Source organism: Eptesicus fuscus, chromosome 4, assembly GCF_027574615.1.
Source record: "Eptesicus fuscus isolate TK198812 chromosome 4, DD_ASM_mEF_20220401, whole genome shotgun sequence".
Lineage (NCBI taxonomy): Eukaryota > Metazoa > Chordata > Mammalia > Chiroptera > Vespertilionidae > Eptesicus > Eptesicus fuscus.
The window spans coordinates 85,981,683-86,125,861 of NC_072476.1; the positions used below are offsets into that span (position 1 = coordinate 85,981,683).

The following is a 144,179-nucleotide window of genomic DNA, read 5'->3' on the forward strand; positions in this document are numbered from 1 at the left end:
AAGTATATCTGCCCATGGTGGGAGACGTTGGTTGTCAGAGCAAATACCACTGGGATAGAGGCTACCCGAAAACCCAGAAGGAGGAGAGTTATACAATAGCAGAGGCCAGAGACACATGGGTGCCAATGAGCTGAGAACCCTTCCCCAGGCTGAGGTGTATATACCCAAGAAGTGTGCCCTCCCACAGCAAGGGGTAAGAGGCAGAGAAAGAAGGCTGTGGTTATGTGGGCAGTGATATGTGCTGAGGCTTAGCATAGTCCTGATCTGTAAGGTTGCATACCCAAAGGAGTTCACACCCACTAGTCAAGGCTAATTTAGGCAAGGTTAATTTCATACCTAATGAATATATGTGATCCATTTCTGAAAGCTGGTCCTTGTCTTGATTTTTATAATAGAATCCTATTGCTCAGATCACAGCCACTGTAATTTAAATTATTTTTCTTTCTCTCTTCTTCTTTTGATTTTTTTTTTTTTTTAGAAAGGTAAGTGCTGAGTTTATTAGAAGGACGTCTGTGATATCTCTTCTTCTCTTCACTGTCTGGATAATTTCTTGCTCATTCTATTATTCTCACATTATATCTGCCAAACTTTCCTTTAATCCAATCATGGCCTATTTTACCAAATTCAGAAGAAAAAAATTCCACACATACACATACATATATGAAACACACATCTATGCAAAGTGCATGTTACATGTATTATTTAATAAACTTAGATTTTAGGAAATAAATGAGTTGAGCTTAAGTCTTTCTTTGGAAAACTCTCTTTTCTCTGAGTGTTGTGGTGCAAAATCACAAGTTATCCTTCACACTATCAAGACCTCTGCTCTTCCACACCCATCTTTGCAGAGGTTAGGGGCAGTGTGTGACTGGCACTCTTCCACTCCCATGAATGCCCCCAGCAGGCCTGTGTGAGGGTCCTGGCAGTGCGCTATCCTCATGGTCCTCAGCCCTTAGCCGCCTGCCTGGCCTGAACTCCACACTCACACTGGGATTTCCCTAGTTAGACGCCTTGGTTTACTTTGGCTCTGGCTCATCGTTCTTGAATTATGCTTCCTTGCATTGCACAGGGTGAATTTCTGCGCAGAAGATGCTAAAACACCCTCCCCCCACCAACGGAATTCTGTCTCTTTGCAGCTGCTGGGAAAAAGACTCTGGTTTCAGAAGGTGGGTTGTGGAGGTGGGAGTTCCCAGATCAGGTTTTAGATTCCTCCAGGGCATGGTTGTGGAGTGAAAAGGATCCTCCTGCTTCGGGCGAGGCCCTGTTTCCTAGGACACCCGACTGGCCCAGATGAATAGGGAATATGAGAAGGGAGAGAGAAGGGGGATTAGTCTGTGTGGAGTAAATGTTGATCTTTCCTCACCTGCTTTTAACAAGTCTTCGCCTCGCTGAAATATGTTTTTATTAAATTTTAATCAAAAGCACAAAAACAGATTGTTTATCATAGGAAAGACTGACCTTATTGTAAGAGTTCCTTGCCCAGCCAGTCTTAGGGATGTTAGCAGTCTGACACCAGATACCTGGGCTTCATTCAGGAGCACAGAACTGCGGGAGGACCCAGGGGCATGGACACAATGGATCGATGAGGACTGATTAATTTTGTTATTATTTGAACCATGTATTCCCTTCCACACAAGGTTTACTAAGGAAGCCTGGTTGCTGATTGTTGTATCTATGCAACATTCAATGAGGGAGCATTTAGATGACTGAATTTTTAAAGTTTTCATTCAAATGGTTGGTCTTCTCTGAATGGTCTTATCGAGTCAGCCTGAATTCCTTGAGATGGATAAGATTAAATAATGTGCCTGATGTGCTTCTGGCCTCTGATGACCTCATGATATGAATTCTTGGTTTATTTTTAGGGAAAGCCAAGGATAACATACAATGTGTGTTGATAAAGTTTACTTTCTAATTAAATATTTAAAGAAACATCCTAAGTCTGTGTGCTGGGACTATTATTCCAGTTTAACAGTTTCTTCTCCAAGTTCACACTTTCTACTCAAATAACTGAGTGATTCAAGTCAATGAACATCCTAGCTTAAGAGTGGTTACAAAATAAATAAGACTTATTATCATCTTCTGAGAGACAATGCTATCTTATAATATTTTATGTAGCGTTTTTATATTTTATATCTATCATATAATACATTTGTACTAAAATAATTACCAAGTATTTTTATTTAATTTACCTTACAGAGGGGAAAAGAATAATCAACTATAATCAGATGTTTTTGGCCTTGACCACTTCCCTCTACCCTGAACTATTGCCGACAGACTTCTAAAGTCAGATTTCTGCTGGGCTCAAGTGTGCTTCCTTTCTCAGAGTGTAGGACAAATACAATAAAAAGGAAAGTTTCCATGGGCAAGGAGCAGGGAAAAGTGAGAAAGAAAACAATAAACACTTTTAAATGTAGTTAATACTTGCCACCCCCAGGCTGATTTCACAGCTGGTTTTGAGCAGAATGATTCTGGAAGAGACCGCTGGCCTTCCAGCCTCTTTCATGCTACCTCTCATTTAGTTTTTGGAGAAGATTTCCTTCTGATTTTTAATTATTTTATGCCTGTTATGAGGTGAGAGATTACCAAGGTTTATTAGATTCTCCTTTACAATTCCAGATATGTGTTTTTGTATTAAGAACAAAATAATGTAATGTTTTCTTCAAATTCAGATGAGTGTCTACAAAGATGAGAGGAAAAGGAGAAGGAGAGCTTTCCCTGAATATTTTCTGTGAGAACAAGATCAAGCCTTTGCAGGTCACATGGTCCACTGAGTTGATGTATTTTAAATACTGTGGTCCTAAAACTGGGGTGTTTAGCCATAGCATCAGCTTATCCTGGAATATATCAGAAATGAATTCAGTCCCACCAAGACCTGTTGAATCTAAAACTGGTGACAGGTGAGGTCAGCAAGCTCTCTGGACAACTCAGATGAATCCACATTCAAAAATGAGAGCCAGCATTATAGAGAAGTAAGTGGTATGGGCTGAAGTGTGAACCACAAATTCATAGAATGTGATCCTAACCTCAATACCTCAGAATGTGTCTGTAATAGGGCCTTTAAAGAGGTGTTCAAGTTAAAATGAGGCTGTTGGGCTGGCCTGAATCCAATATGAATTCATATAAGAAGAGAATATTAGGACACAGATGCACAGAGGAGAGAACATGTGAGAACACAGGGAGAAGGTGGCCATCTGCAAGTCAAGGAAGGATCCCTCGGAAGAAACAACCCTGCTGACACATACACCCTCACACCCTCATATATGTACTCATACATACACACAAATACACTGTTTATACACTAGCACATACCCATACACTCCTACCACACAAACACACACATGCATAAACACACACACACACACACACACACACACACACACACACACACACACACACGCGCGCACTGCCCAGGGTGATGGAGCTCAGTCAGGACTCTCTATCCAGATCCTAGGCCTCATGCACTGTATGGCTCATTTCTCACTCCTAAATCTTTTGATAGAAGTGAAAGAATATCAAGCAACCCTTCAGTTGATACATGAGGCTTTTGAAAAAGATGATTTCAAAACTTCCTTAGACTCCAATGTGCACCTTTGGCCATGGAAACCTCCTCAGGAGCTGCTGAATTTGAGATATGCCCACTGTGCTGAGTCCTGGAACACTGACGGGTGTTCTGATAAGAATCCAAGGCCATGAACAAATACAAATAAACAAACTACAAAGCCACACCAACTGTATTTGGGATTATCTTTGTTCACTTGCAGATGAAGTCAAGTGTACCTTGGAAATGACCAAGTTGAGCGTATGGTAGTAGTTGTTAAATTTTTTGCTAAAGACTTCCTGTTGATTAAAATTTTTTACATACATTGCCTGTAAACCTGACAATATTGCAAAACAAAAATTGATATCTACATTGTACTGATAAATTCTGTCTCAGGGAAATTAAGGAACTTTCTTGAGACCATGCAAATGGAAAGGGTTAATTCTGGACTCCAACCTGTATCTGTCTGACTCTCCTGTCAACCGGTGCTTCATTACCCCAGTGCAATCCCATGCTCTCCTCTGACCTCAGACATAATACTCAACATGTCTAAAAGAGCTTCTGAAGGTCGCCCACAGAATCATACAACTTGGCAAATTCTGATTCAGAATATTTCAAGAACTCATTCACTATTTAGCAAATAGAGATATATAAAGACCTAGAGTTTTAGCTTCTAGAGAGTTTATTTTTGGAAGACGAAGGGCTAGATATAATGCTGCTAACTTAAGATGTTTCTTATTCATCAAATTATAGCTAGAGAATTAGTCAAATTCCATAATATTTGCTTAGGAACCCTCTAATCTGTAAAAAAAATTATAATGCTCTTATTTACGGTCTTAATAATTTTTTGATTTGTGCAAAGAACTTTATTGCTAAACTTATCCAAAAGTAATTTGGATAGTATGACTTGAGATCCATTGTTCACATGTTTGTAACTTTAATAGCCTCAAATAGTTGGTAAATTGTGCCAAAGGAAAATGCTTTTAAGATGAATGGCAGAAGGATAAAGTCAGACCATTTATATTCATGTTATCTTTTTCCTCCCAGACTCATTTCAAGATGTGTGAATTGGGCAAATGCCAAGGTATTTTTAAATTCAGAGGTCTTTAAATAAAAGTAACCCATATTAGGGTTGGGTTTGGAGTGGATTTTTCAGTCTAATCCTATGCCTGCTTTTATGATCTGTTAGAATGCTCACTTTATTTTCCTAATTCATGGTCATCAGCCTGTATTTCTAAGACATTATTTTGCTTCTTTTTTAAAGCCTGGCAAAATAAAACAAAACAAACAAATAAGCAAGACACCAAATGTATGTGGGGTTATCTTTGTTCACTGAAAATCACCTCCAGAAGTGGCCGCTTTCTACAATCACCTCAATTCAGGTTTGGGAAACCCAGAATATCCAGGTGTAAGCAGATCTCCCTGCCTCAGCCTGGGTCCATCAGCACCTTTTCAGGTGCTCAGTGTGGCTGGCGGGACATGCTGACAATAGCTACTTGCTGCAGGACATGCACCACAGAAGGGCTGGTAGAGAGGGGTTTCAAGTTTGGACTAAGGCAAATCACTCATTCTTCCCTGGCAGTGATGAGAATCCAATAGAGAACTGAGAAGAGGAGAGGCATGCCCTAGGGGGCCATATCAGTAGCCCACAGTTGCCAAATTAAAATCCGTAATAACCCGAAGAAGAAAATACCTAAGTATTCTGAAAATGACTAAAACTAGTTTGTTCTCTCTGTTTTTATTTTGATAGAATAAAAATGAAGTAACTACATCCTAAAGGAGAAGAAACGGACATAAAAGTCTTATATTAGTCAAATTAAAAGACATAGTCATAGACTCTTGGGGTGACTCTATGGTCTTTAGTCGGTGCTCCTTTGCACCACCTCACAATGCCAGAAAATCTCATTATTATAACCTGGCAAAGTCACCTCCCTGTGATAAAAGCAGTTGTAATTCTAGATTAGAAAGACACAGGGTCATATTTTATTCTTATGGGAATTATTGTAATCTAATTCCTTTGAGATTTGAGCTTCTCTTTATGCAGCCACCAAAAGGCATTCCTACGCAGGTAGCATGGTACTCACAGGCAGCCATAGCTTTGCCTCCATGGATTGACTCTGTCCTTGAGCTTGTTACAGCAAGTGCTGCCCCCTGGCACTTTCCAGAGGAGAAGCCGGTTGGGGATGAGTAAGGACTCACAGTCCTTGAGAGGGAAGTGGCTGCCACTAAAATGAGGTACACAGGGAAGCACAGATGTAATGGACCATCCAGAAAGTCCTATGACCACTGAGTCTCATTTCAGAACAGGGAGTGATCTGGTGACCCACTCAATTCCACCTGTCACTGTAAAATTGACTTACGTGGGAAAAGGGGGAGTGAGATATGGAATTTTACTTTAAAATCAACCAGGTCATAATGTGAGCATTGTGTCAAGGGATATGTATATATTAAAATCTTCAAAGAATATTGTCTTCCCTGGTAACCTATCCTAAAGAGTCATAACTCAATGTCAGAGAGTCATTCCCCATATCTAACCTGAATTCTTCATGCTGTCATCTAAGCCCATTTTCTTTCGTTCTGCCTTTAGTAAAAAGTGAGAACACTAGCTGGCCTTCATCTCATGGGGGAGTTTTCATATGTTTTAAATATAGGTGCTGAATCACTCCAGTTGTCTCTTCTTCATGTCAAATAATGTTAACCTCTTTCATTCTTCCTCACCCACTGCATTTTTGTCTTCTGAAATGACATGTGTTGGGCCAGAGAGATGCTCCGGGTGTTCCATATGTCAAGGTGACAAACCCCAGGGGATTTCCAATCAGCAATCACCAAATATTTCTTGCTCATCCACACAGTTCAAGCCATTGGGTCACAATAAAATTTTTAAAAAAAGGAAAAAATGAAAAGATTCATACCATAACCCAAGTTCCTAACAGTTTCTGGGAAGAGGGTATGTCCCCAACAGGAGGCTGAGTTACCTTCCTGAGAGAACACTGACACACAGTGCCATGGAGAGCGCCTCCACTCCAGCACCTCCTCTTCTGCACCTTCCCAGGCAATGGAGCAGCTTCTGCCTGGAGTTTTGCCTGGCACTATAGTGAGAAAAAGAAGGTGAGGGAGCTGGCAGGCTCTCACAGCACTGGCAAGGCAGGCATGCATCACCTCCACCTCCATGCTGTTAGCAAAGGACCCACAGGGACAGCCTCAGGATCCCAGAGCTAGGAGATGGGATAGAGCACCCCTCACAGAAGGGCTTCCCTAGTAGTAACAAGAATGAAGTTCACCATTGGCCACAGACATTGGAACATGGAGGGTGGGGACAGCACAAATCTATGAGAGTAAATGGAGGGAGGCAGTTTAATTTTTAACAAGTATCCTATCTAATAAAGAGGGAATATGCTAATTGACCCTCACACTGTCACAAAGATGGCAGCACCCACAGCCAATAGGGAGGGAATATGCTAATTGACTGCCACACCCTCAAAGATGGTGGCGCCCACAGCCACAAGATGGCAGTGCTCAGTCCCCTCAGCCCCGCCAGGGCAGCAGGTGTGTGGCAAGGGCAGGCCTAGCCGCTCTGCGCACCTGCCTCTGGAGTCCCCCAGTCCCCTCAGCCCCCCAGCCACCCAGGGCCGGTGCAAGGTGCAGGCAAGCTTCGGATGGTAGCTGCCTAACTGTCCAGGGCTGGCCCGAGGTGCAGGCAAGCCTCGGATGGTGGCTGCCCAGCTGCCCAGGGCTGCCTGAGGCTCAGGTAACCAGGGCCAGCCGAGGCTTGTGCTGCTGGCAGTGGCAGCAGCAGAGGTGTGATAGGGCGTTGCCTTCCCCTGTTCGCTGGGTCGCCTCCCACCCCTGAGGGCTCCCAGACTGTGAGAGGGCAGAAGCTGGGCTGAGGAACCCCCCCTCCATTGCATGTATTTTCATGCACCGAGCCTCTAGTACATATATAATGTTAAAATTCTTTTTTATAGCTTTTTAAATTTCACTGTTATTTTGTACCTAATTGTCATTTTTATTTCTCTTTATTCCTGATTTTGTGCATTTAGTAAGTAAGCATAATCTGTGCTTCAAGACAATGAAAACAACAGGGAAGTTCCAGAAATTTAAGTTTAGAATGGGTGGAGGGGGCTTCGAAAACCAAGATTAAAGAGAGAGAGAAGCTAAGCCAGAGGGGTGGCCCCAGGACAGCAGCAAGACTAAGGCTGCAGTGTGGTCGCCGGGAGGCACAGAAAGAGCTCCAAGCTCTGCCTGGTCAACTCAACAGGACGCTGACAGGACAGACTGAGACCACAAAGGCATTAAGGATTAAGCTCTGTACCAGCATGGGTAGAAAACACTGTTACTGTAGTGATCATCTGGGGGAAATTCCATGTTGGAGAGGACAAATTGAAATCCAAAATGAGTCAATCTATAGATCAGACAATAACTCAATGAGACATGAGTTGGGTAATCATATCATTGCTCTTGACGGTGTTTGCCATCTCTGGACACCGCACCTCTACAGTGGGAAAACAGTGGGATCTGTGTATGTTTCTAGACTTATCAACAAGTCAGAAAAGTTAATAAGCCCAAGGGCAGGATTATTTAGAGTTGTTCTAAGCATTTTTGCAGATAAATACCTTCCATGGAGTGCACACCCTTTTCAGAAACTGGGAGGCATGGACTGAACCAGACATAACCCTGCATTTGTCATCAGCAGACAGCAGTGGGATCCCCACTCATTACAGGCTCAAGACATTGGAGCAACTCCAAAACACACTAACTAGGTAGGATTCCAGAATTAGGAGCTGGCAACTCCCAACACTCGCAGATTATCCTTGTCTGATCTGAACTTATCTGTGCCCTTAAAGCTTTAAAGAGAAAATGATTTTAAAATAGTCTACTTGGCACTGCTTCTATAAAACTTCCCAAGTACTCATTAAAATATGTATAAAGATATACAAAACCTATCACTATAAAAAATGATTATTGTCAATCTACTTGTCCTAGGTTGACTCTATGCCCCCCCCCCCCGCCCCACCACACACATACACACAAAAAAAATGAGGCAAAGCTCTAAGTGCAAATGACTTTTTAAAAATTGTCTCCAGGAGAAACTGAAATCTGTGGAGTATTATCTATGCTAAAAGTCTAGCCCTGATCCTTTACCTTTCAAATAATATTGTATCTATCTTGATATATAAGTAATTTGGATATATAAAGCAAAATATGGACATGAAAACAACTATTAGTACATATCAGTGAGTCTCAGTGGGTATGATGATGGTGGCTGCATGCTCCTCAAAGCAGAGGATGTCAGACACCCAAATGGGGCTTCTCAACTTCAGAGCAACCTGTTCCCAGCCCTGTCTTGTCCGTGTAGGTAGTATTGAGAGAGGGTCACCTGTGAGAGTCTTTTCAATGAGAATAGAATCCCATGGTGTGGTGGTAAGAGCTTGGGTTCTGGGGCTTTGCATCACCCATATGAGTTGGGACATGCATCTGGCAAATTAGATAATGAAAGGAGACTCATTCTATTTGTTAAAATGGGGCAATGATGAGGGTTGTATTCGTTTTTAAGACTGCAGTAACAAAGTTGAATTATAGGTAGACATGTGCCCAATTTAGATTCTTGAAAAAAAGTCTTTCTTTAATGTATCTATGAAACATCTATGAAAATAAACCTATAGATGAGGTCTTAAAACCTCAATGAATTCCAAGGAGCAGGACTTCACAGTACTCAATGCTGGGAAACCAGGACTCTTTTTAAACAAATTTGCAGCTAATAGGAGAAATAAAAACGATGCTTCCAGACATATCCAAGGTCAATAGGAAATATTTCAAGGTCTTAAAGCACATGCCTGGTGAATAACCATGGGGATTGTCCAGAGAAATGAAGAGATTCTTTATAGAAAGAAAGGATGAGCAGGTGAGTTGTGGGTGGGTGGGGTAAAGCAACGTGTCCTGGGAGGTGTGCCCTGGAGTGTGAACCTTCCTGCCACATCTGGAGACTAAGTCATGTGTGAACAAGGGGAAATTGTCCAACATTCCTGGCCACAGTGCTATTGCAAAATAAAGAGATGCAGTTTGATTTATTTGAGATTCTTTCCCGGCTCAAATCTCTCCAGCCTTGCTTCAGAACCTGCCTGGGTCAAGGAGGTCAAACCTACAGGAGTGACACCTTCTACCTTTTTATAGCATTGTCCTTACAATGAAATAGGGAGCACCTACTAGCTATTTAACTTTCCCATTGCCTTAGGTGCTGTCCAACTTCAAGGAAAGATTTGGCTCCAGAAAGAGAACAATATGATCAGATGTAGGCGCCTGTCTGGCCATAATAGGACTAATGAATGCTGAGCAGTGTAGGGCACTGGGGGAGAGAGAGGTTCCGGAAGGAGTTTGCTTTTGCACTTGAATGAAGGGGCTTTTGCTGGCTGAGCTGAGTTAGTGCATCTCAAGCACCTATGAACTTGGAATGTAGATTGCATTACAGAATGAAAATAAAGAAAATGATACCTGTGTCCGGTAAATTAAGCATTTCTATCAAAATGTCGACTAAAGTTTAAAACACCATGAAGTAGGTTCCCTGTTGACATATTCAAAGAAAAAACAATATCCATTTCCCCTATTTTATTAAATTTTTAACTTATTAAATTGCGGATATGGATCATTTTACAGCTTATCAAAGGTCCTGTGAAAGAGCAAATGAAACTACGTGTGTTGTTCTGTCGGTGACTGAGGTTGAAATGGCCAGAGCAAGTGAAAATATAATTTCTTGTGCATAAGATTCAGTGTCCGCACCAAACTGTTACAATGTTTGTTGCTTTAGTAACGTGTCCTGTTTGCTTGCAAACTCCTCCAGAAACTTCACAGGGAAGTATCTTTTCTGACACAAAGAGGAAAAACAGCCTTGGGTTTCTTTCTGTCTCCCTAGAATTAAATTCGGAGGGATGGGGAGAAGGTGATGAAGGAAGGGGGAAAAAATGACAAAAAAAGATAAGCTGGCACTTCCTACTTGAAACATAGTGGTGACCTAGTTTGTATTTACAATGTGCTAAGTATTAACACATGAGAAATCTATTAAAGCAAAGTATTTATTAGAAGAAATATAAATAAAACAGCAACAAATTGTGCACTCAGAATTAACTACAAGCAATTTAGCTTCGCTGAGCTGTACAAAAAAACTAACATGAAAGAAACACAATCATTGTGTTAAACAAATGTCGATAGTATAAAGGGAGGCTAAAAGTTCACCGAGAGGGAAGAAATATCTCTCTGATGTTGATGAAAAAACGCGTGGATGGTCCTGCCCGGAGCTGCGATATGATCTGCACAATGTGTTCACCATATACTTTCCACATGAGGGGAGAACGCTGCATATTTTCAGAGTTAGCTTTAGAGGAAATAAAGCAGAAATGAGGAACTGGAAGTCAGTGTCAGCCTGACATTTAGGGTGACAAAGTCGACGACGACCTTAGCCAGAATAGCTCGGGAGTAGTTTTGATTGTCCAGCGAATTGCTTTTTGTTTGGTATTCCTTTTACATTTTATCATCAATTAGGCAGCAAACATGAGTGATTTGACTTGGAGGGGAGGTATATGTATTGAGATAAAAAGATTTTAAATATTTCAATCATTAAAGAGTTTATTTGTAAAATGAACATTGTAAGGGAGTTTTAAACTACACTTGTATACTGCATTTTAAAAACCATCCTATCTGTATTAATCACCTTGGGGCTGTCATAACAGTGCCACAAACTGGGAAGCCTGAACCACAGAAATTCATTTTGGTCTACCCAGATTTTTACATTACTGCCACTCAAGTTTAATTTTAAAACAGAGTGAATTGTAACAGAAATGAAGGTCATTTTACCGTTTGTAACAATTAGTACTGCAGCTGAACTATTGCTACAAAAAGTAATTATACCTCTAAAACAAATTATAGTTATGCAGTCAAATCCAGGAATGCTTTAAGAACCAGTTCTTAGCCTGCAGGCCCAGCCACAAGGTCGGGAAAGTTTACAGTCCCTTGAGAAAGGACAGCAGCCTGCGTGGGTGAGTGCATCAGGGCAATGCATGTGTTACTCACAGGCACATACATTCACACACATGCGGGGTGGGCCCACATATACTTTGACCCACACATGTTCCTACACAACCACACATGCTGACACACTGATACACTCACCCACAATGCAACATGTACACATACAGTCACACATAGCCAGTGCCAAACTCACACACAGTGATGCACTCATGCACACTGACACACACATGCACACTTGCATGCACACAGACACACAGGCACACTGAGAAACACACTATCACTCACAATATCACATGCATACGACACCCACATACTCACATATGTGCTAATATAAGATCACAGTCCCTCACACACTCACATATATAAGACAGTCACACAGAGTGAAATGTCACACACACAGAAACTCTAACACACATGTTAGCATGCAGACACACACCAATTTACTCACATGCACAATGCACCCTGACACACTGACACACAGAGTGAAGCACTCATGCTAGTCACGTGGGGAGAGGCAGGATGTGGTCTGCAGGGGGTGGTTTTAAGGTTGGGCCTAAAAGCAATCCCATGACTTGACTTGATTATATTACAAATGTGGCTAGCACAGGAGTGTCCCTGGGTGGCTGCTACTGGATGTGGCAACAGAACAGGCCTGAGACTGAGCCTCTGAGTTGCCCAAAGGCACCTGGTCCCTGAGAATGTGGACCACACAGAGATCAGAGATTTTTCACTATTGCCAACACTGTGACTTTGCCCACAAAATTAGTTAATATACCTGAGCTTCTAAAATAAATCCTGAACTCTCAAATAATGGCCAGGTTTTACCGTCCTAAAATCAGGGTGCCGTATTTTATTTTGATATTTTTTTCCTGGAGAAAAATTAGCCCTAAGGATGGAAAGGTGATAATACATATGGGGAAAAAAACACCCCAAAACTCTTAACCTTAAAAAGGCAGGCACATTGAAATGATTGCAGTTTAGGTGATAAATTCCTCAAATATAGGTCTTCATCTTTGCAGCTAGCATGGTGTCACCACCACATAGTAGACGCTGAATGAACCTGTAGTCTCAGTGGCAATTATGTCAACCAGGGTACTGACTGAAATTGGGTGTCAGTAACACACAGTACAATGCATGTTATTTGTTCCATGGAAGCCAAGAATGCAAATTTGGTGTTATCCCTAGTAATCCTCTTCTGCATCTATCCTTGTTCAAATAACTTAGAAAACATTTTATGTAACTACTGAAATGTATGTCTATCAGCAAGTAAAACATGCCTTACACCTGGCCTGGACCATTTTTGTACATCATCCAAAAATTGTACCTCAGAAATTTTCTTCAAAATTTCCTGACACAAAGAAAAAATAATGAAAGTAAGGTATTTCTAAATGCTGACATTGTGCTTTTACTAGAGTTGGCTGGAGTGCTGGGGTCTCCAGAACTGTACTTGAACTCTGGACAGTTATTGACAACAGAAATTCAGATTGCACCCAAGGCAGGGGGACCTTTATGGACAGCAGGTCCTCATGGGTTTCTGCATCCCATCCACCGAGCATCTTTCACTTCCCATCGGCCCTGCAGGATCACAGATCTGTGTATGTGAGGCTTTCTCCCAGCTACTCTGGTGTCACCCCAATCACAACTCCAGAACACCAGAAAATTGGAATGGAGGACACTACACACTAAGAGAAAAGGTGTACCATTCACCATGAAAAAGTATTTTAAAATGTGGCTAATATCACATAAATAGGAAGAACGGTCTAAGGCCAAGTGTCGAAGACATATAAATGGATAATAATCCTTCAAAAAGATGTGCAGCCTCACAAGGGACCCAAAATATGCAACTTAAAATAGCAACAAGATAAATGCTATTGCCCTTCATATTGAGAAAAATCAAAATAGTCATCATGCCTAGAGGATATGATCACCATTGTACAGGCACGGTTGAAAACCTGATAGAAATGTGCAGAATTTGGCAGTAACATCAAAATTTAATACGAGCATGCCCTTTGGCCCAGAGGTCCCCCTCCCTGGAATCTTTCATATATAAATCCCAACACATGAACAAAGATGGAATTACAAGAATGGCCATGTTTGCATCATTTATAATAACAAAAAACAGTAAAAAGTAACTTGATCAAAAGAGGAATTAAATAAGTTAGAATCCATTTTCACTCTAGATCCTGGCTGTATGACAATTAGAAGAAAGCAACATGTATACTGGCTAGGATAGGTAAGTAACAATACAATTACATCTTTAAAAAATCAAATTGAAGGAGAATAGTATGGTATATATGAATGTTTATATTTGATCTATTATTTGCACGGGTGCTGGCTTAGAGTACAACATGTACTCATTTTTGGTGACAGGAATTATGCCTTCTTGCCTTTAAAAGAAACACAACAACAACACAAGAGGCCTGTCTGTTTGAGGACTCTGCCCTTTAGCAATTCTGAAAATGCCTTCCTGACATTTTCCCTGTAACTATCAATGCTTAAAAATAAGTGTGTATAAAAACCTTTTGGGACAAGAACACACATTCCAACTTATTACAACATCGTTGTTATTTTTACCTACGGCCCCTGCTACCACATTCCAAGAGCAATTTTATTAACCCTTTGCGTCTCCAAATGATCCGCATGTTATATTTCGTGTTTTGTGATGGTAATTATCGACAGTAATGAACGCTGCAATTATGCATGAAATTCAATTTTTGGAACCTTGTGCCTCGTGTTAATTATTAATCCTCTCTTAGAATGCCTTTGAGACCCTCTCCATGTTTTATTTAAATCTCCTCATAGACACATCTTCTGTGTGATAACTCTCCAATGTGTCTTGGTGGAGAACGGTACTTTTAACCAAAGGCTTTCTATACAACTACAAACACAACAACACTTCATTCAAATAGATTCTTCCCAAAGAAGAAAAGGCACTTACACAGAATTTTGAGCATCTTGACATATTTTCATGCCATCCTCAGGAATAAACATTGAGTTTCTCTATAACAATCACAAATGTAAAACAAGTTATAACAACTCTATGTTAATTAAGGAGATTTTCAGACTTACAGACATTTAATTATTGGCTCAGTTCAAAATGAACCAAACTCTGTAATCTTTCCTCTTTTATTTCCATTATTCTAAATTAACTTGGGTTTTATGTATTTATGTCTGGATTTAGCAAATCTAAGTTCCTTCACTCTTTGTTTCTCCCTCCTGTTATCAAGACTATGGAAGGGTCTCTCAGCTTCTCTGTGCAGCTGTGCCCTTCACCTTCACTGCTGAGAGGGGAGCTCATCGTGTTGTTGAGTGAATACCAGTAAATGTAGGGTTATCATCAAGAGAAACACACAACTCTACCAAAAGGAAAATGGATTTCTGGGACCTGCCTTTTAACTGTAGGGATTATCCTTCATTCCTGACTTCTTTCCAATTATAATATATATTTTTAATGATTCTTCTTTCCAGGTGAGCTGATGAAAGATAAGATATCCCTGGGGAATGTGTCTCACCTTGGAGGGAAGCTTGCGGAAGTGGGAAGCCAGGCCAATATTGGGTTTGCAACCCAATTTGATCACTTTAGAGCTGTGTGAAATCCAACTGCAATTTAATCTCAGTTTAATTTAACCCTGTTTTTTTTTTGTTGTTGTTTTTTTGTTTGTTTGTTTTTTCATATTTAGATGTGTCGCAATGCCTGCAATGCAGACTATGAGAAATGGAATAATGTTGAAAAGATATCTGATGGAGCCGGGCACATAGTAGGTGCTTAAATATTAACATCAATATTAATATGTGGGGTTCCATTTCAGAGAGAGTGTATTTTTATCTTAAAAGCAAGCTTGGAAAGATCATTCTTCTCATTCCGCTGCTTGCTGTCCTGGAGAATTGATCTGTGTGCCATGGAGAGCAGAGTATGGGGGGCGAGTTTTGCAGACAGAAAGATAAAACTAGTTTGAAGTGTGTCCTGCTGGATGTTGGCTGGGGCAACACAGGATGTTCTCCAAGCCTCTTTTCTCATCTGAAAGGGAGGGCACAGTTCTTCCTGGGTTTTCTGTCAAGATCAACAGTCAAAGCAGCAATGGAACCAGCACATAATATCTGCCAGGCTCCTCGCAGGGTGTCTTATGTCCACTCTCTTCAGTGTAAAACTGCATCCTGCTTCACTATTTTATTTGTGAAAGACAGAAAATCGAGTCGTGGATGTATGGTAACCTTGGCCTCCAGATCTACCGAGGAGACAGTAGGAGGTCCTGGAGAAGAATTCTGCTAGAACGCCACATAGGCATGATGTCTTGTGTTCTTGGACAGGGGCGGGGGAGAGAGGTAGAAGAAGCTGGGAACGTGCCGGGATTGCAGTACTGACTTTATGTACTACATGGTAAAGCAGGGCTGTCTCTGGTTCTTGAGTTTTATACCCTTTAACTTCACCCTTTAAAAAAAAGACAAACTGGGGTCTCTCCTCCAAATTCAAATTTCTGAAAGGATGACATCACCAGCACAAGTTGGGTCAATACCCACCCCTAAAAGAAACCTCTGGGAGCAGAGAATTCTCCAGATGACTACCCCAAGTGGCATACCACAACAGGATCCAACCTCATAAAGGTGTCATTTCCATTTCTGACCTCACTGGGCAACACCATGCTGTGTAACACTGTAAGGTGAAGTCAGCTAAGCTCAGCCATCTTTCTTTGTAAACATCTACAAGAGGGTGCTTAACTCTGGCACTCACAAAGACTATAGAAACAGTCTTTAAAACAATTGAATTTACACTAAGGGTAAAAAAATACTATACACTGTTTACTGATCAGAAAAGTGTGATTAAATATAGCAAATTAGTGTTGGTGGTAACTTTCTATTGGTTTTCTCTCAGCCTGGTGTAGGTAAGGATGCCTTTGAATGAAGCTGCAAACCCTCCTCCCATCCTGCTGGGCTGCACTCCTTTGACCCTTCTTCTGCAGGTTTTTGTCTCAGTGATAGAATATTCTGGGTTTCCTGCAACAGTTCCAAAGAGAAAATAAATTAAAAAGTGTCTACATCAACTGAAGTTTTAATATCCTTGCTCAGATTACAGTCTTTCTCTGTAAATATTTGTTAAATTTATCTTTACCGGGAATAAGATTTCTGTCTATATTATCTGCACTTTTCCTCTTTCTATAAAGAGTTTCTTGCCTGGCCAGTGTAGCTCAGTTGTTGAGCGTCAACCTATGAACCAGGATGTCATGGTTGGATTCCTGGTCAAGGCACATGCCGGGATTTTGGGCTTGATCTGCCAGTAGGGGGCGTGCATGAAGCAGCCAATCAATGATTCTCATCATTGATGTTTCTATTTCTCTGTCCCTCTCCCTTACTCTCTGAAATCAAATTTTAAAAAATCAAAAGAGTGTTTTGTTCATCAGCAACTAGCAACAACATTTGTGTAATTAGGGATGGCAATTATGGTCAAGTGTGCAAAGTGTAACTTCCTGTTTCTATTAACATATATTTAGGGTCTTCATTGTTACTGACTCCCAGAGATAAAGTGTATCAGGAAAAGAGAGGCAACATGACCCATGGGGCCTTGCAAATTATAGAGAAACCACTTTTGGTAGAGCCAACTGCCAAGCAAATTTATTTGAGATTATGGTCATTGAAAGATCTCAGTTCTACTAAGTTTGAAAGTGCCTGACTTTTGAACTAGGTCTATTGAATAACAATGTTAATTTATGTGACTATTAACTATTAAGAGTGGATGACGGGCTCAAGGATGCTTAATGGATAATTAGAAGACAATTCTGAGCAATGCTCTCTAGTCTCTCAAATAACCCTGACAAATTACTATGCAGATGATTGGCACAGAGACAGGAGCTGAGCGAGGTGAAGTCACTGCAAGTCATGAGCAGTGGAGACAGAACCCAGTGGAAGACCGGGAGTAGGTATGAGATGTCTTCCCCTGGAAGAATGGGGTGGTCTCTCAGCTACCTTACAAGAGCCAAGGCCCACCTCTTTGTTTACTACCAGGATAAAGAAATCTATATCTGCCTAACTATCCTATAAAAATGGAAGTTGAAGAAATAATGTCTGCAACCTTATACCACATAAGGAAATGCAGAAACAAATATCTTCAATCACTATACTATATAGAAAAAGGGATCAAAAAATCAAATTTGTATAAATACCAGGAGCAATTAAATTTCCATATACATTGCCCTGGTTAGTATTTTTAAGAAACCATTGTTTCCACAATATATTTGACCTAGTATTAGAAACAAGCAAAATTGGAATATGACAAATAAAAGATCAAAAGCCAGCAGTGTCAGTCTGATGTGGAATAAGTCAAAGTCACTTTTTATTTACTTAGTCTAACTACACATTTGTGGCAAGACTTTTAAGATAATTTTGGATTTCTTTGGAGGAAGGGTTTAGCCATTCCTTAAAAATTGCAACCCTGATTCAATTGTGTTAGTTCCCTGGTGTCTAATTTGTACAGCTGAACATTCAATAAATAAAACATATACAAATATTTTGTAGAAAATATGCCCTTCACTGTATTGATTTCTATCAAAGCTATCTAAAGTTTTGCAGGCTTGACCTTTTCTTCTTTAAAGACAAAATATTCTCCCAAAGTGACAACATTAAAATGTTATCATGTAGAAAACGCTTTTGGTAAGGTATGTGTCATCTGGACATAATGGATGATGGTATCCACCTTAGAAAGCATTACGCACACAGCCTGCTGTCCTAGGCAGTGATCAATGAGCAATGAGCAGGTGGCCTGGAAATATGTATTTTGTGTCCCCAAAGCAATGTCTTGAGGCCCCATCACACTATGACCACGCAGCTCCAAATCTTAGAAATCAAGTGTTCCTTGCTGTAGCATATATCTCAAGGTTTTACCCATTTTTACTACAGTTTTTTCCAGGACCTTTCCTTCTCAGCAGGATCATTGATTTCCAAACTTAATAACCAATATGGCAACCTTAAAATGTTAAGCAGAAAGGCAGAGTAAGTTTGGAAACACTGGAATTGCTATGGTTAGTGATTGCCAATTAAGTCATTTATTTAGAGAAGTTACTATAATCTTCATTTTATTGTGGATTATTTGAACATTAAACATATGCAGAATATTTATAGGGTCAAGACTGAGAAGGGTCAAGATAGGAAAGAAGTTGGAGCCCAACTTTTAAGCGATGAGTAAAAGTACAGTAACCAAGATAAATATTTAATAACATTTTTTTAAAATAAAAATTATTGCAAAATATTCATGTGTTGAGCTTCACAGCTCTCAGAAAGTCTCCTTGTTATGACCCAACCATAACCCTGCAAATCAGGACAATAGTCCTCAGTGTCAGACACTGGGAAGGCAGCTTAGAGTTCAACATGCACACGTACCCACCCAGTCTGTGTGCAACAGCACAGCACAGGCAACTTGGCCCGATGTCCTCAAGTTCAGGTGATTTCCTAGGTGGAAGCAACTGTAAATGTAATTTTCTGAACTAATAATAATAATTAAAAACAAAATAAAACACTGAGGTGAATCTGTGAATCTTACTATGTCTATGGGATGCTTCTCCTGAGAGGCAAACGTGCACTTTCCGAATGAGAAGCACTATCATGTCCTCTACAGAACAAGAAAGGAAGTGACTGGACACATGTCAGAGATGGTCATCCTAAGAAATAAGCGCTTGTAGGTCATGTCACAGAAGCACTCAGAATGTGAGCCACGAGGAAAGGTGACCTCAGGTTCTAACACGTGGAGGGAGCTCTGATTTATGAACTATCAGTGGGACCCAGATGAGCTGTTTGTAGGAAAACTCTAATGCACTTGTTGAGTAAAAAGAACAGATCTCTTAGAAATGGGCACAATGAGCTCTGTATGTGAAAAAAAGTGTATAATTGCATGAAAATTCCCTAAAACTCACGGTGAAGACACACTCTAAAGGACTCTTCTAAAGATAAAAGGAGAGACAAACCACATTGTGGTTGAGAAATAGAACAGACCACACTTGCAAAACAGAACAAATGAGCTGTGCACATTTGTGGCACAGATCACAAGAATGACATAGTGCAACGACATAGCTCTGATGCGAGATTCCAATTTTGATGCATCTGCTGGAAGTCTCATTCAGCTAGAATACTGTATCTGATAAATATCAAACTTGTTCTGCTGACAATTTTATCTCCCAGAAAGTAGAGAGAGAATCAAAGACAACTGTTACTCCAGAATTAATGGTGAGCAACAGGAACTGACTGTTGACTAAAGTAAAAGAGACAATAATCTTTGGGAAAAGCCTCTATGTCATCATGGAGTTCACTATTACCAGAGAGGAGATACCCCCTGGCAGAATGAGAGGAGATCAGACTAAGTATAATTCTGAAATTCTCAGAGAAAGATGAACAGATTTTCAAAAGTGTGATTCTAATATATGATGTGGCTACTTTTAAAAGAAAGAGGAGAATAGGGGTGGGGAGAGGACAGTGAGCATACATAATAGACTCTGAAAAATGTATATTTCATAAGGACATGTGCAAAAGATTAAAAGAAGGTTTTGTGATGTAAATAACAATAAAACAATTAAGATTGCACACTAAAATTTTTGACAAAAAAGCTAATAACTTAGAATGACCTGCAACTTCCAAAATAAATAAAGACAAAAATCAGATTCTCAGATAATGTTTTCAATTGTGAAAAGAAGAGCAAGGAAGATTTAGACACACTGCTACAAAAAGATGTCCTGAAAACAGAATTTCCCCAAAACTTTTTCATCAGAGTGACCTGCAAGAAATATTACCCTTTAAATATATATCTGAAAGACTCAACTTCCTTCAATTCAATAATTTAAAAAAAAGATAATTCAATACAATTGGGCAAAAGATTACAGTGGACACTTTACATAAGAAGACATAAAATGATCATTGACCACATGGAAAAGTGTTCAACCCTATTCATCATCAGGGCAATGGAAATTCACATCACTACCCCCACCAGATGCCTAAATTAAAAAGATGATAACAGCAATGATTGCTAAAAATGTGAAGCAAATGTAACTCTTGTATATTTTTGGTGGAATTGGGAAAAATCTACAACCAATTTGTAAAATGTTTGCCTGTCTCATAAAATTAAACATCCAGTTATCCTATGGCTTGGCAATTCTAATCTTATCATTTACTCATAAGAAAGAAAAACATGTTCACATCATATATGTATAAGAATGTTCACAGCAGCTTTAATAATCATAGCAAAAAAACTTGAAATAGGCAAGGTTTTTAAAAATAGGAAAATGGATTAACATTAGGATATTTAACCAATGAAATGTTATTGAGCAATGAAAAGGGGTGAGCTTCAGATATGTACAATGGAAATATAAAAAACATTAGGTTGAGTAAAAGAAACTTCACACAAAATAATATATAGTAGAATCTAATTCTATTTATATAAAATTAAAAGATTCCAAATCAGGTAAATCTAAATCTGATTAATAGTAAACAAACAAACAAAACTATAATAACAACACAAGAGCAGAAACTGCTCTGGAGGTTATAGGAACAGGGTTTTAGCTAGTAAGGGCCTGAGGGAGTTTCTGATACTGTGTAAGGTTGTGTATCTTTATAGGGGTTTGGCAACACAGGTGCATATGTTTGCCAAAACTCTGTAAGTAAATACTTAGGATTTGTATATTTAATTGCATGTGAATTTACAGCTGAACAAAAACCTATAAACACATATTAAAATCTAACTACTAAATTCTGTAATTTACTGTGAAATGCATCAGGAGAAAGAAAGACTGATGAACAATAGGTGGATAGATGTGCAAAACAAGTATCATAAAGTGCTTTTGGCAGAATATGGGTGGTGGACGTATTGGCATTAAATTTTTTTCAACTTTGCTCTGTGTTGTAAATTATCCTATATAATAAAAGCCTAATATGCAAATTATCCCCTCCACCGGGAGTTCGACCAGAGGGTGGGGCCGGCCCACCAACTGCCTGCAGCCCCTCCCCCTGGCCATTCAGACCCCATCCATGCACAAATTCATGCACTGGGCCTCTAGTAATAAAATATTTGAAAATATTTATGCAAAGGAATGAAACTCAGTGCAGAATAGCAGTTTATAAAAGTAGCCTGAGGTGTTCTTTGCTAATACAAAGCTTCCTTGCCTAGGTATATAATAGTAAAATAAACTGAAAATTTGTAGATGGAGTCACTGATCAAGATTAAGAACAGTGGAGTTTCGAATAAAGTCAGAGTATAGAAGTTTTACCAAAGTTATGCACTGTTTAACCTGCCATTTATCTTGCAAAGATAGCTTGTGACTCACTATAACCTTAATAAATAATTATTTGTTAATTCCTGGCAGTCTACAATTTTTAATTAGAGTTTTTTTTGTGCCACAAATGCCATTTTATTTCATTTTTTCTATAATGGAATTAGTTATTATGCATCCCCTCATTTGTTGATTCAGCAATTATTTACCGAGTATCTACTATGTGTCAAGCAGCATACAAAGCACTGAGAACTGAGTGGAGAATAGGAAACATACAGCCATGCCTTCTAGTAAATTATAGTTCAAGGGGAGTGAGACCAAATACAAGAGCCAAGAGTGGCTGAAGTCCTGGTGCATCTATTCTGTTGAAGCTACTGGCGTTATGCACAGCGGTGGAGCAGAGGCCTGACACTACGTTATCCTGGATTTGAAATATGGTGACTTCTCTATGTCTCCATTATTGGTTCTTGAAAATGGAGATAGTGGAGTTGAGAACTCTGAAGTTTAGTGCAGATTAAAATAAATGACATAGGTGAATACTTAAACATGTTCATGTAGCAAATAAACCCTGTTGGTCCTTATAATGGTTGTGGGTTTGAGTTTGTTCAAGACGTAAAGGAAATCATGCTGTCAAGGATAAGGAACAGTCACTGTCAGCCAGCAGCAAAAAAACTGGATTGCAGGTGTGTCTACACCTCCACCACACCCCTTTCTGGGAGGGTTCCTGCCTTCCCCCAGTTACGTGGAAGGTGCCAAGCAAGGAGCAGAGGAAGTTGTATCTGGAAACTTCAACTCTGAAATACCTTGGAAATAAAACAATAAAGATGTTAACTTGGTACTTTGAAATTGAAATTCACAGAAATGACAATGTCTATTAAAATAGCTACCAAGAGATGGTTTAATGGAAATGGCTAGTAAAGAACTGATGATTAAGATGAAATACTGAGGTTTATCTCAATGAGTGCAATCCATCTTCTATGAGGGCCAATTTCAGCCTGAATATGAGCCCTTTAGGTGGGGAAAGTGGCTGCTTCACTCACAGCTCTCACCCCTAGCACCTCCCCAGCACCTGCTGCCCCAGGTCTGACCACTTGATGGGGACTGAGAAGGAAAGTCTGCATGCAGGTCTCTGGGTTAACTCACTCTACATGAAAGGCTTACTGTTTGGACTGTAGTGAATTGACTACATTAAGGCAAATGCTATTTGTTTATTCTTTTTTTAAAAGATATTTGAGTGCTATGTCATATCTTTAAAATGGAATACTTGGATTTGTTCTCTGCATAACAAAATTAATTTCAAAAGTGTACACATAAGAAAAATGAGTTATTTCCATTATCCAATATAATAAAAGACTAATATGCAAATTGACCGCACCTTCGCTACACCTAAGCCACGCCCACCAGCCAAGCCACGCCCACCAACCAATCAGGATGAGTATGCAAATTGCCCCAACAAAGATGGCGGCTAATTTGCATATCAAGACAGCGTCCAAAGAAGCCAACAGCTGCAGAAGGGAGTAAAGCTTCGAAGAAGCAAGCAAGGGGGAGGGGAAGGGCGGGGCGGAGGCGGGGCCGGGGGGAAGGAGAAGGGCGGGGCAGAGGCGGGGCCGGGGAGAAGGGCGGGGCGGAGGCGGGGCCGGGGGAAGGAGAAGGGCGGGGCGGAGGCGGGGCCGGGGGTGAAGGGAAACGCGGGCGGGCTGGAGGAGAAGGCGGGGCGGGTGACAAGGGCGGGGTGGAGGCGGGGCGGGGGAAAAGGGAAACATGGGCAGGCTGGAGGAGAAGGCGGGGCGGGTGACAAGGGCGGGGTGGAGGCAGGGCGGGGGGAAAAGGGAAACATGGGCAGGCTGGAGGAGAAGGCGGGGCGGGTGACAAGGGCGGGGCAGAGGTGGGGCCAGGGGTGAAGGAAAACAAGGGAGGGCTGGAAGAGAAGGCGGGGCGGGCGGGGCGAAGGCGGGGCCGGGGGTGAAGAGAAACGCAGGTGGGCTGGAGGAGAAGGCGGGGCGGGCGGAGCGGAGGTGGGGCCGGGGGCGAAGGGAAACGCGGGCGGGCTGGAGGAGAAGGTGAGGCGGGGGACAAGGGCGGGGCGGGGGACAAGGGCGGGGCAGAGGCGGGGCGGGGGAGAAGGGAAACGCGGGCGGGCTGGAGGAGAAGGTGAGGCGGGGGACAAGGGCGGGGCGGGGGACAAGGGCGGGGCAGAGGCGGGGCGGGGGAGAAGGGAAACGCGGGCGGGCTGGAGGAGAAGGTGAGGCGGGCGAACAAGGGAGGAACGGAGGCAGGGTAGAGTGCAGCAGGAAATCCTATTGCAGGATTTTTTCCTGCAACGGGAAAGCTAGTCCAATATAATAAAAGCCTAATATGCTAAGTGTCCAGTCGTCTGGTTGGCCGTTCAACCAATCATAGCATAATATGCTAATGATATGCTAAGGCTGCTCAACCGCTAGCTATGATGTTGCACTGACCACCAGAGGGCAGACGCTAAATGCAGGAGATGCCCCGGAATGCTGCTCAGCCAGAAGCCGGGCTTATGGCTGGCGAGCACAGACGTGGTGGCGGGAGCCTCTCCCACTTCTGCGGCAGTGCTAGGGATGTCCGACTGAAGGCTTAGTGGGCCTAAGCCTTCAGTCGGACATCCCCTGAGGGCTCCTGGACTGCAAGAGGGCACAGGCCAGGCTGAGGGACCCCCTGAGTGCATGAATTTTGTTCACCAGGCCTCTAGTGTCAAATGACTGAGGTGCTTCATTTAATTGTGGCCATGCCCACTGCGATGTAAATATGCTCATCAAATGAAGCAAATTTTAAAATTGTCATATCATTAAATTGGCTCTTCAATAGACTTCCCCCAGGCTTAAAAATAGGGTTTCCCATCTTGTGGCCCCACTGTTTTGTTTGAGAATGTTCTCAGGATGGCACAGCAAGACACTGGGGCCCTGAGCTAATGCTCCTGTCCCAACAAGAGGAGTTTTAAAAAGTGATTCTTAAAGGGGTTCCTCTCCTTACTCCCCAACTCAGACATTTGGGAATGTCTGGAGATATGTGATTGGCCCAGCTGGGGAGGGAGAGAGGTTCTAGTAGAAGTTAGTTAGGGAGAGAGGTTCTAGTAGAGATGCTGCTCATTATGGAACAACTATCTATAACCAAGGCTTTGTGGCCCAAATGTGAACAGTGCCAGGGCCATGAAACCCTGGTTTGAAATTCTGGCCAATCCAGTATTTGAGATGATGGCAGGGGATTCCAGACAGAAACTCCGCGTTTGTGGATTGTCTTCCCTGGTATCGACAGAGGGCCATGAGTGTGGAACAAAAGGGTAATCTCCATTGCCCATCAAATTTGTCTCTTGAGAACATGTATTCACAAATTTAGTGAAAATTCCCATTTTCTTTGCTTTATGGTAGATAAGTGTCAACTCATTATTTTTAATGACTAAAATAACTTTGTAACTGTAACAACAAAGAAAATGCAATCTGTGCTATATATATTCCATATAGACTGTCTGATTTTGAAGCTGGCTTAATGCTGTTGCTCATGGACAGCTGTGCACACACGCTTTCATTGTCTTGACCTTTGGCGCTGACCCCAGCTTCTCTTTGTTGCTCCTCTGAGTTGTCTTCCTTTTGAACCAACTCAAAACATTATTTTTCACTCTAGAGTATTGCTGAAAACCTTTGCTTGCTGAAATTCTATTTCCCCACATTTATTTGTATTGTGATTATTTTCATGTTCATTTGTGCACACTTTTCAGAACCAGCTCTATTTTTAATATTACCTTCTGGGCAAAATTGGAAAGTAGTTCCTTTTGAAGAGTAGCCACTACTAGCATGTAGAATTGCAGAGATATATTATGTGTATGTATACTTATATCAATGCATACATTATGCGTATACGGTACACAAACCTACACACACATGCAGGCACTTTCTGTAAAAACTTAACTTACACAGTTAAATACATGTTTGCCTCCTGCGTAAAAAATGCATATTAGAAGTAACTCAGCAGTCTAGCTGGAGTTCAAAGTGTTTTAGGAAATGCTTTCAGGGATCTCAAATCAGTGGCAAGAGTTTCTGAAGAAACACTCCAAAGCCTCTGGGGTCAGCTACCAGGAGAAAGATGAACAAATAATCTGTCAGGGTGAGAAACATAATTTATGTTTTATCAGGAAAGCCAACAGGAAAGTGATGGAGTCTGTCCTCCGTGTGTGCTTTGAGCCCCCTTTGTTGCCTACAGATGCTTCGTGAGAGTTTGCTCAGATGCGCTCCCCTTACCCAGGGGCAAATGTCTCGTCCCCTGTGACAGAAGCCCTGCCAGGGAGAGGGACAGGATGGTTGCTCTCCCTTCAGCTCAGCTCCACACTTTAAAAGATTCCTTAGAAGCATCACATTTGAGAGTTGGGAGAGTTCACAGATGCTGGTTTCTTGGGTTATAAATCAGAAGTTTGATGGGCAGAGTTATAAAGCTACTTGCTCAAGGACCCACTTTTAGGTAGTGACAGAACTAAGTTTTAAAACCAGAATGGCTGGGTTTTAATCCAGTGCTTTTTTCACCAGAATTGCCTTGGAAGGAGAGATATTTTTCTCCAGTATTTTAAGATTTCAGATGCAATTGCCTCTCCTTTCACTTCCTAATCTTCAAAAAATAGCATAAACTTCACCACACACAAGGAAAACATTCGGACTCTTTTCATGAAAGTGGGGGTGTCTCCTCTAAATTTCTGTAATAGCATTTAGTTAGTTGATCACACACATTGATATTATGTGTTATCTCCCCCAAATATCATTGTGAAAACAGACCATTATTTAAGCTTCTTAAAAAATCTTCACAATTTCTAGATGCATCAACTATAGAATATAAATAAATAGCTATCAACGCGAGTATATAAATGCATGAATATATAACCCTTTTATTAAAATCTCAATTAATATTGTCCTCAATTTTTTTTGCTATTCTTTAACTTAAAGCTGGAATTTACTATTGTAAGTTAGTTGAACCTTATTGAAAAATTCTGATGATGGTTAATAAATCTGTATAGCTCTCTCTAGTTGATCTACCAATATTTTAATTTCTACAGACTCTTCATCGGAATAGTCCTATCTCTCTTAATATATCTTCTTTCGTGATAAACTCTATTTTTGTTGATATTTTGTTTTATTCTGTACATACAATAAACTTTCATTTGCAAAAGAAAGCTATTATTATAGAAATTTAATACTAGCAATGCAACTAGCAAGACTTTACATTCAAAATTTTAGATACAAAATTTTTATGAGGTTGCTTTGTATATTTTGAGAAACCACCTCCTAGTTTTAAATTGATTCTTAAATTTAATTTACCACTAAACTAACTTCACGCAGTAATAGGTGCCCAATGAAACATTGTGCAGAGTTGAATCTCATCACAGTGCACTGACTCGGTTATAAAAAACTTACATAAAATTGAGGCCTAAATGGCAAAAGTTGGAATAAAGTTTAGTCAAATAAGTATTTTAGAATGAAGCACAGAGGCTATTAATATCATGGCATTATATACTAATAAATAAAATAAGCAGTATTGCTATAGAAAATCAGCCAGCAATGTAATAAAATAATAACTATGCATTCCAGCTAACAAAAAAAGTTTAAAAGAAGGGAAGGAACCTCTAGAACAATTTTTACAAAATTTAAGATGTGTTAATAATAAAACATTTGTAATAAAATTAGTATTACTATTGGTGCCTTGACTCTAAAACATCATTAGCTCATTCCAGTAGTTGAATACCAGTGTTTTAGGGGGAATAACAACCACTACTCTATTAAATATACACATTGATAAGGCACAGCTTGAATTCAGAACCATTAAAGTATATAAAACAAACCAACAAACGAAAGGTTGCAAATGCCATGTGTTAAGGACATGGGAAATCAGGCACAAGCATGCTCTGCTGAACACTCTCTCTACACACCTGGATATTGAGATGTATGCACAAGCATACAGACTATGACTAGATAACATGCATGACAGAAGACAAAGGCACATTAAAGAGAGAATTAAAGCTACCATTATTTTTGTGAGAACAAGATAAACCCTGCTTTATAAAATGCATCTCACTTAATTCTCCAGGAAACAGACACAGAAGTGCCTAAGACTACAGGATTAATGAAAGGTGAGTGGGTCTTGAACCTGGCTCCTGATTCTAGGCACTCACTCTATATGGAGCTGTTAACTGAGAAACTGTGGTATTATTTTGCCTTTTTGCAGATTAATCCAAAGACATAATCAATTTGGAAAATACATACTATTACTATATTTGTTACTGAACCTTTGTAAGTGTGACCACTGGAGTTTATTTATCCATTGTTGCTTTTATTCAATGTGCGAGCCTTCCATTTCCACATAAGTGACATGCCACAAATATCCCTGTAAATACTGGGATGGGAGTTTCTCAGCTGGAAACTGTCCATATGGACAGTGGGGATTGCTAGAAGGTCATCTCTGTGAGAGGAGATGGGACACCCTCCAGAGGGGAGTTTGCATGCCTTGGCTCATGGCTCATCTGCTCCAGGGGTGCCCTGGCAGGCACCATCTCAAGGTACAATGATAAACATGTCACTACCATAGTGTGGGATGGCCCTCCCACCATTTAGAAGTTTAGCCATAAACAAACATTCTGTAGAAACAATATATATATAGTCAGGATCTGTGATTTCATTGCTGGATAATTAAGGGCAGAAGACAACATAAAATAATCTTTAAAGTCTTAGTGATCCTATTGAAAATTTTACTTAGATTAAACAAATCAGATAGCATAAAAACTCCCTCTATATTTTATATTTTTATATGCAATCTAATTTCTTGAGATAAAGAAAAGTCTACTTATTGGGACAATGATTTTGTGTGTGTAAAAGTATATTCTGTGATAAGCAATGTTTGTAATAGCTTAGTCAATAGTCTGTTGAAAGTTAAAAGATTAATGTTTTTTTTTTTAGCAAGATTTGGCTTGAACTTAGAAATGCAACTCTGTCAAATAACCAATTAATATGATTATTTGACAAAGTTTGAAAGAAATCATATACAATTTTATTATGATATTGTCCTCCAACACAAGAGAGGGAAATGTGTATTCTAATGAGAAAAGAAGAGTTTTGGCATGAAAACTAATTTAAAAGAAAGAAAAGCTTTCAAGACCAAAAATGTTTAGTCTAGATACTAATGTTTAGGCTCTGCAGGGCCCAAGAAAATGTGACTTCTCCAAGTCAATAAATCTTGATAATGGCCCTCCCACCAATCAACAGATCACATAACTTGAGGATTTTTTTCAATTTATGGGAACAATTGTCCTTTCAAATCTGCACACAACAGCATGGCAAGGATGTAAATGCATGGTGGAGAGGATAGCCCACTGTGGTGTGGGTGTGTGTGAGTTCTGCCCCCACTCCCTTGCCCATGGATCACAGGGAGCAGGTTCTCTGTGGATGACCAATTCCAAGGACAGTGCAGCCAGATTCTTTTGCTAAGCCACTTAGTGCACAGTCACATCTCCTTCCTTCCATTTCCTTCTTCCCCTGACCCTGGTATATGATGTGCTTTATTGGGACAGAGGGAAGAAAAATCAATTGTTATAGGGCGTTGAAAGTCAGAGGTCATAAGCTCCTCCCTAGACTGTCATTTGCATGTTCTACAATAAACACTTCTAGAAAAGACTTTTTATAAATAGCCTTGGGTAATAGACTGATCCCAAACATTTCCTTTTCTGAAACAAAAATGTTTTAATCTTTACACAAGGATATGTTTATTGACTTTAGAGAGAGAGGAAGGGAGAGAGAGAGAGACATTGATGTGAGATACATAGGTCACTTGCCTACCATATGCACCCTGACCTGGGATCAAACCCACAACCTAGGTATTTGCCTTGACGGGAATCAAACCCACAAACTTTTGATGCACCAGATGACACTCCAACCAACTGAGCAACCAGGCCAGGCCTGAAACAGATTTTTCATACATAAGCTTCACACTGCAATTAGGGTTTGCTTTTCAACAAAGAATTGCCTCTAATCTTTAAGCAGTCATGTCTTTTCTACCACGCTGAGATAGTGTTTAAATGTGGCATTTACACCAAAAGGCAGATGTGTCTTAGAAGCAGAAGGGAATTCCAAGTCATGAGTGAATTAATGATTCAACATATATTTATCAAGTGTAAGCTGTGAGCCATATATCATGCTGCTGCCCATAACCGATTCTCTCCAGAGGCACCTACTGGCAATGTTGATGCTATACTATGAACCAGTGATATAGACACTCCGTAGGGAAACCCAACCAGGCACATTGGAAGCATGAACTCTGGAGACAAACATCCTGACATCAAACCCAGGCTCTGCCACCTGCTAGCTCTGTGCCTCTGGCCAAGTAACTTACTCTCATTTCCTCAGTTTCCCCATCTATATATTGGGATTCATAATAGAGCATGTTTGGGGCTTCATTGGGAGGAAAGCACATGCATGTAAGTCTTCCCAGCACCGTACTGGCATTATGAAACTCATAGACATTTATTAACATCCTCATATGGGAGAAAGGAAGGTCCTGTTTTCTGAAGAACCTGAAGTCAGACCTGTGCCCTCAAAGGTGAGCAGGAACCACCCTGTGTAGGGAGTGTGAGGGACAGGAAGAGTGTGTATAGCCACGCTCTCATCACCCATAGATGGGACTCCACCCCTGCCCACCCAACTTGAGGGCTAGGCCCAGCAAGAGAGGCTGAGAGATAGGTAGGAGCCCCGTGGAGACCTTACCTGCTCCCTTCACATGGACTCTCCCACCATGGCCAGGAGGTCCACAAGCTCACAGACAAGACAGACTCCCACCCCCTTGTGACATCAATATCTTTGCGTTGTTTAAGGTGGTGGTTTTACTTCTAGGGTTTGTTAAAATGATAATAAATGGTAACAGTAAATGATCATCATGAACCAAATAACAATTTAAAATTGGTAGCTATCTAGCTACTAAAGCATTTCTATACAATATTCATGCTGCATGTTTTATAAAGGGTGAAAACATGCCAGTGCTTATGGAAACTGTGTGTCTCTTGGAAAAATATGAGTGTCCCAAAGGAGCTTGTAGTGGAGATAGGGATGTGATTTTAAGCAGAGGTGCCTGACATGGCAGGATCCGTATTTTAGATGGATTACTCTGGCTGCTGTGTGGGCAAATTTGAAGGGACAGGACTTCAGTTAGGAGGTCAGCTGGGAGGCTTGTGCAGCGGCCCTGCTAAAGGGGCAGGATGCCTGCAGATCATCACAGCGGCCTCTGGGAGGAGTGGAAATATGTGGGAAATGTTTAGAAGTGACATGTGATATCTTCAACCTCACCCTATCACCCTCCTACCTAAAATCTTGAATATCCCCTTGTTGTCTAGAGAACAGAATTGACACTCCTGGGAATGGCAAACTTCTACTCAGATGCCATCTCCTCGAGGAAGACTCACTCCAGCCATCCTTCCCTAGCCCCCAGCCCCAGTCTCTGCTAAGTTTTCCCTCTGATCTCTTTTCTGTATCTGGGATGGTATATTTGTGACTTACTTATTTTGTTATTTTTCTGTCTTACCCACTCTAGTGCCCACTCAGAGACTTTAGCTGTTCATTGAAGACTTTGGTCCATTCATCATTCTCTTTCTCCCAATTTACTTTGTGTGATTATCATTGCAGCTCAGTAATTTCTACTCTTAGTCCAGGACATTTTCAGACCAGCTTTCTAACCCAGAGTTCTCTATTCTCAAGCCTCAGCCTCTTTGGGTCACAAGTTATAGAAACAACCTAAAATTAGCTTAAGGAAAATCAGTGGTGTCATAGGTACATTTATAGCCTCAAATAATTAAGAAATCCATTGTTACCATGGTAATAAGTGGCAACATGATGTTGGAGTCCCAAAAGTATAACCTGGTCCAGGCACTTCTCCTGTCCTACACACAGCTCAGATCTCTGTGCCACTGCCCATCTCTCAGGAAGCATCTCTACACATGGCTTTGCTGAGGCTCAGGCCTGGCCAGATGCAGGCGGACTGCACTGTGGCCTATCTCAGAAGGACACATTATCAGAGGGAGAGGAAATTATAATAATGAAGACAGTGAGCTCCAAAGTCCTTTAATAATACATAGTACATTTAGTAATAATTGGAGCACAGAAACCTTCGAAGACTTTCTACAAATGGATGAAGTAGGCAGTTAACACTTTGTGCAATGGACTATATGAAATTTATTTTCTTTTTGTTTTTAAATTTTATGTACACAATATAAAACAATTTCACCTTAAAAATCCAGTGTGTATTTTACTGATCATACCAGTGAATCCTGGGCATAATTCTTGCCCTTTGTTATTTGTTAATGCTTTTGATCCAATTGCATCGAAATATTCTAGACTAGAATATTAGAAGGGAATTTTGTTTCTTTTGTTTTGTTCTATTTGCTTTGAGTTTTGGTTTTGCCTATCTGAAGAGAGACTCTTGGGTTGCACTACAACCAAGTATTTCTTTTTTAATGCTTAGGATTTCAAGACACTCCAGAAAAAGTTACCCTTTTCATCAAATAACACACTTTCCCTTGCAGAAAGAAAAAAATAAAGTGGTGTCCTGAAACAGTTTTGGCCTCTATAGTTATTCTTTCTGCCCCTCCGGGGACAAAGCATTTCTCAACAGGGAATCACTGTCATGTGGTCCTTCAATGCCCCCTGGCCTGTCCCTGATCCTCTAAATGATGCTGTACATCTGGATGGGCCTGCATGTACTGGAGACTGGCATCGGATTGATGAGGATCCAAACTGGGGGCAGGGGGGAACAAGGTCCAGCCGGAAGGTCGGCAATGCAGCTGCTGGTCGGCTGTGATTCTGAGCACAGCACAGGGGCCACGCACTGGCAAGCTCACAACATAATGCTGAAAGGTATGACCTGTCTGGCCTCAGGTTTTGAAAAATGCCAGAAATCTGTGTACAAGCAAGCAGTCCACTTCTCCCGCCATCACGGGGTTCAGCAGATTAACAAGTTCCAGTGGTGGGGAGAGAAGCCCAGAGGTGGTACTCAGATCATTGGCTGGGCAAGGGGTCCTCTGGAGAGTGACGGTCGGTCTGTGCCACTCCGCTGCAGAGAGGGATGAGGCCAGGCTTTCAATCACCATCTGCCCCTTTGAAGGGAATTGCAGTTTTGTGGTAGGTGGTGTTATTGAACTGAAAACAACAACTAGAGATTACTTTTAAGGCGTTTGCTTAATTGGAAATACTATATTCTATGCACTTCTGATAGTTTATGCTAAAGCGCTTGTGTAGAGCACCAAAAAATGGCTCCCTTGGTGGCATAAACTTCAGGGCAAGCATTGATTCCTCAGCAGAGTATCTTTGTTTTGTAAGGTCCAACCAGGAGTAACATAATAAATATTGTCACAGCTTTGTAAGCTCTTAGTAAGCTGAAAGAATGCAATCTGAAAAAAAGTATTTTAGAAGAATGAGAATCATTTTTCTACATAAATTAATAAGCTTAGCCACAATGAAGCCAACACACCACCAGCAAAATAATTCCATTCATTCTGTTGACTGAGGGGCCACCTCCTTAGTTTGTACTGAACTGGAGACTCTCAGCATCTGAGGATGGCCTAGTGCTCTCTTGTCCACTAAGGGATGAAGCTTCCAAAGATGTGTGGATCCCTGAAAACTGCCTATAGGGCCCCACAAAGTTGCCCCTTAATTGATGAGTTTTTAAAAGTCCACTTAGTGAATGTTTTGCTCTCTTTTTTACTACAGAGATTCCCTCTCTAACTACAAAGACTCTCATGTCTTAAATCCATATTTCAGTCTTCACCATTCAACTTCCCAAGTAAAGAGAAGCAGGATAGATGATGGGGATTACTGTCATGTGCCTCTTTACAATAGGGATACATTCTGAGAAATGTCTCTTTAGTTGATTTTGTGGTTGTGAGCACATCACAGATTGCACTCACATAAACCTACTGGTATAGTGCATTACACACGTAGGCTGCGTGGTACGCCATCCCCATATATGCCATCCATCTTTGACCCAAGAGTTTGTTATGCAGCTCATGACTGTATGTACTCTTTATATCCAGCATTTGCTGTACTATTGATGTTCAATGTTCTTTGGGAAATTTTTCTTGGTCAGCACAGGCAAAAGAAAATGTTCACAGCTTTGTCACTTGTAGCAAAAACTCATATACATCTTTATCATAATACTCAATACTTTGCAATGAAATTGTATGTGTACCTATGTATGTCTCCTTGAGAACTTGTCAGCTGCCAGAGGGCCAGGACTGTGTTTTGTTTTGCTATATATGAAATTTTGTCTCATAAAATTTCTAAAATATTATGTGGTCAGTTTGTATTTGTGGGATTTTGGGCCATTAATTTTCTCATTCCACCAAATTAAGCAGATGCCTAATAATCACAATGTGTTTACACATTATGTCTGAACAACTGCATACTATTTTGTTCCTGAAGAGTACTCATTTACAAATGCATTGGACATAAATGTCTTCTCAGGATTTCTGGATGGAAAACACAAAGTTCCAGACACATCTTTTCTTGACACCATACCTGGTTTGTCATCAGTGTTCTATGGTATTTTTGGCTGGGAGAAAACAATTTTGAATTTGAGGCATTTAAACTTATTTAACTCTTTTCTTGGTGTTAGCAAGAAAGAAGTCACCACCTACAGTTAATCTTACCTAATAATAGACAAACATGTAAATTGACCGTACCTCTGCTATGCCACCAGCCAATCAGGAGTGATTTGCAAATTAACCCAACAAAGATGGCGGTTAATTTGCATACACAGGTGCAGAGTGATGGGGGGGGCGGGACGCTTGCATCTCAGGCATTCTGCTTCACCTTGCCCCCACCCCCCGGTCTCTCAGGGCCTCTGGGCAGTGGGCAGCGTGGGAAGGTGGGGCCAGACCAGAAAGAGGTGGCTCCCGGAGTGGAAAGAGGCAGCTCCCGGAGCAGAAAGCGGTGGCTCTGGGACCTGAGAGGAAAGGTGCTGGGCTGGAGTGGAAAGGCGGTGCTGGCAGCCAGGGAAAGGAAAGTCCATTCTAGCACGAATCTTCATACATCGGGCTTCTAGTATAAAAATATTGTGGGTATTAAAGTTGTTGTGTCAGCTGCTGCCCTAAGCATTGACCTTCCAATGAAAAGGATCTGTTGCTTAGGGTCAGACATCCTAGCCCACTACCTTGTGCATGCCTGCAAAAGTTCCTAAGCTCGGCACACCTGAGACAGAATGCCTGGGCCTCAGTGGGTGCACACTTTCATTTTTATTAGATGATGTAAATTAACGTCCAAAGTGGTTGTTGTTTTAAGCCTCCCTTTCTCCTCCTCCTTCTTTTTCTCCTTTCAACCCCTTAATCCTTATTCTTTATTTCTCCTTTTCCTTTTTCTTTTTTTTTTTTACCCTGTTAGAACCAGCTTTTACATACTATCTTGTAAAGCATGTTTGTTTTAGATTTTTAGCCACAACCACCAAACACAACTACATTGGTTTAAGATTTACTCTGCCAATGACAGTGCTGAATGACTGAGATTTGCTCTTTCATTTAATACTTGTTACTCACCTGTATGATGAGCAATATTATTTTTACAATAGTCCCCCCTTATTGCTGATTTTACTTTCCCCACTTTTAGTTACCTGCAGTCAATTATGGTCCAAAATATTAAATTGGAAAATTCCAGAAATAAAAAAAAAATCATAAGTTTTAAATTGTGTTCCATTCTGAGTAGAGTAGTGTGATGAAATCTTGCATTGTCAGCTTCATCTAGTCCAGGACATGAGTCATCACCTGTTTCCACATTATATAAGCTTCCAGCCCATTAGTCAGTTTAATATCTATCAGGGTCATCAGATAACTGTATTGGTATCACAGTGATTGTGTTGAAGTCACCCTTACAGTAGCTTAATGCTATCTCACAATGCCTATGTCATTAACCTCACTTCATCACAACAAGGGTGAGTATAGTATCATAAGATATGTGAGACAGAGAGCACATTTACATAACATTTACTACAGTATATTGTTAAAATTGTTTATTTTATTATTGTTAATTTTTTACTGTGCCTAATTTATAAATTAAACTATCATAGGTTTGGATGTATAAGGAAAAACATAGTACATATTGGGTTTGCTATTATCCATGGTTTCAGGCTTCCACTAGGGGTCTAAGAATGCATCCCCAGAGGATAGGGGGCCTACTGTACCTACTTTTCAGAAGAAGATTGAGAATGAAGAGGATAAATAATATGTCCAAGGGTGCACAGTAAAATAGTGCCAGAACTTTGCACAGCACGATACCCCTCCATGATTTTAGAAACAGGTTTTAAACATAGGAACTACTTTTTCCCATGTTGCCTGTCAAGGTAATGTATGGTGAGTCTTGCGTGACTTGCTATAGGCACTGATGATGGGGCAGTGTGAGAGGGCAAAATTAGTGAAAAGTTAAGGGAGTTTCCTTCCTGAATTTTTGAAAACTTATTAATACCAGAAGGCAAAGTTTATTGCTAGCTAATATTTTACTAATATATTTGCTAGGACAAAAGCAAACATTCCACACCAACCGTGCCAATTGTGGGCCTTATCAATAAAATGGACAATTCTGGATTTCCTGTTTTGATGAAGCTTAGATAATATTTAGTTTTTAATTTCTGACCATGTGAGAGGATCTTGCCCATTGCTGAGATCATGTGATTTTTGGAATAGAGAAAAGTTTTCCAGAAATTATGGGTTTAGGTCACAATTTAAATGGATATATGTAATAACCTGTCACCAATGCATAAGAAATAGATATTGCCTTAATTTGAACAGGTTAAAGGCTAGTTCTGTCATCTGGTGGTCAGGCACTACTTTTCATTTGTTAGGAGATCTGTGTCTTTTATTATCCTGTCTAGAAATCTGTCCTAGTGCATACATGATGGTTTCCACAATAAGAACTATTTAAATTTAATAACATGAGTACAGATAAATTGGAAATGTTCACCAAATGTCAACATTTTTCTAAATTTAGCTCCATTGAAAACATTTGTCAGTGTTCTGTATTTCTCACAGTTAATTCTTCTGGTTCCATAATTCATAGTATTTGTATGGGCATGTGTGCATGCGTGTTTGATGTGAAGACTGAGATATCTTATTTGAGTCCAAAGTGTATAAAATCTAATTATATGTCTGTTGTATATAACTAATTTTTCCTTGTTTTAAGCCTCTGAACCTAGTGATTTATATTTCCTGAACTTTGAATTTGACACCTGGTGAAAGAAAACTATTTTACTTTAAGTGCTGATTTTGAAAGATTTCTACTTATATCTTTTTAACAGGCTCATATTTGTACAAACTTTCCTTTTCTACCTCTTCTTATACCAAACTGTTCTCCCTTTGTAGGTTGTTTTTAGTTTTTAAATCACCTTCATATGCATTATTTCATTTTCTTTCTTATTCAGAGAATTCAAGTAGAAAAAAAGTTCAAAGACTGATATAACAAACTCCATGTTTTTCCCACTGAGAATTAATGACAATGTGTCATATATTTTTCGAAGTCTTGTGAGAAAAAAAAAAAAAAGATGCATTAAAAGATAGAAACCAGCAAGTAATAATTCCTCACTTTTCATGGCAAGAGATGTGAAGAGGGGTAGGGAGAATCAAATAAAAGAAGAAAGAAAACAGACTGTAGATGAGAATGCATTTATACAGTCCCTTTTCTCCTTCGGTCCTAATTTAGACCTTATAATTTTTTCTATTGCTTTTAAACGAGGCAACTATCCACTAGCCCCATTGAAAGGTGTGGTGGTGGCTTAGGGCAGAACTGGACCTTCCTCTCCTGGCCATTCCTGATGTCAAAGAGTAGGAAGACAATTCTAAAGAGAATTAGCTGGAACACCATATGCATTTCCTTCTTGTCTTCTCTTTATTCTCCATCAGAGTTTTGTTAGTGGCGCTGTAAAACATGAGGTTCCAGAGAGATCAGGTGGGTCTTGTTCCCTGAGATGCTTTCAGCCCAGCATCTGAAAAGGACAGTCAGTACATGATGAGAATTATGCTTGAAAATCTGGAAGGCAGTGGAAACATTTTGTTACATGAATATCAGATGGGGAAGCAACCTGTGACAGAGCTATGATGTGCTTCTCTCTACAACATGATGCTGGTTTTCCCCATAGAGCTTAAAGAGGAAAAGGAAGAAGGAGAAATGTGCATAGCCTACTTCAAAGACAGCTCCTCCTGCTGAGAATGTGTTGCAGGCACAGTCATTCAAAAGGTAGGATATTTCTGAGGGCAAAAGAAAGTGAAAGATTTGTGAATTTGAGCCCAAATTATGTGCTCTTATCGCCTCCATGGTCTGACTTTTGATCAGCTTCATCTCTGAGACCATGATGGCCCAAAGAAAGAGAAAGAAGGAAGTAATATGATGTCTTGAACCCCTCAAGGTCAGCTAAAAATAGTGGGCACAACTTGTTAGCCTCCCCTCACCAAGCCTAATCTACCAAGATCCATCTCTCACTTCTTAGAGCACCCACACCTACACACAGTAAAGTGAAAAAAAACAAAAAAAACAATGGTGTCCACAGAGAAAAAATAGAGGTCTAATTCCTCATAAAGCTATGCTATCCAATGAAAATAGCAGAGGAAGGAGAAGCAAGGCTTTTGAGAGGGTTCTATGTACCATGCTCTCATCTGCACGTGGTAAGCTGACTTTTTATCTCAGCTGATTACTGACTTTGTGGTTCATCTACACACTTAAAATGTTAGCATTTTTCTCCATTTCCTTAAAGTCCAATGAGTGATTGAAATTGGCCCTACTGTTTTAAACTTTCTGTGGGGAGCAAGGCCCAGCAGCCCATCTGCTGTGGAAATTTTTGAAAGACACAGAAGGTACATTATTCTTAGACAAAAGGATTTCTCTTGGTATTTGAAATTGTTCTCAGTCTTTCATCCTTTCTTTCCTTGGCCTCCGCAGTGCCCATGTTGTGACCATATGCCCAGAATACACCCAGTGCATGTTTTTCCTTTACTTTACGTGAGCATCAATAAAATGCTTCAACAACTCACTGAGTTCCTTTCTAATAAGATTCCATTCTATTTTAAACAATAAAATAAAATTAGTATGTGGGTATTTCAATTATTTACCTATCAATATATAGATAAGAATAGATGAAGAGATTGCACTGCAGACATAGATATCTTTATGGTTTTAAAAGGAAGTTTGGCCAACCCCAACCCAATCTATATTTGAGGGTTGATGTTTATGTCCATAGTTCTCCAGGATCACTATGAGATTAACTATAACTCTTCTAGGTTGTCTAAGAGTGTGTCTTTTGTTTTATTCATCACCTGCATTGCCTACTTTTCTTTTACATTTAAATTTGTTTCTAAATTTTAATAAGGCTATTTGAATGTTATGAGTACACATGTCTATTTGCAAATTCTTATAATAAATTCCCTTTCATTAAAGTATTTGAGAAAGTCATAGTATATGTGAAATAATGTAAATTATGATTATTTATAATTTAAATATTATGATAGACCAAATTATTTATATATATGTAAATATATAAATCTATACATATATATATATATATTAGTAAACATAGATAAAAATATCTATTATTTTCAAGAACCTTTGGTGGTGTTCTTTATATTATTCTAATCATTTAGAATAATCCATGTATAAATATAGTCCTTATTCTTTAAACAAAATGCCACTTGACTTACATAAAAAGATTTCCCTGTTAGTGATAAGAATTTTAATACTGAAATTCAATTAGCCTATATTGAATTCATACCCACTGTCAGGTACAAACGAAATGCCAGTGACTCAAAGATGGTTCCCCCTCTTGTGCATGTTCTCCATTGAGTGTTTTCTCCTTTTTCCTTCCTCCTTTTTACCCTGCCCTTTCAATCAATCTCATTTATTTCTGCATGCTTCTTGTTCCTCATGTCTAATTTTCCCAGGACACAATGGCATCACTAAGTCTCACTGGAATTGTTCAATTTAAGGAACATTTCATAGATCAATGGCTAAACCAGACAAAAATGGCAGAAAGCAGTAACCATCAATGACTAAGACCGACTTATAATGGAGTTGAAAACATGCCTTATCATGTTTCCTCAGTGTGGATTTTCCACAAATAAAATTCTTTACTTGCTTGTATGTGTGTGGGCAGTTGGTGTAGCCAAATATTTCAGAACATTTGATACCCTACTTCATAAAAATGAGGTTATTTCAATGTTTAGAGTGATCACTAGTCAGGATCCCATCTATATACATAAAAGCTCAGCGATCAGAACAGTGGAATGATCAGAACAACCGGGATGGCTGGTGGCTATGACACGCACTGTGGCAACCAAACAGCCTAAGCCAGGCCCCAATTGCCCCCGCCCCTGGCTGGCCTAGACCCTCATAGGCTCTCAACTCCCTGATCAGGTGTGGGGCTGGCAAGGGGCCAATTGGGGGTGGGGCTGACCTGCCAACTGCCCATGGCCTCTCCCCCCTGCTGGCTCTGCCCAATGGGCCCCCATCGGGGTGGGCCGGCTGGACCCAATGTGCATGAATTCATGCACCAGGCCTCTAGTTAGTTAATAAATAATAGTATCCTTTTACTAAACCAACACTTTTAGGGATTTGTTTTTATGTTTTATTTATTTATTTATTTATTTATTTATTTATTATTATTTTTATTGATTATGGTATCACATAATTGTCCTCATTGTTTTTATGTTTTTAATACCAATTCTGCATACACAATGAAACTGTAGCTGTAAGATCTCAATCTCCAGCATTTCTCACCCCTCCACTCTGTAGCTGTAGACTCTGAATACTGCTCAGTCATGGTTTTGAAGCATCCATCTTATATAAAAACTGCTGTTTGAAATTTTAACCCTGCTATTTGGCTTCTGTCAATGCTTGCTTGCTTAAATAATAAGGAAAATAAGACTACTCCCACTTCAGAAAGGCCATTTAACCTTCCCTGGACAAAATTATCAGTGCTGGCACCAGGCCAGGCCTTTGGTTGAGGTCTCAAGGGCCCAGCACATAGGGGCTCTTTAAGAACTTGCAAAAGGGGCAGGAAACACCTCATATTTGGGAGACAAAGAGAATAAAACTTATAAATAGGGAACATTCTTCCATGTTGGGGCCCAGAATTTGAGAGTCATTTTCCTCTGGACCTGCGCGTAATAAATGTAACTCCATATCTCTAAGTATTGCTTGGTTCTTCTCTGGTTTTCTGTAACAGTTTGGGGATGTCAAGTTGAAACACTTATTTTTGGAGATGTCTTCATTTCCTTCAGACTGAAGTCCTGCACTAGTTCTGCATCTATCCCATATTACAAGAATGTAAAGTAACTGGCAATTACTAGAGAATCTGAGCAGTTTTATATGTTACTAGAAGCAATAAGTAGTGCTAGTATATCCAAAACCAAACCTAACTTTGCTCTTGAATGCCCTGTTTGATTTCTGGCCCCCAGTACTGACTACTCACTTCATCATTTTAGCTTAGTAGGCTTAGGGGTCTAGCTATTTTTTTTTAATATTTTATTGATTTTTTACAGAGAAGAAGGGAGAGGGATAGAGAGCTAGAAACATCGATGAGAGAGAAACATCGACCAGCTGCCTCCAGCACACCCCCTACCGGGGATGTGCCCGCAACCAATGTACATGCCCTTGACCGGAATCGAACCTGGGACCCTTCAGTCCGCAGGCCGACTGCTCTATCCACTGAGCCAAACCGGTTTCGGCAGAGGTCTAACTATTTTTAATGATTTTAGTTTCCTTCAGGATGTGACAACACCTGCACCAACAACAGTGATGACAACAGTACACTGTGGGGAGCCAGGAGTCCGGTAACCAACCACCTGGAGCTCACATCACTCTTGGCATACAGGAATCATCGACATCCCCAGCTTGAAGGCCAATGATAATGACTCAGTGTCTCCTCGACTCATTAGACATATAAAACCTTCATCAAAGTTTAAGAATAGGGCTCAAAGACAGAAAGCATTGTTATTTGTTACAAGCTTGGCTAATACATTTTAAGTGGCTGATTCTCTGTGGTCCTTCTAGGTTTGCTGGTGACAGTGTGACCTTCAGTGAGGATGGCCCATCCATCATGAATTGAACTTTTCACTCTGTATTATGCTTATTTCATCTTTGCAAGGAAACCTTTGTCCAAAGCCTTGTTTACGACTCATGAGGGAGTCTCAATCTGTGTATTGCTGTAGCTCATGTGAGGCCCAGTACTGGAGTAGAGAGCACCAGTTCAGAATTTCCAAAATAAACTGCAAATGGTCATGTAAAAATTTATCTATCATTTTTCATCATCTTATTGTGTAATGAAAATTATTTTTATTATATTTTTAATATAAACCAATTATTATATTGGTAATAGTGATTCTCTAATATGAATATGAGACATTTCCTTATCATTAGAGAGATTTTTACATTTGTCCACATCAGTAGAATAAAATTTTATTTGATATAAGGCACGGCTTGTAACTATTGATCATCAGTTCTTCTAAATTATTAAGCAAAGAAAATATCTTTCAGAATTTTGCTACTGGAATCTTTGAGTAAATTCTCATAGCATTATTGTGTCTTCTGGAAGCAAAAATTAGAAGTGTCTAGTAACAGAAAAGTAAATAAACAAATCAAGATCTGTACCAAATTCCAGATTAAAATAAAATTTTCAATCACTCATCATCCTGAAAAAAAAAAAAAGAATTCCTGATTTGGAAATGCATTTTTTCTGGAAGCTTGACTTTGGAATTGGGTGACACCAAAAGGAAAAGTGGCATTCGGTTCACAAGTTGATCTGGTCAGTTGCACTTTATAAGTGAAATAAAACTGCTATTCTTCAACTATGTGCCTGAAATATGGATAGAATATGTGCCTAGAAGGACATATACGATCTTGTTAAATATATTTATCACATGGGGGTAAGATGATGTATGAATTTTAATTTTGTTAAATGTTTTTATATGTAAATACAATTACATGTAACAGATAATAATGGCACATTTGGTTGATATAATACTTACATTGTATGTTATTTGACCAATTTTAAGCACCAATTTTGGAGAGGGTGTTAGATTTATTTTCCCCCAAAGTTCAGTATTGCATGATCCCACAAAATATCTTGGAGACTGCTTTTCAATTTACTCATAAATATCCCAGTTGTGTGCATTAAGAAAGAAGCAAAAAAACAGGTTTTCATACAGAACCTAGAAATAACAGAAATGAACTAACAAGTGAAATAGAGACAAACTCATAGATAGAGAGCATGCTGACAGCTGTGGAGCAGGGGTGAGTGGGTGCCTGGGTAACGGTGGTAGAGAGATTGAGCAAAAAAAGAGAAAAATACAACAACTCATGGACACAGACAACAGTGTGGTGATTGCCAGATGTGGGGAGGGTATAAGAGGAATAAATGGGGATGGAAGGAGATTTGACTTGGGGTGGTGAAAACAATACAGTGTACAGATGATGTGTTGTAGAATAGTGTACCTGAAACCTATTTAATTTTGCTAACCAGTGTCACCCCAATAAATTCAATAAAAAGGGGAAAAAAGAAATGAGAAACCAAAGAAAATCAAGTATAATGCATTTGAGAAAGTTCTTCTGAGTGAAGTATCTTCTCTGAATTTTAAGCAAATGGGAGCTTTGGCTATCTATGAGTGAGACATGCTAGAGCACGTTGGGGCAGCTGACCTACATGGCTGGTGCCTTGCAGAGGATGAGAGCAGAGCACACAGAGAAAGGGAACAGAGAGTGTAGGGATCCTGATGTGGGGATGAGTTTGGCATGAATGTGGCATGGAAAGCCTAATGTAGCCCAGGGTAGTGAGGAAGGGAGAGTGGAAGGAAGTGATGTCAGGGAAGTGAACAGGGACACGTCATCTGTGGCTTTGTTTCCCACAATAGTAGTTTTTATTTTATTTTAAAGCGATAGAAGAAAGGACATATTTGCCCAATATAGGGAATTTCCACAGTTGTGTAAATGCTCCACTCTCCAGAGGTCGAGCATATATCCCCAGTCTTTAAGTGAGGTTTGAATTAGTGACCAATTTCCAAAGAATACAGTATGGAAACAGGGAGAGACAGGTAGACTTTATAGAAATCCAACACACAGGACCTCAGCCAGGTGATCAAGGTCAACACCAACAGTGATAAATCACATGGAGAACAAGGGCCCCTAATATGATGTGATGAGAAGGACACTTTACCTCTGTAGTCTTAAACCTGTAGCCCAAGCTTAATCAGGAGAAAAAACATCAGACAAATCCCAATTGAGAGGCATTCTATAAAACACCTGTCCAGAACTCGTCCAAATTGTTAAGGTCATCAAAAAAAAAAAAAAAAAAGAGGAAAGTATTGCCCGGCTGGCGTGGCTCTGTGGTTGAGTGTTGACCTATGAACCCGGAGGTTATGGTTCAATTCCCAGTCAGGGCACTTGCCCAGGTTGTAGGATCAATCCCCATTGGGAAGTATGCAGGAATCAGCTGATCAATGATTCTCTCTCATCATTGATGTTTTTATCTCTCTCTTCCTCTCTGAAGTCAATAAAAATATATTTAAAAAAAAACACAGAAAATCTGAGACACTGTCACAGACAAGTGGATACTAAGCAAACATGACGATGAATTATAATTCAAAGTCCTTGGTGGGATTCTGGGACAAAACAAGGATATTAAGGAAAATCAGGAAACCTAAATAAATTACAGAGTTTATTTAATAATAATGTGTTAATATTGTTTGTTAGTTGTGAAAAATTCATCATATTAATGTAAGGGGCAATTGGGTGCAGGAGATATGGAAACACTACTATCTTTGCAATTTGTCTGTAAATCTAAAACTATTATAAAAGTAAAATAAAAACCACTTAGAGAAAAAGTGATGGAAACCAGGGGGACCTTTAAGAAATGGGAAATCGATGATCTGACCTTTCAGCCACATGGGGAAGAGAGTAGAAACTGAGAGTGTTTAGAAGGCTTTTCTAGGTAAGAGGCAAGGGTGTAGGCCCAGTAAGAAAACACATTTGTGAAGTATTTTGGAAATAGAGGACCTAGATAGGCCTTTGCAGTTTGGATGAGGTATGTGAGGGCAACTCGTCTTTTGGCAAGCCCTTACATTTTCAGGGCCTGGGGAAGAATTGAAAAGAAAGCTCATGTGCCATCTCTATAAATATTTAGTTAATAAATCCAGCTAGCAGATTGTTTTAAAAATATATGTTACATCTTTTAATCTTGCCAGACCAGGAAAGCCAGGTTTTAATGCAAAATTCTCTGACTCAGGGAAATGGGGGGCGGGGTGAGGAGGATCAGGTCCGGTTCAATTCCTTCCTGCCATGATGGCCACTGGCATAGGGAGGACCTCATGAACACAAGTGTGGCTATTCCAGATCACATGCCCAACCTCCAACATTACCTCATAACCCCCTGGGGACTTTTCCTGCTTAGAGTTATAGGCTTTGTCTGCAGGGAAAAAAATCCCATCAACATCAGAAGTAGATGTCCATTTGGCAGGAATTTCTGATGTCTTGGTTCTGAGAGTAGCATCTGGAAGAGGGGAACATCCTAATCTCATGAGAAGGGACAGAGCTGGATGAGGCTACAGTGAGGTTATCTGAAAAGTAAAGTGCAGGGAAGGGCCCCCTTTAACAGCGGTGCTGAGTTAGATTAGAAGGGCAGAGGGCATGGCATCTCTATTTAGAGAGATGGGGGACACAGTGGAGGGGTGGAGAGGAGAGGGAACAGGGCTTCCTCTGTCCTTGTGTCCTTGTTATATTTGAGAAACCCAAACTCTTCCTGATGTCCTGGAGTTTTGGACATAGCGTTTTGTTTTATTGTTTCAGTTTCCTTGTCTGGTCAATAAACAGACATTTTTTCTCACATAGTTAAATTGTGAGATTGAAATACTCCACCCCTGCAAGTTCTTTGGGAAAAAAGGCAGACATTTTTCAGGGAATAGGAGGACATTTAGGTGGATATCCTTCTGCATTGGAAAGGTACAAAATTCAAGTTATAAGATAAATACTGGATGTATTGTACAACATGATGACTACAGTATCACTGCTGTGTGGTGTATTTGAAAGTTACTAAGATGAAATGCTAAAAGTGCTTATCACAAGGGGAAAAAACAACAACGTTTTCCTCTCCTTTTTTTTGTATCTCCATGAGATAATGGATGACAACTAAACTTGTCATGGTCATCATTTCACAATAAGTCAAGACATCATGCTGTGCACATTAAACTTATACAGTAATGTATGTCAATTATATCTCAGCAAAACTGAGAAAAATACGAAAAGATCACAACCTTCTCTCAAAACTTGTAAGAAGGAGAAAGACAGGAGTAAGAAGGCCTAGAATGTTTCATATTTTCATGCATTGATTGCCATGCATGCAACGATGGGACCAGAAAAAAACAACAACCCACAATGAATAGAATTTATGCTGAATTCTACTGTTTGTTTTTTTCTTTTTCAGACATAGTTAAATTTTTTTCCCCTTATTATGTGATTGTGGAAAAGTATTTTAGACTTTTTATTCATTAATTCAAGTGAAAAGTGATAAAAATGAATATGTGACTTGTCCTCAAGGAGAACTATTAAGTAACTCAGGATTTCAGATGAGTAGCCTCAGAGTGGACCTCACTGGCCACCAGGGCCTGCTCCTGGACCTGGAGGTTCCCACCTGCTGAGGGGAAGCTGCCTGTGGTCTCTGACTTGGGTTCTTTTTTAAATATATTTTTTATTGATTTTAGAGAGGAAGGGAGATGGAGAGAGAGATAGAAACATCAATGATGAGAGAGAATGATTGATTGGCTGCCTCATGCATGCCCCCTACTGGGAATCGAGCCTGCAACCTGGGCAAGTGCCCTTGACCAGAATCGAAATCTTTCAGTCTGTAGGATGACACTCTATCCACTGAGCCAAACTGGCTAGGGCTGACTTGAGTTCTTGGTGGTCACCATTTTACCATCCTCCTGGGGTCCAGAGGGAGCAGGTGTCATTCCTAATTCAGTCATCCGCCTAGACTTTGAAGCAAATTCTTCTTCTAGGGGCAAAGTAACTTTCTGGAATTAAACTGAAATCTAAGAGAATTGCAAGGGACTTAGATGTTCAGTTGTTAAAGTCTCTGAAAGAAAAAAAATTCTCCAGGTTCAAGAGACATTTTCTAATACCTGAAATACAAAATTCTGATACTTTCAGATAATTTATAAATAATTTAAACCTCTCAACAACCAGTCACACTGTCATCATTATGGCCATTTCAATGAGGAGACAGAGAAGGTCATAAAAGGGTTTCAAGATCACACAATTAATGAATTTCAGGATGGCATGAGAGCTTAGATTTGTCAGTCTCAAAATCCACAGTTTTAAAAGTTGTACTGCCCTGCCCCCTCTCGCTGAAAATAGATGCCTGTCTCTAAGATTTGACTGTGGTGTTGGGCTTCTGTCAATTTAAATTTGACTTTGTTCTGGCTTCTAAAGCACTCAGACAGACACTTGCCAGATGGGCAATATAGAAATAAAAGCAGAACTAGCTAAAAAAAAAAAACTGTGATAGGTCCCTTTGTGGAATAAGGATTGTAATCTTTTATTTATTAAGATGTTATGTTAAATATTTGAAGAGATCAACATTTAATTTTAAAAAATCTGTTGAGTTTGAAGTGAGCTCATGGATTATGGATATCCTCGGAAATAACATCACAACATCTACCATATCTTTTGCATGGAAAAGCTCTTTACCTACTTGTTGTAAAACTTTATTTCATAGAGATTAAGTGTAGTAAGCTGGGTATCACCCCGTTTTCAACTTCTCCCATTGAATTCAATCTGGACATCTGACTTAGAAGGGATGCCAAGCATATGGCTCTTAAAACCACACACGATGGAAAGAAAGCCCAGACCATTCTGAGACACATGGTCCATCAACAGCCAGCACCAACCACTAACAGGTGAATGAGGCCATCATGGTCCATCTAGTCTCAGGTGAGCTACTCAAAGTGAACTCAAGTGACACCAATAGACAAATCATCCACAAAATCCTAGCCCTGTTTGCTAACCCAAAAACTCCTAAGCAAATAAAATGCTTATTTTCAACTAAAGTGTGTGTGTGTGTGTGTCTGTGTGTGTGTGTGTGTGTCTGTGGTGTATTACACAGGGATGAATAGCTGATACATTAAGTAACCTTAATATTATATATGTTATACATTTGTAAGTTATGATTACTGGTTGACATGTGCAATAGTAGAACAATACCAAAACTTGGAGTGACTTTAACTTTTAATAACAGGATGATTTTATAAATCTCACCTACTTTTATGCCCTGGTTTTTCAGGGAGTAATATAGAATAGAATGACTTACTGTGGTTAAATTTTTGTTGCATCCTTTTTGGATGCCAGACTATTCTCATTCAATCTTTGAATTTGTCCATATCAGAGAGTAGTTATGGATTTCTTAAAATTATTTGAGGACTTTTTAAATCACATGAGTTGATGATCATGGTAGCTTCCACAAAACAGGTACATGAGGGCCCCCACAGTTACTGAGAATACTGAGCAGGGTCCTATGATGTGAGGAAGAGGATATCATCAGAATTATTTTTTACATTCAATAAGGAACTCTTCCCAAGACGTAAGTTGTAACTGTCAGAAGTAGTTACAGATAGGAGACCTTGATTCTGGGTCAGAAAGTTGGTAAATGTGAGAATTACTCTTGACTTTTCGCCCCTGGGGTGGTTTTTTTACTCCTGAAATTTTGAGAGCTTGTGATGTGAGGCTTAAAATTAAAGACCAATACTAAGTGCTGCCTTGACATCTGGTAAAACTGCTATTATAGTTCTACCCACAAATTCCTGGTCCGGTTGATAATGTTCCCAGCCAAACCACCATGCGTGTTGAGAGAACCAGGAGCACTTCCAGTTTATTTTTGAGTAGTGGGTTTCAGCTCTCTGACAGCTCAAGAATTTTTTAAACAAGCAAGTCATGGAAACCATGTGGCACCTCACACTTTGGGAGCTATGAAGCCTGCCTCCCACAGCTCCTGCTGCTTCTCTATGTTCCCAAGTGCAAACTTCATGTCACCTACACGGTGAGTGGTGTCCATCCTTGGGCAGTGAGTATATCTAACTAATAAACAGTTACAGTATATGGAACTAACAAACAGTCTTATCTACCCAGTGTTGAGTACTGTATGTCCATCTATTCCCATTGCCCTAGGACAAGAATCCTTCCCTTATCAACTATTAACAAGGTGAAGGAGAGATAATGAGAACAGAGCAACAACTGAGGACTGATGCAAAGATCATTTTTACCTCAAGGTAGATAGACAGCTTGAGCAGTTACCTGGGTAGCAAGACATCCTTAAGGAAAGAGCCTACCTGCCATTGAAATGGCATACGCCCAAACCTTACAGTGCAGCCTGGTCACCTGAAGACACAGGTCAGAATCTTATGCTATCCTTGCTTGAATGTAGGTAAAAAAAAAAAAAAACATTTTTCTGGACTCTATAAATCTCCTGGGGTCATGGAAAGAATTGGGTGAATCATGTGGCTTAAGTGATTGACTAGATGTGAAGTCTATTCACCTCACAACTTTGTGAGAAAATGATGTTCAGAGCATGAATGTACTGGAAGACATTTTTAAAAATGAGCAGTTAAACTGCTCTGTATCTTTGATTGCGCTTTATGCCTGCCATTCAGGAGCTTCCAATAACCTGTATGTCTGCATATTCTCCCAGCTTTCCTGTCTGCCCCCAATGTATCTTGAGCTCACAATGAAGACCTGCAGAAAAATGCTTGGAGTTGAGTGGGTCACTGCTTGTTTCTGGGGGCCACTACCTATTCAAAACTAACATAGCAGCCAGCACTGGTCTAGAACAATTTTTTAGACAATTGTATTTAATTTCATTTTTTTAAAAATATATATATTATTGAATTTTTAGAAAGAGAGAAAAATCTATGAGAAACATTGATGGGCTACCTCCTGCACACCCCCTACTGGAGGTTCCAAGAGGGCTTGCAACCGAGGCATATGCCCCGACAGGGAATTGAACCAATGACCTCTTTGTTCATGGGTTGATATTAACCAATGAGCCACACCAGCCGGGCTCTATTTAATTTCCTGATATCCACTTAAAATGTAGCCACCTCTTTCTCCAACACTTTACCAAAGAGCAGCAGCTAATTCATCTTGCCTCCCTTTCAGAGGTGTGTTTCTCTTTAGGATGTTGAGTCTTTGGTGGCCTTGATACATTATCTCTCTTATGGCTTAATAAATATATAACTTTGTAGATTAACTGGCATATTTTCCTTCTGAGGGTGGAAGCAAAGCTCTGTACTCCTTTCCACATTGTAATGAGTTCAGTAAAGAGGGCATGGAAAATCATGATGGGGACAGGAAAATGCCCACCTCTCCAGGTTCTAGGGGTCAGTATTGAATTCATTTTAGCCATTATCATCCTTGGATTTAAAACATACTTTTCAAGATTTGCATGAGATTACCATATAAATTATCTGGCCTCTAAAAAGGACTTGGAAAGGTGTGCCACTTTTGGCTGTTACCATGTCACATGAAACAGTAAGAGCAACTTGAAGCAGCCACAGAAGGCAAGGGGAACCTGCCCCTCTCTGTCCTCAGCACCCAGAGTTTCTGTTTCTGTCTTCTGTGAGCTCCAAGCAGCTCCAGATGAAGCCTTCATTCCCTCAAAGCTTTCTGCCTGTGGCAAAGCCACACAGGAAATTCAACCTACAGACTTATTTCAACATACAATAGTGTTACATAAAACTTGTCTATTATAAGATGTTTAAGTTGCAACTTATGTTAGAATAACACACAACAATTTAACACTGTGGATAAGAGGATATCTGGCCCCTCGGTGGGTTAGGAGGGGCAGTGGTTACATAAATTTAGACATTCTACTTGACACACATATCAACAATAGCTTCTACTTTGCAAAAAAAATAAAAAATAAAAAATAAATAAAAAAACACCCACAAGGGAGCAGAGAGGCCAAAATCAATTTCCTTGATAATTTTCAAAAGATTGCAAGTATTTCTTTGTAAGTTGAGTATATACTGTACTTTCCCCTAAGGATGGGATTTATGAAAAAAAGAAGGAAGGGGAAGAGGAGGAGGAAATGAAGGAGGGGGAGGAGGAGCAGAAGTAGATGTCATTCAAGGTATTTATTCAGGGTGGACGAACTTTAAGGCTTGGGCAGAACCACTAAAAAGTGTGCTGTTCACATGCGCTATACAGACAGAAAGCCAAGGTGATCATATTGACTGATGCACTGCCTATTGGAATGGCCTAGTTTCTCTGTTGTCATTCCTTTTGACACTTTAGTGGGGCCCGATTCTCTTCATGATGACAGAGAAAGTCCACCACAAGGGAAATCAACCCCTAAAGGAAATGGCATCTAACCCAAACTGACCCTGTTAACAGCAGCAACCCAGGACAATATGTGCAAGAAAATGGGTGAAGCCCTTTCATTTTCTTTAAAACTGGACTAGTATATATGGAGACAAGGAATTCAAAATTTTTTTAAAAAAAATAAGTTGTTTTGAAGAAAAGTAATCTGCAAAAGGGAACTTGATGCTCCAAAATCCTTTTTAAAATTCCATTCTCCAAAAAGACAATATTGACATCTATCATATGCTCCAACTCTCATTCACACTCTAAGTTTAAGTAACTCTCTTTGCTTTCTGAATCAGTTTTAGTCAGTCTGTTAATCATACTCACAGCTGTATTTCATGTCACATTTGGTTCTGTTCCTATGAGATCATACAAATATATTGTACATGATCCTCATGAAAGGAAGGCTTTGCATCTGAACATATGACTAAGTCAAAGATGGAGAAAACGAAGCACAGAAAATTTTGTATCAGTAGCATTTGCTGACCAGTTGCAGCACTGGAGCTTCTCACAAAGAAGTTCAGGGTGAGCACCAGTCCACTGTCAATCTCTGCTTTGGGACACTCTTCCGAACACTGATTGCCATGGGAACTAGGGTACCACTGCTTCTTCAACATCAGTTGTAAGTAAAAAATGCATTCTTCGGATGCATATATCTAGGAAAAAAAATCACAATTCATATAGCATGTTCTTGTGTGTTTAATAGTATATGCCTATTTAACAACACAAACTTGCCATATGTAATTGTCATGAATACAGTAGGTGTTACATTATTTCTAATTAATCACTGTAGCCACCTCTGTATTTTAGCAAGTAGTCTAACATTATCCCCCTTGGGTTTTCTGTCATCTCTGAATTTCAAGAGCTCTAGTGTCTCCATTCCTGAGTGACTCATTTCCAGCTCACAGTGAGCCCAAAGATAAAATCCAGATACTGTACACTCCTGAATCTGGGAAAATCATTTCCTTTTCCATCATGGAGATCTGTACCCAGGAGTTCTAAAAAAAAAATCAGTTTTTGAACCCTCAAAACACAAAATATAAAATTACACCATCTTCCCCCAGACAATGGGCTGCTGGCCAATGCCTGAATGAGAAGTTGCCCTGGGAGATTCCTGGGTGACTCAATCCTTCTGAACAAGGTTTCCCAAGTGCACCCCCCGCCTCTACCCTCAGGCCATCGTATTTTAATGACACCAAGAAGAGCTTACAGCACAATTTTTAGGAGAGGAGAAAACATGCACATAGATCTTAAAGTACAATGAGAAGATAGAGTTGCACAGATTTAATAAAAAGAGCTCAGTGTATTGGTCAATCACCTTTGTCATTGCTGAGCAAGTATTGGGTAGGATGAGTACTTGCAGGATCATGTGCAATGAAACATTATACAAAATGAAAAAAATATTCCTAGAGCTCTCCTTCTCACTGAAGAGCATTAACAGGGCATTGAGATAAGGAACTATTATTATTTCTTTTTTCTTTGTTTCAAGAAAAATATTAGAACGGGAACCAACCAATTTCAGAGTGTAATGGGCACATCACTTAGTATCTTCCCAATTCTTTGCTCAGTTTGGCACATTGATAGTTTGAATCTGACTATGAAGGGAGTATGTATTTCAGAGAAATTGGCAAATAATAAAAATCAGGCTTCCTTCCACCCAGGGAATGGGTCATAATTCCTTCCCAGCCTATCACTGGTTGTTTCCTTCTCAACAAAGATGATTCAGAATTATGCTGATTGAGCAAATGCATGTGAAAGAAGGGGTAAAAACAGAGCTTTAAGAAATAGGCCTCTGCCTGGCCAGCTTGGCACAGTGGTTGAGCCTCGACCTATGAACCAGGAGGTCACAGTTTGATTCCCATTCAGGGCATATGACTGAATTGCAGGCTCAATCCCCAGTGTGGGGCATTCAGGAGGCAGGCGATCAATGATTCTCTCCCATCATTGATGTTTCTATCTCTCTCTCTCCCGCTTCTTTCCTCTCTGAAATCAATAAAACTATATATATTTTAAAAGAAATGTTTTTTTATCATATGTAACAACTATAGCAGCATTGACATTTTTATGATTAAGTATAGAATATCCTGTTTCTCTGTAATTAATATAAAGAAATCCAGAGATATTGGAAGCCTCTATAGTTAGTTTAATATAAACATATTATTTAAACACAATATTATTTTAAAATAACATTTTAAAAGCATAGTTTTAGGTATAGTAAACACTTGTTTGTTTATTTTTAAAATAAATTTCTTGGCTATCTGTGAACATACAGCTAATGCTCTCAATATAATTTTTAACTAAGAAATTGCCTTTGACAAGTTTGTTAAATTATCTAAATATGTGGTAATGTTATTAAGAGTCAAGTTGCTCATATCTTACTTTTTACATATAAGTAATACACCCTGAGTCCCCAGATTCATAAATCTAAGGAATATAAATGGCTAAAATAAATTCTTACAATAAAAAAGGAGGTATTATACTGCAATATCATGTAACAGATATTAAATTTGCCCACCTACATTATCTCACAATCTTCACAAAACCCCCGTGGAAAAATGGTTATGTTTCTATAGGTGAAACTGAGTTCAATAGAGTTTACATTTACTAAGGGCACCAGGCAGCATAATTTGGTGTAAAATGTTATCTCTTGAGGGCTCCATCAGAAAGGAGGAAAATAATAGTGAACCTTTTGGAAGGTAATTTGAGGTCCATCTATAGATCTGTTTTATGCTTGTAGTGAATAAAATAATTTAATACTGCAACGACAATGTTCCCTTTACTTATCCAGATACAAAAAGAAATAGGCACTGTTACAATACAAATACCAGCTGGACTTGTTTCCTCATGGAATATTTATTTTAGTTCAAATTCAATGCTTTAATCAAAATTTCCTTTAGATATAAATTTGCAAACATTACATCAAAATATTATAACATACATGTTCAAATTTGTAAAATTATATATAGTCTTTCATGTACTGAATAATGATAAATGCAAGTCAGTTATATATTCATTATACTATTACTATGGAAGTATATAAATAAAATTAAGAATTTACTGGTAGAAGTGAATTAAAGTAGAGTGAGAGAGAAAATAACAGGCTTATTTTTGGAAAGATACAAATTGTATGTGACAACTTTGAAAATTTAAATTAATAAATAGCTTGTTAGAAAATTTATAAACATCATCAATTTATAAATAACAATAATTATTATAAACTTTCAAAAATCTTTAGCTGATAAAATAAGGCATTCTTAAAAAGTAAAGTACCTATTAAATAAATTTGAATAGTGGTTAAATTTTTTTATCAACAGGCAGAAAATTAGTAATGATATAGTTGAACTCAATATTACCATTAGTCAACTGGGTGTAATTGACATCTATAGACGTTTTTATATCCAGCAGTAACATAATACACACTCTTTTCAAGTTCACAAGAAATATTCACCAAGATAGACCACATGCTAGTTTATAAAACATACTTTAACAAAAGTTTAAAAATAAAAATCATACAACATATGCTCTCAGATCACAATGTAAACTAAAAATAAATAATAAAACAATAGAGATTAAACAACACATTTATAAATAATACATGATTCAAAGAAGAAATATCAAAATACATTTTAAAATATTTAAGCTAAATAAAAATGAAAATGCAACTTACTAAACTTTGTGGAATTCAGCAAAAGCAGTCAATAGAGGGAAAGTCATACCATTGAATAAATACACAAGGAAATAAGAAAATACCTAATATTGACTATCTAAGTTTCCACTTTACAGAACTAGGGGGTGGGAGAAGCAAAGAAAATCCAAAGGAAGAAGAAGAAAGAAAATAAGAATTATAATATCTATATATATAAAAGCCTAAGTGACCAGAATGCCAGAACGACCAGAACAACTGGTCACTATGATGCATACTGACTGCCAGGGGGCAGGTGCTCAATGCAGAAGCTGCTCCCTGGTGGTCAGTGCGCTCCCACAGCCAACCTCCTGCAGCCAGCCAACCTCCTGCAGTCCCTCCCCCTTCTGGCAGGCCCTGGCCGGCAGCCAGCAACAGGCAGGAAGGCCCTGATTGGCCCTGATCACCGGCCAGGCCTAAGGACCCCCTGTGCACAAATTTCATGCACTGGGTCTCTAGTCCTATATAAAAAAAGGCTAATATGCAAATAGACCGAACAGTGGAACAATCAGAACAAAGGAACAACTGGTTGCTATGATGTGCGCTGACCACCACGGGGCATGTGTGGAACATGGTGGGTGTTGGTCATGGTGGGATGGTGAAACAGGTGAGTGGGGTCACCAGACCAAGGCTGGGAGCCAGTCACTGTCATTGGGGCGAGCCTCTGGTGGTTACTGAAAATTCTTTGCTCCTGCCCGGCACTCACACCTACTGCCAGTACCAGCTCCGTTCACACCCATTGCCAATGCCAAAGCCACCACTCACACCCACTGCCTGTGCCCAGCACCAGTCCCAATTACTCAGTGCCATCAGTGGGTGCAAGCGGCAGCTGCCAACCCTGATCACCCCTGAGGCCTTCTCCACCTCCCCCTGCTCTTGAGGGGTGATTGGAGCAGCAGCCACCACTCACACCTGCTGCTGGCTCTGTTCCCAATTGCTCTGCACCATCAGTGGGTGCGAGTGGGGCTGGCATCATCAGTGTGTGGGAGCAGTGACAGGAGGAGCGGGGCTGCCAGCAGACAGGAAACCTGGGGCTGCAGTGGGAGGGGCGGGGTGGGGGCGCAGAGGATGATCAGAGACCCACCCCTGTGCCTACCACAGCCTCACGGCCCACAATTCCTTTCAAATGCACGAATTCGTGTCCTGGTCCCCTAGTAAATCAATAAAATTGGATACAGAAGTTAATAGAGAAAGTCAACAAAAGTAAAAGTTGATTCTTTGAAAAGATCAATGAAATCAATAAGCATCTAGCCAGGCTAAGAAAAAAAGAGAGAGGACACAAATTTCCAGTATCAGAAATGAAACAGATGACGGGGGCGGGGGGGTGAGGGGGCGGAAATGTGATGAACATTTAAATCAGTAGACTTTGAGTAAAGAAGATTAGCCTCAATAAAGTGGGTGGGCTTCAGCTAATCAGTTGAAAACCTTAAGAGCAAAGACTGGTTTCAGCTAAAGACTGTACCATAACCTGAGTTTCTAGCCTGCAGGCCTGCAGAATTCAAACTCAAGTCTGAATCATCACTTTTAGTTGAATTGTAAATTTGCCCACCTGCCCTACAAATTTTAGACTTGCCAACACCCACTATACCATGGGAATTCATTAAAATAAAATTTACTCTCTCATTCTCCTCTCTCTCTCTGTTTCTGTCTGTCTCTTTCTTTGTTTCTCTCTGTCTCTTTTTCTCACTTTATTGTGAATGTCTGATACTGTAATGCAAATTCATTCAGTAAAATACTTTTCATAAATTAAAATAATTTTGATAAATTAAAAATAGAAATACAATAACCTTAGAAATATATATGACTAGTAAAACTTTAAGTAAAGGGAAGTCATAGGTTAATGAGGGAGGGAGGGCCTCTGGGCTGGGAGCACTCCCCCCACCCCAGTGGACAGGGCACAGAGAGCAAGCAGCAGAGAGCTACTAGAGGTGGTGGGTGTGGTGGCCTGGCTTCCAAGAGGCTGGCTTCAGCTGCTGTGGCCTGCGCTGAGGTGGCTGGTGGTGGGGGCAACTGCGTGGGCACATCCGAGGCTGGGGCACTGGGAGACGTGGGACTGCAGCCCAGAAAGCGAGGCTCCGGAGGACCTGGTCACCGACCCCCGGCATTGAAGCCGCCTCCTACAAGATGTATCCTAGCCTAGGTGTGTGGGAAGCAGATTCAGGAACCTCTCCCTTTGAGGCGCCAGAGCCCAGGCCTGCCAGTGCCCCAGAGGAGACCCCCACCAGGATCGGGGGCTTGACCAGTCTCTAAACCAGGGTGGCCATTAGCCCAGGCCTGCCAGCACCCCAGAGGAGACCCCCACCAGGATCGGGGGCGTGACCGGCCTCCAAACCACCAGTGACCCTAACCCAGGCCTACCAGCGCCCCAGAGGAGATCCCCACCAGGATCGGGGGCGTGACCGGCCTCTAAACCGCCCGCAGCCCTAGCCCAGGCCTGCCAGCACCCCAGAGGAGACCCCTGCCAGGATTGGGGTCATGGCCAGCCTTCAAACTGTGGCGGCCCCTAGCCCAAGGAGGCCTCCTGGCCGAGGACGCCTGAGTCTGTTCTTGACCTAGGGCCGGGCTCTCCCCGCAAGGGACTCAGAAGCCACCAGAGTCTAACTGCCAGTCTCTGGGAGTGCATCCACTGTCCACCAAAAAGTAGGGCCATCAAAGCATTCAGTCTCAGTGCAGGCACAGGTCCGTGGCTGACAGGGTGGAGGCCAGACCAAAACAAAACAGCAGAAACACCCTGCCCACCTGGGCGGGTACTGCTGTAGTCCACGTGGCCTGGGGAGTGTAGAAAGTGCTACCTTCTCCCAGGTCCTGTGCTGGCACCTCCGCCTCGCTCACCCTCAAGCCCCCCTGAGTCCTGACAGCAAAGTGTGTGGGGCATTCTGCAGGAGTTGTGCCGTTCTGGGTACTTTTGCCCAAAGACACACTTTGGGATGAATTCAGAGCCACATCTCATTTCCCATGAGACTGGAAGAACCATGTAAAAGGATTTTGACAAAAGCTTTCCACATCTCTGTTTATTCTTTTGAATCCATAAAACGACCTTTAAAAAAGCATCCGGGCCACCTAAGAAAGAATACACTTTCTGGCCAGAGCACGCAGGATTCTTCTGCCCAACAGGTTAAAGGGAGCAGAGCTGGCACAGTGGGAATGGCCCTGGTGCCCTATGAGGAGACCGGGGGGATGGGGTTGCCGAAATTCTATAAGCCTCTTGCCACCTTCTCCTTTGCAAACCACACCATCCAGATCCACCAGGACTGGAGGCAACTGGGAATCACAGCCGTGATTTGGGACGTGGTGAGCAAATCTTGAGGGGCCTCTGAAAACATCTGCAATTGATTATAAGACTGGTCTTTATTTAAAAAGAAATAAAAGAACAGCTTTGTTGAGATATAACCCATATACTGTACATGTCACCTAAAGTGTACAATGAACTGGTTTTTTAAAGTAAATTCAGAGTGGTACAACCATCACCATGCTCAATTTTTAAATATCTTCATGACCCATCCCCTCCAAAAAAAACTTCTACCCATTGGAATCACTTTCCTGATCATCTTCCCCAAAATAGATTGCACTTTAAAGGTGGGTAAAGGAAAGTTGAGGGAAGTTAAAACACTGCACAAAGGATATTGTAAAATGACAAAGCCCAAAGTGAAGATCATGTGTTTTCTTTAAAAAATATATATTTTTTAAATTTCAGAAAGGGAGAGGGAGAGAGAGATAGAAACATCAATGATAAGAATCACTGATCAGCCAAAACCGGTTTGGCTCAGTGGATAGAGCGTCGGTCTGCGGACTGGAAGGTCCCAGGTTCGATTCCGGTTAAGGGCATGTACATTGGTTGCTGGCACATATCCCGGTGGGGGGTGTGCAGGAAGCAGCTGGTCGATGTTTCTCTCTCATCGATGTTTCTAGCTCTCTATCCCTCTCCCTTCCTCTCTGTGAAAAATCAATAAAATATATTAAAAAAAAAAAAAGAAGAATCACCGATCAGCTGCCGCCCACAGGCCCCCTACTGGGGATTGAGCCCAAAACCCAGGCATGTGTGCCCCTGATCAGAATCAAACCTGGACTCTTCAGTCCACAGGCCGATGCTCTCTCCATTAAGCCAAACTGACCAGGGCCATGTGTTTTCTTCAAGTTCTGCGTGGTTGTAATGGTCCCCAAATCTATACTAATAAAAGGGTAATATGCTAATTAGAGTGGTTGTCTTCCGGACATCTTTCCAGACAAAGCCGCAGTGGCTACAAAGGCCAAGGCTCAGGCATCCATAACCAGCTGCAGTGGCAGCAGCATTGGGGCTTGGGGGTGGTGCCTCCAGAGGGAGGCCAGACTGGGGGCCAAGGCACAGGCAGTTTGGGGTGATAGGCTGATAGGGGAGGGCAAGGTAGGGGCAATCAGGCTGGCAGGAGATCAAGGTAAGGGCGAGCAGGCAGGCAGGCAGTGGGGTTAGGGACAATCAGGCAGGCAGGCAGAGTGGTTAGGAGCCAGCGGTTCCGGATTGTGAGAGGGATGTCCGACTGCTGGAAGTTGGACATCCCCTGAGGGGTCCCAGATTGAAGAGGGTGCAGATTGGACTGAGGGGCACACCCCCCCACCCCACCCCCCAGTGCACGAATTTCGTGCACCGGGCCTCTAGTATAGTATAAAGGATGATTGTTGCAATGAAAGAGGAAGGCAAAAAAGTGAAGTTTATGGTTACGTGTACTGGTAAGTTATTATAAAGGTCACACTTGCTTTCTGAGAGTGAGTTTATAAGAATTAGTTATATTATTAAAAATAAATAACTAAATACCTTAATAAAAATAAGTCAGCATGGAACAATGTATGCCATAAACACAAGAATGCAAAATCTAATCTTACACATCTGAGACCTGTTAAACTATAAATAAATAGGTAAATAAGTAAACATATCAGTAAAATCAATGGATTTCTGGTGCCAAAAGATGGAGGCAAGGAGAGGACCTATAAAAGGGACCCATGTTGAGCAATGTGCACTTTTCAGCTGTGAACCTCATTTCTCCAGCCTGTCAGGTAGACTGAAGCATGATCAACTTTCAAAACCTTGGCTGCATCCCAGAATCACCTGGGAAATGGAAAATCCTGATGCCTCATTCTCACATATTTTAGTTTAATTGGTCTCGGATATAGTCCAGGCGTCAAAATATTTAAAAAACTTTCCCCTTGATTCTAAGGTGCAGCTGAAGTTGAACTTCACAAGGAAAGAGGTCTCATGTTATTTTGAAGGTGTTTGGGCAATTGCTTAAAGTTGCTTCTAAGCAGATGAGGAACTTGAACAGATTTGCTTTGTAGAAAAAGGGCCCCAGACACAAAATAAAAAAGGATGGTTAGGGGGAGAAATTGAAGTCAATAAAGTGGTTGGGGATGTCTCTTCTCTATGGGGGAGAGGGGACATACCAGAGAGATGTGGGGTGATAGGACTATTTGGTTAATCAAGAAGTATGGAGGCTGAGAGAGACGGGGGCATGCTGGTTTCCTTATGAGTCTAGGAGGAAAAATAATTCCTACTTGGTGATGATGAGGTATGTTGGCTGGGAGTGGGTTTGGGGAGAGGAATCTTGGCCTGTTGTTATGTTGCATTTGCAGGGCCTGAGAACTGTTCTAAGAAAAATCCTTTTAGCTGCAGGAAAAGTTCTGTGAGTCATTGGAGCAGCTGGATCCTTGGTCCAGGGGAGGTGATCAGGGAAAGGTGACGGGTGGTAATAGCATTTCCTAACAGGCTTGCATGAGTTGTACAGGAACTTTTGTTTCTTATTGAGTTCTTTGTTCCATGTGTGCTGCCATGCTGTCCCTCCAGGGAGCAGGGTCTTACTAGCTGCTGGGCTGGGATCCACCAACCTCTCCCAGGTTCATTATTTGTACTTTGTTGTACACTTGCCTTTCAAGTATCCAAATGTCTCTATTGCTTTATTTATTTAATTTTTAAAAATTAAATAATATTTAGTGAGCCATTAAGTTATAGGTAAAATGATTAGTAAGTAATATTTATTTTTCTAGTACTGTGAGGCAATACCAAGCCATTTAAAGGTTATTAATGATCAGATTAATATTAATATTACTGATTATGTTAATAATTAAAGATAACATTAAAATCCTATATTTCATTAATATATGACTTAGTTATTAAAAGCTTAGTTCCAGTTATTTATATAATATGACTTGTTGTAGTTTATCACTTTTTATCTTGAAATAAAGAGTAAAAGTATCTATATCTACAGCACACATTTAAATAAACAGCTCACTGTATTTTCTAGAAGCACTGGGTATATGAAAGACTTTGCTTCATTCTCTTTTGATCCCCTGTTATATTGCAAAAAGTGCATGGTGAAAGTCTTGCCTGACTTTGTTAGTCCCCACCATCCCTAGAGCTAAGTTTTGACTAGGTGCCAGGAATGAGAAGGTTTGGTGAGTACAACCTCTACTAATGGCCTGTATTCCTGACCCTAAAGCCAGCAAATGGGCAGAAGTGTTTGTCAAATTAAACTGGGAAATCCGTCTGTATTTTTTGAAAGAAATTAGGAGCAGAGAGAAAGTGTGTCTAGTTTGTGAAAATACAGAGTGGAAAGGATGCATTCAAGCCTGCAGCCTTGACTTTGCCTCTGTCAGGCCCCCTCATCTTGAAGGAACCAGAGGCCTTGAGAGCAGTAAAGGTCAGAGGAGGGGATGACCTGCCTCTTGCCTCCTGCCGTAAATCGGCTGCCTTAACTTGCACCTTTGACAGCCTGAGTTACATCAGCTCCAACTGCTTAGCTGGCTGGATGCACTGAGGTGAAGAGCAGAATGGGGATTAGGGGGAGGTGCCAGGAGCAGGAGCAGGATGGAAGCATCAATCCCAAATGCTTTGCCTGCTTTAGTGCTGCGGGAAGTGAACTAGGCAAAGAGGCCTCCTGGGATCATCAGATGCCAACAGGAGTCATCTCCAATGACTTCTCCTAAAAGCAGAGACAACACAAATTGTACTTGGGCCTGTGATATTTACAAAGAGACACACTGCAAGCTCATTGCAAAGAAACCTCTCTTGTTGCATTCTTAGTTGTGCTGTGTGAAGTCAACACAGTCGCCAGGAGGAAAAGATAGCAATTCAGGTAGAATCTGATAGTCCACAAGAGGAAAAGGGGTGGAACGTTTGTGGTCTTTGTCTATTGCACAATAAGAGGTTTGAGGGTTGCTAAATGTCTCACCCCAGGGCTGGGAAAGCACGCATGGTTTAGAACTCAGCTCTCTTAGTCTGAACATGAACATGAAATATTGAGTTGATGGAGTGACTGTAACAGTGCACGTCTGGAACGCAGAGGAGCATTTATGATAATTAGAAATAATCAAATCCAGGCCACAGAAATTGGTGCAAGAGAATATTAAGTAATTTGTAGCCAAATGACTTTAGGACCTTAAGGTAAAATTTCCAGGTGGTGCTTATAGGACCCATAAACACTTGATTTAAAGGGGCTATATTAACATGGAGGTTTATGATCAGAGCATTGAAATTAAATTGATTGTGTCTGCTCTGGCTCTAAAAATAAAAATTGAATAATAATTCAGCTACCTAAGTTAAAAAGCTTACAGCTATGACTTGCACAGCAGGGCAGCATATGACATAGCGCTGTTCAAGGACTGGGGCACATAGTACCAGAAAAATCTGACCCAGATTGAGAGGACTCCAGGTTCTCACCCAGATTTTCTATTCTGTTTCCCTGCACCCCCTGGGAACAGAGCCAACACCCATCTGTGTGAGGGGTTAGGGAAGGCAGTGTCCCAGGTGACAATGTACTGAGGATTCTTGAATGCCTCTTAGTTCAAAGAGCTAAAGTGGTGGCTGGGTGATGTGTGCAAAACAATACGTGAACAAGACAGAAGTGTGGTCAGGATGAAGAATGGAGAAAATTTGGGACATCCTTGAGGAAACAGAGTGCCTTATAGAGGGTTCCTTGGAAATTTCCAACTAAAGGGAGGAAATCAGTAAGAGTATCAAGCTGACTCAGATACCAGACAGGCAGTGGAGGTTATAACAAAAATTCTTGTCCTGCCTACCTTATGGGCTAGTTGGGAAAATCACATGAAGAAGTGTGTTGACATCATTCTGTAGACCACAAATTGTAGTACAAATGCAAGCCCACATCTAATATGTGTGAAGCGAGGTGATAATTATTTGCTAAGTGAATAAAGTCAATTTATGGGCAGCAATGTAGGAAAGGGGAATATCATTAACAAAAATTAGAAAACATGAGTCTTTCTCCTTCCTAAGGGATTTACTGGCCATTCTAAGTTGACTAGCATTGAAGTTAAGAACACTGACTATGGAACTTGGACTTAACTCCAAATTCAGCTTACTTCTTTCCTAGGCCTCAGTTTTCTTGTCTGCAAAATAAGGTGGTAATAGCATTGCTTAGCTCAAGAGTGGCCTTCAGGATTGAAGGACTTGGTCCACATGAATGTTCCATAAAAAGAAAGAATCCATAAAGAGAAAGAATCAGAGGATAGATAGGGCTGGAAATAGAAAACTGGAGTTATTGATATATAGAGGGTATTGAAAGGCATACGAATTGACAATATCACAGGAAAAAAAATCTAAAGAGAAAAGGGATTCAAGGACTGAGTCCAAAGGCACACCAACTTTAAGAGGTTAGGAAAATTTTTTAAAAGTATCAAAAAATTTACTTCTTCCCTTAGAAGTAGCAGCCCCTTGGGTAGAATGAACCTTGGAGAGGGTGGTTTCCCAGGACTATGAGAATTAAAGGCTTCTAAGTAGGAGAGGTTGATCAACCATAGTAAATGCTGCTTCTGGACCAAATAAGATGAGGACTGAAAACTTCCCATGGAATTTCACAGTGTGAAGGTCATTGCTAACCCAAATGAGAGCACATTCAATGGTTGCATGGGGCCTAGTCAGCTTGGCTCAGTGGCTGCGCATGGACCTATGAACCAGGTAGTCACGAGTTTGATTCCTGGTCAGGGCACATGCCTGGGTTATGTGCTTGTTTACCAGTGTGCGGTGTGCAGGAGGCAGAGAATCAATGATTCTCTCTTATCATTTATGTTTCTATCTCTCTCTCCCTCTCCCGTCCTCTCTGAAATCAATAAAAAAATATTTAAAATATTGTTGCATGGGGACCAAAACTTCACAGAAGATGGTTCAAGATAGAATTGAAGGAGAAAATTCAGAGACTGGGAGAATGACTCTCCTTTCCAGAGCTGTGCTGCCTGAGCATTAGCTAGAGGAATGGGACAGGTCAGATGTGATGTTCAGGATGGGAGAAATATGATGTGTCTGAGGCCCTCCAAGCCCTGAATACTCACCCACGGTTCACTCAAGGTCCTTATCTGCTTCTGGGAATGCTTGTTTGTCCTCATTCTCACTCTGATGCTTTCTCCAGGTCATCTACTGCAGACAACTGGACCAACAAGTTTCCAGCAGTTCAAACACAAATAAAGAGATGAGAAGAGTACCACATGTACCTTGAGAGTGAGCTGAGAACATTGTAGAGTCAGAGATAATACAATGTGACAGGAAAAGGGGGTGTAAAAAGAAAGAAAGAGGAACCTCGGCCTTGCAGGGCAAAATTGGAAAGTTGAGTGTTGTACAGAAGCTTCCAGTGGACACACAGCAGTGTGTCTGCTGCTCTGATTCTAGTGTCTGAATTTTTCTCTCTGTCCTTTAAGGAAAATATTTTATTCTAAAGATGGTCATCAATACACTTGATACCCAAGGCCTTTATAGTCAAGTAGGAGTTGAACGACAGCTCTGTAACTCATAATGCCTTAAAGCACAGAATCTTTTCATATGCATCACATTATGTAGTATCCAAAACAACCTCCAGAGGTGAGTGTTATTAATTTTTATTTACAGCAAAGAATCTGCAACTCAGATGATGTATCTGACAAGTGGCTCTTGCTCCAGGAAAGTTTATTTTTCCAGGACCCAGAAAACTGAGTCCATGGTTCACATACAAGAAATTCTGTTGAATTGAAGAATGGGTGAAAGATAAATATCACATGATCTCACTCAATTGTGAAATATAATGAACAACATAAACTGATGAACTAAAATAGATCCAGAGACATAGAAGCACTGAACAGACCATTCAACCTCAGAGGGAAGGCTGTGGGGGGAAGGGGGGTTAAGAGATAACCAAAGGACTTGTATGCATGCATATAAGCATAATCATGGACACAGACAGTAGGGGAATGAGGGCATGTGCCCGGGGTGGGGCGGCGGGGGGGGGGGGGGGGGGCGCTGTGAATGACTGGGGAGAGGTCAATGGGGGAAAAAGGAGACATATGTAATACTTTAAACAATAAATAATTAAAAATAAAAAATAAAATAAAGGGTGAATGGACCACTGCAAATAGAACATACATAACAATGAAGGTAAGAGATGTTTCAAACAACAAGTTTATAGATTTATTTTGATGTTTGAAAAATAATTGTTCCAAAAGTTTGATCTGTGAGATATAGTACCAATTCTGTAGTTAAACATTAGTAATGCACTAACTAATTTAGCCATTGACATTACTAAAACAGAGGTTTGCCATATAACTATATTTTCCAATATACTGAATTGTTCCTTTAGGCAACTTTTTACTCAGTTAAACCATGCTGGCATCCATCTAATGTACCTTTCACATATCTTTAACTTCTTACTGCACAAAGTTTGCCTTTCTTTGATAATTCTGGGTCACTCAAACTTGTGATTTGCCAAAATAAACATAGATTTTGAGTTAATGGGTTGAGATAGAACATATTTTATTTAATATATATTTAATTCTGAAAACGGACTTTAGTGGTAGGTTTTGTTATCCCAACATCATGCATGAGGATGTCAAGATGATGAAGATGGAGGGCATTCTCTGTATTAGTTACCTATTGCTATATATATAAAAAAAAAACTACCACCAAATCAGTGGGCTAAAACCACATACTTTTATATCAAGTTTCAGAGGGTGGGGAGTCTGGACCCTCTACTCAGGGTCACACAGGTTGAAGTCAAGGAGTTGGCTGGGATGAGGCAGAGCTCACTTCCTTGTTCTAACACTGAGCCACTCAGCTCTCAGAGGCTGCCTGTCATCCCTGCAACTCAGCCCTCTCCTCTTTCTTAAAGGCAAAGAACAGCACACCTGCTGGCTTGGAGCCTCTTGCCTCTGACCTTCTCTTAAAGGGCTTACCCAGAGAGGTCAGGTACACCATGATGATCTACCTTTCGAATACCTAAAGTTCAACTGATCAGAAGTTTTAATTATACCTGCAGAATCCATTCACTTTGCCATGTAACAGAGCATAACCATGGCTGTTATGGGTTGAACCATGTTTCTTAAAAAATAATAATAATAACATGTTCAAGTGCCTGTGAGTGTGGCCTTATTTGGAAATAGGGTCTTTGCAGATGAGGATGAAGATGAGGTCACTAGGGTGGGCCCTAATGCAATATGAGTGGCATCCCTATAGAACGGTGGAAATTTGGACATGGACTCATGCAGTCAGGGAGAATGCCATGTGAACTGGAAGGTAGAGATGGAATGATGTTCCTAGTAGCCAAGGAATACCAACGATGGCCAACAAACCCAAATGCAATGAGAGAGGCCTGAAACAGGTTCTCCTCAGCCTCAGAAGGAGCCAATCCTGATGACACCTTGCCTTTGACTTCTGGCTTCCAGATGCATGGAACAATAAATTACTGTTGTTTAAACTGCTCAGTCTATGGTGCTTTGTTTGGCAGCTCCAGGAGACTCATACAATATGACATTCCAGTATAGTCACAGTTCTGCCCATCCTCAAAGGGAGGGATTATATAAAGCATGTTCATCATGGGGAGAAAATCCTGAAGCCACCTTGGAATTCTGCCCAGCACATTCTTCCAAGTCCACAGCCAGATTCTCTTCTGCCCTCAGCACCACGCAGACGTTCAGAGTTGCCCTTGAAGCACTGGAAATGCCACATGGAGCTGTTCCACGTGACCCAGACCATCACAGCGCGTGCTGTACAATAATACCTGCAACATTCCTGGGCTCATTTTATTATCTGTAAAATTAGAGGATGGAGGTAAATGATCCCTAAAGTTCTTTACTTTCTGAAATTCCATAGCTGGTTCTTTTCTACAGTTACGTGCAGAGACTTGGTTAGTGTTGGTCTCCTTGCAGCTCTGAGGCCAGTGTTACCTCTTTGAGGTTTGTAGCTGTGCTCTGGGTAACTGGCTTGCCAAGATCTGAATTATGGTATAAACAAGACATTACCTCATTTGGTTTTACTAGATGGGGTGTATAATTAACCCTTTTAATAGGAATGTAGACAGCAAGCTTATCTTATGAGCATCGTTGAACAAACTCTCCCAGTGGATTGAATTACTGGTTCTGACCTATCTTGGTAGAGAAAATAATTTAAAAAATAATAATTGAATCTTTTTAATGTAAATGTCACTTCAAACCCATAATTCTATCACCTTCTTATTATCCCAGTTAACAAAGTATGCCTTATATATTTTATTTTTATTTTTAAGGTCTCTTTTCTGTACTAAAAAAAGTTCTTATTTTGTCTAAAATATAGTTTTATAGAGAAAATATTTCAGTTGTTGGTTATAAGTGAATTCAAAATGAAGTGTTTTATAACCATTAAGTCACCTTTTTAACTATTAAAAAGTAAAATAAGAACAATTTCCCTCCCTGAACCTTCTATGTACCATGATGCTTCTACACAAACTCTAACTTATTATATATCTCAGAACACACAGGGAAAACAATAGGAAATCCAATTCAGGAACAACAACAACAAAAAATCCATCAGTCATTAACCTTTCATCTGCTCAAATGCCTCGTGAATAAAATCACTTTCTAAGAAATGCATCACTTTCTAAAAATATAACACACATGGGAACACATTTAAAAAAAAAGTCTTTGAAAGCATAAAATGCTGCTTTGCATAGAGGAGTTACAAAACAGCAATCAATCTTTTCATAAGAACTTTTCGTCATCTTTTTTTTTTCAATTTGAACACACAAATTCCAGAATCTTTTATGAAACCTTGTTGTAAAGTGAGGCTCTGCTGCTAAAACTTGCACTTTGTGGCACTTTCCTGCCACCTCTGGCCAAGGAAGACTTTCCCCAGCCTTTAAATGCACAGGAAGACCTGGTGGAGTTGTGTTAAGTAGAGGGCATGGTGTTGCTTTGCCTTTGTTGGGGTATTTCTTTCTGGGTCCCCTGAACTTGAAATTTCTCTTTAAAATGTCCATTAATTCCTATTAGGGGGCTACTAGTAAAGAAAATTGCATGTTAGCTTTTATCAGTCTGTATGAATAAATGTTAACCATTCTCTGTTAAAAGCCATCTTTTTAGCTTCACTCATGTGAGAACAGCCAGAGCAGCAGGCACATCAGCAAATCATTCAGAAGATGAATGCACTCAAGCCCGCACAAAGACTCGGAGATGTGTATTAGCATTATAGATTTTAATTTGAAATAATGTCAGTCTTTTCGGGCCTGCATTGTAGTGCATGAGCTGCCATCTGCTTATAATAATGAGTCTGACAATCCACGTAAATGTGATTTGCTGCCTCTTTGCCAACATAATGGTTGGGATATTGACCCTAATGGTGAAGCAGTCGCAGGCATTTCATTCAATAGAATGAGGACAGGCCCTGAGCTGAGCTTTCTGAGGATCCAGGTGGCATAGCAGTTAAAAACAAACATCCGTACCTTAGCTGGTTTGGCTCAGTGGGTAGAGTGTCAGCCTGTGTACTGAAGAGTCTGGATTGGTTTCCGGTCAAGGGCATGTACCTCAGTTGCAGGCTCATGCAGGAAGCAACCAATCGATGTGTTTCTCTCACATCAATATTTCTCTCTGTCTTTCCCTCTCTCTCTTAAAAAAAAATCAATGGAAAAATATCCTGAGGTGAGAATTCAAAAACAAACAAACATGTATTTCCCACACAAGTGGCAAAAGTATGCATGTCCACAATGGTCATAATTTCTATTCTTTCTCAAAACTTCAGTACAATCAACCAAATTAATGAGAGACCAGATCTGAAATAAAGATGCTAGCCTCTCCCCACATTTCTGTTTCTCTCTGTAACATCTGAGATAAGAGTTGACCAACTAGGAACTCAGAGGAGCCCTGTGGTCCAGCTAAGCCATATGTGGCTATTCATATATAGTCACTAGCCATATGTGGCTATTCATATATACTTTTAGGTAAATAACATTTTATTTCCTCAAAAATAAAAAATAAAACATATGTATGCACTCATGTTCCTAACATAATTATTCACAGTAGTCAAAAGGTAGAAGCAACTTAAGTGTCCACAATGAATGAGTGAATGAATAAGCAAGAGGTGACATACATGCAGTGAAATATTATTTGGCCTTAAAAAGCAAGAAAATTCTGACACATGCAACAACATGAAAGAAGCTTTGAGACATTGTACTAGAGTGAAATAAGCCAGTCACAAATGAACCTGTATTGTACAATTCCACTTAAATGAAATACCTAGATTCATTGCTTGGTAGGTACAGAGTTTCAGTTTTATAAGATGAAACATTTCTGGAGATGGATGGTGGTGATGTTTGTAAGAATGACATATGTACTTAATGCCACTGAGCTGTACACACTAAAAAAGTGATAAAATGGTACCTTTTAGATTATGTATATTTTATCCCAACTAAAAAATTAGTTCTTCATTTGCCCAATAGTAGCTAGTGGGTGGTGTATTGGATGGCACAAAAATAGAGCATTTCTATCATTGCGGAAAGTTCCACTGGACATCATTGCCTTAGAGGAATGTGGCTAGGTCCAGCCTGGTGAAGCGGGAATTTGATGTCTGGAATAAAGTAGTCATAGAGAGTTCTGTGCTCTGCATCCCTGTGCACACAGGAAACATGGCATAAACAACCTCCATCCATATTCATACAATATAGATGTGACTTGCAAAATTGAGCTTTACAAGTTTTGATTTATATTGTTTCTGTTTTCTGTGATGCATTTTGTAAAATTTTCAGAGTAATTAACCATTAGACTGCAAGAGATCGTTGTAGTCAGTCATGTGGTTCTTCTCCTCTTCCAAAATGCATGTATTTAAAACACTGAAAGTAAACCTTTAATATTATTATAAAAGCAAACCAGGTTGATCTATGTCATTTCAGAAGCTAGTTTTGGATGTAATTCACCAATAGAGGAACACGATGAAGTAATCAGAGGCTACGGATACATCGGTAGGAGGTATAAATTAGAGGCGGGCAGGGGAATCAGTTCTGCTGACCCCCGGCCATCTGTTTCTATCCTATTTTGGTCCCATAATATCTAGCAATAGGGCAGCATGCTTATGCTAGTCAAAGCATCTTCAGGTAAGAGATTCTTGAATGATTTGCTCTAAAGTAAAATGTCTTCAAATATAGAGTGTTATAGAACTGTACCTAATGAGCTAGTTGCTAAAATGTTGAATAAATCTGATGGTGTGGTGTCTCATGTCACATATCCCATAGTTATTATGATACAAAAATAACTCCCATTTTATATTCTCTCAAATTTGTCATTTTCTTTTTTTGAAGGAACAATGACATCTACCTCATGATAATTATAAGAATAAGTGCACATAAATGAACTAGAAAGTGGTTGATGTGTTTTTATGATAATGATTTTTAGTTTGTCAACTGTTAATCCATACTTTGAACGTTTGTAATTTATTTGACTTCATCACATTTAAGGTCTGCTCAAGATTATGGGAAACAGGAAGGAATTAACATAAATGAATTCAGATGAAACATGCTGGGCTGGGACTTTCACCTCTGCTTTACACATAAATCCCGTTTGCTAGAGGTGAGATGTTCTTTCCATTTCACAGATCTGAGAACCAAGGTTCAGAGATAAAAAGTATCTTCCCTAAGGCAATGGATGTGGGCCAGTGGTGTACCCTGGAATTTGCACTCATGCTGTCTGAATTTGTTCAAGAAAAACCACTTCTATTCCTGTGACCTTGAACTAATGGAGTTATATCCTCTCTTGATTTCACACCTACATTATAGCCCAGGGCCCTTCTGAACAAGTGAGTGGAAGAAATGAGTGGACAGAGCTTAGTGCCTACCAGGCAGTAAATGCTGAGTAAGTGCTGGGCATAGTTGTTGAATTTCAGTTGGGTGAAATTTCAAATCTATTCCTAAGTTTGAGTTTTCCACATGCTAATTCTGAAGGTGTTATCATTTATCAACAATTCATTCATTTTAACCTAGAATTTTAAGGGCACAGATGCATTCTATTGTCTTTCCACCCACAGAACCTGAATTAATGTCTGGCACTTAATAGTCAATGGATGCTTCCTGCAGGAGTGCTCCAAAGGCACCACGGGGAGTTTCCCTGGGAATGGACTCTGCTCCTGCTGAGGTGTTGGGCCTTCAAACATCTGGCAGGTAAGTCTCTAATGTCTTTCTTGTAGCCTCTCAAAAATCCCTCATAGTACAAAGTAAACCCTTCATCCTGCATAACTTCAATGTTCACCTCTGTTCTTTTGTTTACAAAGATAACTTTCTCATCCTTGATGCCAGATGTATTTTTAAATTTAACACTCATGTATCAATGATAATAAAATATGTAAAACTGCATAACTTGTACATGTACATGTACCTGAACATGGTCTGTTCTATCATAAACAGAGCTTCTGAAATGTACATGTTTTGTTAAACCAATTGATTCATTGTTTTACCCCATACACCCCAACTGTCTAATGTCACTAAAGAGTTCAAGCTATGATCAACCTGATCTATAAGATTGTGACAGAGTGGCCTGCCTCAACCCTTTTGGATTTATTAACTCTGTTTCAAAGGTAATTCAGCCTCTGTTTTGATAATCATAAACAGTAATGCCACTTGTCAATTTATTTACTTTGAAATAAAATAAAGCACCATTTTATTTCACTGTACTGACCCTTTGGAAATTTGAAAATCATCCTCATTCTCAATATAATTAGCTTGGGATATAGATAAATGTTGAGTACCTTATCCACAATATAAAAAAAATATGTTCAACTATCACTCTTGCAAATGGACTTCAAATATAAGTTCTTTATTTTAAGTTTTATTCAATTATAATTTAAGAACATAAATCATTGCAAATGTTCACTCTTCAATATGCTTTTTTGAGGAACAGAAGTACCATAACTGTGTTCCAATAATTGAAGTTAAGCATACTTGTTACCTTCAAACTTATTTTTTGTCCTCAATCTAAGAAACTATTGTTAATTTTTAAACATCTTTCTATTCAGTTTCTTCCATTTCAGTTTCATATATTTATGCTACTCTAACCACCACTCCATTCATCCAATTTTTCTGTCAACTTTTACTAATCAGAAGAAGACTAGAGGAAAATCTTCTCTTCTTAAAATTGCATTTGCATTGTTTTCATTTACCATTGCATTTATTTCAGTTAATGCAATTAATAAAAGTAATTCCACCAGCATTTATTGAACATATTTTTATTCTAGACCTAATTTGTGGAGGAAATCAGAATAAACAAATACATAAAACAAAGCTTCTGCTTTCAAGACAGTCATGGTCTTGTGTCAGAGACATGCATGCAAATCCAAAATTCAAATGAACTGCAGTGATTCTCCAGAGTAGAGTGGGCAGAAGGCTTTGAGAGCCAAGAAAGCAGCAGCTAGGGTTTCTGAAGTCCTGTGTGGTCTTCAAGGCTGAGCAGGAACTGAGGTGGGGGTAGGCAGGGAAATGACAGAAGGTGCCAAGTATGCTCAAAGCACAGAGTCTTGGGAAATATAGACTATTAATGCAGTTGTAAGAAACACGCTCTGGCTAGAGGCTTGGTTCTGAAATGTATCTCTTAGGATATAAGGAGGATGTTTTTTTATTAACTCAAATCCTAAATATAGGATGTAGACTAGGCGCTAGGTGTGGGTAGGTTGTCTGGCATTCCCATGGTCATCACTTGGAATTTAGAAATGTGTGTCTGGACCTTAGGTGAACGGTCTGAGCAGACATGGTGACTTTCTGTTACCAATACCTAAAGAGGTGGGGGCTCAGGGCTTTGGGGAGCAGGGGGTCTCCTAGGATGACAGGAAAACCAAGAAATAAGGAGAAGCTAAAAGACATTAAGAGTGGACCAGAAAAAGACAAGGTGGAAATATATATGCATAGCGAGGAGATCACAGAGACAAGGAAGGACAGAGTACTCAGCATTTTAGGAGAAATCAGGAAGGTGAGGACTAAACATTACCCTTTGATTTCTGTATTGGAAATCAGGACACAGTTGTTTTTGTTAGAAGAACAGTCCCAGGGAAGAGCACATTCAGGGAGGCCCGGGATGGTGGGAATGTTGGTGGATGAGGAATATGATCTCAATTTATTAGGAAACAAAGGCAACTAACATTGGTTTTAAGTTGGATATGACATAATCATATTATGTATTTTAAGAACATTAATTGCCCAGATGTGTGCAGGATGGAGTAGGATGGGAAGAGAGCCGAGTTAGGGAGATCTGGAGGAAGCAATTTCCTTCCTCTAGGAAGGAGGCCCCAGGGCTGCCCTGAGATAGGGCAGAAGAAATGCAGGAGCAGATCAATGTGGAAGGTATGGGGCTCAAGCACAACCACAAAGCTTTGGGGATTTGTGTATGGAGAGATGGTCTTTTCTAATAGAAATGGGGAATCTAGGGGGGGAAAATACTTGTGAGGGGGTTATGAAGGGATTTAAAGGGGGAAGTGCCCAGCAGGCATTTGAAAATAGAAGTCTAGTCCAAGAAGACAGACGCAGGACTTGGGATTAGATGTAAAAAGACACAGAATATGATTGAGTGGGTGAGAAAAGCAATAGAAGCAATTGGGTAGAATAATAATAATGAAAAAATCAATGCTGATAGGTCATAGAGGTATCAAATGCATGCATAAAAGGAAGTCCCAGTGATAGAGGCACATCTGAGCTCACAGCATTTGACTGAAAAGAGAGGTTCTGACTGGGAGAGGCTGTGATCTCAGAATGGGTGGTTCTGGCCTAGCTGCAGGGTTGGGAGGAGCACCCTCCTGTCCATAAAATCATGAATTTCAGGTAACTTCCTGCAGGCCTATGTGAGGGCAGGAGCTGGGATGACAGGGCCCTGGGTCTGTGAATGGAGGTGGGGCTCCTAGGTATAGAGCAAGTCATATGGGTACAAAGGCCAAAAAATCCACTTTGTGAGGGACTAGAAGATGAGGGTGGCTCTTACCCTTCAGGCAAGACCAGGTGAATGTAGCATGCAAACAGATGCTAGGAGAAAAATAGAGTGAGTTAGCAAGGCTGATCTATTTTCTGTGCAAGTGATCTCCAATGCAGCCCTGAAAGCTCCCCTGCTTCCCTACCTCAGTGGGTGAGTAAAAGCATACCTCCAGGACACAGCACATGGGACCTGTGGGGATAACTGTACAGAACTTCCAGTTCTCTCCTGCCCCACTCTGGGGAAACCTCATCTATCAGACATGCAATCAGAGGATGAGGCTCCTTCACAATTTCAAAGTGCCCGCATCCCCAAATCCTGTGCCTTTGTTTGAAGATACTTTATTTTTAAATTTTATTTTCTTATTTTTTGGTCACTTCTGACGCCAGCAATTTGCCTACTTGCTGCTTGAACCTGAGGCTGGGACAGGGTGTTTGTGTGTGTGTATGTGTTATGGTATTAGTGGGATTGGACATTTTGGCAAAATACAATCAAAACAACTTTTCAAAGATACCATTCTGACTTATTTGGTAACATCTGAGGTTTCTGATTTTAATTGGGATTGTCTGATCAAGTCAAACTTTCGATTTACTTCTGTTTCCAAGACAATGTTTTCAGGTTGAATAAACTTTGAACACCAATGAAAATTTAATGTAAAGCATGTTCCCATCAGCAAAGAACTCATGTACATTATTGGGTGAATCAGCTCAGAAAACTTAAAGTGATGACTTTCAGCGGAGGTGGGAGCATTTCCCTAAGTGCCCCCACTATATGTCTGCATTCACTGGAACTTGGAACTGTAGCATGTAGCCTACTGACCCATAGAGAGTCCATGGCATTTCCATGAGAGCAAAAACAAAAAACATAAAATAAAATCCCAGTCACTGAGTTTGAAATAGTTCCACTACTATTGAATTTAATGTTGATGACCCAGAAATACTATTAACACAATAACAACAAAAGCCCTTAGTAAGTATATGTAGTAGAAGAAAGTGCTGAATTTTCGATGAGTTGGTGAGAACCCCGGCCAATGCCACTCTATTTATCTCTCAGGCACAGGAACTCAATGTCATTGGTCTCAACTGGTAAAATGCTGCACTGGTATAGCCATTGAGGCAGCTCTTATTTATGGTATTACCAAAACTAATTAAAAATGAACACATGCCCAGCCAGCATGGCTCAGCGGTTGAGTGTGGACTTATCAACCAGGAGGTCACGGTTTGATTCCAGGAGGGCACGTGCTTGGTTGCGGGCTTGATATCCAATCTGGGGCGTTCAGGAAAGAGCCAATCAATGAGTCTTTCTCAACATTGATGTTTCTATTTCTCTCTCCCTCTCCCTCTCCCTTCCTCTTTGAGATCAATAAAAATATGTTAAAAAGTGAATATGATTATTACTCTTGGATTTTATACTTCTTTCAAATCATTCTAAATACTGAGCTCAAAATACTTGCAATTTTCTGAGAAGTGAAATTATAAGAAAAAAATCATATTGTATTATTATTAAAAGAAAGTTGTTGCATTATAACATTGACTCAATTGTTTGCTTTTTTTTTTCAGTGAGAAAAACAACAACAACAAAAACTAGTTTTGGTGTAATTTGAATCCATCATTGGGTGCACCCAGGAATAAAAATGTCTGGTGAGAATGAAGATATATTCAGATTAAAAAAAGTTTTCCTTGGAAACCTCAGTGTCCAATTCTGGAGAGTTCTGAATGTGCTTCTAGGTGTGTTAATACTCACATTATTTAAAATTTGAGAACAAATTGCACTTTAAAGTGCAGTCATGGCCACACTTTGGAAACAGTATTTTATCATGTGAAAAAGCTTTATATTGTGGCATAATCCAGAAACCAAAGCTTGACAAGGTCACTAATTATTGAGAAGCCATCATGTGCTGGGCACTGCTGAGGAAAGAGCAGAGAAGGCAGATGAGACCCTGCCATGCTTGTGGCTGAGATGGGGACAGCTGTGGGGAGACAGACAAAACATCAAGAATCTGCATGTTCTCATACACATGAAGGGTGAGCACTGAGGGGGACAGGCTGGCAAGGGGACCCAGTGTTGAGAAGGTCTCTATGAGGAGCCGCCCCTATGGACTCTGTGTGACCACAGGGACCAAAGACAAACAGGTCCTGGGACAAAGCAATTTGGCAGAAGGGATAGCATGCATATCCTTCCATTTCTATGACCTACCACACAACACTTTGCCCAAAATATATTCCATGGAGTGTCAATACATAGAGTTGATTCTGTGATCTGTGGTCTACCACCCGACTACTTACTACACTGGGTGTACATCTTCTTGGGAAGCCACTGGATTGAGAATCAAGTCATTCCTGGTTACTCCCTCTGCTCTCTACTAACCAGCCGAGATTTGTGGTCAGTGTCTCCCTCTCTGGGGATGTATCTCTTCAGAGAAGTTAAAAAGACTGTACTAGGTAATTTCTGGGGCTTTCTCTAGACCTCTAACATTCCACTCTTAACAAGTAGTAACCTTACTTGAAATCATAAAAACCTAGAAGAAAACATAGGCAGTAAAATATTAGACATTTCTCATAGTAATATTTTTCTGATGTTTCTCCTCAGCAAGGGAAGCAAAAGAAAAATGAACAAATGGGACTAAATCAAACTAAAAAAGTTTTGCACAGCAAAGGAAACCATCAACAGAACGGAAAGACAATCTGTTAAATGGGAGAACATATTTGCCAATGATATATTTTATAAGTGGTTAATATCCAAAACTTATAAAGAACTTATATATCTCAATAACAAAAAAACACCCAAAAAAAAAACCCATAACCCCCTCACCAAGAACATTCCAATAAAAAATGGGCAAAGCACCAAAGAGAACATACAGATGGCCAATAGACATATAAAAAGATACTCAACATTACTAATCATCAGAGAAATGCAAATTAAAACCACAGAATTATTATTATCAATAAATCAACAAACAAGTGTTGGTGAGGATATGGAGAAAAGAGAATCCTCATGCACTGTTGGTGGGAATGCAGATTGGTGTAGCCACTGTGGTAAACAGTATGGAATTTCCTCAAAAAATTAAAAAATGGAACTGCCTTATGACCCAATGATTTCACTTCTGGGAATTTATCTGAAGAAACCTGAAACACAAGTTCAAAGAATATATGTAACCCTATGTTGCAGGGTCATTTATAATAGCCAAGATTTGAAAGCAGCTCAAGTGCCCATCAGTACATGAGTGAATAACAAAGCTGTGGTATATTTACACAGTGGAATATTACTTGGCTGTAAAAATAAATTTTACCTTTTGCGACATCTGGAGTGATGTTAGGAAAATAAACCAGTCAGAGAAATACAAGTAACATGACTTCACTTATATGTGGAATCTAATGAACAAAATAAACTATCAAACAAAATGGAAGCAGACTCATAGATACAGAGAACAGACAGACAGCTGTCAGAGGGAAGAGGGATTGGGAGACTGGGGAAAAAGGTGAAGGGATTAAGCAAAACAACAACAATGAAAACTCACAGATACAGACAACAGTATGGTGATTACCAGAGGGAAAGGTGGCTGGGTGGGGGGGAATAGAAGGAGACTTGGCTTTGGATGGTGAACATAAAATACAATATACAGATAATGTACTTTAAAAACTACAAAAAATAATTAGTAACTAAACACAATGAGATTTATGCTCACAGAATCCTCTTACTTGATTGTTCTAGACACACTTTTTAAAGGATAAATTTGTTTTTTGTTTGTTTTGTTTGCCTAAAGAGACCTTCGTACATTGAAAAAAAAAAAAAGTGTCTACTCAATAAATGTTAAAGTTGAATGCCTTTTATTTTAAAACTTTGTAATGAGTCTGAATAAAGTTTTACTATCCAATAGTTCCAGCCAGCCATTTTTTACAAGCGCATTCTCATTACCTAAATTTTATTACCAAGAAATGAATAAAAAACGGTCAATTTTGGATATTTAGGAAAAATTCACCTTTAATAATATCATCTTTTTAAATATAATTGAGATGTCCAAATCTGTAATCGGGTTGTATAATCGGAAGGCCAGATACGATTTCTACAGGCTCACTTATTGCTGGGGCCTATTTTAAACACTGAATATTCTTGGGGATTATTTCACCCCTTGAAAGACTTTTGAGACATTAGCTCACCACAATATTCAGCCACCTGCCAAGCATTTTATTAGTCTCACTAACCACCCAAAATAATCCTCAAGGTTCCTTTTGAATAAAATTCCAGGCATTGAATGATAGAAAATAGCATTAAGTTGCCTAAAGAAAATAATCAAGGCCGAGCTATGGAAAAACAGATCAGCTGAGTCCTGGAAATGACAGTGAAAGGAAAGGAAGCAAACTGCCAGCTGGACAATGCAGTGGGATTTGCATCATTTTATGTAATGATCAGCACATCCAGGATGGTGGTGACCAAGTCCACTCCGATTGTGAAAGCATTACAGCTCAAGGGAGTGAAAGCAAGCACTCAAGAGCTAGTGTTTAGGAGGACCTGGGTTCCAGTCTCCTTGGTCCTGCTCTGTTTACAGTCATCTGTACATCAGCTATATAACACCTGAGTCACCTTTCCTTGAAGCCAAGCCTGCTGAAGCAATTAGGCTCATGGCCCTGAGAGCATGTATACAGCAAGCTACAGGCACCTCAACTCTAACTTCCCATTCATTGAAATGCAGTGGCAATGGATGTACTCACCTTCTCCCATTATTCTAAAGTAGGGACTTTGAAAAGAAACCATCCTCTGGCAATACACCATGTGTGGATGACTGATTCAAGTAAAAGGAATTAATTCAGTCTTCTTGGATCTGGGTGTTCTTTGTGAAGATAGTGAAAGAATGATACTCTTGTTGATTTTGGATACCTTATTTTTCCTCTTACTTTTACTCAAAGCCTAGGCAACCCACAATCCATCTAAAACTGGTCTTAGATTTAGCCCAACAAGAGTGTATTTATTTTATTTTTAATTTAGACTTTTAAAATCCTGATTAGATGGTCAACATGATTACAATGTAAATAGCACCAGAGAAGTTCCTGCTCATGAAATTTTTCTTATATAGTCTTCCCCTCCAAAGTCTTTTATCTTTACTCCTGTGATTAACCAGATAGTCCCCAATTCCACTCAAAATCTAACAGATAAGTTTACTTTATTTGGACAATTTAGCATTGAAGTTAGGTTTCATTCTAAGCTTCTTTCTAATATAGGCTGATATACCACGTAGGCAGCTATCCCAAGATGGTCAGGAAAGCCATTTATTTGAATTTTTAAGGTGCAATTCTACTTAAAACAAGGTTGGGTAATTTCCACATTATATCAAAGTTGTTTTGTTTCTCAATACATCAAGTATAAATGAAGATAGGTAAGAACTAAATCTTAAACAATAACAGCATTAACAAGTCAGTGCTTGTTTGTACCTGCCCTGGCTCTGTGCAAGGTACTTTTATGTACAGTAGTAAGTCATAAAATCCAAGCAAAGTGCCTGGAACATAGTAAGCAATCAATGAGAAATAGTTAATAAATATGATTTAAAAAATGAGTGAATGTATGAAAGGGAAAACTTGGTAGTAAGTTTTATTCCTATTTCTACCTTCCAAATGAAAATGAAATACAGAGAAGTGAGCAAAATGCCTAAAGCCATGTATGTAGTAAGGCTCCCAATAGGGATTTCAGCCCAGATTGTCCAATTTTAATTTTGATCCTCTATCTACTTCAAAGAGAATATTCATATTCACAACATTCATGTCTGCAAAGTTTTGAATAATCTTGACTATAATATATTAAATAGTAGTTATGTTGGGCTTTAAACTCATTGGTCAGTATTTTCAAAACCTGTTAAAATTAAATCTCAGGAAGCAACAGGTTCTGATTTTCTTGAATGAAATCACTTCTGAATTAAGGCATGTCTAATGCTTCTACTACAGGCCAAAGTTACTAGCAGAATTCTCCTTTTATTCATTCTTGGGAGCTGAGTATGCTGTAATTTTCTTGGAAATTCTGAGCCCTCTATGATGCATTATTTATTCAACAAACTACTACACGTGGTTCTGGGTCCCCAGGGACTAGATATTGGGGATGGTTCTAGATGTTGGTAGATTATATAAGTAGGAGGAAGAATAGAAGAAAGATGGAAAAGGGTAGGAGGAGGAGTAGGAAGAGGTGGCAACAATGGCCTTTTTGCCTTTGCTACAGTGGTAGGTGGGATCCAGAACCATTGTCCTGGGATCCTGCCTATTAGCCCCAGGATTGAAGGCATTCTTGTGTCCCCATCCCCCCAGAGCCTGGTAAAGGGCCTGTACTTTAGTTCAGTTTAAACTACTCCTCTCAGGTATTGAAATTCAGAAAGGACAGCTGTTTGGATCCTACTCTGGTCTTGATCCCATCAAATAAATATTATCTACTAGTAGCCCATTTGCACGAAGATTCGTGCAATAGACCTTCATTCACCTGGCTGCCTGCACCAGTTTTCTGCTGGCACTGGGGACCCAGGCCTTGGCTGTGGCCACCGCCTTCTGCCTTCTTTCAGGGCCGGGGCTTGGCCCCGGGCGGTGGCCTTGGGCTCGGCGCACCCAGCGTCCCTGCTATCGATTGCAGGGGCCGACCCCCAGTGGTTTCCTGCGATCGGCGCAGGCTCCCCGCTGGTGCCCAAGGCCGGGAAAGCCTCGGGTGGCTTTCCTGGCCTTGGGCTCTGCCACACCCCAACGTCCCTGCAACTTTTTCCTGGTGGGCGTCGTTTGTGGGCGTGGCTTGGTTGGTGGGTGTGGCGAAGGTGTGGTCAATTTGCATATTTGTCTATTATAAGGTAAGATGGTTCTTTTTTCTCCACATCCTCACCAGCACTTGTCATTTGTCCATTTGTTGATGGTAGCCATTCTGACAGGTGTGAGGTAATACCTCATTGTCATTTTAATTTGCATCTCTCTGATGATCAGTGACTTTGAGCATTTTTTCATATGTCTCTTGGCCATCTGTATGTCCACTTCGGAGAAGTGTCTATTTAGGTCCTTTGCCCATTTTTTAATTGGATTGTTTGTCTTCCTATTGTTTAGTGATTTCACTCATATGTGGAATCTAATGAAAACCAAAAACAAAAACTGATGAACAAAATAGATCCAAAGACGTAGAAGCATGGAACAGACTATCGAATCTCAGGAGGGTGGGAGTGGGTGGGTGGTTGGGAAGAGATCAACCAAAGAACTTGTATGTATATAGGCATCACCCATAGACACAGACAATAGGGTGGTGAAGGCCTGGGGCAGGTTAGAAAGGGTCAATGGGGGAGGGGGGCCGGAAGGGGACTTATGTAATACTTTCAACAATAAAGATTTTTTTTAAAAAAGCAATATCATTTAATGACAAAATAAAACAAGGAATGTGTTCTCACCCTGCAATCACTCTATAGTTGAATCAACTGCCCACACAAAAAAAAAACCCTAAGTGCCCAGATTAAGTGCCAGACTACAGCCATATATTTCTTTAAAGACCTAAGTATTTTAGAATATTTATTTTGCTATAATAATAGTGGTAGTGATCCAACACTGCTAATAGTTGTAATTAAATTGTAACTGCCTCTCCATGTTTTTTATGTGTGGTAATTTTTTTTAAGTTAAAAGACCTCTTACCTTATCAGCTTTAACATATTTGTGTGCGTATAAAACTTACTTAAACCTTTTATAATAGACACCTGTTACCAATATTCCAGCTACATGGTACTGCTTTTGCAATAACTCCACATGCATTTAACACTTTAGTTAAAGGATATATTACATAAAGCAAGCAATTAAGCAGGGAATTACAAGCTTCTTTTTTGCTATTGTTCTTGGTATTTGCTTTAATATTTATCCTGTGTTTGGATTAGTTAAGCCTAGTATATAGTCCTTTATTTTAAGGATTTTTTTTTTTTATTTGTGCAAGGTCTTAAGGTAAGCTTCTTATGTGGTTCATCTGAACACTCAACAACTGACATTCACTGGCTGTGTGGAGCATCTGTTATTGTCTCTATCATTATTGTACCACTCTCCTCTCAGAACTGTGCAAATCTTAGATCAGCAGATAAGGAGTCTATGCCCTTTCCTTTGTTTGTTTGTTTTAAATAATTCAATATTTGTTGTTGCATTGAGGAAGACATGTATGGATTACTGAAACCCTGACCTAGATCACCCTGTGTTTATAATATTATAAGAAAACATGACATGCATCTGATTGATAAATTGTTTTGAACTATTAAATATCATATGTAGGTCTGTGGAAAATGATCTGAATTGGAAGCCATGCACTTAATATACCAAAAGTTGACCAATATTGCATGAATTTAAAGTATTTACATGCTCCAATTCCTGTCCCCCTCCCCCCCCAACACACACACACACACCATGGTAATCTTAAAGTTCATGACTTTCAATATTGACTCTCAATTCTGACACTCAAAATTTTCAGAAAATTATTCAGGCTTTTATTTACATTTAAAATTGTTTATGGTAGTAATACAATGGAAAGTGGGGCATGTTTGAAATATAGTTTACTTCTTTTGTTGTTGTTGTTCTATTTTTTTCCCCTTGGTGTGCAGTATCTTGCACTGGCAGAGGTTTCATGTGCTTTTGATTATATGTCCAATATCACTTAAAGCAAATGGATTAACTTCCCCACTCTAGGAGGTGGATGCCTCCTACTGTGAGGGGTGGGGCAAAGTCAGTGACAATGTCAGCATGGCGGCTCTCCAGGTCAAAGAAGCCTGGTCTCTACCTCAGGGGGTTGTGTGGCTGGGGCCTCACTGATTTTGATATTTTCCTGCACATCCCTAAGGTCCCAAGTGGCCTACCTGACACAGACATCCTTGTGATGATGTCTTTCAGGGTTTTACTTTATGGAAGTCAGGGTAAACTTTCAGACTCCAATAGCATTTCTGGCACTGTTCATGATACACTAGTGATATGAGATTTAAGCCTACTGTATTGACATTTTAAACAATATCTTCCTGCATATATATGTATTAACATACATGTAGACACACATATATATATAGCTACATCTACATCAATAGCTATTACTATGACTTTAAGATTACTTATCTTTGATTACTGCCAAACTGTCTACTTGTTGTCCAAACAGTAGAAAATAGAACTGATGAAAAAGTTTCCCTGTTTCTGAACTGGCAGAAAGGGCCAGCTGTCTGGCTGGCAGAGTATGGCCTTCTGATCAGCTGTGAGGCGGCACCTCCATCACTCTGCAGCTGGGTGGGAAACAAGTAGACAAATAGCAAAGTGTCTTCCAGTGTCTCTCCTGTCATAAGGACACGGGCAGCTTGGGCAGTTAATAATCATAAAGATGAGGGTCTTATGTCACGTCTTCATTGTTGTCTCTCACTGTGTGTGTTCCTGAAACAGCGGGAAAGAAGCAATGGAAAAACAGTGATGAACTTGATGAGGATCTGACTTAGATGAAATAAATTTCATGTCCAACCGAATAGTGTTAAGGAGAGTAGATTAGTTTCATAGTTCTTGAATTAACCAAGTGAAAACACACCACAGAAAATTCCAAACTCTGAAGCCTGTGGGCAGGTGATGCGGGCAGATCCCTGTATTCCTCTCCCCCAGGACAGGCAGCCCCCATAGGACCCGAGATGCTGGCAGTTGGGAGGCTGACAGTCCATGTCAGTGGATGAGAAATCAGCTCAGATGAAGTTGAAGACAGGGAAGGAAAAAGAAAAAAACAACAAATGATGTTTTCTATATTATTTGTTTGAACTTCACCTTCTCATACCCAACTCTTGTCTATCATGGGGAAGATCCAACTGTAAGTAGGGTTGCCTGTCATAGAATATAATTCTTCACCCTGGTAAAGAGACTTTTCATTATATTTTTCCACAGCAGAGTTCTTGAGGGAAAATACAAGGCATCTGGCAGCTGACCCAGCACAACAAACTTCCTCTCCTGTCAGTTTCAGTCCATCCTTAGAACTGAAATTTTCCTCCAGCCTTTGCCTCTTGTTGGTCTTTCTTTAATCAAAAGGGGAAAGTTAAACCTGTCAGCAGGTGCACACGGAAGCTCTAAGACAGAACCAGCCAGACCTGGAGATGCAATGTCTATGCTTCTTCCGAAAATGATCCTTGTCCAGTAACAGTTAAATGTAGCACGGGGGTTTCCTCCCCCTGCTCTTGGGGAGTAAGAGGGGGATGAGGCTGGGGGAGGGCAGGAAAGGGCAGGAAGGTTTGTGCTGCTCCATTTCTTTGAGACAATGGCCTGTGCTGACATTGTCTATTCAATGTGGAAGATGGGCCGTCAAGTAAAGCAAGACAAATGCGATGTCCTGACTGATTATTCCCTACACACTAAGTCAATGAGCTTATTATCACTGCAATTACATTACTAATGTCAACAGATGCTACGCGTAGACAATGAGGTAACAATTAAGTGGGCTCCCTTCCCCCACAAACGCTGTGCAAACTCCCTCACTTCAGAAGGCTCAGATGTTTGCCTGGACACACACAAGGGCCCTGAGAATAAAGCAGGGTGTGTCCTGGCAGTGAGGGGCTGACGATAGCATTCTCTGATCACAGGACAAGGATAGTACCCCTCCATGATCAGCTTCTCCACATCAATATCAGAGTTTCTTGATGTCTATAAATGAAACTGACTTGATAATTAATACTAAATGTAGCTACATACACACATTTCTTCTGAAAATGCTAGATTATACTGACAATTTGTGTTTCTGAATATAGATAGCGCTTTTCATTTTTCTTAAGATGTCACCATACAAGAAGTTTGCCAATAATGCATAGTGAGTTTTCCTATTAGTATATATTTTGAATAAAATAGAATACTTTACCCAAATTGCTTTGTCAAGATGTCCTTCTGAGGACTAATGATATGAGCCCCCACAGGGGCAGAGTAGTGCCCCCTGGTGGTCATATCAACTCATACTTGCTTCTCCCATCCCCATAACCCCCAGCACTGGTTGGTATGTGGTGTATAAAGATGAGCATGTGCTTTCTTTCTTCCTAATGGTCCACTCTCCCAAATTCAGGGGGCACTGTAAAAAGAGAGGGAGAGTGGAGATCAAGGAGAATAGATTCTAGGTTTTCAGACACAGACTGGCTTGCTAATTAGATAATCCTGATATTGAAGACAATATGGGCATAGGTATTGCTTTAGTGAATGTCCATTAGATTCTTTGCAACCGATTCAAACATAGGAGCTGTGATTCTACAGTAGCCTGACAACTGCTGGTAATGAATTCGGGAATCTGACCCAACTGAGGGAATAGATTGGGGCCACCTGTTGACATGCTGGACATTTTATCATAGGCACCAGTCACGACACAGACAGTCCTGGGATTAATCAGGGATGGTGGCATTGCTCCAGTTTTGAATAATGACTTTTCTTTCAGAAGACAACAGCTAACTTCACAGATGAGAATTTCAATATATATTTTTATTGCTTTCCAAATATGTCTGGGTCAGTGAAAACTATTTCTAATGGATATATTTTTTAAAGATGTTTATTTGGGGATATTTTGGCACAGAAAGGTGGAAGATGTAAGAGACAAATAATCATGATAATAATAAAAATAGAAGTACCTCTTACCCAAAAGAGGAACTTTTAAAATATAGACACTTATAGATTCATAAGGAAAATTGAAAACCACCACTAAAGTTAGTTTAATGTATGAGACCCCAAGTGTATGCTAGTTCCAAGTAAACCTTCTGGCTTGAATTAATATTTCTCAGCTTCCTGTTATGATCCACTTATAAAAAACAAACATACAAACAAGCCACAGGGCACATCCCATTTTTCTTCTAATTAAATTTGCAGCAGAGAATCTGATGAAAGTGAATATAGCACAGGTTGTCAGTTGAAGCATCCTAAATAGCCTCACCACGTAGACCCACATCATTTCTGAATTTTAATGCCATTTGTGCATAATTTTAAATTAGAATTATTTTAATACTTGTATAGAATTCAAAGGATGCCAGCATAATAACATTTTCTAAGCCTTATTTTAGGAAGTATGGACTAAAAAAAATTACTTGAACCATTGAATTACATGGGCAGGAAGTAAAAAGTTTGCGGTAAAAGTACTTTTTCTAAGAGAAAAATAGTGACTTTGAAAAGATGTATAATAGAGTGACAGATGTGAAGATGAAGATGCAGATTAAAATAGATACAAGCAATTATGTAAATAAGTTTAAATATATGTAAATACCAGTGCAAACAAGCACAGACATTAAAGTTGGTCTCAGCTTTCATTGATTGGACAATCATATGTCCTATATAATAAAAGGTTAATACACAAATTGTCCCTTCAGGAGTTCAACCAACCGGGAGTTCAACCGCTCACTATATCATGTGCTGACCACCAGGGGGCGATGCAGAATGAAAGAAAGCCTCAGCCAGAAGCCAGCAGCCAGCAGCCAGGAGAAGGAAGGCCCCAATCAGCCCTGACGGCTGGCCAGGCCTAGGACCCTACCTGTGCACAAATTTTGTGCACTGAGCCTCTAGTTTATACATGAAATAGCACCTGAAGAAAGTCCTTCTGTGTTTCTTTCTCAGCAATGACACCATCAGCCCCTGTGAAAGGACAGTGACCCAGTGGCTGGTGTGACCTCACTGTGGGGAGGAAATGCCTCACTCATGTCCCTGCTTGGAAGGAACTTTGGGAGGCAGAAGGGAGAGCACACACTTTTGCTGGCTGTGTAAATACAACTCTTTCTTGCTCCAATATATGAACATGTTTAGTAACTTGTATTTCCAAACTCCCCAGTGAAGTGGGACCTTGAAGAATATGTATTTCAAATTTTATTTTGCCTTACAATAAAAGGAAATGGTCATTTGAAGAACTTTTCAAAAATATATTAAAAAATTCTTGCAAGGACACATTTAGTTTCTCACACCTTTTCTTTGTACTCACAAATGGCATGGCTTTATCAGGACATAACTAACCTCATTATAAAGCAATAAGGTTCTTGAATTAAATAGTGAAAATATTGGATGTCTAAATTGTAATCAACTACTAAGATATCTGTTAGTATGCAGATCAATACCAAAGAAGTATTTGATTTAGGGTTTTCAATCATAAATTAATCTTACTTTTAAAGTATCCCATTTCTATTGCATATCTGTCTTTTAATAATTTAGATAAGTTGAGTAAGTATTTAAACTTCTGTTTTTGTCTTTTTAAAATTTTTAGTTACTGATTTGAGAGAGAGAGAGAGATAAAGAGAGATAGAGAGAGAGAGAGAGAGAGAGAGAGAGAGAGAGAGAGGTTGTTGCACTTTTTTATTCATTCATTGGTTGCTTTTTAACTATGTCCTGACTGGAGATTGAACCCACAACCTTGTTGTATCCAGAGGACACTCTAACCAACTGAGCTACTCATGAGCCAGGGCTTTTGTGTTTCTTCAGTAGGTGGTAAAACCACAGGTGACTGACTGAGACATCATAAATCAAAGACTTTTGCTGCCACTTCACTGGCTGATCACCAGCAGTCCAGTCTCTGAGTGTCTGGTGTGCTGCTCTCCCCTCTCCTCAGAGCGTTGGTCAGCTGTGCTCATCACTGCCCACCATGCTGCAAATGTGCCGGGGAGTAGAGGCATGGCAGAGAACTCCTCGTGGAGTCACTACCCAAGGGGTGCTGAACAAGCTTGTGTGTTCTTAGTACAGAGACCTGCACCACTGCATGATTCCCATGCTTCTCTTAATGTTTCTTGAGACAAAGGGAGATCTGGACTCTTGTTCTTTCACTCATGTGTTTTGCAATGTTCTGAGCAAGAGAAGACAGACAGATTGACATAGACACTAAAAACAGAACTACTATAAGTTCTACCTCACCCCCTCCTTGGTGGTAAGTCCTACTGTGACTTCATGTCCCCCAGTGTAAGCCAGGTGGCCTAACTCCATCCAGCCATTACCAGTAGTCCTTTCATTTCTGTTCTCACTGATGCTCAGGACAATGACTTGTGAGTACACAGTATCCCCAGCCATGGCAGGAAGTGACATCCTGTTCACAGCAGGTGAGTGCTTGAGTGCATCCTTCCCAGGCTGATAGTTGCCCAGGGATGGTCCAACTGCTCTAGGACAATGGTGGGTTTCATAAGGTTTTCAGCTTCAATCCCTTTCTAATAGGCAGCTAAACAGAAAACCTGTTTAAAAGAAATAGTCCAGCACTAAAGCTGCAGAATAAAAGTCCTGTCTGTGCCTTATCACCGGAGGCACAGTGTGATTTTATTACTTGATATTGAGAACAACTAAATTCACTCCCACTTCAAAAGAAAAAGTAATTTTAAAAAAGCCATGTCCTAAAGAGCACGTGATGGTACTTCTCCCACAAACCCTTATCACACCAACATTCCAACACTGGGGCACGGGGCACTTTTTAAAAAGGGGACAGACACCACAGGGTCTCTGAAGGTATAATTTTGGGCTGCTGCCCTACAGAGAAACTATGGATTTGCAGCCCAGGGTGCCTCATGTTTCCGTGGGAGAGCATGAAATCACATCATTTTCTGGCAGTTTTGCAAAAGAGTTGGGGAGATTATAAATATTCAGAAATCCTTGGGGAGGAGCCACACTACCTGCCCTCGGTTCAGTTGCTCTGTTGTCAGTTTTGGGAGCTTCGCCAGGTGAACACGGACTTCTGGTGTATGACAAGGAAAACAAGAAGTGCACATTTCCAGCAGATTTCATAAACAGGCCGTCTGACTTCACGTCAGGCAGGACGAGGCAGAATTTGGTTTTCTCCACCAAATTTGGCTCCCAGCTGTGAAGTGTCAAGTCAGACAGGAACGAGTAATTGTATTCAACCCTAAAATCAAGCTCCCAGCTGACATTTTGTATTAACAGTATCAGAAAGCAGGCCTGTTTGTCTTTTAAAAACAGTTGCTCTGTGGTAGCTGTGACTTGCAGCCGTGCACGCAGGCCCTCTCTGCACATGCGGGCAGATGGACTGGTGGGAGGGAGGTGGCCCACCTGGACTCTGAGACCCCATGACCACTGCGAGGGTGAAACACAACCTCAGACCCTGCACCTTGAAAAATGGTGTCAAAGAAAACAAAGAGGGCTTTAAGCACATTGCACTTAATGAATTACTTTTTATGTCTGTATTGAAATAAATTCAAAGTCAACCTATGAAGGATAATCAATAATGAATGTAGAGTCCAGATTCAAAATGCTACCGCTGAAACTGACAGTCCCCAAATAATTCACCTGTTTTCATTCTTCCTGGCTGTTTTCAGGGTTTAGCATGAGGCTATCCATCAGTCTTAGTAGCAAAGGGAAAGCAGTAGCTAACTTTGTCCACAGACATTTTGGAGGCCTCGGAGACCTGGGCCCTGGGTATAAGCTGTTGATCTCTAACGTTCAGATGGCTGGTCTGGAAGGAGAGCGATGTCCAAACAAGCAAAGTGACAAATGCAGGTCCCTGGGTGAGTGTGACAGCACAGGAATGTACAAGACAGGGAGCAGGGGCTTGTCTGCTGGGGGCTGTACAGCGAGGACCCCACAGGTAGAGATGCCCACTTGCCCTGCCTGCATGGTGCCTCGAGGCCAGCAGGAGGGGGGAGGCTGTTCAGCAAAGGTATGTGCACACACTTAGAGGGAAGAATAGGCCAGGAAGCCTCTTTAAAACTGTTGTTGCTTAGATAATGGCACTGGTGCCATAACACCTGTCAGCTTACACAGCACCTAATTACAGGTCTTCCCTTACCTGCTAGTTCCCTAGGAGAGTGGAGTGGACTACGGTTCCATGTCACTCAAATGAAACCATGTAACATTGTACTGTAGGATTTTTAATGCAAATATGTCCAAACCTAACGAATGTGTTACTCAAGGGCCCAATTTTTCCCCCCATAATTGTGAACTATCTCTGCAAGCATTTGATTTCAAACTAAAAATGAAGTCACATCATGTTCTGGTTTAATGACCTTTTTAAAAAAAAAATACAGTCGATCACTTATAAAATTTAAAAATTCCAACTTAAAAACAACAACACAGGGAGAATATGATTATGCAAATTACACTGTTAACAAAATTTACACATAAATGAGAACATTTTTTTTTCCCCATCAGAGTTCTTATTATAAGGAAACCCTGGGACTTAAATTATCTGCAGAGGAGTACAGTATAAAAATGTATTAAAAGCTGTAAAAACTAAATTGAAATGTCAAACATAGTTATTTGTATTAAAACCCAACGAAACTAAACCAAACAGGTGATGGGCCTTCATAAGCCATCTGTTGAAATGGAAAACTCATTTTGCTCTTCTGGGCCACTCTAGTTTCATCAACTTCACCATGGGTTCCTCACTGGGCAGGTCCAGTTCCCCCAGTTGCTCATAATTCTTGAAATTCACTATGTGATTTCTGCTTATATAGTAATTTTGGACGTCTAAATTCCAGGGCCAGTTTTTTGGTTTTTTTTTAAACATCTTCAGCAGAATTTCCAGAGCATTTTCACCTAAAAATGTAGACCTAATACCTAAGAGCCCAGAAATTATATAAAATGCTATGAAAAAGGTGAACCCACAGCAGCATAGCAACTTCTTATTTGAAAGGATTCACTTGTTTGAGCGGAGTTCCTCAGCCCTTCCTCTGTCCCCACCTCTTCCTGCCCTTTTTCTTGTGCACTTTTAGGCCTGACCACGCCCCTGGGGCCCCTGGATCTTCCCCCAGACAATGCAGCCTCAGGGCTGAAAGCATGTAGCTGTGACCAAAGGCCCCACCCACTGGAGCTTTTCAAGTTGATGGGAAGTAGTGACACTTGAGCAGGACATGGCTGGCTTGTTGGATCCTGACAACCAGCTGTGTGCACTCCTGCAGCCTGGAGACTTGTGTGACCCCCACTGTCTTCCAGATCCGCCCGGGGCGGCCACAGCTGGGCAGCTGCATTGGGAAAGCTAACTGAGCAGAAAGGGCTCCCCAGTCTGGCCTCTGATTTCTCACATTTAATTACCTGATTCCCCTTTCCTGTAGTCATGGAGAAAATGGAATTACATCATGCACCATGTAGCTCTGGAAAAGCATTGAATGTTTCTAATAGAGCCACTGGTGACAGGCACAAAGGGCGTGCCCCTCATTTCACATCGGATATTAGCCCTTCCAAACAAGTGTAGGCCTGCCCGCTCTAAGGGTCTTCAATAGGCAACAAAGGAGAACGGGTTTCTATCCTGTCACTCGTAGCACCTCACAGAAGAAAAACTTCATTTAGCTTCCCTGGTCTAGCCAAGCCTCCTCCAGGTCTTCAGGACTGGGAAGAACTTTTAGAAGCATTGACTTTTAGCTATCAATACAGATTTTGTTTAAATCTGGGATTCCCCCTCCCCCCAACCACCATATGTCACCTTAATCCCTTTAGATACATTTTCATCTTAAAGCTTACTCAGCTGCACCCTTGCTTTTAAGCCAATTCCTGATATTTTATAGAACTCAAGGATGAAAACATCCTCCCAAGCGCAAATAGAACCCAAAGGACACAGTAATTCCTCCACATTTAGACAAAAGAGATGACACTATAACCACATATGCAGATAAATCCCATCTGGTGCCATATGACATAGTTGGGTTGATAGATGGTTACTTACCTCTCAGTTTGAATTATGTGGCAAGCCCTAGGAGGCCTCATCATAGTCCTGGCTGATGTTAAGATGATTTCAATAGCAGACATAATCACCTATTAGGACTCTGTTTTCAAAATCCCTCTTGCTTCAAAGGTGTAGTCTGTGTTCTATTTATCAAAATTAGCAAGTTAAAAAAAGAATTTTAATTTTCTATCACCTACTCATCTGTTAAAATACTATTTTATCGAAGAAGCAGGCAATCATTACTACAATGGAGTGAAACAAGCAACACACACACACACACACACACACACACACACACACACACTCAAAACACAAAAATCAGGATTTGTATGTCTATTTTGCCATAAGCTATTGGGTATTGATAGGAAGTAGTTCTCTGGCATGAATTTGATCCTATTAGCATAGATGAGTTGAACTCCTGCCCAAAGGACCTCATGGCAGAGTGAAGATTGTGGAGGTGTTATCATAGCAATGAGTTAATTAATATTAATGATCAGAAGAGAGCAAAGGAGAGTCCAGACAATATGAGCATGGTCATCTGGGCAGCTTTACCAGGAAGCTACAACTTCACTCTCTCCAGGGAACCACCAGTTTGTTCCCTGCAGATCACTGGGGGGAGGGAACAAACAAAGGGAGAGATGGGTGCATTCACAGTGAAGTCAGGGTGACACAGGAAAGGTGCTTATGTCACCATCAGATTCAGTCTAGCCTGGGGAACAATGAATGGCAAGGGGGGTGGACCCCTTCTGAAGTGCACATATCTTGAAAGGTAGATTGGTTAGTTTGAAGAAGCTCCTGGTTAAAATCCCAGACAAAGAGTTCTCTCACTTCTGTTCCCACTTGTTGGCTCTGGCTCTCTCTTGTTCATGACCCATATTCACCCCTTCACTCACCTATTCTCTCTCCATAGCCATGTGGCCTTAAGCAGCTGTATGGTCCATGAATATGCAGACTTTACATGTGGGATGCTGGACTGGACTGCACTTTGATATGGAACATAAATTCCGGGCAGTGGCCTTAATTCTGGCCCTGCTGAAGATGAGATTGCACTTCTTCCATGGGGAGAAGTACAGAGATGAGACCTTGTAAGGGAACCCTCTTAATTTTACATAATCAATAAAGCTTCCTGTGAGGGCCTCCGGAAGTTATTTTTGTTGAAGAACCCCAAGAATTCCACTTCCATTGATAATGGTCTTATATATCCTAATTTCAAAAACATTGAAATCTAGTAGAAAAGGTAAAATATGAACAAGCAAATTCTCTACAGAAGGTAGATTAAGGGCCATGAGAGGGTCACATAGTATATTATTGGGGACTAACAAGCTGAGGAGTCACCTTGAAAGTTTTGAGGACTTCTGGTCAAGTATTCTGTGAAGTTTCTATCAGTTGGGATTTGTCTGCTGTTTTGCTCATGATTTTTCATGACTGGAGTTATGGGTTTTGGGAAGGAGACCACAAAGTTAAAGTGCCAGTTTCCTCACACATTATCAAGGGGATGTCCTGTCAACATGACTTGTCACTGTTGGTGTTGACCTTGGTCATCTGACTAAGGTCATGTTTGTCATGTTTATTTACTGTAAAGTATTCCACCCCTTTTCCATACTGTACTTTTTGGAAAAAGTCACTATGGAGAGTCCACAATTAAGAAGGCAAGAGTTATACCCCAAAATATTGGGGATTTTTCTGCATAGATTTTATTTATTCTTCATGGGAGGGTATTTAAGAGGGGAGAGCAATATGAAGGATATATTAGCCTGCCTTTCAGTTAAAGTCAAGCTCATCAACAGGACCAAGGAATATGGGGGCCAATTTGGAGGCTGGAGAGAATGTAAAACTGGCAATACTCTATCAACTGGAAATGGGGTTAATTTTCCTGTTTTGCCAAGCAATATCATGGTTTTACTTATGTACCATGGAACCAAAATAATTTCAGGTAAGAAAAACAACTGTGATGTTTGTATGTGATTCCCCATTTTTCTCCCTGAAAGATGAGATAGGCAACATCACATCTCCCACATAGTTTTCATAAGCTAGAATAGTTCCAGGACATAATTGGGTGAAAAGGGTTACTTCTTACAAGAACTCTTTTTTTTTTTTTTTTTTTTTTTTTAGTTCCTCCCTCTGTTCGAAATATCAGAGAGAATGCAGTCAAATATCTCAGGTCCTGTGTTTCATGGATAACATAATTCATATGTGCATCCAGAATATGCCCATATAGTCACTAAAATGCACTTCAGCTATATTTGTGTTATTGGTGATAACTGGTCTTTTGGAAAACAGAAAGGTCATTCATTTTTATTTTGTTTTTAAGATGGGTTTGATCTAACAAATTTTGCTTGGGACTTGATGATTTGAACTTTCTTTTCAATATTCACTTGCGTATAAGAATCAGTAACATTTCTAAAGTCACATGAATATTTTTTTTTAGTTTTCCCTTCCCAGCGGGGTCCTGTGCACAGAATGCCTGGGTTCCTGGTGAAATGGCTTTCTTGACCAGTAAGTGGGTGCATGTTTGTTTCTTAACTCATCAAAGTGTCTGCCCAACTGGCCCTGTAATCAGATGGAGATCCAGAATTCCTCTTCATTTGTAGAGTAGTTTCCCTTCTGTTAATGACTGTTCCCTTCAATGTCTTTCTCTGCATTTATACACAACTGCCACACTCTCCAGAGCTGAGTGTCACCATCAAATTCACTGTTGGGATGTTTGAAGCTCAGTCTCTGTAGGCACTACTCTTCTGAGCCTGAACTCCCAGGGGATATGATTCGCATAGAACCTGGAGTGAAAAGGGGTGGGGACAGCATGGCCCTGGGGAGCTCTTTCCACTCCCCACTGGGACTTTTGGAATAGCGATGACTAGGAGGCCATGGATGTTTCTGTTTAAGGATGATCTTTTGAAATGTAAGGTGTGGGAGCAGCAATACAGAAGCTGGCCACACGCAATCCTATCTAATAAGGAGGGAATATGCTAATTGACTGTCACACCTTCAAAGATGGTGGTGCCCAGTCTCCTCAGCCCCACTGGGGCGGCAGGCACGGGACACGGCTGTGTCCAGCTGCTCTGTGCGCCTGCCTCTGGAGTCTTCCAGTCCCCTCAGCACCCCAGCCACCCAGGGCGGCCCGAGGCACAGAAAAGCCTTGGATGTTGGCTGCCCAGCCACCCAGGGCCGGCCTGAGGCACAGACAAGCCTCGGATGGTGGCTTCCCAGTTGCCCAGGGCCGCCCAAGGCTCAGGTAACCAGGGCCGGCAGAGGCTTACGCTGCTGGCAGTGGCAGCATTAGAGGTGTGACGGGGGTGTCACCTTCCCCTGATTGCTGGGTCACCTCCTTCCCCTGAGGGCTCCCAGACTGTGAGAGGGGGCAGGCCGGCCTGAGGGAACACCCCCTCCATTGCATGAATTTTCATGGCCTCTAGTTTTTATATAATCTGGGAAGCTTGGGATACTCTACTTGTCTCAAGTGAATGACTGAGACAAGCAGAGTATCTGATGGACTGAATACCCACTGGGATTCACTGGAGTAATAAAGGAATTTAGATCTATGTGGTGCTCACTACCTCTGTTCCATGGCCATGAACAAAGCCCTACATACCTGCTCTCAGCTTCCTTTCTCAAAGTACCCTGCCTCTTTCTGTCCCTCGTGATCAGAACAGCGTAAGCAAGGGATAACCTCCACATTTCTGGGAGATACTCAATGAGTGCAGGTCTGTGCTGGAGAGGAGCCTGGAGGTGCTAGCACAAAGGGACTTGGAAGGGGTGTGTTCCCCAACCGATCTGTGTCCTAGACATTCTGGGAGGACTTTACATTATTTCTCCTTTTGCTACCCACGTGTGGCTTTTAAACCTTCACTTTATATCACTCTCTGGAGATCACCTTATACAGAAAAGCTCCTTCCCCAGCCCCTTCACTCCCATCCCAAAACTTTACAGGCAAAGCAAGGGTTTTAAATGCCAAGATGACATGATAGACTTCACCCCCAGGGTTCCCTTCCTCCCAATTTTATGTGACCTCCTTTCATGATGCTCAATGGAGAGAGATGGGGTACCTGGAGTTACATCCAGGACAGGTTTTATGTTTAGAATCTTCAAGTCTTCAGCACAGGAGTTATCCCTTTGTTACATCACAGTCCTTAACAATACAATCTCACTTTTCATAACATGTGCAATGAGCAGTGTATTTGAGGGAGAGTAAGACAAGAAATTATAAAATCTTTACTATAAAAGCAAACTACCAGAGAAATACAAATGAATACAATGGAAAGGGAACTTGTACAGCCCATGACTGGGGTCATAGTCTGTTTACACATGTACCCTCTTGTCAGCCTAAGGTTTCAAAGAGAGGATTTAAAATAAAACTCACTTCACATTTCCTGCCAAATGGGTTTATTTTGTTTTTCTCAAATGTTTTTATCTTCAGAATCTTACAGTCCAAGGGGCACTCCTCTCTCTAGAATCTTACTTAATCACTTGAAAGTAAGTGGCAGTAGAGGCCAGCCCAGCATGCCTTCACCAATTGCTCCACAAATCAGCTAATTAGGTGATTAAGTCATTAAAGAGATATGCACATCTGAAAAGCTGTCACCCAACCACTCAGGAGGGATAAAGTCCCAATTCTGACTTTCTTCTCACCAGTCACCCTTTATACTGAAAGGTGATTAACTCAGCCTTGCTTGCTTTTTTTTCTTTTTTCTTTTTTTTTTTTAAGTAGAAAAGGAGAGACTAAAGCCAGGAAGCCAGGAAGCTTTTCAGGAACAACCTTTGAACAAAGTAGAATAACAAATGCCTCTTTCTTGGGGGTACCTTGTGAAGAGCAGGATTTCAGGATTTCCATAGCCAAAGGCCAAAAGGACTTCAATAAGTGGTCCAGAGTGGGTACACAATGGTGACTTGGGATTTAGGGATTTGCCTATCAGATCATTAACCCGATTAGTAATCCAATACCTTTTGATGTGGACCTTCTTAGACACACCTTTTGTCTTTGCTAAATGAAGAGACGGTGTTTTGTGTTGTGGTTTTTCCCAGGTGACTCCTCTGGATTTCCATAGAAGTAGCACAGAGCATTTGCACAAAGAGATACTTCCTGGCTTAATCTCCTTGATGCAGCAAATCCAATTTTTGTACTCTTTATCTTTGGAAGGGAGAGTCTGTGGGAAAAGGAAAGAGAGAAGGAACTGATGTTTTTGTTTTATTTTGTTTTGTTTTTAAGAAGTTATATTATGAGAATGAAAACACTAAACATGTCAATAAGCCATGCTGAGTTTGAAAGGTCATTGGTCTAACAAGATGACAATGACTTCCATTTAAATATTCATGAATGCACTAATATTCTTGAAAGTAAGGTGACATGACACACAGCATGCAAGTGACTGCTGAAAAGATGCATCACACTGCTCAGGCAGTGACTCTAGGGTTTGGTCTCCACCATCCAGCCCTTCTGCACCCCTCCTCCTATAGCAGAGCCCCACCGGTTGCCTGTGCATTTGTGTCATAAGCAAGTGCCACCATGAAACAGTGTGGAGGCTTCTGTTAAGTCCGATCTAAATTCAGATTGATGTACTGTTGATCAGATGCACTGACCCAGTCAGTGCCTGTGCAGTTGATCGTGATGAGACTCAAAGGCCGCTCCTGATGTCAGACTGGAACAAGAATGAGGCACAGTGTCAGACCACTGGGAATACACCCAGACCTACTATGTAAAACACTCCTGCAGACATAAATTCAGAAGCAACAGCATTTATCTCACATTCAGAACTTGTGTCTACATTTACGACTGTTCAGTTAAACATTACTCCCTGTACCAACTGTGCAGTCACTCTTCTGGGCTGAATGGCATCCTTTAATTCACAAGTTCAATATTGATATGTGAAGCTTGAGCCACTTTTTAATAAGTGTGACACATGGTTACTAGGCTGTTTGCACTAAAGTAAATGTTTTATCCCACATCCTTCATAACTACCATGTGTACTAAATACCCAATCCTTGGACAAAATGGACCCCAGTACTTATTGATAATTGTGCACACAGGTGATGCTTTAATGGTGATGTACCTAGGACCCCAAGAAAGTGAGGCAGTGAGTGAATGCCAGTGACTGTCATGGATGCCAATGAGGAGTATGAACTTGAAACTGACATTAATGTGGTACAAACAAAAAATATATCTATACATTTGGGGTGGTTAGCACACAATACATTGTACAGATAATATGTTGTAGAATTGTGTACCTAAAACCTATGTAATTTTCTTAACCAGTGTCACCCTAATATATTCAATAAAAGGAATGTATGTATATATATATATATATATATATATATATATATATATATGGCCTGTGTAGTGATTCTGGTCCCACTGGATGGGAAACACAGCAGAAGCATCCTTGTCCAGATGATCAGTTATAATAGCTGCATGATTGCCCCTTCATATCCACTTCTCATCTGCAAATAATTTCCTCAAGACTATGCAAGATTTCAAAGGGAAATTGCTTCCCTTAAGTTAAAGTAAGGCACATAAAACTGTTAGCATATTTGGCATAGTAATCTTTATGGTATTGAGATTATTTCATCTATCCCCCAATGCCAAAATACTACAATTTGCATTTGTTTTGCTTTGCTATTTCTCTCACTGTTATTTGTTGTATCACAGCATCAAATAACTCATAGGTATTGAATCTGACAAAACGTGATCTATGAGTCCAATGGCTACATGGGTTTACTAGTAAGGTTGTGTACATTAAAACGTATTACACACATCTGTTGATACATATTTTGCATGCTTAATTAGATTTTCACATTGGATGAGTATCTGTCAGTTCTCCTCAAAAGGATCTTTCACACTGTTTTATGTCTCCCCTGGCTTTTTCACTGTCCAGGGATAGAATACCTGTTCTTTATTAATTAATTAGAGTAGGAGTATGTAGGTTGATTTTGTTTAGCTTAAAACACTATGTGACAGTTCTCATTAAAACTATTAATTTTAGTTCAGTACAGCTTGTTTTCCTCCTACACTCAGAGCACTCAACATGCTGTCTACTTGTGATCTCTCTCTCTCTCTCTCTCTCTCTCTCTCTCTCTCTCTCTCTCTCTCTCGCGCTCTCGCTCTCTCACACACACACACACACACACACACACACACACGCACACATCATACTGGGCATGGCTCCTGGTGCACATGCCCTGCTCTCTTCCCAGGGACTCTTGCTTTGCACATGTGCTCAGTTGACCATTGACTTCAGCTCCAATATATCTGACATTTAGTTCTTCCCTTAGAATTTATTAGCCTTTTCCTTCATCTTTTTCAGAGGATCTCAGCACTTTTAATGGTGGATCATTTTTCATGAAAGCAGAGAGCTTTTTTTGAATGAGCTCCCACTTTATTAGTATGTCTGGAAGGGTGCTCGTTTACACTGCTTGGAAATTTACCATAAATTTTCATAAGAGAGAACTTTCAGTTTCAAAATAGAAGTAGCCTTTTGTTAGCAGGGAGCCATCAGCCCTCGTGACCATGGCTCTGCTGTGGCTTCACCAAAGTCCCTCTGTGAGCCTCCAGAATTGTGTTTTCCTTGTTGGTTGTTTGTTTGATTCTGGAAGAAACCTTCTTCTGTGCAAACCATCTGACAATGGGTTTGCTGGCAAGGAGATCAGCTACCAGACTTGAGCTGCAATATGGAAATCTAATGGAGTAACATCAATTTGAGAGAATTTGCATGAGCACAGTTGGGAGAGGGAGGGCGAACTGCTCTGAGAAGGAGAAATCAACTCAGTAATGAGGAGCATTTGAGCCCCAGCTCCCACCGTCAGTCCCTTGGATCTTGGCAATCAACCTGGGGAAATCGTGGACCAATGGGGGATCTCAGAGATGCTGCTCCTGCACTTGGCTGCTCAAAGTTGACCACTTTCAGATGCAGCTGGACTGAAGTCTGCATGCTAATTTGGCCCCCAGGTCATCCCAGCTACACCTAAACACAGGTTTATGCACACAATGCCTTCTCCAAAGGTATTTATTTGATTTCCGAAATTGGACTAGATTAATAAGAATGACACTAACCTGAAACATGTTCCATGAGAAGACGCCAGGAAAGCTAGGGGAACAGCTCTGGCACAGAGAAATGAGAAACCAGGCCCAGGTGAAGGTGCAGGGTTCATGGGCCCTGTCCAAGATACTGCTCACTAAAAAGTCACCTCTAGCCTTCACTGTCCCAGGCCCAGGCTGGTAGCCTGAAGACAGTGTGTGGACTTGGGATTTTTAACCTCATTTTATAGGAAGGCTGACTGGCATTACTGAGAACCTCAAATACCTCAGGCTAATGTTGAAAAATCTTAACTATTCACCCCATGGGTCAGTCCAAGATGGCCCCCAGTCCTCTGCCAGGCTCAAGAGGAGGAAGAGAAGAAGGGGAAAGATGTAGGGTTGACATCTGTGGTGAGGGGCCCTGCAAGCTACTGTCTAGAAGACCAGGTGGAATTCTGTGCCCCTAAGGAGCATTTCTGGAAAACTCCACAGTGATTTCCATGAAGTATGCAATGTCACTGCCTCAGGTGTGAGCAATCTCTGCAGAGAATGTCCCTGAGTGTGTGGCCACTCATCTTCTCCTCAGCCTCATAAGCTCCTCTCAGAACTGAGGCTGGGTGCTCAGACCACCAGACCATACAGTAGCCTCTCCTCCTCCTGAGACATTTGCATGGGTCTGAGGGTTTGTATGCTAGCAGCAATAGCATCCTCCGTAGTCAAAGAGGGGAGGGAGGCAAAGTTAGACTACTTTCTGACCAACATGCTTTAATTTCTGCAAGCACACACACAGACACAGACACAGACACAGACACAGACACATACATAGGATACTTTTTTTCTGAATGTAAAAAATATCATGCTAGTTATAGCTATTTTGACAAAACAAAAATATTTATAATACAGATATTTTCACAAGTCAAATATATTTATATATTAAAATCTTACTTTAGTCTCTCAAAACTGTATTTTGCTCTTCTAATGTTTAATACATTTGTAATGCCAGATTTAGAAGACATTCTGAGAGGTGATGTTGGACTCACCATGGAGGCAAAACTTTGATTTAAATAGAAAGGTGACAGAGATGAGAAAGGCCACATCGCCCAGAGATGAGAAAGGCCATAGCTTAAACTATTAGAATAAACAGTATTTACTAAAAGACACTTCACTGAAGGCTAAGGAATGGCTAGGAAGAGAAGGCTGTTACCTCCTCACCTTGCCAGGTATGTCCTTAAACATGTATGTGACTTTAAAAGGTCCTTAAGTAGGTGCTGACCGGGTGGAGAACCTTGTGGAGATTTTTCACAACCATCAAAAACAATCCCACAGTGCTCATTTCAGCTGGAAAGATCTGTAATTTTCCATTTACCTCAAATAACGTATTAGGGACTAATCCATCCACCAGGAATTTTAATTCACTTTTTGAAAGAATGTTAAAAAATGGAGACATTTAGTATTGGGCTTATTTATGTATTTATGTCATTTTTTAAAAAGGAATTCTTGTTACTTTTTTCAAAGACATTTCAGTCTAGGATCCATACATAGAACTTGTAATTGAATGCAAGGAGGAATTTTTCCCTGTAACCATTGTCACCAGGGCCGAATGAAGTGATAAAGCAGCTTGCACATACTTTTTCTAGGCTCAGTGACTTCACGGTCAAGAGCTGTTTTGTTTTTCAAAGACTTAGAGTCCTCTACTTCCAACTAAAATTTATATGGTTTGCTAATTGCCTACACGTAAGGAAGGGTGAGCGTGCAATTTCCTTTCACTGTAATTTGAAATCCCATAATTATGGTTTCTCGTCATCCACTGGGGAACTGCAGGCTTGGCAAGCTGCAGGCATGGGGGTTGGCTCTCGTGGTGGCATGTAATACTGGCACAAAGCTCTATTTTGTACTCAAACAATTTTTGCTGGCTTTGGTATTTTAATTTAATGAAAGACTAATAATTCCAGAAATTCAAATTTAAGCACTGTTCTTTTTATTTTTAACCACCAGGAGTAACAATAATCACTAGTTCTCCTTTAAAAATGTAGAATTCAACAAATTAACTTCACAGACTTTTTCTTGGACTTATTTTAATTTGGCTTTAATGTTATAAGTCTAAATCTTGAAACATTTATATCTCTGGTTTCAGTTAAACTAATAAAGTATTACTATATTAATAATTGCTACTCACTTTATTAAGAACTATAGACATCAAATCCTTTATATTCAAGAAGAGAAAGCCCTTGGGCTCTAAATACTTTGGCAAATAGGTCCTTAAGATGTAATTGAGTATAACATAAGGTCTGATTTAAAACATGAATTAAAACTAAGGGCACTACTTCTATTTGCAAATCGTTAAGGGGCTGACTTAGAAGATAATTCCTGTGATGCCATTTTAATAGGGACTCACTGAAATTCGAGGCTTGTGCTTGAGGTGAGCTTCAAAAATTTTTGTGCACATGGCCAGCACCTTCAATATCGCTAAACTATTTGAAATAAATCTGTAATATCCAAGGTAACAAAATGGAGAAGCCTGAAGGAAATGGCACACTCAATTAAAACGATTCATGAGCTGCCTTGTGAGAAAGCATAATTTAGGAGAAAATGCCTTAATACTAGAGACCTTTGGAGTCCTAGATGAGCAGTTGCCTTCTCATCCAATAGTATCCAAACTGAGATCAATTCTGCAATTGAAATTGGCAATGGTGGTTGAAAAGCACAGGCTCCTGATGGATAGGAGCCTGTGTTACCTCCTGGTCCCACCAGGAGCTAGGTAACTCAGTGAAGACTTGCTGAATTATATTGGGATTGTTCAAGGCTAAATGCTAGGTGCTACAAAGGTGATTAAGGTATAGTTTTAAGCCTACACAAAATACCAAGAAGAAAAGTTATCTATGTGCATAAAAAGCTATAACACAAGAGAGACTGGTAATTGATAAGAGTAACAGTATTGTGGATGTGGCATTCCCTGTTTAGAGAAGGGGCATTTAATAAATACAAACACCAATAGTGTGTTTGTGTGTGTGTGTGTGTGTGTGTGTGTGTGTGTGTGTGTGTATAATGCAAATTAGGCCGGGACATAACAGTCACAACCAGCTCAGGAGGAAGGGCCTGGCATGGGCCCAGAGCCTGAGAGAACAACAGACAGGGCAACCTATGCCCAGCCCCAGAGCCAGAGAGAACAACACGCAGTGGGGCTGGCCCCCAGCCCCAGCCCTGAGGCCATGGCGTTGGGCTGCTGGGGCCGGAGCAGTGGAGACACAAACCCACAGGGGGGCCGGCCCCCAGCCCCAGCCCTGTGGCTGGGGGCCAGGTTTCGATTCTGATCAAGGGCATGTACCTAGGTTGCAGGCTCCTCCCTGGCTGGGGCCCAGGTCAGGGCTCATGCAGGAGGCAACCAATCGAAGTGTGCCTCTCACATTGATGTTTCTCTCTGTCTTTCCCTCTCTCTTCCATGCTCTCTAAAAATCAATGGGAAAATATCCTCATGTGAGGATAAAAAAAAAAAAAAAAGAAAGAAATATATCCTATGAAAGAGACATCTTGAAAATGCCTAAAGAAAGTTGTCATTTTTTTGTGTTGAAGGGACTGGAGTCCATGTTGATGAAAACACTTTGGTGGCTGCGGTGGCCAGCAGTGGCAGCAGCAGTGGGGTGATGGGGGTGGTGCTTTCCCCTGATCAGCCTGGTTGCCTCCCACAGAGGAAGGCCAGACTTCGGCTTAGGCTCGCTCCCCACGTAGGACATCTCCTGAAGGCTCCCAGACTGTGAGAGGGGGCAGGATGGGCTGAGGGACATACACCCCCACAGTGCACAAATTTCGTGCATGAATTTTGTGCATACTTTAATCTCATGCTTTCTCAGTCCATTATTGCATTTAAATATGGAATTTGAACCAGTTATTTTTTAAATCTCATTTTGTTTTTTACCACTTTCCATTCTAAAATGTATTGAAAATACAGTTGTAAAAAAAATAAAGTTGAGATACTCTAGTTTATTCTCTCAAAAAGTGAGAGAAGTTGCAACTCATGCTTAGAGACACTGAGTAAGGTATGGAGCCTTTTACTCTTATAAACAGGTACACACACACACACACACACACACACACACACACACACACAGTGTCACACAGTATTGGTTCATGTTAAATGATGGGAGCTAACTCAGGACTGGACCGAGAAGCTCAAATGGTACCCCTATCTCCTCTTTCTATTTATTTCTCCCCTGTGTGTTTTGATTTCATCATTGTACAGCACAAATTGATTTGTTCAGTGAAGCTAGAAAGGAATATTCACCCTGCTCACCAAGCCTCATGGAGACGGAAGTTCTTTGAGCCTCCCTCTGCCAACCCCAGCAATAGCCTCAGATGGGCTCTGTTGGATCCATGGAAACATCCTTGGCTCAAGAATTATTGCCAGAGTAAAGGGGCATTGTTATGTCTAAGGCTGGGTCATGTTGCCCATCCTTCACAAGAGGTGAGGAAGAAGAGCCTCATGAATGACAGATTCATTCAGCAACAGGGGATAGGGAAGGGCAGCCTCCCCAAGAAAGGCATGTGGGGTCATCAACCAAACACCAACATCAACTCTGTGGAGGAGGTGGCACAGATGGCAGCTCTTTATGTCTGAACCCATTGCTCTTTCTACCAGAACACCTCACCTCTTAGAGATAAGAGACTAAAAACACAAAATGAATCAGAACTCTAGAGTAAATAAGAACTTGAGATCATAATATCCACACAGAACTAGACAGTTTCATGTATTCTATGCCATATTCTCATGTCAAATGTCAAATTCTTAATGAAATGACATCTGATCATGTGAACACTGAGCAATGGCTAGACTTTTCATCTTGTCCCCATGCCTGAATCTGCCCTGCTTCTGAGACCTGGCTTCAATGACCTCCTACTCTGACTCCCTCACTGCACATGACCATCTCTTACCCCAAGCAGAGGTAGGAAAAGTGCCAGCTGGGCTTTCCCCTCAAAATTACAGAGTTCAAGAACCCAGACACTTATAAAATTTGAGCAGAAAACGCATTTCATCGTTTTTCCTGGCACAAGGACAACGAGCACTGGTCCCAGGCTATTCAGATTTGTACATGTAAATGGTGGTCTCTGAGTTACAGTCTGGACCTAATGAAATACATGAAAAAAAAACATGTAAGACTGTACTGTGTATATTTCCTACAGGCAACTATGTCTATTTGTCTCTTGCATTCCTATTTCACTTATACAAAGATTCTCTCCTCTTTCCTCATTTGGTGTTCTAAAGGTGGAAGACTAGTAAAGCAAGTATCTCAGAAAACAATCAGCAATCCCTTACATCCAGTCCACATGTATACATAAACACACACACATACATACACAATTACACACATACTCAACATATAAACATGCAAATGTAAACATACACATGCACATGCATACAAATATATGAACATGCACACAAATACATACACACATTTGACACTGGAAAAATGGCAAGGCATGAGGCCTCTGAAAAAGCTGTGTGTGTCAGTGCCAGACTAGCTTGCTCTGAATGATGTGACCACAGAAAATCCAGGTCCAACTCAGCCAAGAGTAGATCACAGTTCAGAAGGATCAACTGTTTATAGAGCTATTCTCGGAGTTGCTCTGTTCTTTCCTTGATGACAGCAAATGACATGGGTAACACCACTGGCTCCCTCTTTGTTAAGCTGGGGCTACTTCCAGATCACAAAGGAAATGTGTTCTCTCACTTTACCTGCATAAAACTCCATGTCATGCAGAATTGCAAGTGAAGAAACACACAAGGGGTACAAATTCAAGCCCTTAGTCTCCAAGTTACTACAACTTCATTACCTTGAAAAGATGCTTTCAACACATAACCAAATTGTGTGACCCCACCTGACGAGATATTTGATTAAATAGACTTTATGTGTGTAGTGCCTGGCTCATGGACCTGTGCCCTGTAGAAAGACAAATGAATAAAGCAATGCATGAATGACCAAATGAGAGATAATCTATAGATGTGGTTAGGATGAGCCCTTCAGAACTTGCCAGTTTCCTGGCTCTGCACTCTAGCCTTCAACTTGGGGTCCCATATCTATCATGGTCTGTGAGTGCTGGCTGCAGACCCCACACATCCCAGCCTGCTGCAATCTGTTGAAGGTATGATCTCTGAAAGAGATGGCACACTGGACAACAGTCCTCCCAGGTGCCACATGAACAACAACAACCTCCTTTTACTCCCTACCTAAGTCAATGGCTTTGGCATTCCTGTAATTCTCTAGGCTGACTGTATGTGAGCTCAACTTCAGAATTCATTCTAACCCTCCAAGTAGCATGCAGTCATTCATGGTTGGGGAAGGCTGAGCTTATGGGAAGGCACTTAGCAAGGTGGCTAATGCGTGGTGAGAGTTTAATAAACGTCAGATGTTTTGTCACACCATAAATCAGATCAGGATGGAAGGTACATGCTGAATACTCTACCTGCAGACATTGCATGAAAGGAAAACTCAATTACAGTAATTTGGAGTATATATTAAATACCTAATTTATTAAGATGATATCTGTATTAAAGTCAAACCACTGGTCATACATAGTATTTTTATGTATCTTCCAAATAAACAATTCTAAGTACATTACCAACATTGCTAGAAGTTAAGCACCCCTTATACACACACTCAGGCACACATATACTAGTACATATACACACACAGGTGTACACATCAGTACAGATGGATGAGTCATGCTTAAATTAACATACTTTGAAAATGAGCCTCAGTGTAGCATGATGCGGTCATACAGCACAGAACAAATAATTGGCACCAATTATTTGCACTTTGTCATCTGCCTTTCAAAATTTGAACTTCTGCTAGATGGAATGATGATAAAGTTGACTTCTATTTTCCTTTTTAAAGATTCTCTTTAATGTCCCTTTTGAAATGCCTCTTACTTCCCTAAAAGTACCTGTTTCAAGAGATGGGCTATTCTTCTCTTACTAGAGGCCTGGTGCACCAAATTCATGCAAGAATAGGCCTTCCTTCCCCTGGCTACCGGCACCGGCTTTCCTCTGGCACCTGGGACCTGGGCTTCCCTCAGGCCACCAGCAGGCATCCAGGACCCGGGCTTCCCTTGCAGCCTTGGCTTCATCCAGAAGGTCATCTGGAAGGACGTCTGGTCTAATTAGCATATTATGTTTTTATTATTATAGACTAGGGGCCCAGTGCACGAATTCATGCACCTTGAAAGGAACTGTGGGCTGTGAGGCTGCAGTGGGCACAGGGGCAGGTCTCGACCCATCCTCCATGCCCCGGCCCGGCCCCTCCTTCAGTGGTCCCGGGTCCCCTTTCTGCCCGCTGCCCTGCTCCTGCAGCCACCACTCCCACACAATGATGGCACCAGCCCCGTTGCACCCGCTGACAGCACAGAGCGATTGGGGCCGGTGATAGCAGCGGCTGTGAACAGGGCTGGCACTGTCAGCAGGTGCAAGCAGCTGCCCTAATCACCCCTCAGGAACAGGGGGAGGTGGAGAAACCTCAGGGGTAATAAGGGCTGGCACCTGCTGCTCACACCAGCTGACTGCACTGAGCAATCGGAGCCAGCGCTGGGCCCCAGCAGCAGGTGCGAGCACTAGGAGCAAAGAATTTTCAGTAACCACCAGAGACTTGCCCCTATGACAGTGACCAGCACCCCGCCTTGGTCTGGTGCCTCTGCTCACTTGCTCCACCATCCCACCGTGGCCAAGGCTCACCATGTTCTGCACTCTGCCGCCTGCTGCCTACCCCCATCATGTTCTGCACACGCCCTCTGATGGTCAGCACACATCATAGCAACTGGTTGTTCAGTTTTTCCACAGTTCGGTTGATTTGCATATTAGCCTTTTATTATATAGGATTATATCACCCAGGAATTGCTCGTCCTGGAGCAAAGACACTTGTGGGGAGAATAACTGGAAGTCATTGGATGGATGCTTTAAAGGAGCCCAGGCAAACACAGGACTAGGGAAACTAGAAACCCTGTCACCAGAAGATGCCCCCCTACCCTCCATTGCCAGAGCCAGCAGTGTCCTGGGAAAGGAAGCATCAGGCTGCACAGTCACCTGTGGCCATCCAGGATACTTCAGTGGATGTGATGTTGCAGGTGAGAGGGTACCACACTCCAGCCTCATGTGTCAGACAGTGTTTAACCTTTCTTGGAGGTTAAATCCTGTGCAAATAGCTTGGGCACCACAGTCAGGAGGAAGAACCTGGGGGCAGCTATGTCTGGGGAGGGCACACAGGAGTGAAAGGAAAGACAAAGAGGATTAGCCACACCTCCTGGTTGGCCATTTCTGGTGTAGGGTGACCAGGGTATTGAGTGAAGGAGACAGGGGACGTCCTGGCTTTGCACTTTCCTGTGGCCAGTCTCTGGGGGAGACGTGTGGCCACATGTGCAGGAATGGGGGCATTGCCAGAGGGCAACTCACTGGTGCTCTTTTGGAACCCACTGTCCACCTGACGGTCTGTCCCAGGGCATTGCCTCCCCTCAGCATCATCTCATCTGCCTCGCCTGGCTTTCTCTCCAGCTCCAAAGCCAACAGCTCAGGAAAGGCAGGTGGGCATGTTCTTTTTCTGGGAGACAACCTTCTCCTAGGGTAGTCTTGCCATTGCACCTTAAACACGCGGGGCTGCCAGGGACCAGCCAGTGGTCGCACTCCCCTCCACACGCAGTTAGGTTCTCATAGGACTGCATGTCTCCAATAAGTGAAAATCAAAACTTAGCTATAATCTGACAGTTAAGTGGCAGTAGCTGTGCTTATAGAAACAACATCCGAAAACGTCATTAAAAAATAAATAGCACATCACATAATCAGAAAAATGCATGCATGCGATTTCACAACCCTCCCCAAATCAGGGCAGGCCTCTCTTCCCAAGGAGAAAAGAATGAGCCAAGGCCTTGGCAGCCCAAAGCTGCTGGAGCTATTCTGACACAGAGGGGTGCAGGATGCAGAGTAAAGAGCTCCTCAATGAGGCCCGCAGGTGTGGCAAAGCAAACTTATCCCTGTGCATGCTGCTGTTTGCAAATGTCCAGCATGCCCCACTCTGCATTTTGCCATCTGCCTTTCAAAGTGTGAGCTTCTGCTGGCTGGAATGATGATAAGGTTGACTTTTATTTTCCTTTTTTAAAATCCTCTCTAATGTCCCTTTTGAAATGCCTCTGGAAAGTTAAAAATATACCAGTTGCTTGCCATGAAACTATTGGGAAGAGTGGAAAGTCTTCCGGGGCACGTCCTGACTCTGCAGGTCCATTGCGCCCAGATTCCTGGCAGAGCATCCCACAAAGCCCCTCCAGCCTAGGGCTCTCGCAGGTGGTGGCAGCTCTGGGGATTCTGTTTACAAATCATTAATGAAGTGACTGTGGCTCTTTTCACTTGCTCACACTTTGAACTGCTGGGAATGACACATTTCTAAATGGGGACACAAGAGCAGAGGAAGCCCACAACAGCCTCATTATGGGGGCCACACAAACACTGGCATGCGGGGTTTGGATTAACCCCATCAATTCAGAAGGGACAGGAAAACTCACCAGTCTGGGTTGCTAGGCAGGCAAGGCTGGTCCCCGAATTGTCCCCTCGGCCCTGGACCCACACTTTCTTCCTGCACCATGAAAGGCCCTTTCAAAGCCGAGGTTCCAAGCTGCACACGAAGTGGAAGTCACTGCATTCTCTGAATGAAATAAATGTCTCTTTTTAATTCCTATAAGGTTTGTGTAAGTTCTCCCCAGTACAGCACCATTAGGATTCCGAGGAAAGACGCATACATTAGACTACACTGTGTCCCTTTTGTGCTCCAAACATCCACTCTCTCCTGCCGCTGATAGAGTTTAAAAGCTTAAACAAAGTGGGGCTCCTGCTGAGGAGACAAGCTGCAGGGCCCACTGAAGCCACCTTTGTGTTCAGCGGCCCCGTGTGAATACACAGCATGTTGTCACTGGTGAGGGCAGATGGCTCCAGCGGGCCATTCCCGCAGGAGGATAGAGCAACACAGAGAAGTTTATTCATTTGGTTCTTTCATTACAATCAAACACTTCTTGGACTACCAAATTTCCCAAAGGCACACAAATACATCCCAGGGGAAATGGCACCCACCCTATTTGTAGGGTTCAGAGGTGTCCCTGCGTGGGAGAAAACATTCGGTTACTTTGCCCTAAGACTTCCCGCTCTTCTCTCTCTCTCTCTCTCTCTTGCTTCCTCTGTGAAATACTCGTGGAACTCATGGTTTCATAAACTGCTCAGGAAATCACCGAGGAATATGGGGGAAGCCTTGGACTGCGGTTCTGGTCCAGGATGTTTTCACGTTGTATTTTCAGCTGCGAAGAGACGTAAGTTAAATGCCACATCAGGGGTTGAATGAGTGGTCAGGGAGATTTAAGACTGTACGTAAATTGTCAGACTTGAAAGCCTCATTTCAAGTCGTATTATGTTCTCTCTTTTAGGTCGACAGATGCTCTTCTTCAACAAGCGAGAAAGATTTGCATCTTTGCCCTCTAGTCGTCAAGAGACTTCAAGCATAACTGGAGCTCCCTTGGTTTGGAGAGATGAGGAGTCCTACTTGTGAACGTTCATATAATTTTTGATTTGCAGGAAGTTGTCCTGCTGACTGGGAATTTGGAGGAAGGGTCTTTGCTTGGTTCCTACCACTGTCTTGCCTACTTCTTTGATGAAACCCCACCAGCAGTGTCTCTGAAACCAGAAACTAATAAATCCATGAGTAACTCCATATTTTATGTCTGAGGGTGTATTCAAGTAGGCTAACATCTGAGGGCTTCTGAGAAGCAAAGGATTAAGCAAAACATTATTAAATTAGTGTATGTGCAAAAATGTTTTCCTGGAAAATTCTCAGAGCCAAATTTACATTCCTTTTTAATATAGAAAAAAAAGGATTTCTTTGAGCTCTAATTTTTAAAGTCTTAACTTTTTGGATTTAAATAGGAGGAGGAGTTTATTTTAGAAAACGCATAGATCATTTACTAGCATTCTCAGAACTCGTCTAGCCAAAAAACAAAACAAACAAACAAAAGACACACAACTCAACTCAAAGGCACTTAATCTGTTTTAGGTTATGCAAGAAAAGCAAGGGCATTATACATGGGAAGACAACATTCTTTCCCCACCAGTTCAAATTTATTTTGCAAGTTAGACGTGTAAAAGTAACCTTAGCATAAAGTCTTTATACATAAAGTCTAGTTTATCAGGAAAAATATAGCACAAAGCTAGCATTCTGAGCTTTATTAACATGGCTACAGACATCATTTATACATGTAGATCAAACCATATTTAATTAAAATGCTAACTATGTGAAAAAATTATAAATGAGCTTATTCTGGTTTGTATGCTTGTATATTTATCTCAATTTACTATTATCACATGTGTGGTATTAAATGTAAGCTTGTGTGTTTTTGTTTTGTTTTGTTTTTAAGTTCTATTTCATTAAATGTAAGACTGGGATGGAGCTTTATGAAACAGAAAAGATGCTGCTTGGCACACCTTTTAGGAGAGGGTGTAAATACCTCATAATGCATTACTGGAATCAAACACTTGACATAATTTAACATGGGCCATGTTCTCCCAGCATGTAAGTTAATACTTGGGTGTAAGGTCATGTATCTGCACATTCTGTAAAACAGATCACAGAACAGCAAACACAGTTTATACCGTTCCCTGCTGTCAGTCTTCACAATTAATACAGATGGCTCAGCCACATCAGTCAGTCATCTACCCTCATCATTCAAGGTGGCTGAGGGGAGCCCATGCCTGGTGTCTGGGCTGCGACCCTTTGGTTTTGAGAAGCCCTTTTAGGGGATCTAAAGGAAACAATTGCCTTGTGATTTGATCATCTTTGGTCAGATATTAGAATACAGAGGCATGGGTAAATTTGCAGTTTTCCAAAAGGGCCATGACCAGTTTGGCTAGGTGGATAGAGCGTCGGCCTGTGGAATGAAGGGTCCTAGGTTCGATTCCAGTCAAGGGCATGTACCTTGGTTGTGGGCACATCCTGGGTGGGTGGTGTGCAGGAGGCAGCTGATTGATGTTTCTAACTCTGTAAAAAATCAATTAAAATATATATATATATATATTTTAAAAGTGTTCCAAAAGGCTTTACTAATAAAGGTGGAGGTAGAGATTCAACCTTAATAAACTATTAATTGATTAAAAAATCAATTTTTATTATTTTGTATATAATAAACTCTGGATTGAAGATTTTAATTTAATGTTCATTGGGAATTTTTTTTCTACTGTCCTTCCTTCAACAAATAATTTGTTTATACATCCAAAGTATGATACTAATGAATTGTTACAAAATATTCTCTGAGGCTATAGAGGGAATTAATTTGGAGAATATAAAAAGGTATAAACTAAAAAAGATGGAAGACAAAGTCAACACAGCCTTGGAAATGAGACTGGTAAAGGGTGAGTGGTATTCCAGTTACAGTTGCTGCATAGTTAAATTCCCAAACAGTGGTGTGCTACCACAACCATTTGATTATATTTACAGATTCTCTTGGTCAGAATTCTAGAAAGGGATGTCTTGCCTCTGCACCATGATACCTGGGGCCTGAGATGGGAAGAGCTGAAATCAGTGTGACAGGAAGACTGGGGGCTGGACTCTGATCACTCACTCAATCACATATGTGTTAGTTGATTCTGGGTGTCAGCAGGGACCTCAACAGGGATTGTCAGTTGGATCTCCTGTACATGGCCTCTTCATGTTGTTTGAGCTTCTTCCTAGTATGGCACCAAAGAATAAACAGATTTCTTACCTGACAACTTAGGGCACCACAGGTGAAGTCTTCTGCTAACAAGCTTAAAATTTCATCATTTTGTGTTTTTTTTGTTGTTTTGTTTTGCCCTAGACATGAAACTCATGCAAAATCATGTATGGTACATTTTCCCCTTACATCCTAGAAGTAATGCAGAGGTTCAGATTCAAGAGGAAGAGAATTAGAATCCACCTAGTAACAAGAGAATGGCCAAGTTCTAGAAGAGCATGTGGAATGAGAGATATCATTGTGGTTTTTTTTTTTTTTTAAATACCATCGGTCACAAATGGTGACTAATGAAGCTCACTATAGAGAGCTGGAAACTAACAGCTTTGAGTGGAAAGAAAAAGCTGTAAAGATGATAGTTGTTTCTTGCTGCAAAGCTTGGTGAGATCAGGCAACAGAGGTACCAGATACTGCTAAAGGCCAGAGTGCAGAAGGTCCTGAAAACTGGACCAACCTTTTTAAGGTGCATCTGTACTCCCAGATTTCTGCCCATCCATTTGCAGTCAGAAACCACTCTTCTCCACTTAGGCAGTATGGACAAGAGGCCTACTGGGATCAGTGAATGGGACAGCACTAGTCTTAGTTCTCTAGGAAACCAGTGGTCAATCACTGTACTAACTGAATCCAAACTGGTGATTAAGTGAAAGTGTGTATTCCCAAAATATGAAAATCCATGGTCTCTTTTTCATTAGCTCCCCAAGTTCACATTTTCTTCCCTAGAAGTTGCTGATGATTCCTTTCTGTGGTAACAAATTAAAATTGGAGAAAAGATACCAATGCTAACATCTGGATATTCCTAGTTAAATAGACCCATCTATCCTCCATCAACTCAAAATAAAACCACCAACCAGAAGACTCTATCCTTCATCCAGAGCCTGGAAAGACTTTTCAATGCCCCTTCCCTAAGCATGAATAGAGAGCCAAGAAGCACCAGACATTTACAGAAAGACAGATAACAGAGTAAACAGATGAAAGGACATAGTAAACAGTGACAGAGCAGGGAGTAGAAGACAACGCTAAGTCTTTTCATCCATAAACTAAGAACCAGATTTTATAAAAATAAACATCTAAGAAAGAAGACAATGTTCAGTGAAGTTAACATATGTAATATATAAATATGTTTATATATTAATTATATCTAATCTAAAAATGTGTTTATGTTCCTATATAGTATATAAATTATACAATTTAAAATAAAGCAATTGAATGAGAAAAATTTGAGGAAATATTTTATATGGTAAACCAAAAGACAGAGATGGAAAATGGGAGGAAAAATAGAAAGAGAAAATTAGAGGAGCAATCCATGAGTTTCACTATCTGAAAAATATAGGAAATAAGAAAATTAAAAAAAAAAAAAAACTAGTGTTATATCAGATTCCACATGAAGATTCAATTGGCCACTCAACACAATGAATGACTAAAAAGCAACTACTTTAGGTATACCCATTTTTACAAAATTTGAGAGATGTCTGATATGTTGCTGCCAATAGTTTCTTCTAAGGATTTTATGTTTTCACTAGAGGCCCAGTGCATAAAATTTGTGCACAGGTCGGGTCCCTAGCAGCTGCCCACTGCCTGCTGGGGTCTTCCTTCATTCCACAGCGCCCCCTGGTGGTCACCACACATCATAGCCAGCGATCAAACTCACTGTGGCTCGAACTCCCCAGAGAGAGGTCACTTTGCCTATTAGGTTTTTAGATGACTTACATTTAAGTTTTTTATTCATTTTGTGTTTATTCTTGTATATTTTGTTAGGTGATGGCCTAGTTTCATTTTTTTTTTTTTTTGCATGTGCCTGTCCAATGTGGTCTATATTTTATTTGGCCTTCAATTTGTTTTTATGAAATATTCTACTAAACAAGTACAGTCAAAATGTAGTCTCTTACAATAAATCAGTTTATTTGTCAAATCTAAGGAGATTGAAATGATTTTTTTTCTCTGTGCGGTATGTAATCAACTTGTCATACAGTGAGGGTCATTAATTTCTTTTGTATCTAATTATAAAATACTTGGAATATTACATTTTATGAGGTGATTACTGTCTAATTCTTGGTAGGGTGCATTTGATTTCCTTTAATTTAATAATATGTGTTAATGCTTCCTTTTAATGGTTGTAAGTTTGAAAACTTCATAAATTAATACATAAACTTTTTAGGTGTATATATTTATTGAAGCATGTTGTTCATAATTTAAAGGGTCTTTTCAGAATAAGTATTTATCTTAGTATTTTCAATAAAATAAAATTACAATTATTGAAAAAGAGTAGAAAAATGCTAGATGACATATTCAGTCTCCAGAGAATGCAATTAAACCTTGCTGTTACATTTTTGATAAGTGACTTATCCTCCTTGAATTTAAGGAAAGAAGCAAGATGAAACTGGAATTCTTGGATGACTCAGTCAGATTTCAATTCTTTGACTTAAGTATATCCAAATGCACATCCATTTATCATTTTTAAGTGTAATGTATGTGTATGTGTTCTGAACTCTTTTGATTAACTTGGCCAAATTGTAATCATTCTTAAAACCATGTCCATCATTAGATTGAGTTGCCTGACCTGGGTTTGCTAAACATTCACAAGGTATCCAATCATCACCTGAACATTAGGAAATGTTAACCACTCATATATGTGATTATAGGAACAGATTATTTAGGGTCAAAGTTTTTTGTTCTGATTTTTTTTCTCAAGTTAAAGGCAAATACCTCTCACATATTTTGAGTTTGGGGAATCAGTGGTTCTCTTTAAATACATTATCTCTTGCTTGAGTTCTACCAATATATTTAATAAGCTTACTGTGTGAATACTATAGCTTTTTAACATATTGCCCTAACATATGAGGTTTGCAGTTACAACATGCATTTAGTCTGGGGCCTTCTAAATTGAAAATAAGGTACAATCTTTCAATAGAATGTTCTTCGTCTGATGTAAAATTAAGACGTAGGTATTTTTCCCCTTTCTTCCTCATTGCTCCAAACTGTGTCAGTTGTTACTGAGTGCCCCATAACTGTATTTCCAACAAAGATTACACAGATATTTTTGTCTAGCTACATGTCCTGCAGGGCTGTTCTGTGGTCTTCCGATCAGTAAAAATGTAATAACATTTTCACATAGTCAATATTTAATTCTGTAAATGCAACTGGTAGTTGTAATCTAGGTTATTAACCACACGGTGATTTATGACAGAGGGCAGACAGTGCCAGGGCTAGAGCAGTAAGAAGGTCCTCTGGTGACAATAAAAAGGTTATAAATTTCATAGCTCTGCCTGAGAAATGTATTTATATCCTATATTAAGAATAGCTTTTTATAAATTTTAATGATCCATGTTATTAATGGGTCTGTCATCATCACTGCCTGTATGAGACTACAGTCCTTGTTTATTTCTGTTACTTTTCCATCAGCTGAAGGTCTTGTGAAAAAAAAGCTCTTATTAGCAATTTGCCAAAAAAATCTTCAAGAGTTATAAGCCTATCATTGTTTCCCTGGACTGCAAAGCCTGTGAGTGGTAGTTTGCATAAAGTTTTATGACCAAGGCACAGGTCGGGCTAATTGGATAGAGCACAATCGGAGCTCTATCATGTTTACAAAGGCCAAGTCAATATGCAGAAATAAAACCAGGGCCGTATCAAAATGGGAAACGTAGGGATGGAAATGGTCCTTCACTTCAGCTCCCTGTTCATTTGCTGGGAGCCCTTTTGGCTTCCAGCTAAGCATGTGAGTGTACACATGCATGTGTCCAAGGGCAGCTCAACACCCTTCCAAGCCAACTCACTCCCACATCCATCCCCTTTCCAACTTTATGCCGTAATGCATGTGAAGAATGAGAGAAAGGGCTACTTTTGGAAATTTAGAAATAGGATGTAATCTCCAGGGTGCAAGGTGTTCTCAGCTGGTGGGGCTTGGCAGTGTTTCCTATACTCAAACGCCATTTTTTAAAACCAGATGTTTACAAAGCAATCTTAAAACAGATTTTGGAAATTGCTCCAAAGACTTCCTACAGGCAACGTAATGCAGTTAGAGAATGGGCTGTTTCCAGTTACATGTTTTTAGTGTCAATCCAAGCCACAGTTTTACACCCAAAAGTTACACAGGCAAAGGGAAGGATGATTGAGAGAGGCTATTTAAAACAAAGGAAACAAACACAATTTTCTTATGTGCAATGTTTTTGACCTTTGTTCTTTATATGTAATACTAGTTGATTGCAGTATAACTTTATTTCAGTCAAATTATTAGGGGCTAACTTTTTAATGATTGATTTTCAAGATGTTAAATAGTATTTCTGTAAAGACAAAGGTTTTGAAATCTTTATTTTGTGGTTACTCTAAATTTTAAGCTGAAAACTAATCTCTACATTTTCTTAATAGGAAGGTGTAGATTAGGAATATTAGAGAAGACAGTTCTTTTAGACACTTGTTAAAATATCTTTGCCAGCTCTGTGCTTCCCATTTGACCACATCAGGTACATAATGCCAGGTGGTTTCCTCATTAGTGATGACAATCTTGAAGGTAATAACAGACTGACCTTGCCATGATAAATGAATTTTTTTATTAGCAACTCACAAGTAATGGTTTTGGTATCCATTAACAAGCTTTGCTGGCATTAATTGTTTTTGGGGGGTTTACAGAATGTGATTAGTGATTCTCTAATACTACTATTCTTTGTCTTTATTTGATAACATTATTTTATAAAGAACTTTCCTGTATCAACTGGGAATGAACTATTGTTTCTCTCCAAGGAAAATACACCTGTCAAGACCTATGCTTAATTCTCATAAAGTTTTACAACAAGTTTTTGGTGTAAACTTCAATGTGGGTAAATAAGGCACCTTATCTCTTTTCGCTTTCCTCATATACCATGGTCTCAAATACTTTTTCTTTTTTATTATTGAGTGTACATTTTGTTGCCAAATTAGTCTGATTTTGTTGTTGGTCACCAGATCAATCTAGCTTTAGTGTTCTTTTGATATGCTGAGATTTTTCTGGCACAACAAGACATCCAGGTTCATTTGCTTATTGCATGCCTCACACAGAGAATCATCCATTTCTGCAAGGAACGCTTGTTCCATTTAGTGGGGTGTTGTATTTAGAAAACTAGTTGCAGGTACAAGGTGTGCTCATTGCTGCTAGGTGTTACAGCTTCTGGACCTTTCAGTTTACAGAAGTAGTAAAAATGCAAATACAATTGTGAGAATATATTAATATTTTCAAATATAATTTAAGCTGACAATACCTTTATATTTGTATCTCTTTTCCCTTAAACTGAAATCCATGGTTTCTAACATTAGTATATTTGTTTGTCTGCTTTATGCAATATATGAAATGATTTGAAAAATCCTATACCATTGTTAATATATTCAGTAAAACCATTGAATGAGGTTTGGCATATTTTTTATTCTTTTGTTGTCCTTAGAATCTGATACACTGTAGCTGACACAGTGTTCAAATAGTATGTAGAACTCTTCTTTTCTCTGAATGGTTACATTGTCAATCTGACATGTTATTGGGTTTGTATGTCTTTGTTTGTTTTACTTTTAGGTATTGGTTTTTCCTCTTTTTGCTTTAATCACCTAATGTCATACATTTGCATGGTTTAAATAATAAAGCTATAGAAAGGGGGATTATTCAGAGAAGCCTCAAGTATACACCAACCATCTCCAGCCAAGTCACCTCACTTCTGGTTATCATTCAAATGCTTCTACATGCAAATATATCTATATACTACATTTCCCTATTTTCTCTCTCTGACATTGATATTTTAAACCTCTCTCATTGGTTTTATTGAATATATTAACAATGGTATATTTTCAAACCATTTAATATATTGCATAAAGCAGACAAATATACTAATATTAGGAACCATGGCTTTCAGTTTAAGGGAAAAGATATGCAAATATAAAATAAAATTGTTAGTAACCTCTAGACTATCCTCAATTTTTGTATTCTGATTTTTATTTTGTAAATGTCAGAGTGGAAAAGTTAGGCAGTGATCAAGAGTTAGGAACCTAGAGTCAGATAGACTTGGCTTGAACCCTGCTTCACTATTTACAAGCTATGATTTTAAACCTCTTTGTGGCTCAGTTTCCTTCTCTATAAAATGGGGATGACAGTAGAATCTATATTACAAGGTTGTTTGATCATCCTACCTTATAATAGAGAAACATGCAAATTGACCGCACCTCTGCTACGCCCACGATTGGGCCAGCCGGAGGCTGGGGGGCAGGACTCCGGGTGGCCTATCCAGCCATTGAGAAGATCAAGATGGCGGGGCCCAGTCCTCTTAGTTCTGGGGGTCCCTGGAGCGATCGGCACCTGGGAGGGGCATGGCCGGGCCCATCCAGCCGCTCCCGGGGGCGATCGGCACCCCGGGGGGGGGGCATGGCCAGGCCCATCCAGCCGCTCCTGGGGGTTCCGGGGGCAATCGGCACTCTGGGGGGGGCATGGCCGGGCCCAGGCAGCCGCTCCTGGGGGTCCTGGGGGTCCCGGGGGCAATCGGCACCCCAGGGGGGCATGGCTGGGCCCATCCAGCCTCTCAGGGGGGGGTCCCTGGGGAGATCAGCAACCTAGGGGGGCCTGGCCGGGAGATCGGCAACCCGGGGGGCCTAGCCAGCCCATCCAGCCGCTCCCGAGTGTCCCTGGGGATATAGGCAACCTGCAGGGGCGTGGCCGGGCCCATCCAGCCTCTCCCAGAGGTCCCTGGGGAGATCAGCACCCCGGGGAGGTGAGGTGGGACTCGCCCAGCTGCTCCCAGGGTCCCTGGGAACATTGCAGGCATGTGGTTGCTGAGACCCAAACCAGGCCTCTGGCCACAGATTCATAGCTTTGCGGAGACCTAGGGCAGGGATCTACCTCATCTTCAGAGAGACAGAGGTTCTGCAGTGCCCCCAAGACGTGGGTGGGCCCAGCCAGGGACCAAGGGGCATGGAAGGACTCCTGGCAGAGGGGCAAGGACCCTCACCCCTGAGGCGGGGGTTGAGGAGTGGTGCCACCTCAGTGGAGGGGTGCTGCACTGCAGGGTACTGGACTGACTGATGTGATTCAGAGAAGCTCCCAGTGCTAATTGGCCTCGCTCAGGCGGCCTTCACACTTCAGAGGCAGTGACTCCTGCTCCTGCCTTGACCCAAAAGCAAGCTCGCTACACCCTGCCCCATAGCAGAGCATGCCTAGGCAGTGAGTGGGAAGCCTTCCACCTGCTTCGGAGAAGGGGGGGCAATAAAGAATGGGGGGAGAGGAAAGAATGTGGAGCATCCGCAATGAAGAAGTGCTTGAGAAAGAGGCTGGGAAGCCTGACTGGAAGGTTTGTTCTGTTTGCTGGGCCGCTGCCCCTTAGGAAGCGCAAAGAGCATGGCTCTGAGGGCTTCCTGTGTGCTGAGTCAAGTTCCACAGCCAACTGGAATTGGCCTCAGTTTCCTGGTCTGTAAAACGGATGAAGCGTGTCCCAGTGCCTTCACTGAGCTTTGATGGCCAATTGAGATACTATATAAAGAAAATGAGGGAAGAAGTGAGAAAGAAAAGGACAAGCAACACAAAAGAAAGACTGAAAGGAACCTGTAAACCCATTGTCACTTAAATAGGGAATATAGTCAATAGTGTTGTAATGATGGTATGATGCCAGGTGGGTACTAGAAATATCGGGGAAAACTTTGTAAAGTATATGATTGTCTAACCACTATTCTGTAACTAATATAAAACCTGAAACCAATACAAAATAATGTTGAATGTAAAGAAATGAAAATTGGAGTGAAATTTTTATAAATTTCAAAGTTTAAATAAAAGCTGTAAAGGAAGGAAGGGAAGAATAAAAAGTGTTTTTCATTTTGCCACTTCATTAAAAAGACAGTTGTCTTTATATGGTGCTTTTATACTTTTCTAAGTCATTATCTCATTTTAATTTCCAGGCAACTTAAAGACAAGATAAATATTCCCTCCACTATTCAAAGAAAGGAAATCTTGGTGTCTGGTCCTAATGATTCAATTGTCAAGCCCTTATTGTAAAGCAGGGTTAGTAAAATTTTCTGTGCAGGGTCATATCTATACTAATAAAAGCCTTGGGGGTGATCAGGCCAGCAGGAGAGGGTATTTGGGGGCAATCAGGCCTGCAGAGGAGCAGTTAGGGGGCAATCAGGCCAGCAAGGGAGCAGTTAGGGGGCAATCAGGCAGGTAGGTGAGCGGTTAGGAGCCAGCGGTCCCGGATTGTGAGAGGGATGTCCCATATTAGAGAGGGTGCAAGCTGGGCTGAGGGACACCCTCCTCAGTGCACGAATTTCGTGCACTGGGCCTCTAGTTGAGTTAATATTTAAAAGTGTGTAGAACAATGTCTTACATATAGTGAATGTTTAATATTTTAAGGTTCTTAACTAGGGAGAGAAGGGACTGAAATGACCTTGAGGAGACACTTGGAAACATCTGGAGACAATTTTGATTGTCACAACTGGAGTGGCAGTACTACTGATGCCTCATGAATAGAAGACAGGGATTCTGATAAACACCTTACAACACACTGCACAGAAACTCCCAAGAAGAATCACATGGCCAAAACACCAACAGTGCTGATATGTGAGTGATAACAAAAGGAATCATATTTCCTTTTTTAAACTTATGTGTTTATATTAAAGAAGATAATATAACCCTCTATACCTGAAAATAGTTACTAATAGTGTCCTGCTGCATCTTTCAGAAACATGAGAATATTATTCACTGAATAGTTCCCCTCTTAAACATGTGACTCATTTAGAAAGAACTTTCCCATAGTAGAAAAATAACTTTGAAAACAGACTAGTTGCACAGAATTCTCTTCAACATTAAAGGGAAGAGTTGTGTGTGAGGAATAAAGAGCAGAGTATGTAACTTTTTTATTTCTTAATAAAGCTGCAATCATACTTTCATGAACCCACTAGCTTAGTGAAAAGGCCAACAATTAAAGAATGGTCTTATTTCTCTATTCCATTGAAATAGGCTGAAATACAGTAACTTCTCATGTAACTATGTATGTTTATTATTTTTAAACAATTATGTCAACTCTTTAGGTTTTCTAAAAATTATATTTTTCTACATATCCTAAAATTTAGGAAAGAGTATATTTTAAGGAAAAAATATTTGCCTATATAGATTGATTTCTTTAAAGTGTCTAGGATTAATAAAGTGGACAGGGACAATCTGAACATTGGTGTTAAAATACTAGAATTCAAATTTCAGAGTGAATGGAGACTCCTTTGAAGACCTAAACCACTATATAATGCAGACTTTATGTGAGTTGGGAAAGAGCTATCATTTTGATGTTAGTGTTCAGGAAGTTGTGTGTTACAGTTGAAAGAGCTACAATTTTGGAAGCAGGTCTGGGCTCAAGAGTCAGACTTTCTAAATTCCAGCTGTATGGCCTCGAGCCAGCTACATAAACTTCTTTGAGCTTGGATTTCTTCATACTTAATAAGAAGAATATTCTACAAAACCTTTTTTGATATGATTCAATAACTTGAACAAAACATCTAGCACAGAACATGCATATAGTAGGTACTCAAATAAATGTTAGTCACTTCCTTACAGCAAAACATAAAGATGCTATAATTATGGCTTATAATACAGAGATTCAGATATGTTATACCCCATTTCAGGCATCCCCAGATCAAAAGAAAGAGGGCCATGCAGTTAATGGGATATGGCCACACCTCTGATAAGAGGACAAGGTGTACAGAGGTTAATAAGCGTCTTACACCTCATTGTGATTAATTTAAATCTGAGATTAAGTGTCATGCTTGAGTGTGTATCAATAGTTAGTATAGGGTCCAAAACACTACTTTTTAAATTCCTGTTGTGATGTTGTAAAAACTATATGAAATAATTTTACTATGTCTTTAAGAAATCTAATGCTTTATGGGAGTGCAAAAATTTTTCACCATGTCAAGAAGCAGAGTCAGTGCATTCTTAAAATCCTCATCCCAAACTCTCTCTCTGGGAAAACCTAGTTTCATGAAGAAGAACAAAGGTAGACCTGAATAAGCCACATAGCAACAGGGGGAGACAGGTATTATTCTGAGAAGGTAGTAAACCTTTGATTCACACTACCACAATATTTTAATGTGTAGGACAGGCACAAAAAGGTGGGAAATAAGATTGTCTTCATGATTTAAATGGCTTTCTTGTGTCACATTAGACACAGAGTGTATTTTGGTTAGGAACATTGTGAAAACAATAGAAGTGATATTTTCTTTGAACCAATGAGTGATAAAATGTATTGATAGATTAAATAATAATTAAAATATCAGAATGGAAAGTAAATTAAATGGGCCCTTACAGAGTTGTCATATATTTAAAATATAAGTTTTTGTTTGTTTGTAAATAGCTGGTTTTGTTTACTTTGGAAACACTTATTTTCTAAACTTTGAAACATAAATTTAAATACACAATAGAATACATTTTTATAACCTTTCCAGGTTTGACAATATGACTTTCATTCACTCTAAAAACAAACTACTATTGATTAGGAAAACCTTCAGTCTATGACTAGCCTGGGGTATCCCATCAGGAGTCTCTGGGAGCCAGTATTACGTTGAATGATAGGACAAGACAGCATAACCACAAGGGGAAGATTGGATCATGATCCTCAAACAAAGGGGTTACAGAATTTCTTCACAAAAAACATAAAAATAATATTTCTAACACTCTTCTGTTTTCTAGGGCATGCGTTTCAATATCCACTCCCAAACTATGGACAGAGGGCACCATGCCTCTGCCTAGGCCGCTTCAGTGGTGCCCATGTTTGTATTATTTTTCTCTACAAATTTTGTTTGGTGAACTTCTTTGTGTTTAGGTATTTCTGCCTGTCCTATTTCTCAACTGGGTTCTGGGTTTTTTGGTGGGCAGTAAAACGGTCTCTGCTTCCTGTACAACCCAAAAAAGATGTCTGATCAACGGTTTCAAACTCTACGTGTTTCGTAAAACATCTTACAAATTCAAAATGAATTCTTGTTCAAGGTAGTTCATTCCACTATCCAATTAAGAAAAAAAACATTATGTTTTAGCCGGGTCAATAGATGAGAGTATTATCAAGGCACATTTTTCTGGGTACCTGCACGATCAAATTACTGGACAATAACCTATAACTCCCATACCACATGCAGAGTGCTGCCTTGTAACTACTGGGTTCGTTCTGAGTATTTGCTGATTTAATTTGATGTCCTGGTAAATATATATTCAAGACTAGAATAATTTATATGCACTAATGTGAACATAGACTTCAGTTTGAGAAACTGAAAATAAACATAAGTAGACAGATTTTAACCAGAGATTTTAAAATGCACGGTAAGTAGTAATCTGTCGTCATCATCTCTGCTATGACATTTGTTTGGAGGTCAGGAGGGGCTCACATAAAGGAATAATATTAGCTTCTCATCTAGTTTAAGATTCTGGGCAAAATAGTTAAGACCTGGAATCTAGGCATTGTGCCAACACTGCTGGGTGAGTTTCAACTTTCTTATAAAATCTACACATAGAGAAAGGTAGCCAATAACTCAATGCCACTCTTAAAATCTGCACTCAGCAGCTCAATCCAAACTTTAATTAATACCTTTATATACTCACATACAATGAAGAATCCACCTATCATCCAGTAATTTCCTCTAAAAGGCTGGGCATAGAGTGAGTTATATGTGTTAGTTCCCATAAACTGTACTGTAGGAAAAGTTAGTTCTCTAAACCTTGAATCTACACTCAAGGGGCTGTTAGCTAAGATAGCATTATAACCAGAAATACCAGACTGCAGAGGTCACTACTGCCAAGGAAGATGTTTTACTCATCAACACTAGATATGTTTCTACTTTAAGTTCTAAACATCAAAGATGACTTTTTCTTTGGAAGACAGGGTCATAGTAATCGGCACAACTAATGTCAGTAATAAGCTCTCATTAGAATTATCTCTTTGCAAACACCACCACTAAGCATGTCCCATGGTCTTACCATCCCACAAACTACTCTCACATTTTTTAAAATATATTTTTATTGGTTTCTGAGAGGAAGGGAGAGGGAGAGAGAGAGAAACATCAATGATGAGGAAGAATCATTGATCGGCTGCTTCCTGCACGCCCCCCACTGGGGGCTGAATCCCCAACCTGGGCATGTGCCCTTGACTAGAATCGAACCCAGGACCCTTCAGTCCACAGGCTGGCTCTCTATCTGCTGAGCAAAACCGGCTAGGGCTATTCTCACATTTCAGTTCTTCCTTTGTTAGCCTTCTTGATAGGTTGTCAACAATGGTTGTCTTACTTAACCTTTTCTGACTTTTGTTTTGAAGTGGCCAGTCATATTTTTTGACATTTTTAAAAGGGAATAGACCCTTCCCCATACACTCAAAATTTTAATGAAAATTAGTGAAACCCTAAGGGCAGAAGGAGTTCTAAGATGTAGGTCTGGTGACTGGTCCATGAGGCTGGACTGAAGCAGGGAGGAATTCATGAAAATAGGGTCTAAAACATCTGATTTCAGTTTAACTCAGTTATCCTATGAAGACAAAGTCTGAAATAGGGCAAAGCACCTGGTTTCCAAAAACAACATATGCAAAATGAAGGCATCCATTTTACCTTTAATTTGTCCATCAGTTTTCAGAGAAGCTGCAATTAGGCTGCAAAATATTACCCCAAATATCAAAAGGCCCTTTGGATTTCAGAGATCTCTGGTGGAAATGGCTTGATTTTTATCAATTTTCAGTCTTGGTATTATTATTAGTTTCTCTCTCAAACTCAGATTGCTGGACCAGTAAGTTTATAACTTGGCCTGGATAAGAAGCAGTTAGTCTAGGTTTACAGGACCTGAGTCAAGGGTGGCCCGGTTCAGTTTGCAGTGCTCACTGATCAAATGGTTCCTTTGCATTTCAGTGAATGAAACTGCTCTCAGGTTTCTCCCATGGCAGTCCTGAGGTGCACTCTCAGAAATTCACAGTATAGAGAGCCAGCATTGAGGATTTCACCTTTAACACCATTCATCTCCATTTTAGTCTTATGTCCTCAGCCCTCTCTGATCCCTAGGGCTTTTTTTCACTCAGTAATGACTAAGATTCTGAGGAAAATGCCTTCTGCCTTCACTGAGTTGCTACAAGAAAGCTATTTGAAAATAGATTTTGGCCGGAGAATAAAAACTTCTCACCCCAAAATAACAAGGCCCTCTTCTCACCTCCTCCTCTCACCTCCTCCTATCACCACAACCTGTTCTGCCCAGTGGTGTTGCAGGATGGAGTGCTGGGCAGGGGTGGGTGGAGGATGCTCACCCTCAGGACTTAGTTATCTCTCCATCATCAGGCACCCCACCCATAACTGCTGGAAGGCTCATCCACCCCCATGTGCTCAAATCACCTTGTTTTTGTTGTCGTCCTTGTTGTTTTTACTTTTGCTTTTTGTGAATGTCAAACTAGTATCACAAATTGACAGTAAACTTAGCCACTTCAGATCATTGTTCCTGACTATTAATCTAGAAGTAATTATGGACTCAATAATATTCTGAAAGCAATCTGCTTACTGTGTTGTATTATATTGCCCTCACTTTCAATTATTAAAGGGAAAACATAGAATGATGTTGGAAACTGTGATTTTCCCAGCATAGCCCACTGAAAGCTTGCTCTGCATGTCCTGGCTGACCAAAGGCCTGCACACATTCCCATTATGAAATCCATATTATTGAGAGCAGAGAAATTTTATATCATTTTCTTTCATTGCTCAACCTCTACTAATGATTTTGAAGCTAACTATGGAAAACTATCTACTGTCAGGAATTGTAAATGGAAATTTTATAACTGGGGTTGCCAGAACAAACCAGAAAAATATATTATTTGAGAAAAATTATATTCCATAAAAAAAGTTCCAAAGCTCTATCTCTTGTGCAAATATTTTGTGTGTATGTCACAAAATATTCCATTATTCTTTATATACATATGTATATACTAGAGGCTCGGTACACAAAATTCTGCACTTGGAGGGGGGTCCCTCAGCCCAGTCTGCACCCTCTCACAGTCCAGGAGTGCTCGGGGGATGTCCGACTGATGACTTAGGCCCGCTCCTGGTAAGTCATCAGTCATACATCCTTAGTGCTGCCACGGAGGCAGGAGAGGCTCCTACCACCACTGCTGCACTCGCCAGCCATAAGCCCAGCTCAGGGCTTCTGGCTGAGTGGCACTCCCCCTGTGGGAGTGCACTGACCACCAGGGGGCAGCTCCTGCATTGAACGTCTGCCCCCTGGTGGTCAGTACACGTCATAGCGACCGGTCGTTCCACCGTTTGGTCAATTTGTATATTAGGGTGTGTGTGTGTGTTGATTATAGAGAGAGATAGAAACATCAATGATGAGGGAGAATCATCAATCAACTGCCGCCTGCATTCATACTTTGTTACAGCAGCTCTAGCAAACTCATACAGCTGTGTTAAGTGGGTGCTTACTATAAGATGGGCTGACCATTAGGGAGGTGGAATTATCCAGAACCTTGTCTTTTGATGCAACACAGGGCAGCCTTTACATTATCCTATAAAGCTAATGTGTTGGATATTCACAGGGGTATAAGTGCCCACATTTGTATTAAAAAGTTCTCCTATATCAATATAAAGTTGACTTTGAAAGTTGTAAAACTAAATGCAGGGTTTCCTCCAAGATTTAAGCCCTAATTTGGAAAAATCGGAAAGAGAAGCAGATTCACAGAAGGGAAAATTCAATAGGAGGGGCTTGGGGGTCTGGAGTTGGAAACTTAGCAGGTGGTGTAGCCATTATATTAGAAATATGGCAAAGAAAACAATAGAGTAGGAAGAGGAGTAAACTGGAGAGATTGGGAAGAACCCAGTTTGCTGGCTGTGGGTTCCAGAAGAAGACATAGATTTTGGAGTTGCCAGTGTAAAGTCAACAGACAGGAGAGAGCTAACCAGGGATGGGACTAGGAGGTTGGCTAAGGGGACCACTCACACCCTGGAGAAGTGGACTGAAAGCAGAGAGAGAGAAGTTAGTCCAGGGGCTGAATCATAGACGTCGAAGGAAGGCAAGGAGCCAAACTTAATGCTCCAGTAAACATTTTAATAACTTCTGACTGTAAACAATGATATAAACGGAGCCACTCCAAAATGGAGCCGGAGATGTCATCCCAGAGGAACTGACTTACACTTCTTAGACCTCAAAACTTTGTAAAGCTAAAACAGGGCAAACTTGCCTGTGCACTAGGCCTAAGCAACCTTGTGCCCCGATAACTTTTTGCAAAGGTAACAAGAAAGCAGATATTATGACAACTGGGCTAAAGACTACTGGATTAAAACTTTGAAATGCATAGAATTATTGTCACCATGATATCTTATCTGCATCAACAGAAATGCTTTCCTTCTATTGATGTAATTCTTCCCCTTCCCTTTCTCAAACATACCCTTTGCTTTTGTCTCCTAATCAGAACATTATGTGGGCTTCTGCCTGAATTAATGATGTCCAAAATGTCATTTTACTTATCTCAAATAAATGTTTGTTGTCTTTCACTTAGAAAGGTCTTTTTGTTTTAAAGTTTTATCTAGAAGTTTCCCAGGGACACCGACCTTATGTATCAACTTATTTGTACAAAACTCAAGTAGCCAACATGGAAGTTTGCATTCAAGTGCAGAAAGGACTCAATTCTCTCTTCATTCAGTTTCTTTTAATCAGCCCAGATGGATTCAGAGTCTCTTCTGTAATCAAGCTCCCAAATCTACATTTTGTCACCTCCACAGTATGTGGAAGCTGTCCCATGGGCATAGCTTTGTGTATTTCAGCAAATATACAAACTGTTCTGCAGGCAGAGGGGAGATTTATTTACAAGTTCTCAAAGCGCCTTGGAAATTCATATGAGACATAAATATTGATATATGGGTAATGGTTAAATGGATGAGTGCCTTTTATTATTATAATAAACTTTTTTAAAGTAATTGTTTTTTCTATGAAGTAAATATACCAATTGCAAAGTAGCGATATTTGAATACAGATCTAAATAAATAAATTGTTAAAATCATATTTTATCTGCTATCTTAACCATGCAGGCATTATAGAAGCTATAATATCATTGTTGCAGCAATTGTGTTAGTTAATCTTTTGTTTTTCAGAAAGCTGGTATCCACCCCTTGGAGATCAAAGGGGTGCTGGTTAAAATATAGCTGTCTGGCCCCACCCTCCCCTACTGAATCAGAATCATTGGGGTCCAGAGGTTGGACATCCCCATTTTTAATTAGCTCTCTTAGAGAATTTTTATTTACTCTGATAGTTGAGACTATTGGCTTTTAGAGATTAAAAGGTGCTGGGAAAATAGTTAATGACCTCATAACTTCTGCATGTCCTGCCACCCATTAGAGATACACATATATTACTTTATTCCAAATTTAAGTCACTCACTATGTGTCCTCCCAAGAAGTTCTCAAGCCCTAGCTAGTTTGGCTCAGTGGATAGAGCATCAGCCTGTGGACTGAAAGGTCCCAGGTTTGATTCCGGTCAAGGGCACGTGCCTGGGTTGTGGGTTTGACCCCCAGTAGGGGGCATTCAGGAGGCAGCCAATCAATGGTTCTTTCTCATCATTGATGTTTCTATCTCTCTTTCCATCTCCCTTCCTCTCTGAAATCAATAAAATATATTAAAATTCATTTAAAAAAATAAGAAGTTCTCAAAATATATGGGATGCTGCCCTAACTCCACACTCCTACCTTGGGCTGGGGTCCATGCCTCCCTGGGGATCACCTCAGCCCTGGGTGACCCCTTCACTCTGAATGCATCCCTGGCTCTGTCTGTGGCTACAGAACTGTCCATCACACACTGCAAATAATCTCCGCACCAGAGTGTGTCTATTAGGTATTTTGTTATTTCCAGGCACACATCTCAGTTGATTTTTATTCTCTGTTTAATTTTTTGTGAAGTTTTCTTATTCATATCAAGCAAAAGAGTAGGAAAAAAAACCTGAGTAAAGCAGACCTCATTGTATCTTTATCACTCCTATATTGGCTCTGAGGATGATTAGAAAAGTAGGCACAGTCCTCAAAGAATCCTCAGTGATAAAAGGTTATTCTTAATCCTATCATTGGTGTCTGCATGTTTTTCAGGTGCCAACTTTCTTTTCTCTGACCAATGCAAAGTATGTTTGGAAAGCATTCTCTCCACAGCTTCCCAAGGCACCTGGACAATCTATGCCCTTCTGTTTCAGGTGCTGACCAAACACAGGTAACTTGCTGCAGGGGCTCATATAGGGGGCAGCTGGGACAGTGTATTACTTCACTGCTTGTGCCTTAGCCTTCATGGGGCTGCAGGTAGAACCGACAAGCATGGCTGTGTCCTCCCATGAGCAGGATGGGGAACCCTTCACAACACTTACCCTGTCTCCATGTGTAATTAAAAATTTGAACCTAAAGATAATGTAAACAAATGTTTTCCATTCATAGACAAAGAAGTCACAGTACTCAAAGGCATTCTCTGATGCCCCCAACCAACAAATATCACAGGGGAACCCTCATGATCCTGTTTTGAGTATTTAGGGGTAACCGTGTTATGTGGGACTGAGGGTGCTGGATGGAGAACCCCACTCAAGTTAACATGGGCAGAAGCCTGAGTCTGCGAAGGAGGTCACACTTGCGATGGAGTCCGGACACTGGCAGCAGGGTATAGGCACCTCGGGACGGCCCCTCTCACCTCTGCTGCTCTCAGCATACAGCTGGGTTCTTTCTCAGGCTGACCTGTTTGCTCTACGTTTGAAAACACATCTGGCTCTCCTGGGGAAGAGTGATATTTACTCAGTACTTATTTGGAAATCCTGAGAGAGGACTCTAGTTTCCCAGGATGGCTTGGTAATTATAACTGGTGCAGCCCAGGTCACGTGTCCACACTGGGGCCACCTACTTAAGGGCAAGGAGTTGGAGCTCTGGGGAGTCCCAGACTTTGAGGTGATGGCGTTCCAAGAAGATAATGCAAATTGTCATTTAGGAATACAAAAAAAAAAAAAAGAAGAATGCTATTGAGGCACAAAGTCCCCAACTAATGGTAGGTGATTAGAATGCTCAGAAACCTGTCATTTTCTTCTTCAGTGAGATCACCCAAGACCTGTTTAAACCTGAGATTATTTAATTCCTCATCAGATTAAGTATTAGATTTTAAAATAAATGAGAATAAAATGACCAATGGTTACAGAATATTTACAGGGCCCTAACATTTTTTTCCTATAATGTCCTTTAACTATGTAAATGATATTTTACAGGTGATAAACCAGTTTATCTTTAATATTTTGGGCCATACGTTCAGAGGAACATGTACCTTCACGCAGCCTGAGTCATATATCTGGGAGGCTACTGACTCTGCTGGCACTGTGGTTAGTAGTTCACATATAATAAGACATTTTATCATACAAATCCCTTGTAGAGTACCCATCAGACCCACTTTACAGATGGAGATACTGAGTCTCAGGGTCACTCACCTTGGTTGCCTGGTAGAACACTTTACATGGGCCTAGTGCTCAGCTACTAATTATTTCAATCACTGCTTTTTCCTCTGCTGTCCAGGCTGGATATCTGTTCTCTAGGAGGCGTTGCCTCTCCCTGCCCCAGTGGGTGCCCGTCTGAGGCAGCAGTCGGAAGGGCCAACATGTGAAGCTGAGGAGGCTGCATCCTGAAGGCAGGCACCACCAAAGCCTGGTCTCAAGGATCAATGGCGATCTCTAGTCACAGCTGAGCAAGGAAGGCAGGCAGCCAGGTCAGAGCTCCCACATGGCTGGGGACTGGTCGGGTAGACCAGAGACTGGAAAGCAGTCACTTCAGCTGCATGACAGAGAGAAGATGACAAGTCCCAGAAGGTCAAGGGAAGACATGAAAGAAAGTGAAAGACTACGGTGTACCTGAGACCAGTGATGTCATTTAAGGTCTTCCACCAAGGACTGAGCTGTATTTCAACCCTCTCTTTAGCATTTACATATATAATTATATTTTGTTTTATAGCTGGCTGGATAACTTAAAAATCAGTTCACTGAAAACAACGGGGCCTAAGTGACCGGGATTTCAGCATCTTCAACCAAACATTAAGCTAAGAAGTTTTATAAAAGCTCAACCCAGGTTGACTTTGGAATGTTCTGGAGCATTTCCTGATTATTTGCAGAGAAGTATTGCCTGAACCCCACATTTGAGTGTGGATGTGTGCTTTGATTTATGCAATTTTATTGATTTTATCAAAGTTATCTGCGACTTTATCAACAAATGAGAAAGTGATTATTCCTTTGCTTTACAAAATAAAAATATTCCCCTACAACACTTTTGAAATAATTGCCTGATTTATTTTAATAGGATATGCATTCATTTGCTATAGATTCTGTAAGATAATATAAATATATGACTACATTCGAACATTTTCAATGTCATGCTAATTTGAAATGATCTTTCATCTTAAAGACAAATGAAACAACTGGAGATATCTAACTTAAACATTGGCACAAGGTAGAGATGCTTATCAAAACTATTTGAAAAGACAAGCTAGATATAGGCAAGTGAACAGAGCTATTAAACAACATAAAACTCCACCACTCTTATCACTTGATTCAGCAACCATTAATTAGTTCTGAGGATAGAAATGCAAAATGTGTTACAGCATCTGGAGATAATTTCTTTAAGGAGGTAACCAAGTTAAATAAGGCCATAAGGTTGAGGCCCAAATCTGATGGGACTCTGGTTTTATGAGAAGAGGATTAGGGAGAAATTTCTCTTTCTCTGACTTGTAATATGAGTAAGAAGTTGGTTGTGTGCAAGTCAGGAAAAGGGCCTGACCAGAAAGAACCCTACCATTCTGGAACCCCGATCTCAGACTTCCAGCCTCTAGAATTGAGAAATAAATGCTTGTTGTTTAAGATGCCCAGTCCATAGTATTTTGTTATGGCAGCCTGAGCTGACTAAAACAGTGTCCTTGCTCTGAGTGTTAAAGCCTGTGCCCTAGATCTTTCTAGAATGGCAAAGCTGCTCCCTTGTATTCTCTGTCTGTGCATTTTGGGTGCCCTGTGGAAGGAGGCCTGACAGTGCCTGAGAAATACATATTAGTGTCTCTTTACAGTACTTTTAGCAATTCAAGTTTGGTCCCTGGGAAAACACCACAGTCACAGCTTTTGTTTAAATCATTAACTTATGTGTCCTATTTATCAAACCCAGAAGGTTGCTTGGCTTCTGAAAAATAATATTAATGTTTTGTTTTGTTTTTAATTAAGGCTGGCATGGAGATTGCCACAAATAGTTAATTTCACACTGCTTTGTGGCACCCTGCAAATTATCATGTGTGTAAATTGCTTTAATGTTGATATTCTCTTTCCCATGAACATTCAGTGATTCCCGCATGTGTTAAGGATTATAATGAGAAATGAATTTTTTTCTTTATCTTCATAGAAAATCATATTAGATGTAATTGGATAAAACTAGGAATAAACAATCAATCATTCTTTGTTTGGGCTCAGGTTTATATTTAGGTCATTAGACTTTAAAAATTTTATTGATTTTTAAAAAGAGGGGAAGGGAGAGGGAGAAACAGAGAGAGAAATATTGAAGTCAGAGTGTAACATCTATCTGCTGCTTCCTGCACGCCCCCTACTGGGGATCAAACCTGCAACCCACGCATGTACCCTGACTGGGAATCAAACTGGTGACTTTTGGTGTAGGGGATGATGCTCAACCAACAGAGCTACATCAGCCAGAGTTCATTAGACTTTTAAAATGGCATTGGTTCTACTTCTTGTTTTTGAGCAGTGGATACCACGGGTAATCATATGACTGGTCAATATGTTGCAGACTTCTTATATCCTCATATGATGGAAGGAGCAAGAACTCTCTCTTAGACCTCTTTATATGAGAACTAATCTCTTTCATAAAGGCTCTGCCCTCATGATCTAGGAACTTCCCAAAGACCCCACCTCCTAATACCATCACATTGTTAGGAATTTAATACATGAATTTTGGAGGGACACAAACAATTAGACCATAATATAATTTCAGAAATTAATTTTTAAAATGCCATTAAAATACCTGGAAACAGTTTATCACTTTGGATATTGCTATGGGAATTTCCTTGGTGGATCTAAGCCATGTTTTTTTAGGACTTCTAATTCTCCACTTTCTGAGTGGTTCCCCTAACACTCAAGGAGTTACGAGGTTTTCCAGTCTGTCTGTTAGAATCAAGCACAGTTTCTGGCTTCTTGTGAAGGCTGGGTGCTATCCTGTTCTTTCCTTTTGGGTAATTCTTTCTCTTTCTTGGTTTCCTCACACAAAGGTACTGATACCCTGCTGAGTACTCAGGAGAGACTGTTTCACATCCCCAGAGAGCCTTCTCTTGCAGTGCTCTCCCCTCCATTGCTATGTTCTGCAAACTCCATCTGTCTTCTAGAGGTATTGCTTTCAAAGTTCAAAAGTCATACTTTACTTACCATGCAGTAATCTTTCCTTAATTCTGTACTTCCGTTAACCAAGGCATATATTTTTTTGTCTGTCAAAGAGGAAAATTATCTTGGGGATTAAAAAAAAAAAGACAGCCCTTCTTACATGAGACTTTATGATTACAGAGTGACCGCAGGTCTTTTGTAAGGTCTTATGTTGCAGGAAGTATGTCTTCTTATTTGGCTTGTTATTATTTTCAGCAACAAAAATAGAACCTTTTTGATTTTCTTTCCACCTTACAGAGAGGCTGATATGGTGCAAGTAGACAGGCACAGCCAGATCACCTAAGGTTCCATATATTCCTGCTTTTCATTTGTTTCTTGTACAGCAGCAGAAAGAAGTTACTAAGATGTTTACTGAAATTTGATCCTTGGGATCTGGGATATATGAAGATAGATTACTTTTGATAATATAAATTCAGTTATTCAGAAAAAATACAGGAAATTAATATAAGTATTTAATTCATGGCAAACATGTGTATATGTTAGCATTTTGCTTTGCTAAGATTGATGCTACATTTTGCTGAATTTAGTTATTTGAAACGTTCTAACTACTAGATGAAGTCATTCTCATAACAGATTCTACTTTCCTTATCTTTACTCCAAATATTTATATTTTTACTATTTTATTTAGTTTTAAAATATTTTGGAGTATGTATTACCAAAAAATTAAAGGTATACTTAAAACCTTGATAAGACATTGATCTTAATTATATTAACCTTTCCAAACTGTAAGGTTCAGCTGTGCCCATCTATCAATGTCTAACTTAATAGATCCAATCACTGGTTCTAAGTTTATTTTAATTAAAACTTTAAGCTGGGTCATTGCATTAACACTTACATTTGTTCTTTGTTTAAATATTCACTAAATGATAAAACTCTCAAGGTATTTCTTGAGGACATGATCTACCAAATTGCTTTAATGGATATTATACAACAGAGAAATAGTAAATCATAAGGAAAATGTGTGGGACACTTTGAACATTACTTTATACAAATATTTGGGTAACTCTTGTGAACTAGAATACTATTTCTTGAATCTGAAAATTATGACTGAGACATTATCCTATAAAATTATAGCCAAACTGGTCTAAATAAAACCTCAGGTGTATCCTAACAGCCTCTCTCTCTCTCTCAAAGGGGATGGGCTCAGATTTCCTAAATTGTTTGCAGCAAGGCAAGCCAGTGGAGTGGAGAAATAAAAAAATTATAATCGCCAGGATTTCTTTTTCTCCAAAGCAGGAAGGCACTATCCACACATTATAAATGTTACACCAGCCCTGTGTTTATTCTCTGAGATGGCAAGACAAGGGTCAGCTCTACAGAGTGTGGACCAGGCATTGCCAGGGTATCAGAGTACTGCGTCTCTCGATTTCCAGTGGCCTTTCCTACCCAGGGCCACATAATTGTGTTATCCTCACATTGTTTTTGACAATCATCTTTTAAGTACACAATCCAGTGCACAATTCAAATCACCTCCCCAAAACATGTCACTCATCATAGCCTATTCAGGAGTCTTAGTTTGACCCACAGAGATATATAATAATTAGCCACAGAATACTAAAATAAAGTTGTTGGGGTTTTTTGTTTCTTGTTTTAATAAAGCAGAATCACCACCCAGTGTGTTTCCAAATGCTCTGGTAAGTGTGAGGACATATTGTTCCAAAAGTTGCTGGCTCTGTGTGGTATATCTGTGACAAGATGGTGAACGTTGTTCCTGATTTGGGAACCCCATTGGAGAACCACACTATCACCACTATTTGTAGGGTTGACTATTAACCCTGGTTTCTAGGAGGAGGTACATGCAGCAGGAGTATAAATTAGAAAAATTACACACACCAAGTTGTTAGAAGTTGTTCACGTGGCTATATAGCCAGGTTAGCAGACAGGAAACTGCTAAAGTCCAGAATTCCCTTGAGGATACACATTTAGGAGAAAAATTAATTTTAGGATAATCCTTTGACTTCATGTATGGTAATTTTGTTAATATTATCTACTCTGTTGCTTGGTAATTGAAGCACTTTAAGCAAATGTTGCAGTTAGGTACACAATTGTCTGTTTTAGTCCCCCAAATGGAAAATGTAAGCATGTGGCTTGATTCTAAAAAATGGTGTCATCGTTGTTTTGAGGTTCCCAGAATATTCACAGGGGTATAAGTGCTCACATTTGGATAATCAATTATTAAAAGGAAAACACTGGATGATGTAGGAAACTGTGATTTCCTGTGATTGACACAATGTCAATGATCAAACTGTTATGTATTAAAAAGTGAGTAACCCATCATGTTTCAAATACCTTTAATAAAGGGGCAGGGTCTGAGGTCATCTCTGCCTGTGATGGCCTTAGCGTGGGCCTTTACATAGTAGGAGTGCAGTAAACACTTGACCACAGTGCTAAATATGAAACTTTTCATTATTGGTTTGTTTGATTGACAGTTTCTCTTTATGGAATATTCTAATCTATGTACTAATGAGACAAATTATTGATGGTATTTCCTAGTTTGCTTCAGCAATGTAATCCTACAAAAGTTATGAAATGGAATATCACCATCAACATTATACTGTGTGCCAAATCTCCTTCCTCCCTCTTCTTTCTCCTTCTTCTATCTTCTCATATTCCTGTTTTTCCTTTTTCTATTCCTCTCTCTCTCTCCTTCCCTCCCCCATTTTCTAGATGTGTGTGGTTCCTGTCCCATCAGTGGCCATCTATTGGTATGTGAAGTGAGGAAAGAGGAAGCCTGTGATTCATTTATTTATATAAAGTTGTCTGTTGAGTCTTCTTGGAAAAGTTGAACAATGGTTTTTGTTTTCAAAATATTTCACTTTGGCCATAAAGTTCATTTTTTCTTAGCACTTATAATTTGTCTTTCTCTTACCTTGAGTGTTTTCTTGATAACAAAAAAAAGGAATGTTCTATAATCTAGGTTATTATGTTCCTAAACAACTCAGCTGATAGGATAACTTTTCAAGCTTTTTGATACTTGTGAACTTATTTGAAGTTTACTCTCTCTAACTTCACAGACCTTCATGTAGTGATTCCAAGGTCATAAATAAAAACAACACAAATTCAACATAGATATTTTTTATATATGACACAGCTTTCAAATATGTGAATGTTCATAGAGGAAAGCAGCTAATGATTTTATCAAGGGACATGGAATCAACTATAGAGGAAATGTGAAATTAACAGATCACAGATAGTCACATTTTTGCAAAATTATACCAGTCTGGGTATTTTGAAAAGCATGTCATAATGTAAGATAAAATCAAATTGTATATGTTTTTTACTGCTGTCAAATGTCAAAGTAGCTGTCATTGTTAGTACATAAATAAATACATTATTTCAACCTTTGGCGCCATTGACATTATGGGCTGAATAATTCTTTATGGCTGGAGCTGTCCTATGCATTGTAGGAAGTTGAGCAACATCTCTAGATTCTACCTGCTAGATAGATGCTGGTAGTAGAATTCCTCATCCCCATCATGATAATAAAAAATGTCACCAGTCATCACCAAATGTTACTTGGGGAGGCAAAAATCACCCTTGCTTGAGAACTACTGGTACATATAATAGAATCAAACACCTCAAATAAACACACAATTCCAATATCAATTTAGGAGGGATATTTTTACAACTTTGGGTCAAATGTTAAATAATCAAAACAATTCACTTAATTGATTTTTCTCCTTTCAAAGTTTTATGTATGTATTTATTTTTAACTTTGAATAGGCATAGTAAGAGTTCATATTCTGACCCATCAATCAGTCCCTCATAGTGAATTATTTCGTAAGCCAGTAGAACTACACAGATGAATGTAACTTTATAGCACTATTGGACATTTAGACAAAACAGGAAGACAACATTCAGCTGCATACAAGGTCATAACAAGGAACAGCTACAGGGTGAGCCCTACATAAAAGTCAATCTAAAACCACTGTCAATTTAGCATTAGAGAAAGGTATTGATGTTACAATGGGATAGCCATCCTGGGCATTAAGGTATAATGAGGGCATGGGAAATACCTACAATGAGGGCATGGGATAGCCACCCTCCCCCTTTATTTAACACAACCAAACATTTTGTTCTAATGGTACATTTTGAAAGGGTATATTGAAAGATGTCTAAAAAAAGCTGTCCCTAAAAGAAAGGTGCAGTGGACTCTGCCATGTGGGAAGAGGAGACACACTCATTCAGCACCAGGGTATACTGCTGGGAGAAGGGAAAGTGTGAAATGCAGACCCACAGTAAATATACTTGCCCTAACATTTATGTCAATTTATTTTATCTATATAAATGTATCTGTATACATTTTGTATATATGGTGAAGAAACTTGGTCTGTTTAACACAATAAATGGGAGAATCTGTGGACCACAGCTGTTGTTTTTACAGTTTCAAAGACTGCCTTGCTGAGAGGGATTGCATGAGCTCCATAGGTAAGAACTAGGATCAACCAATGAAATTGTCTCACACTGCACCCTAAGATGTGAAAGTGTGGTCAAGTCCAATCCTAATGGCTTCCTTCTCCACCTCAGGATTTCTGTGAGCTCTGAAACAACTTTCCTGCCATGAGCACCATAGATCACTGTGGCTCAACGAACCACAAAATCTGTTCCAGTGATTGGCTATGGCAGTTGATGGACTGTGAATGCAGAGAAGCAGAAAATAAGCTCTGCAGCAGGCTCTTAATCAAGCAAAGACTCAACAGTTTAATAAGTCTATAACTTTCTCCCCTTCAGTAATAGTAGGGCAGTGCAGCAATATTGTTTCAGACGAAAGTTGATATGTTATCTAGGTAGATAACTTCATCCATATTTCACAATGAAACCATGGTTGGAATTTATCTGAGTTAATCACTCCATTTCTTTTTTCTCTATGCTTCTTAACCATATGGCAATAGTACATCTATCCAATGTCCACTTGTACATACACACACTTGAGAATGAAAATGTATGCCTTTGCCTTCTAAAAACACAGGTGTAAATTTCTCCCATCAAGTTTAGAATCCCTCTTGCAAATTATCAAGAAGTTCAGCATGTTCTTCTTGAGAACTCTACCCCTCCACAACTTTCCTCAGAATTCTGGTGTTGGACTGTACCCTTTGATTTCAAAGACTTCAGAGAAGTAATGCAGAGTGGCAAGAGTTGACTAGAGAACTTGTAGTTTGAAATCACCTCTGCATTTATTGTTACCTGACAGATCTTTGTCCACCATGGTGCTAATTTGCTTCTTTAAGGCTGTCACCTGCACTGATCCCTGAGGACCTCTATGCTCTGGACACAAGGATTGTGCTCTTCAGCTTGTGATATTCAGACTTCTCAAAGCATGACTGCTACATCAAGGTGGGTGTCTCAAAGGATATTTTAGTCTTAAGCCACACACTACAGGAAGCAGACCTGCTCTGTTAGCACAGACTCAGAGCATCAAGCCAGAATCCCACTGCACACTCCTTCCCTGTGAAGAGCCCACTCTTGGTGCCCGGCCCCTTGTTCTACAATAGACAAGCATCTGAAGCAACCCATCCCACTCACCCTCTTCCACTTCTGGCTATTTACAATGCATTTTCATAAAGGTTCTTGGCAGAGCTAATGAAGATCTTTCCTAAGATGACTATGTGTGACTCAAGTTTTTTTTTTTTTGTATGTTTCTTTTTTAAATTAAGATTCAATTCAGCAAGCTATACAAAACTCTGCACACCCACATGCACTGTGATACTCACACACTCACATACACTCATATATTGCACTTTAATTAATCATATCATTAAATCATGAGAATATAGAAATAAAAAGTACTTCAGACTTACTCAAATCTATAGGGTGGTTCCTTGCTGGTTCATAACTTAGTCTACCCATTGTAACTGTTTTCAGTTAACATATTTAATGGTATTTAATTGCCATTCTCTCCATACTTATTTTTTTCTCCTTACTGGAAAATGTATTTCTTTCTTTTGTTGAACTCTGGGCTCAGGTTGAGTAGTGAACATTTCTTGGAAGAAGAGGCATGGGTGACAGGAGCCACTTTAATATTCTTCACTGTGGGTGTGTGAAATCTAAAATGACCATGGAACCATACTTCTAAGCCCTAAATAAGCTTCCCCGTGTTGTGTACTACATTGGATAATTTAAAAACAGGCCATTTATTGGGCCACATTGTTATAGGTTCAGTAAAATTTGCATTTGCTTAATTTCTGGTGAGATTTTAATCAGGCATAACATTCCAGGAATTTGATTTGTCAAAAAATAAATTTAAAAGTAAGAATATCTGTTAAGCCAGAAATACTTTTCCTAAGATTTTTTATTTTTCCTAAGGAAATAAAGATATATATATATATAGTGAGTAGAGTTGAGGAATCCTGAAATAGTAAAGAGTACTAGGTCAGAAACCAGGTTTGAAATCCTGACTTCTCTCTTAACTGTATGGCCTCAGATGAATCATTTGGCCTCTTGGTGATTCAGTGTCCATATCTGGCAAATAGGAATTACATCAGTCATCTCATAGAAAAGTCATGGTGCTGAATGGATTAATAAATAGTTAGCACTGAGCAAGGATGAGTAAGCACTTTGGTTATCCACATACCTCAACCATTCATTTCAACATTGTGAAAAAAAAAAAACAGTGCAAATAATAAAGCAAACACCTAGAATAGTCAAGTAGTGATACTTCTTATTTTCTTCAGATTAAAAAAAATCCAAAAACTTAAAGTAGTATTACACTTAAATGATATGTTGATTAGATTTTCTTTATTTGTTTTTTTTCCAGTCCAGTTTATCTTTCTACCTCCCAATCAAGAATATTACAGACATTTTTCTTATCAATTATTTAAGCTTTACCACAAATAAATACATGTATTGTTTATATCTATTATTCAACTATCGTTATAATCATCTTTTCATCCACCGCCTATTTATTTATCCATTCTTCTAGCATCTAATTATTTTATGGATTTTTAATATCAAAATATTTTCATCAATTATGTAAGCTTATTCATTGTTTCTGCTCTTGTTCAGAACAAGGCAGCAAAATAGCATGGTTCAACTTGGTTCCAAATCCACTTCTTTTATATTGTACTAGAGGCCTGGTGCACAAAATTTGTGCATGGGGGGTCCCTCAGCCCGGCCTACACCCTCTCCAATCAGGGTCCCCTCGGGGGATGTCCGACTGCCGGTTAAGGCCCAATCCTGCAGGGATCTGGCCTAAACCAGCAGTCGGACATCCCTCTCGCAATCCAGGACTGCTGGCTCCTAACCGCTCACTTGCCAGCCTGGCTAGCCCCCAACTGCCCCACTGCCAGCCTGACTGTCCCACAACTGCCCCCCCTGCTGGCCTGGTCACCGCCCAACTGCTCCCTTGCTGGTCTGATCACCCTCTAACTACCCCCTGCTGGTCACCCCCTAACTGTCTGGATGGAAGTCGGATGTCCAGAAGATATCTGGTCACCCGGTCTAATTAAAATATTACCCTTTTATTAGTATAGATGTTGTGGTTCCTACTTTTTTCACCCCATTTGTAGTAAAACATAAACAATACATTTATTATTAATAGTTAAATTTATTATTAACATAATTTATCATTTTTGTTATTCCTATGAACTTTCATACACTTTTCCTTTTAAAATATTTTCTTAATTAATTACATGGCAAATTCTTATCTTTTTTGCATGTGCAGAAATGTCTTCATCTTGTCCTCACACTATAACAATAGATCAAGTGGGTTTGAAAACAGCGTCCACCATTATTTTTCTTGAACACTTTGCAGACATATATTTTATGATGTTCCAGCTTATGTTGTTGCAGAAGAGATTCTTATTGTGTCTGTTGTTATTCACATTGACGACTATGAGTTTATTTTGTTAAATCTCTGAATACCTTTTCTATTTATAATTTTATTAAAATATGTCTAGTGTGGAATTATTTTATTTATTCCTATCAGCACTAGACATGTGCTGAATGTCTGAGAGTCATGGAAAAAGCATGACTGTTATCAATTAAAATGTTGTCCTTCTACTAATTCTTTATTTAATCTTTTAAAATTTTATTAACCTTTTAACCCCTGCAATGTGTTTTTATCTTATTTTACTATTAACTAATTTTATCTTCAGTTGTTTCTAATCTAGAGTTCATCTTTTTATTGAGTTTTTTTTTAAACAATTTGTTTTCTATTTTTAGGATTTTTAATAGGTTCTTTTTCATACCAAATGTATTTTTCAATCCTGTCATTTTCATTAATTCTATGGATGTTACTTAACCTTTCATTTCTTTGTTTCTTCATTAATTTGAACATATCCTATTAATATTATTTCCAGACTATTCTTTCACTTCCATTTTCTGATTAGATATTTCTCCATTTTACAACTTTGTTTGCTTGTGTGTATATTCTCAGCCCTTAGTTTTTAAAAAATGTGTATCTCCCATGATCTTTGGCCACTGGGAGTGAACATCGAAGTTTTTTCCTTTGGCCTCTGCTTAGTTCACTGTGATCCATTATTTCTATTCTCACTCCTTGGGCCAATTGGTTTTACTGTATTCCATAGCTCTGGGCTTCCTGTTACCCTCTGTTTGCACTGTAGGGTGGTATGCACCATGGAGGCTAGGCATAGTTAAACAGGTGATGTAAAGAATAGGTGGTTAAACATTCTGTCAAACTAATATACTTATGCCTGTTTTCTTGGACTTGACCAGAACTTACTCTTCTTAAGGGCAGGGACCTGTGTCTGTTTGTTCTTGACAAACCTCCAGCATGTAGAGCTGGTCTGGCAGCCAGCAGAGACTGAGGGAATGTGTGCGGAATGAATGGATGAGTCCTGATGCTTCTGCCCCATCCTATCATCACAAAGAGATCATGGCATGTGGTTGTCAGACTAAGGATGCAGAATTGAAAATGCCTCATGAATAGGATTATTGCCACATCGATGTTTTATATCACTTCTCTCCTTCACTCCCAGCGTGAGGCTGTTCTGTTTCTATTTAAATTTAACTCAAATGTTCCTTGGAAATTCATGGATGATTTCAGAGCTCAACTAAAAAAAAAAAAAAAAAAAAGAATATTCAATTGGAACCTTTAAGGTAATTTCCATTCAGTGTGTTGTTTGATAGCATGAAAACAGATGGAAAGAAGCATCTTTATTTTCTCTTTATGGTGCACTGGAAATAAAAAGTTAGAAAGTTGTCATGAGATGAGGCCTATAATTAAAAACAATTTGAGTTGATTTAACAGTTGGCTAAGCAATACTTACAGTTCCTTTTTGCATCATCAGAGACTAAGATGGAAGCTCCCTCTTTGATTGTTAATTATTCTTTTTTATTACAGTCATGACACTTAAGATTTTTTTTGTGTGCTTTAGTCTTCTCTGTAATTTAATGTTATGGTTAAAACGTTTATTTCTGCCTTGCCAAAGTTGTGTGTGTGTGTGTGTGTGTGTGTGTGTGTGTGTGTGTTTTCTGCCTAAACCTTCCAGCAGGAAAATTACCTCCAAGTCTCCCTTAAAATCTAGAGCAAAACTTGGCAGGACACCTCTGCTCTGGACATAGCATCAGAACATGGCCTCCACTGTCTTCATCACCAAGCCCCTCAACATCACTCACTGATTTCTCCCCATACCTGTGAACTGGGCAGGTCCCCTGCCACTCACCAAGTCATCCTGACTATTTTTGTTATCAATGTAAAAATATATATATATATATTTTCTTTATGAGGTACCTAGAGAATAAGAAAAAAATACATAGAGAAAAAAATCAAAATCAACTGTAATTACACCATCATAAGAAATGCTCATGGTTATTTTTAAAGGGATAGCTAGTTTCTGAATATGTGCTTTTGAAAGTCTGTTTAACCAGTTATCACTATACCATGAGGCTTTTTCCTTATGCAAAAAAAATATATACTTTGAGAGTGCCATTTGCTGGCTGAATAAAACCCCCTCTAAAGATATATTGACATAATTTACCATCCCTTTAATATTGGATGTGGATATTGTTTAAAATCTTTATATATAAAAGCCTAAGCAACCAAATGACCAAATGACCAAATGACCAAATGACCAGTCAACTGGTCACTATGACACTGACCACCAGGGAACTGACGCTCAAGGCACAGGATCGGCTCCCTCTTGTCTGGAGTAGGCATGTGGAGATGGGGTCAAAACTGGCTATCTGCATCCCCCAAGGGGTCATGGATTGCGAGAGGGTGCAGGCCAGGCCAAGGGACCCCACTGGTGCATGAATCTGTGCACTGGGCCTCTAGTGTTTTATAATAAGTAATAATGTTTGATTATCTTTACAAATATACATCTGTTTATATCTCATATTTATCAGCATACTAGTATGTTTCTAAAAGTCCACAG

At 40.2% G+C, this 144,179-nt stretch overlaps 1 long non-coding RNA gene across 5 annotated transcripts; it reads right to left on the reverse strand.

The window, feature by feature from the left end:
* Positions 1-51,629: 51,629 nt before the first annotated feature.
* LOC114230093 (uncharacterized) lies at positions 51,630-96,799 on the reverse strand. Of its 5 annotated transcripts, none has more exons than XR_008555703.1 (3): positions 96,595-96,799; positions 91,657-91,799; positions 51,630-51,862 (listed from the first exon to the last, which is right to left on the reverse strand). It is a non-coding gene; the product is annotated as an uncharacterized LOC114230093 (long non-coding RNA). The 5 variants fall into 5 exon arrangements; XR_008555704.1 differs by lacking the exon at positions 51,630-51,862 and adding an exon at positions 83,408-83,456; XR_008555706.1 differs by lacking the exon at positions 51,630-51,862 and adding an exon at positions 88,706-88,716.
* Between the last annotated feature and the right edge of the window lie 47,380 nt (positions 96,800-144,179).